This window comes from Periplaneta americana, chromosome 12 (genome assembly GCF_040183065.1).
Source record: "Periplaneta americana isolate PAMFEO1 chromosome 12, P.americana_PAMFEO1_priV1, whole genome shotgun sequence".
NCBI lineage: Eukaryota > Metazoa > Arthropoda > Insecta > Blattodea > Blattidae > Periplaneta > Periplaneta americana.
In genome coordinates this window covers 58,103,052-58,247,230 of record NC_091128.1, presented here as the reverse complement: position 1 = coordinate 58,247,230, position 144,179 = coordinate 58,103,052, and the positions used below count along the sequence as shown (strand labels likewise).

The following is a 144,179-nucleotide window of genomic DNA, read 5'->3' as shown; positions in this document are numbered from 1 at the left end:
ATCGAGGCAAAGTAGGTCACTTCCCATCGAGCGAAAGTAGGTCACTTGCCATCGAGGGAAAGTAGGTTACTTGCCATCCAGCGAAAGTACGTCACTTTCCATCCGGCGAAACTAGGTAACTTGACATCGAGCGAAAGTACGTCACTTGCCATCGAGCGAAAGTAAATCACTTGCTATCAAGCGAAAGTAGGTCACTTGCCATCCAGCGAAATTCTGTCACTTGCTATCCGGTGAAAGTAGGTGACTTCCCAACGATCGAAAATAGGTCACTTGGCATCCAGCGAATGTAGGTTACTTGCTGTCGAGAGAAAATAGTCATTTGCCATCGCGCGAAACTATGTCACTTGCCATCCAGCGAAAGTAGATCTATTGCCATCCATCGAAAGTAGGTCACTTGACATAGAGGGAAAGTAGGTCACTTGCCATCGTGCGAAAGTAGGTGACTTGAAAGCGAGCGAAAATAGGACACTTGCCATCGAGCGAAGGTAGGTGTCTAGCCATCCAGCGAAATAGGTCACTTGGCATTCAGCGAAATTGGGACTCTTGGCATCCAGCGAAAGTAGGTCACTTGCCATCAAGCGAACGTAAGTCACTTGCCTTCCAACGAAAGTAGGTCACTTGCCACCGTGGGAATGTAAATCATTTACCATGCAACGAAAGTAGGACAGTTGCCATCCTGCGAAAGTAGGTTATTTGCCATCGAGACAAATATTTCACTTTCCATCCAGGGAAAGTAGGTCATTTGCCATCAAGGGAAAGTAGGCCGCTTGCCATTGAGGGAAAGTATGTAAGTTGCCATCGAGGAAAAGTAGGTAACTTGCAATAGAGGGAAAGTAGGTCACTTGCCATTCAGCGAAAGTACGTCACTTGTCAGGAAGGGAAGTAGGTCACTTGCCATTGAGCGAAAGTGGGTCACATGCCATCGAGCGAAAGTAGGTCACTTGCCGTCGAGAAAGTGTAGGTCACATACCATCCAGCGAAAGTAGGTCACTTGCTATCGAGGGAATGTAGAAAACTTGCCATATAGCGAAATTAGGTCAGTTACCATTGGGCGAAAGTAGGTCACTTGTCATCCATTGAATGTAGGTCACTTACCATCCAGCGAAATTAGATCTCTTGGCATCCAGCGAAGGTAGGTCACTTGCCATCGGGGAAAAGTAGGTCACTTGCCATCCAGCGAAATTAAGTCACTTGCCATCGAGCGATAGTAAGTCACTTCCCTTCGAGCGAAAATATGTCACTTGCCATCGAGCGGAAGTAGGTGACTTGCCATCGTGGGAAATTAGGTCACTTTCCATCCAGCGGATTTAGTTCCCTTGCCATCGAGCGAATGTAGTTCACTTGCCATCGAGCGAAATTAGGTCACTTGCCATCGAGCCAAATTACGTCTCTTGATATTGAGCAAAAGTAGGTCGATTCCCTTCAAGCGAAAATAGGGCAATTGCCATCGAGCGAAACGTCACTTGATATGAAGTTAAAGTAGGTCACTTGCCATCGAGCGAAACTAGGTCACGTGCCATCCAGCGAAAGTAGGTGACTTGCCATCCAGCGAAAGTAGGTTACTTGCCATGGAGGGAAAGTGAAAGTCACTTCCTTTGAGCGAAAATAGATTACTTGCCATCTAGGGATAGTAGGTCACTTGCTATCGAGGGAAAGTATGTCACTTCTTATCGAGCGAAATTAGGTCACTTGCCATCTAGGGAACGTAGGTTACTTGAAATCCAGCGAAATTACGTCGCTTTCCATCCACGAAACTATGTCACTAGCCATCGAGCGAAAGAACGTCACTTGCATTCCAGCGAAAGTAGACCACTTGCCATCAAGCGAGAGTAGGTCATTTACCATCCATCGAAATAGGTCACTTGCCATCCAGCGAAATTAGGTCACTTGCCATCGCTCGAAAATAGGTCACTTGCCATCCAGCGAAAGTAGATCACCTGCCATCGATCGAAAGTAGGTCACTTGCCATCGAGGGAAATTAGATCACTTGCCATCGAGGGAATGTGGGTCACTTGCCAGCGAGCGAAAGTAGGCCAGTTGCCATTAAGGGAAAGTAGATTACTTGCCATCCAGGGAAAGTAGGTCACTTGCCGCCGTGGGAAATTAGGTCACCTACCGTCTAGCGAAAGTAGGTCACTTGCCATCGAGGAAAAGCAAGTGACTTGCCATCTAGCGAAAGTAGGTCACTTGCCATCGAGCTGAAGTAGGTCTCTTGCCATCCAGTGAATGTAGGTCACATGCCATCCAACGAAATTAGGTCACTTCCTATCGAGCGAAATAGGTCACTTGCCATCGAGGGAAAGTAGGTCACTTTCCATCCAGCGGAAGTAAGTCCCCTGTCATCTAGCGAAAATAGGTCACTTGCCATCGAGCGAAAATATGTCATTTGCCATCGAGCGGATATAGGTCACTTGCCATCGAGAGAATGTAGGTCATTTACCATCTGGCGTAAATAGGTCACTTGCCATCGAGCGCAAGTAGGTCACTTGCCATCGGGCGAAAGTACTTCTCTTGCCATTCGGCGAAAGTACGTCACTTTCAATCGACCGAAATTAGGTCATTTGCCATCGAGCAAAACTAGGACACCTGCCATCCAGCGAAATTAGGTCATTTGCCATCGAGGGATAGTAGGTCACTTGCCATCCAGCGAAAGTAGGTCACTTTCAATCGAGCGAAAGTAGGTCACTTAGCTTCGAGGAAAAGTAGTTCACTGGCATCCTGCTAAATTAGGTCACTTGCCATCGAGCGAAAGTAGGTCACTTGCCATTCAGCGAAAGTAGGTCACTTGCCATTCAGCGAAAGTAGGTCAATTGCTACCGTAGGAATGTAAGTCACTTACCATCAGCGAAAGCAGGTCACTTGCCATCTAGCGAAAGTAGGTCACATCCCATCGAGCTGAAGTATGTCTTCTACCTTCCATCGAATGTAGAACACTTGCATCCAGCGAAAGTAGGTCACTTGCCTTCCAGCGAAATTAAGTCATTTACCATCGAAGAAAATTAGGTCACTTGCCATCCAGCGTAAGTAGGTGACTTGCCATCCAGCGAAATTAGGTCACTTGCAACCCAGCGCAATTATGTCACTTGCCATCGTGAGAAAGTAGGTCATTTGCCATTGAGCGAAAGTATGTCACTTGCCATCGTGCTAAAGTAGGTCACTTGCCATCGTGAGAAAGAAGGTGGTTTGCAATCCAGCGAAAGTAGGTCACATGCCATCCGGCGTAATTATGTCACTTGCCATCCAGCGAAAATAGTTCACTTGCCATCGAGGGAAAGTAGGTCACATGCCTTGGTGTGAAAGTAGGTCACTTGCCATCGAGCGACAGGTGACTTGCGATCGAGCGAAAGTAGGCAACTTGCCATCCAGCGAAAGTAGGCGACTTGCCAACCAGCGAAATTAGGTGTACTTGGCATCCAGCGGAAGTAGGTTACTTCCCATCTAGAGAAAGTAGATCCCTTGCAACCGTGGGAATGTAGGTCAGCTACCATCCAGCGAAAGTAGATCACTTACCATCCAGCGAATGTAGGTCATTTGCCATAGAGGAAAATTAGGTCACTTGCCATCTAGCGAAAGTAGATCACTTACCGTCGATCTAAAGTACGTCTCTTGCCATCAAGCGAATGTAAGTCACTTGCCATCCAGCGAAAATAATCACTTGCCATCCGGCGAATGTAGGTCACTTGCCGTCGGGGAAAAGTAGGTCACTTGCCATCGAGGAAAATTAGGTCACTTGCCATCGAGATGAGAGAGGTCAAATAGAGGTGAAAGATTTCAAATAGAGGTGAAAGAGGTCAAATGGAGGTGAATTAGGTTCAAAGGAAATCAAATAGGTCAAATAGGTGTGAAATATGTCAAATAGATGTAAAATAGGTAAAACAGAGGTGAAAGAGTTCAAATAGAGGAGAAAGAGGTCAAATAGAGGGTCAAACAGGTCAAATAGATGTGAAATATGTCGAATATATATAAAATAGAGGAAATAGAAGGGAAATACTTCGAATAGAGTTGAAATTGTTCCAACATGTCAAATAGAAATAACGTAGTTTAAATAGAGGTCAAATAGAGGTGAAAAGGTCATATAGACGTCAAATAGGGAAAATAGACGTCAAATAGATGTGTAAAAGGTCAAATATGTCAAATAGAGTTGAAATAGGTCAAATAAAACTGTAATAGTTCAAATAGAGTTGAACTAGGTGTAATAGAAGTGAAATAGGTCAAATAGAGGTGAAATAGTTTAAATAGAGATAAAATATGTGAATTGAGGTCAAAAGGTGAAATAGAGATGAAATAGGTCAAATAGAGGGAAAATAGAAGTCATAGAGTTCAAATATGTCAAATAGAGGTCAAATAGATCAAATAGTTCAAATAGAGGTCAAATAGACGTGAAATAGATGTCAAACAGGTGTAAAATTGGTCAAATAGAGGTCAAATATGCCAAATATAGGTGAAATAGGTCAAATACAGATGAACTGGTTCAAATAGAGGTAAATAGGTCAAATAGACTTCAAATGGGTCTAACAGACGTCAAATGGAACAAATATAGGTGAAATGGGTCCGAAAGGGTTCAAATGGGTCAAATGGTTCAAATATAGGTCAAATGGGTCAAATAGAGATCAAATTAGTCAAATAGAGTTCAAATGGTTCAAATAGAGGTCAAATATAGATGATATAGGTCGACAAGTGGTGAACTAGGTCGAATAGACGTGGAATAGGTCAAATGGAGGTGAAATACGTCAAATAGAGGTGAAATAGGTCAAATAGAGGTGAAATAGTTCAAATATAGGTGAAATATGTCAGCTAGAGGTGAAATAGTTCATATAGATGTGAAATTGGTCAAATAGGTCAAATAGAGGTTAAATAGTCAAATAGAGGTCAAATAGAGGTAAAATATGTCAATTATAGGTGAAATAGGTCAAATAGAGGTGAAATGGGTCAAATACAGGTAACATGGGCCAAATAAAGGTCAAATAGTTCAAATAGAGGTGAAATAGGTGAAATAGAGATCAAAGAGTTGAAATAGGTCAAATATAGGTGAAATAGGTCAAATAGACGTCAAATGTGTTAAATAGAAGTCAAATATTTCAAATAGAGGTCAAATAGTACAAATTGAGGTCATATAGGTCAAATAGGTTTCAAATAGTTCAAATAAAGGTAAAATTGAGTTGAAGGTCATAAAGAGGTGGAATAGGTCATATAGGTCAAATAGATGTCAAATAGGTCAAATAGAAGTCAAATGCGTCTAATAGAGGTCAAATAGTTCAAACAGAGTTGAAATACGTCAAATAGAGTTGAAATAAGTCAAATAGAGGTGAAATAGGTTAAATAGAGGTCAAATAGTTCAAATAGAGGTGAATTAGGTCAAAGAGAGGTGAAATAGTTCAAATAGAGGTGAAGTAGGTCAAATAGAGGACAAATAGGTGAAATAGGGTTCAAATAGTTCACATAGATGTGAAATGGGTCAAATGGGTCAAATAGAGGTCGAATGCGTCAGAGGTGAAATGTGTCAAATAGCAGTGAAATAGATCAAATAGTGGTGAAATAGGTCAAATGGATGGATGGGTGGATGGGTGGTTGTTTGGGTGGGTGGGTGGGTGGATGGATGGATGAATGGAAGGACGTATGGATAGATAGATAGATAGATAGATAGATAGATAGATAGATAGATAGATAGATAGATAGATAGATAGATAGATAGATAGATAGATAGATAGATAGATAGATAGATAGATAGGTAGGTAGGTAGGTAGGTAGATAGATAGATAGATAGATAGATAGATAGATAGATAGATAGATAGATAGATAGATAGATAGATAGATAGATAGATAGATAGATAGATAGACTGACCGCGAAAAAAAACCGGTCACTTGAAAAAAATACTAATAGTCAAGTTTAAATGTAAATTATGAAGTGATCTCAGATATAACATAACTGTTATCGTACTAAATTTAAAAAATACATTTTAATGCACTTTTGGCATGCAAATTCACGCCTTACACACCAATTAATTTTCGGTGTATCGCCTAACAACGAAAGAATGTGTTTCTGAGCTGAACATGTGGGGTAGGTCATCATAAACAATTGATGAGTTATTATTGCTTTATTGCAAATCAATAATAACTGTCGAATATGGTTTGTTTGGCATTTCGTCAGTAAGTTTAGTTCAGACAATGCCTCTCTCACCCCCAAGACGTTGCCAGAGCTGTCGCTCTCATTGATGACGGACGCAGCCTCCGTTACGCCGCTGCTACCTTAGGTGCACCACACACTACAGTGCAAGAGGCTGTGAAACATTTCCGGGCAACACAGAGTTACACCAGAAGACCTGGATCTGGCAGAAGAAGGAAGACTTCAGCCCGATATGACCGATTTCTCGTCAGCCAGGTTCTAAGAAACCGCCATACCACAGCATTTGAAGCTCGGAATCGACTACAACATGTGCAGGGTGTTAATGTGAGCGAGAGGACTGTTCGACGACGCCTTGGAGAACAAAATCTTCTATCACGACGACCTGCTACGGGACCAGATCTGACCAGACAGCACCGAGCCGACCGTCTTCAGTTCGCTCGTCAGCATGCCCAATGGACTATGCAGCAGTGGAGCAGTGTGCTGTTCTCTGATGAGTCCAGGTTCTCCCTGAAATCCTCAGATGGTAGAGAAAGAGTCTGGAGACGATCTGGAGAGCGGTACTCAGAGTGCACATTGTCTGCAAAGACACCATTCGGTGGAGGTTCCGTGATGGTGTGAGGTGGCATCTCCATGGAGGCCCGAACGGAATTGGTGATTGTCAAGAATGGTAGTCTCAACGCTCACCGCTACATCAACGAGATTCTCGTCGATCACGTCGTGCCCTTTGCTCCATTTATTGGAGATGAATTCATATTCATGCATGGAAATGCTCGTCCACATGCAGCGCGCTGCATGTCACAGTATCTTGATGCACTGGAGATTGTTCGTCTCAACTGGCCAGCTCGGAGTCCCGACCTAAACCCTATAGAACATCTCTGCGTTAGGTTGGGTAGACGTATCCGAGATCGTAATCCTGTTCCGGAGACCTTAGGTGATCTGCGGGCGGCACTCAAAGAGGAATGGGACAATATCGACCAGAGAGACATTATAACCTTAATCGAAACCATGCCTGAGAGAATGGCGGCTGTAATTATGGCCAAAGGGGGACACACCAGATACTGAGTGTTTGTTTCAGTTATTGTTAGTGTGAATTTAAGTTTTGTGCATCAACATCGTTTTCAGTGAAGTTTAGTGGACAAATATTCAGCTGAAAGTTAAGTAAACAATTTTACAAAATTTCAACAAAAGTGTAGATTTATGAACATATGACGATCATTGACTCAAAATTGGTGTGAAAAGTGTGAATTTACGTTTCACAAGTTCATAAAAGTATAATCTTTAGATTGAGTACGATTACAGTTATGTTATTTCTGGAGTTACTTCATAATTTACATTTAAACTTGACTTTTAGTATTTTTTTCAAGTGATCGGTTTTTTTTTTACCGGTCAGTTTATTATAATTCATCCATGACATCGCCGCGACCCGAAGTGGACTATGAAAATATTCCCGTCGTCGTCGATTCGTCTGGTCGTCGTCTTTGGCTCGTAGTCATCGAATTCATCTCGTCGTCGACTTCATTTCTTCGTCGTTGTCGATTTCGTCTAGTCGTTGCCGTCCACTTTGCCTCTAAGCCGACGTCGACATCGTCCCGCCTATGTCGACTTCGTCTCGTCGTCGTAGTCGACATCGTCTCGTACTTGCCGTCGACTTCGTCCCTTCTTCGTCGACTTCTCGTTGTCATTGTCGTCTGCCTCGTCATCGTCGACTTCGTCCCGTCTAATTTCGTCTAGGTGCCATTATCGACTTTGTCTATTCGTAGTTGAAAAGTCATCTAGGTCTCGTCGTCTTCCACTTCGTCTCTTCATCGCCGTCACCTTCGTCTCGTCGTCGAAATCGTCTCGTCTCCGCCGTCGTCATGTACTTCCTTTTCGTCGTCGACTTCGGCCTGATTCCCTGTCCAGAACGCCGGGATCTATGTACAGGCCTCCGCTTTCAGGATTCCGGGTTCCGGGAAAACTACTTTACATTCCGGGTCCAAGACTCGCGAACCTGGATGAAAAATAACCGGTTCCGGTTAGGGTTCTGGGACAAGACTGTCTTCCGGGTCCAGGACAGCGAGTTCCGGGTTCAGGACTCAGGTTACGGGTGGACACCCAAACTGCCGGTTCCGGTTCCCAAACTCCGGGTTACGGTTCCCAAAATCCGAGTTCCAACATCCCAAACTATGGTTTCCGGGTAAAACTCCGGTTTCCGCTTCCCAAACTCCGGGTTCCGCTAACCAAACGCCGCGGCTCAAACTCCGCGTTACACTTCCCAAACTGCTGGTTCCGTCTCCCAAACTCCGGGCTCCGGTTCCCAAACTCCGGGTTGCGGTTCCAAAAATCCGGGTTCCAAACTACGGGTTCCGGTTCCCAAACTCCGGGTTCCGGTTTTCAAACTTCAGGTCCCAAACCGCGGGTTCAGGATAACATAGTCCCTATTCCAGGTCCCAAACTCCGGATTAAAAAATCCGGGCTCCGGATCCAAAACTACGGGTCTCAATCTCTGTATATCAAACTCCAGGTTCCGGGTCCGTAAGGCCGGGTTCCGGCCCCAAAACTCCGAGTTCCGGATACCAAACTCCGGGTCCCGGTTCCCAAACTCCGGGTTACGGGTCCCAAACTCCGGGTCCCTGGTCCCAAACTCCTGGTTCCCGAACACACTGCAGGTTCCGGTTCCCAAACTCCCGTTTCCTGTTCCCAATCTCCGGGTTACTGTTCCCAAACTCTGGGTTCCGGGCCCCAAACTCCAGGTTCCTGGACCAAACCTTAGGTTCCGGTTTCCTAATTCCGGTTTCCTGTTCCCAATCTCCGGGTTACTGTTCCCAAACTCTGGTTCTGGGTCCCTAACTTCGGGTAGGGGTTCCAAAACTCCTGATTCCGGTTTGCAAACGCCGGCTCCAAAACTCCGTGTTCTGCTTTCCAAACTCAGGATTCTGGTAACCAAACTCCGGGTACGAAAGACCGGCTTCCGTTTTCCAAACTCCGTTTCCAAAACTGCTGGTTCCGGATCCCACACTCAGGAATCCGGTTTCCAAACTCCGGGTTCCGGTTACCAAAGATCGGTTTCCAAAGTCCGGTTTCCGTCTCCAAATCTAAGGGTCTCAAACTCCGGGTTCCGGATCCAAAATTCATGGTTTCTGTCCCAAACTCCGGGTTCCGGCTACCAAACTTTGGGTTCCGGATACCAAACTCCGAGCTCCTGCTCGCAAGTCCGGGTTCCCGATCCCAAAATTCGGGATACAAACTCCGGGCTCCGCCTTCAATACTACGGGTCCCAATCTCCCTATCCCAAACTCCGGGTCCCGTTTCCCAAACTCCGGGTTTCGATCAAAACTCCGGTTCCGGGATCCGAACTCCGGACCCAAACATCGGACCACAATCTCCGGGTTCCGGATTCAAAAGTCCGGGTCCCGGTTCCCAAAATCCGGGTTCCGGTTTCCAAACTCGTATGTAATCCATCCATAATTGGATCACATATGTAATCCATGTATTTGGGTCGCATATTTAATCTATTCATAATTGGATTACGTATGTAATCCATCCATAAATGAATTACTCATGTAATCCAACCTTAGGATTACGTATGTAATCCATCTATACTTGGAATGCACATGTAATCCATCCATAATTGCATTACATATGTAATGCACTCAGATTTGGATTACGTATGTAATCCATCCATAATTGGATCACATATGTAATCCACGTATTTTGATCACATATGTAATCCATCCATATTTGGATTACATAGTAATCCACACCGATTTGGATGTCATATGTAATCCATCGGTAAATGGATTACACATGTTTTTCACACAGATTTGGATCACATACGTAATCCTTCCATAATTGGATCACATATGTAATCCATCTATAATTGGACTACATTTGTAATCCATCCATAATTGGATTACACATGTATTCCATACAGATTTGAATTACATACGTAATCCATTTCATAATTGGTTTAGGTATGTAATACAAAACAGATTTGGATTACGTATGTAATCCTAACCTCCGGGTAGGGATCAAAACTCCGGGTTCCGGTCCTCAAACACCGGGCAAGGTTCCAAATCTCCGGGTTCCGGTTCCCAAACTCCGGGTTCCGTTCTCAAACTCTGGGGTCCCAAACTCAGTGTTCCGGTTCCTAAACTCCGGGTTTTGTGTTCCAAAACTACGAGTTCCGGTTCCTAAACTCCAGGTAGAGTTCTAAAACTCCGGGTTCCCGTTCCCAAACTCCGAGCAGGATACCAAACTCTGGGTACAAATTCCCAAACTCCGGGTTCCGGTGCCCAAACTCCGGACAGGATTCCAAAACTCCGGGTTCCTCTGTCCCAAACTCCCGTTCCCTGGTACCAAACTCCGGGTTCCGGTCCAAAACTCCGGGTTCCGGTTTCCAAAATCTGGGTTCCTGGTTCTGGGACCCATACTCTGGTAGGGTTCCAAACTCCGGGTAAGTTCGAAAACTCCGGGTTCCGGTTTCTAAACTCCGGGTAGTTCTAGAACTCCTGGTTCCAGTCCTCAAACTCCGGGCAGGCTTCCATAAATACGAGTTCCGGGTCCCAAACTCAGGACCCAAACAACGCTCCCCAAACTCCGGTTTCCGGTTCATAAACGCCGGGTAGGGTTTCCAAAACTCCGGGTTCCGGGTCCCAAAATCCGGGCTCCGCTCCCCAAACTCCGGGTTACGTTTTCCAAACTTCGGGTTCCGGTTCCAAACTCCGGGTTCCGGGTTCCGGGTCCCATGATCCGGGTAGGGTTCCAAAAACCGGCTTCCTATTTCCAAACTCCGGACAGGGTTCAAAAACTCCGGGCTCTGTGTCCCAAACTCCGAGTTCCGGTTCCCAAACTCCGTGTCCCGGTTCTCAAACCCCGGGTTCCGTGTCCAAAAATCCGGATTCCAATGTACGGCATCCGGTTCCCAACTCATGGTCCCAAACTCCGGGTTCAGATTCTCAAACTCCGGGTCCCAAACTGCAGGTTCCGAATCTCATACGGTTACGGGTACCAATCTCCGGGTTACAATCTCCGGGCTTTTGATCCAAAACTACGGGTCCCAATCTCCGTATTCCAAACCACGGGATCCGGGCCCAAAATCCCCCGTGTTCCGGGTCCCTAATTCCGTGCCTCTGGTCCCAAATTTCAGTTTCCGGGTCCCAAAATCCGTGTTCCGGGTCCCAAACTCATTGTCCCTGGTCCCAAACTACTGGATCCCGGTTCCGTGTCCCATATTTCGGGTACGGTTCCCAAACTCCGGATTCCTGGTCCAAAAATACGGGTAGGATTCCAATGTACGGGTTCCGGTTCCCAACCTCCGAGTTTTGGTTCTCAATCTCCGGGTCCCAAAACGCTGGTTCCGGAACCCATACGCCCGGTTCCGGTCACAAACCTCCGGGTTAGAAAATACGGGCTCTGGATCCAGAAATACGGATCCCAATCTCCGTATCCAAAACTCCGGGTTCCGGGCCAAAAATTCCGGGTCTAGGGTCCCAAACTCATGGTTCCTGGTCCAAAACTCCGGGATCCGTGTCCCAAACTCCGGGATCTGGACCAAACTCCGGGCACCGGTTCCAAATCTCTGGCAGGATTCCGAACTCCGGGTTCCGGTTCCCAAACTCCGGGCAGGATCCCAAAACTCCGAATTCTGGTGTCAAGAGCTCCGGGTTCCAGCTCCCAAACTCCAGGTTCCGATTCCCCAAACTCCGGGTTCCGGATTCCAAACTCCGTTTCTCCGTCCTTAACCTCCGGATTCCAGTTCCCAAACTCCGGGTTCCTGTTACCTATCTCCGGGTTCCGGGTACCAAACTCCGGATTCAGTGACCCACACTCCGGGTAAGGTTTCAAAAATCAGGCTTCCTGGTCCCAAACTCAGGGATCAGGTTCCCAAACTCCGGGATTCCGGGTCCCAAACTCCGGGTCAGGGCCCCAAACTCCTGGTTCCGGGTCCCAAACTCCGGGTAGTGATCCAAAACTCCGAGTTCCGGGTCACTAACTCCGGATTGGGCTTCCAAACTCCTTCCGATTTCCAAATTCCGGTTCCAGCTTTCCACACTCCTGGATAAAATTTCAAAACACCGGTTCCCAAACTCCGGGTTCCGGTTCCCAAACTCCGGGTTCCGGTTTCCAAACTCCGGTTCCAAATCTCCAGGTTCCGTTTCCCAATTTCCGGTTACTGTTCCCTAAATCAGGGTTCCAAACACCTGGTGTCGGGTCCCAAACGTCGGGTTCGTAACCCAAAATTTAAAAAAATACATGAAAAAATTAAAAAAAAATAAAAAAAAATGAAAAATGAATTTAAAAAAAAGGTTAAAAAAAACAAAAAGAATTTTAAGAAAAAAATTTTCAAAATTGAAATTATTTTAAAAATTTGTTTCAAAAATTTTTTGAAATTTTTTTGAACATTTTTCTGGAAATTTTGTTATGAAAATATTTGTTTTGAAATTTTTGAAATTTTAGTATTTCAGATTTTTTTTACATTTTTATTTTATTTATTTTATTTTCGAAAAAAATTTGTAAAATTTTTTGAGAAATTTTTTTTGTAAAATTTTCTTGAATATATATTTTTTTAAATTTTCCAAATTTTTTAATTTTATTTTATTTAATGCTTTTTGAAAAAATATTTTTTTTCAGTTTATTTTCGAAATTTTTTTTATTTAAAACTTATTTGAAAATTTAAAAAAATTTTTTTTTTGTAAAAATTTTTTGAAAGCTTTTTGATAATATTTTTTTAAAAGTGTTGTTTTAAATTATTTTTTGAAAATTTCCTTTTTGGAAATCGTTTTGATTTTTTCAATTTCTTTTTTGAATTGTTTAGTTTGGGACCCGCAAGCCTGAGTTTATGACAGGAACCCGCATTTTGGGTTAAGAAACCCGACGTTTGGGATCCGATGCCCGGTGTTCGGAACCCTGATTTTGAGAACAGGACCCGGAGATTGGGAGACGAAACCTGGAGATATGGACCCGGAGTTTGGGAACCGGAACCCGGAGTTTGGGAACCGGAACCCGGAGTTTGGGACCCGGAGTTTTTAAACCGGATACAGGAGTGTGGAAAGCGGTAACCGGAATTTGTAAATCGGACGCTTGAGTTTGGAACACCTATCCAAAGTTAGTGACCCGGAACCCGAAGTTTGGAACCCTATCCGCAGTATGGGATTCGGAACCCGCAGTTTGGGAACCTTAACCCGGAGTTTGGGACTCGGAACCCGGAGTTTTGGAAACGTAATCAGGAGTTTTGGACCCGCAACCCGGAATTTTGGTTCTGAAACCCGGAGTTTGGGAACCTGAAACCGGAGTTTGGGACCCAGAGCCCGGAGTTTGGGACCCGTAACCCGGAGTTTTGGAACCTTGTCCGGAGTTTGGGAACCGCAACCCGGAGTTTGGGAACCGGAAAACGGACTTTATGAAAGACAACCTGGAGTTTCGAATCCGGAACCCGGAGCTTGTAATCCGGAACCCGGAGTTTGGAAGCCGGAACCCGGAGTTAAGGGGACCCTTAACCCGGAGATTTGGAAACCCTATCCGGAGTTTAGGAATCGAAACCCGGAGTTTGGGAACCAGATCACGGAGTTTTGGAAAGGGAATCCGGAACCCGGAGTTTGGGGACCGGAACCCGGAGTTTGGGAACCGGAACCTGAAGTTTTGGGAGCCGGAACCCGCCGTTTTGGAACCCTACCCGGAGGTTGTGAACTGGAGCCAGTAGTTTGGAACCCTACCGGATTATGGGAACTGCAACCCGGAGCTTGTGACACCGGAACCCGGATTTTGGGAACTGGAACAAAGAGTTTGGAATCCTACCCATGGTTTGGGAACCGGAACCTAGAGTTTTAGCACCCTACCCGTTCTAGGAACTGGAACCCGAGGTTTTGGAACCCAATACCCGGAGTTTGGGAACCGAGACCCGGAGTTTGGGAACGGGAACCCGGAGTTTTGGAACCCTGCCCGGAGTTTTGGGACCATGATCCCGTAGGTTTGGAAACCCCACCCGGAGTTTGGAATCCGGAACCCGGAGTTTGTAAACCGGAACCCGGAATTTGTAATCCGGAACCCGGAGTTTGGAATCCGGAACCTGGTGTTTGGGGACCGGAAACCGGGAATTTTGGGATCCGAATCCCGCAGTCTTGGAACCCTATCTGGAGTTTGGGAACAGGAGCCAGGAGCTTGGAAACCTAACGGAGTATGGGACCCGGAACCCGGTGTTAGGGGCCAGGATCGCGGATCTTTGGACCCCGGAAGCCAGAGTTTGGGAACTGGAACCAGGAGTTTGGATTGCTGCCCTGAGTTTGGGAACCGCGAACCCGGAGTTTTAGCTCTACTCGGAATTTAGGAACCGGAACCCGAAGTTTTGGAACCCAAAACGCGGAGTTTGGGAACCGGAACCCGGAATTTTGGAACCCTGCCCGGTGTTTGGGCCCCGGAACCTGGAGTTTGGATCCCTACCCGGAGTTTAGGATTACATACGTAATCCAAATCTGTGTGGACTACATACGTAATCCAATTATGGATGGATTACATATGTGATCCAAATACGTGGATTATATATGTGATCCAATTACGGATGAATTACGTATGTAATTCAAATCTGTATGGAATACACGTGTAATCCATTTATGGATGGAGTACATATGCAATCCAATTATATATAGATTACTTATGTGATCCAATTATGAATGGATTACGTATGTGATCCAAATCTGTGTGGAAAACATGTGTAATTCAATAATCGATGGATTACATATGACATCCAAATCTGTGTGGATTACATATGTAATCCAAATCTGTGTGGTTTATATATGTAATCCAAATATGGATGGATTACATATGTGATCAAAATACGTGGATTACATACGTGATCCAATTATGGATGGATTACATACGTAATCCAAATCTAAGTGGAATACATATCTACGTATTCCAATTATGGCTGTATTACATGTGCAATCCAAGTATAGATGGATTACATACGTTCCTAATCTGTGTGTATTACATATATGTAATCCAATTATGGATGGATTACAGGTGTAATCCAATTGTGGATGGATTACATGTGTAAATGGATGGATTGGATACGTAATCCAAATACGTGGATTACATATGTGATCCAATTATCAATGGAATACATACGAGTTTGGAAACCGGAACCCGGAATTTGGGAGCCGGAACCCGGAGTTTGTGGCCCGTTTTTTGGGGCTGGAGTTTGGAAACTGGAATCCGAGGCTTGGTACCGCAACGCGGATTTGATTTTGGGGCCTGTAACCCGGAGTTTGGGACCAGGGACCCTGAGTTTTTGATAAGGAGATAGGGACACATACTTTTGGAGCCGGAGACCGGAGTTTGTAACCCGGACTTCGGGACCCGGAAGCCGGAGTTTGGAACCCAGGGCACGGAGTTTGGTACACGGAAACCCGACTTTGGCATCCCTAGTTTTGGAGCCGAAGCCCGGAGTTTGGAATGCGGAGTTTGGGAATTGGAACCCGGAGTTTGGGAAGCGGAACCCTCAGGTTTGGAGCCGGAGTTTGCAGCCCTGAATCCGGAGATTTGGAACCCCTACCCGGAGTTAGGCACACGGAACCCGGAGTTTTGGAACACTTACCTGTAGTTTGGGTCCCGGTACCCAGAGCTTGGGAACCGGAACCCGGAGTTTTGGAACCGGAATCCGGAGTTAGGTTCAGGAACCCGGAGTTTTGGAACCGGAATCCGGAGTTAGGTTCAGGAACCCGGAGTTTGGGACCAGGGACCCGGAGTTTGGGAACCGGAACCCGGAGTTTGGGAAATGGAAACCGAGGTTTGGATACTGACCGGTGTTTGGGAACCGGGACCCGGAGTTTTAGAACCCTAACCGGAGTTTAAGAGCTGGAACCCGGAGTTTTGGAACCGGAACCTGGAGTTTTGGAACTGGAATGCTGAGTTTGGGAACGGAATCCGGAGTTTGGGGACCGTAACCCGGAGTTTTGGAATCCTGCCCGGAGTATGGGAACCGGAACCCGGAGTTTGGAAACCTAACCGGAGTTTAGGATTACATACATAATCCAAATCTGTTTGGATTACATACGTAATCCAATTATGGATGGATTACATATGTGATCCAAATACGTGGTTTACATATTATATCCAAATATGGATGGATTGCATACGTGATCTAAATACGTGGATTACACATGTGATCCAATTGTGGATGGATTACATACGTAATCCAAATCTGAGTGGATTACATGTGTAATCCAATTATGGATGGATTACATATAACATCCAAATCTGTGTGGATTACATATGTGATCCAAATACGTGTATTACATATGTGATCCAATTATGGATGGATTACATACATAATCCTAATCTGTGTGGATTATCATTCGTAATCCAATTATGGATGAATTACATGTGCAATCCAAGTATAGATAGATTACATACGCAATCCTAATCTGTGTGGATTACGTATGCAATCCAAATATGGATTGATTACATGTGTAATCCAATTATGGATGAATTACTTACGTAATCCAATTGTGGAAGGATTACATAAGTAATCCAAGTCTGTGTGGATTACATACGTAATCCTATTATGGATGGATTACATATGTGATCCAAATACGTGCACTACATATGTGATCCAATTTTTGATGGAATACATACGAGTTTGGAAACCCGAACCCGGAGTTTGGGAACCGGAACCCGAAGTTTGGAATCCGGAACACGGAGTTTGCGGCCCTTTGTTTGGGTTCTGAGTTTGGAACCCGGAACCAGGAGTTTGGGACCGGGGACCCGGAGTTTGGGACCCGGGAACCGGCGTTTTGGGCCCGGAACCCGCAGTTTGGTATAAGGAGATTGGGACACGTAGTATTGGATCCGGAACCCGATGTTTGGGACCCGGAATCGGGTGTATGGGATCCGGAACCCGCGGTTTGGGACCCATCGATCTATCTATCTATCTATCTATCTATCTATCTATCTATCTATCTATCTATCTATCTATCTATCTATCTATCTATCTATCTATCTATCTATTACAGCTATCTGACCTATTACAGCTATCTGTCCTATCATAACCCATTCTATCTATCTATCTATCTATCTATCTATCTATCTATCTATCTATCTATCTATCTATCTATCTATCTATCTATCTATCTATCTATCTATCTATCTATCTATCTATCTATCTATCTATCCATTCATCCATCCATACATCCATCCACCCACCCACCCATTTGACATATTTCACCGCTACTTGACAAATTTGACCTCTGACGCATTCGAACTCTATTTGACCCATTTGACCCATTTCACATCTATGTGAATTATTTGAACTCTATTTGACCTATTTGCCCAACTTCACCTCTATTTGAACTATTTCCCCTTTACTTGATCTATATGAAGACTATTTGACCCATTTCACCTGTATTTCACCCATTTGATCTCTATTTGACCTATTTCACTTCCATTTGAACTATTTCAACTCTATTTGACATAATTCACCTCTATTTGAACTATTTGACGTCTATTTGACATATTTCACCTCTATTTGACCTATTTCAACTCTATTTGACGTATTTCAACTCTGTTTGACCTATTTCACCTATTTGACATCTATTTGACCCATATGACCTATTCCACCTCTATATGAACTTCTTCAACTCTATTTTACCTTCATTTGAACTATTTGACCCCTATTTGACCTATATGAATACAGTTTGTATTTTTTGATTTCTATTTGAAACTATTTGTCTTCTATTTAACATATTTGACGTCTATTTGACCTCTATTTGACCTATTTCACCTCTATTTGCCCTATTTCACCTCTTTGACCACTATTTGACCTATTTAACACCTATTTGAACTATTTGACCTTTACTTGAACCATTTTACCTGTATTTGACACATTTGACCTCCATTTGACCTACTTCAACTGTATTTGACATATTTTACCTCTATTTGACGTCTATTTGACTATTTCAACTCTACTTGACCTATTTGACCAATTTCACATCTATTCGAACTAGTTCCCCTCTATCTGACATATTTCACCTACATTTCAACTATTTCACCTCTATTACATGTATTTCATCTCCATTTGACCTATTCCACGTCTATTCGATCTAGTTCGCCTCTTTTCGACCTATGTCATCTCTATTTGACCTCTATTTGAACCACCATTGAACTCTATTTGATCAATTTGATCTCTATTTGACCCATTTGACCTATATTTGAACCATTTGACCTCTATTTCAGCCCTTTGAACCCTTATTGACCAATTTCACCTCTAATTGATCGATTTGACCTCTGCTAGACCCATTTGAAGTCTATTTGAACTATTTCACCTCTATTTGAACTAGTACATCTCTATTTGAACTATTTCACCTCTCTTTGACCACTTTCACCTCTATTTGAACACTTTCACCTCTATTTGACCTCTTTCACCTCGATGGCAAGTGACCTAATTTTCCTCGATGGCTAGTGACCTACTTTTCCCCGACGGCAAGTGACCTACTTTCGCTGGATGGCAAGTGACCTACTTTCGCTCGATGGCAAGAGACGTACGGTAATTTAGATCGACGGTAATCGATCTACTTTCGCTAGATGGCAAGTGACCTAATTTTCCTCGATGGCAAGTGACCTACTTTCGCTGGATGGTAAGTGATCTACTTACTTTGGATGGTAGGTGATTTATAATCCCACGGTGGAAAGGCGCCTACATTCGCTAGATGGAAAGTAACCTACTTCCGCTGGATGGCAAGTGATCATATTTCGCTGGATGGCAAGTGGCCTATTTCGCTGGATGGCAAGTGGCCTGTCGCTCGATGGCAAGTGACATACTTTCCCTCGAAGGCAAGTGACCTACTTTCCCTCGATGGCAAGAGAGATAATTTCGCTCGATGGCAAGTGATCAATTTCGCTGGACGGCAAGTAACATAATTACGCTGGATGGCAAGTGACCTACTTTCGCTGGATTGCAATTCACCTAGATTCTCAAGATGGCAAATGACCTATTTTCGCACAATGGCAAGTGAAATACTTTCGCTCGATGGCAAGTGACCTACTTTCTCTCGATGCAAGTGACCTAATTTCGCTGGGTCGCAAGTGACCTAATGTCGCTGGATGGCAAGTGACCTACTTTCGCTCGATGGCAAGTGAACTAATTTTGCTCGATTCAAGTGACTTACTTTCGCTGGATGACAAGTGACATAATTTCGCTGGATGGCACGTGACCTACTTTCGCTGGATGGCAGTGACCTACTTTCCTTCGATTGCTAGTGACCTATTTTCCCTCGATGGCAAGTGATTTGCTTTCGCTCAATGACAAGTACTACTTTCCCTCCATGGCATGTCACCTACTTTCGCTGGGTGGCAAGTGACCTAGTTTCGCACAATGGCAAGTGACCTACTTCCGCTCGATGGCAAGTGGCCTACTTGCGCTGGATGGCAAGTGACCTACTTTACCTCGATGGATTGGGAAATACTTTTTCTGTATGGTAATTGACTTACTTTTGCTTGATGGCAAGAGACCTACTTTCCTTCGATGGCAAGTGATCTACTTCCGCTCGATGGCAAGTAAGCTACTTTCGCTCTATGGCAAGTGACCTTATTTCGCTCGATGGCAATTGACCTACTTTCGCTCGATGGCAAGTGACCTAATTTCGCTGGATGGCATGTGACCTACTTTCCCTCGATGGCATGTGACCTACTTTCCCTCGATGGCAAGTGAACTACCTTCGCTGAATGGCAAGTGATCTACTTTCCCTCCATGGCAAGTCACCTACTTTTCTGAATGGCAAGTGACCTACTTTCGCTGGATGGCAAGTGACCTACTTTCGCTCGATGGCAAGTGACCTACTTTAGCTGGAAGGCAAGTGATATTTCGTTCGACTGCAAGTGACCTATTTTAGCTCGAAGACAAGTGACCTACTTTGGCTGGATGGCAAGAGACTTACTTTTGTTCGCTGGCAAGTGACTCACTTTCGCTCGATGGCAAGTGACCTACTTTTCCTCGATGGCAAGTACCCTACTTTCGCTGGATGGCAAGAGCTACTTTCTCTCGATTGGAAGTGACCTACTTTTGCTGGATGGCAAGTGGGCTATTTTCCCTCGATGGCAATGACCTGGTTTTGCTGGATGGCAAGTGACCTGCTTACGCTGGATGGCAAGTGACCTACTTTCCCTCGATAGCAAGTGCCTTACATTCGCTGGATTGCAAATGCCCTACTTTCGCTCGATGGCAAGAGACCTACTTTCGCTTGATGCCAGGTGACCTACTTACGCTCGATGGCAAGTGACCTACTTTTCATGGATGGAAAGTGACCTACTTTTCCTGGATGGCAATTGTATTACTTTAATTTGATGGCAACTGACCTACTTTCCCTCGATGGCAAGTGACCCTCTTTTGCTGGATGGCAAGTGATATACTTTCGCTCGATGCCAAGTGACTTACTTTCTCTGGATTGAAAGTGACTACATTCGCTTTAATGGCAAGTGACCTACTTTCGCGCGATGGCAAGTGACCTACTTTCGCTCCATGGGAAGGACATACTTTCGCTCGATGGCAGGTGACCTATTTCACTGCTATGTAATCTATTTCAGCTCTATTTGAATATTTGACCACTATTTGCGTCCATTTGAGCTCTAATTTACCTAGTTGGCGTCTATTTGACCTATCTGAACTCAATTTGAAATAATTGACCTCTATTACACATCTTTGATCGCTATTTGACCTATTTCACCTCTATTTCACCTATTCGACCTCTATTTGAACCTTTTCAGCTGTATTTCAACCATATGAACTCTATTTGACCTATTTCACATCTATTTGAACAATTTGACCTCTCGTTGACCTATGTCACCTCTATTTGACCTATATCACTTCTATTTGACCTATTTCAAGTCTATTTGACCTACTTCACCTCTATTTGACATCTATTTAATCTATTTGACGTCTATTTAAGCTATTTGACCTCTATTTGATCAATTTTGACCACTACCTGACCTATTTGACCCTATTTGACACCTTTTTGACCTATTTGACCTGTATTTGATCTCTTTGAACTATTTCACCTCTATTTGACATCTATTTGACGTCTATTTGACTCCTATTTCAACTGCTTGACTTCCATTGAATTAGTTGATCTTTATTTGACCTATTTGACCTCTATTTCAAGTATTCGTCTCTATATGACCTATTTGAGCCCTATTTGACATATTTCATCTCTATTTGACCTGTATTTGTCCTATTTGACCTCTATTTTACCTCTATTTGGCCCATTTCACATTTGACCTATTTGACCGCTATTTGACTCATTTGATCTCTCTTTGCCCTCTATTTGTCCCAATTCACCTCTGATCCATTTGACCTCTATTTAACCCATTTGAAATCTATTTGTCCCATTTGACCCCTATTTGACACATTTACACCTCTATTTGATCTCTATTTGACCTATTTGACATCTATTTGAACTATTTCACCTCTATTTCACCTATTTTACCTCTATTTGACCTCTATTTGTCTATTGCACCTCTATTTGAGCTATTTGACCAATTTCACCTCTATACGATTTATTCAACTTCTATTTGACATATTTCACCTATATTTGAACTCTTTCATCTCTATTTGACCTATATCACATCTATTTGACCTATTTCACCTCCATATGACCTATTCCACAGCTATTCGCACTAGTTCACATCTTTTCGACCTATTTCACCTCTATTTAAAATCTATTTGACCAATTTGACCTCTATTTGATATATTGGACCTATATTTGAACCATTTGACCTCCAATTGACCCATTTTAAATCTTTTTGAACCATTTCACCTCTATTTGACCCATTTGACTTCTATCAAACCCATTTGAAGTCTATTTGAACTATTTCAACTCTATTTGAACTAGTTCATCTCTATTTCACATATTTCAACTCCATTTGACCAATTTTACCGCAATATGACATCTATTTGACCTCTATTTGAACTATTTGGCCGCTATTTGACATATTTGAACTCTGTGACCTCTATTAGACCTATTTCAATTCCATTTGCACTATTTGACACCTATTTGAACTATTTGATCCCTATCTAACCTATTTCAACTCCATTTGGACTATTTCACTTCTATTTGCCCTAGTTCACCTCTATTTGACCTATTACACTTCTATTTGACCTATTTCACCTCTATTTGACATATTTGATCTTTTGTACATCTATTTGACGTCTATCTGACCTATTTGAAGTCTATATGAACTATTTGACCTCTATTTTACCTGTATTTGAACTAATTGACTTCTATTTGATATATTTGAACAATTTCACCTCTATTTTTACTATTTCAACTCTATCTTCAATGTTTTATATCTATTTTACATATTTGATATATATATTTCAACTATTTCACCTCTATTTGCCCTATTTCACCTCTATTTGACCTCTTTCACTCCATTTGAACTCTTTCAAGTCTATTTTACCTATTTGACATCTATTTGACAAATTTTACATCTATTGGATTCTATTTCACCTCTATTTGACAACTTTCACCTCTATTTGAACACTTCACCTCTATTTGACCTCTTTCACCTCGATGGCAAGTGACCTACTTTCCCTCGATGACAAGTGAGCTACATTTCCTCGATGACAAGTGACCTACTTTCGCTGGATGGTGAGTGACTACTTTCGCTGGATGGCAAGTGACGTACTTCGCTTGATGGCAAGGGACCTACTTTAAATCGATGGTAAGTAACTTACTTTCGCTACATGGCAAGTGACCTACTTTTCCTCGATGGCAAATGACTTACTTTCGCTTGATGGCAAGTGATGTACTTTCGCTGGATGGTAGGTCACCTACATTCCCACAGTGGGAAGTGACCTACTTTCGCTAGATGGCAAGTAACCTACTTTCGCTGGATGGCAAGTGACCTATATTCGCTGGAAGGCAAGTGGCCTACTTTCGCTCGATGGCAAGTGACCTGTCGCTCGATGGCTAGAGACATACTTTCCCTCGAAGGCAACTGACCTAATTTCGCTCGGTGGCAAGTGATCTACTTTCGCTGGATGGCAAGTGACATAATTTTGCTGGATGGCAAGTGACCTACTTTCGCTGGATTGCATTTCACCTAATTTCTCACGATGGCAAGTGACCTACTTTCGCACGATGGCAAGTAACATCATTTCGCTCGATGGCAAGTTACATACTTTCGCTCGATGGCAAGTGATCTACTTTCGCTGAATCACAACTGACCTACTTTCGCTGAATGGCAACAGACCAACTTTTTCTGGATGGCAAGTGACCTAATTTTCCTCGATGGCAAATGACTTACTTTCGCTGAATGCCAAGTGACCGACTTTCGCTGGATGGCAAGTGACCTACATTCGCTGGATGGCAGGAGACCTACTTCAGCTCGATGGCAAGTGACCTACTTTCGCTAAACGGCAAGTCACCTACTTTTTCTCGATGGCAAGTGACCTTATTTCGCTGGATAGCAAGTGACCTGCATTCGCTGGATGGTAAGTGACCTACTTTCCCACGGTGGCAAGTCACCAACTCTCGATGGATGGCAAGTGACCTACCTTTGCTGGATGGCAAGTGACCTACTTTCGATCCATGGCAAGTGACCTAATTTAGATGGATGGTAAGTGAACTCATTTTCCTCGATGGCAAGTGCACTACTTTGCCTGTATGGCAAGTGACAATTTGCGTTGAATGGCATGTGACCTAATTTCGCTGGATGGCAAGTGATCTACTTTCGCTGGATGGCAAGTAATCGATTTTCCCTCGATGGCAAGTGACCTACTTTCGCTCGATTGTAAGTGACCTATTTTCCCTCGATGGCAAGTGACAAACTTTCGCTGAATGGCAAGTGACCTACATTCCCTCGATTACAAGTGACCTACTTTCCCTCGAATGAAAGAGACCTTCTTTCCTTCGATGGCAAAGTGAACTAATTTCCCTCGATGGCAAGTGACATACTTTCGCTGGATGGAAAGTGACATACCTGCTGTCGATTGCAAGTGACCTACTTTCGCTGGATGGCAAGTGACCTATATTCATTGGATGGTAATTGGCATACATTTCCATGGTGGCAAGTGGCCTATTTTCGCTTTATGGCAAGTGACCTACTATCGCACGATGGCAAGTAACCTATTTTTGCTGGATGCCAAGTGACCTACTTTCGCTGGATGGCAAGACACCTACTTTCGCTCGATGGCAAGTCACCTAATTTCGATCGATTTCAAGTGACTTACTTACGTTCGATAGCAAGTGACCTACATTCGCTCGATGGAAAATGACCTACTTTCGCTCGATGGCAAGCGGCCTTCATTCCCTCGATGGCAAGTGGCCTACTTTCGCTCTATGGCAAGTGACCTAATTTCCCTCGATGGAAAATGCCCTACTTTCGCCCGATGTCAAGTCACTTACTTTGGCTTGATGCCAAGTGACCTATTTTCGCTCGATGACAAGTGACCTACTTTCCCTCGATGACAAGTGACCTACTTTCCCTGTATGCCAATTGAAGTAATTTCGCTCCATGGCAAGTGACATAATTTCGCTGGATGGCAAGTGACCTAGTTTCGCTGGATGGCAAGTGACCTACATTCGCTCGATAGTGAGTGACGAGCTTTCGCTCGATGGCAAGTGACCTAGTTTCGCTTGACGCCAGGTGACCTAATTCCGCTCGATGGCTAGTGACTTACTTTTCCTGGATGCGAGTGACCTAGTTTATTTGGATGGCAAGTGCCCTACTTTAGTTGGATGGCAAGTGACCTACTTTCATTCGATGTCAAATAACTTACTTTCGCTCAATGGCAAGTAACCTAGTATCCCTCGATGGCAAGTGACCTAATTTCGTTGGATGGCAAGTCACCTACTTTCCCTCGATGGCAAGTGACCTTTCGCTGGATGGCTAGTGACCTACTTTCGCTCAATGACAAGTGACCTACTTTCGTTCTATGCCAAGTGACCTAATTTCGCTCGATGCCAAGTGACCTACTTTCGTTCGATAGCAAATGACCTACTTTACCTCGGCTAGCGACATACTTTCGCTGGATGGTAAGTGACCTTTTGCTTGATGGCAAGAGACTACTTTTGCTCGATGGCAAGTGACTACTTCCACTCGATGGTAAGTGACCTACTTTCGCTCGACGGCAAGTGACCTACTTTCGCTCGTTGGCAGGTTACATACTTTCGCTGGTTGGCATGTGACCTAATTTCCATCGACGGCAAGTGACCTTCTTTCCCTCGATGGCAAGTGACATACTTTCCCTCGAAGGCAAGAGATCTGCTTTCGCTCAATAGCAAGTGATCTACTTTCCCTCCATGGCAAGTCACCTACTTTCGCTGGATATCAAGTGACCTACATTCCCTCGATGGCAAGTACCTAATTCCGCTCGATGGCAAGTGTCCTATTTCGCTCGATCGAAAGTGACCAACTTTCACTCGATGGCAACTGACCTACTATTGCTCGATGGCAAGTGACCTAAATTCGCTGGATGGCAAGTGACATACTTTCGCTGAATGGCAAATGGACTATTTTTCCTCTATGACAATGACCTACTTTTGCTGGATGAAAAGTGACTGCTTTCGCTGGATGGTAATTGGCGTACATTTCCACGGAGGCAAGTGACCTACTTTCGCTTGAAGGCAATTGACCTACTTTCGCTTATGGCAAGTGACCTTCTTTCGCTCGATGGCAAGTAACCTATTTTCGCTGGATGCCAAGCGACCTACTTTCGCTGGATGCCAAGCGACCTACTTTCGCTCGATGGCTAGTGACCTACTTTCGTTCGATTTCAAGTGACTTACTTTCGTTCGATAGCAAGTGACCTACTTTTGCTCGATGGCAAATGACCTACTTTCGCTCGATGGCAAGTAACCTAATTTACCTCGATGGCAAATGAGCTACCTTCGCCCGATGGTAAGTGACCTACTTTCGCTGGATGCCAAGTGACCTAATTTCGCTGGATGGCAAGTGACCTAATTTCGCTGGATGGCAAGTTACCTATTTTCGCTGCGTGGCAAGTGACCTACATTCGCTCGATGGCAAGTAACGTACTTTCGCTCGATGCCAAGTGACCTAGTTTCGCTTGATGCCAGGTGACCTAATTCCGCTCGATGGCAAGTGACTTAGTTTTCCTGGATGAGAGTGTCCTAGTTTAGTTGGATGACAAGTGCCCTACTTTAGTTGGACGTCAAGTGACATACTTTCATTCGATGTCAACTGACCTACTTTGGCTCAATGGCAAGTGCCCTTTTTTTCCTCGATGGCAAGTGACCTAATTTCGCTGGATGGCAAGTGACCTACTTTCGCTCAATTACAAGTGACCTAATTTCGCTCCATGCCAAGTGACCTACTTTCGTTCAATGGCAAGTGACCTACTTTACCTCGGCTAGCGACATACTTTCGCTGGATGGTAAGTGACCTACTTTTGCTTTATGGGAAGAGACCTACTTTTGCTCGATGGCAAGTGAATACTTCCGCTCGATGGCAAGTGACCTACTTTCGATCGACGGCAAGTGAACTACATTCGCTCGATGGCAAGTGATCTACTTTCGCTCGATGGCAGGTGACATACTTTCGCTGGATGGCAAGTGACCTACTTTCCATCGATGGCAAGTAACCTTCTTTCCCTCGATGGCAAGTGATCCGCTTTCGCTCAATATCAAGCGATCTACTTTCCCTCCATGGCAAGCCACCTACTTTCGCTGGAAGGCAAGTGACCTCATTTCTCTCGATGGTAAGTGACCTACTTTCGCTCGATGGCAAGTGACCTACTTTCGCTCGATGGCAAGTGACCTACTTTACCTAGTTTGCTAGCGCCATACTCTCGCTGGATGGTAAGTGACCTACTTTTGCTTGATGCCAAGAGACCTACATTCCCTCGACGGCAAATACCTAATTCCGCTCGATGTCAAGTGTCATATTTCGCTCGATCGAAAGTGACCTACTTTCGCTCGATGGCAAGAGACCTCATTTCGCAGGATGGCAGGTGACCTTCTTTCGCAGCATGGCCGGTGACCTACTTTCACTGGATAGCAAGTGACCTACTTTCCCTCGATGGCAAGTGACGTACATTCCCTTGCTGGCAAGTGATTTATTTTCGCTCAATGGCAAGTGGTCTACTTTCCCTCCATAGCAAGTCACCTACTTTCTCTGGATAGCAAGTGACCTACTTTCGCTTGGATGACAAGTTACCTACTTTCGCTCGATGGCAAGTGACCTTTCGCTGGATGGCTAGTGACCTACTTTCGCTCGATTGCAAGTGACCTCCTTTAGCTGGATAGCAAGTGACCTTTCGCTCGATGGCCAGTGACCCATTTTCGCTGGAAGGCACGTGACCTACTTTCGCTTGATGGCAAGTGACCTTCTTTCGCTCGATGGCAAGTAACCTATTTTCGCTGGATGCCAAGCGACCTACTTTCGCTGGATGCCAAGCGACCTACTTTCGCTCGATGGCTAGTGACCTACTTTCGTTCGATTTCAAGTGACTTACTTTCGTTCGATAGCAAGTGACCTACTTTTGCTCGATGGCAAATGACCTACTTTCGCTCGATGGCAAGTGACCTAATTTACCTCGATGGCAAATGAGCTACCTTCGCCCGATGGTAAGTGACCTACTTTCGCTGGATGCCAAGTGACCTATTTTCGCTCCATGGCAAGTGACCTACTTTCCCTCGATGGCAAGTGACCTACTTTCCCACGATGGCAAGTGACCTACTTTAGCTGTATGCCAATTGAAGTATTTTCGCTCCATGGCAAGTGACCTAATTTCGCTGGATGGCAAGTAACCTAATTTCGCTGGATGGCAAGTTACCTATTTTCGCTGCTTGGCAAGTGACCTACATTCGCTCGATGGCAAGTAACGTACTTTCGCTCGATGCCAAGTGACCTAGTTTCGCTTGATGCCAGGTGACCTAATTCCGCTCGATGGCAAGTGACTTAGTTTTCCTGGATGAGAGTGTCCTAGTTTAGTTGGATAACAAGTGCCCTACTTTAGTTGGACGGCAAGTGACATACTTTCATTCGATGTCAACTGACCTACTTTGGCTCAATGGCAAGTGATCTATATTTGACTTCTATTTGACCTATTTCACCTCTATTTAAACTTTTTCAGCTCTCTTTGACCTATTTCACCTCTATTTGACCTATTTCATTTCTATTTGACCTATTTCAAGTCTATTTGTCCTACCTCAACTCTTTTTGATATCTATTTAAGCTATTTCACCTCTATTTGATCAACTTGACTTCTATTTCACCTATTTGATCTCTATGTGACCTTTTTGACCTTCATTTTCCCTATTTGACTCTACTTGACCTATTTGACCTCTTTTTGACCTATTTGACCTCTATTTGATCGATTTGAACTATTTGACCTCTATTTGACCTATTTAATCTCTATTTGACCTCTATTTAACCTCTATTTGACCTATTTAACCTCTATTTGACCTAATTCACCTCTATTTGACTTCTATTTCACCTCTATTTGACGTCTATTTAATCCCTATTTGAACTGATTGACCGCCATTTGAACTATTTGAATTCTATTAAACCTATTTGACCTCTATTTGAAGTACTTCACCTCTATTTGACCTATTTGACCCCTATTTGACCTATTTCAACTCTATTTAAACTATTTGATCTCTGTTTGGCCTATTTGACCTCTATTTGACCTATTTCACATCTATTTGACCTATTTGACCCAGTTGATCTCTTTTTGCCCTCTATTTGACACTTTTGACTTCTATTTGAACCATTTCACCTTTATTTGACCCATTTCACTTCTATTTGAACTCTATTTGACCTATTTGACCTCTATTGGACCTATTTGACCTCTATATGACCTATTCGATCTCTTTGACCTCTATTTGACCTATTTCAACTCTATTTGAACTATTTCACCCTTATTTGACCTATTTGAGCCATTTCACGTGTATGTGACCCATATGATCTCTATTTGACCTAGTTCACCTCTATTATTCCTACTTCACCTCTATTTGCCCTATTTGACCTCTATTTGACCAATTTGAATTCTATTTGATCCACTTGCCCTCTATTTGACCCATTTGAACCATTTAACCACTATTTGACCTATTTGATCTCTATTTAAACTATTTGACCTCTATTTGAACTATTTCATCTCTATTAGACCTATTTCAACTCTATTTGAACTATTTGACCATTATTTGACCTATTTGACTTCTGTTTGACCTATTTCACCTCTATTTGTAGTTTTTCACCTATATTTGACCTATTTCACCGATATTTGAACTATTTCACCTCTATTTGTTCTATTTCTAGTCTATTTGACCTACTGCACCTGTATTTGACCTCTATTTAATCTATTTTACCTCTAATTCATCAATTTGAACTCTATTTGACCTATTTGACCTCTATTTGACCTATTTGACCGATATTTGATCTATTTTACCTCTAATATACCTATTTGACCCCTAGTTGACCTGTTTTTAACCTATTTGACCTCTATTTGATCTATTTGACTTCTAATTGACCTATTTGACCTCTATTTGAACTATTTCACCTCTGATCTATTTCACCTCTATTTGTCCTATTTCACCTGTCTATCTATCTATCTATCTATCTATCTATCTATCTATCTATCTATCTATCTATCTATCTATCTATCTATCTATCTATCTATCTATCTATCTATCTATCTATCTATCTATCTATCTGTCTATCTACCTACCTATCTATCTATCTATCTCTCTATCTTTCTACCTATCTGTCTGTCTGTCTGTCTGCCTGCCTGATTATCTATCTATCTATCTATCTATCTATCTATCTATCTATCTATCTATCTATCTATCTATCTATCTATCTATCTGTCTGTCTGTCTGTCTGTCTGTCTGTCTGTCTGTCTGTCTGTCTGTCTGTCTGCCTGCCTGCCTGCCTGCCTGCCTGCCTGCCTGCCTGCCTATCTATCTATCTATCTATCTATCTATCTATCTATCTATCTATCTATCTATCTATCTATCTATCTATCTATCTATCTATCTGTCTGTCTGTCTGTCTGTCTGTCTATGTATCTATCTATCTATAATTCCATCCATCTTTCTATGTATCTATCTGTGTGAGTGCCTATCTGAAAATTTTTGGAATTTTGAAAAATTTGGAAAATTTGTGAAAATTTTCGAAAATATAAATGGTTTTTGAATTTTTGAAAAATTTAAAAATTTTTTAATTTTTCAATTTTAATTTTTTTTAAATTTTGTAAATTCTTTTTTGAATTCTGAAAAATTTTGTTATTTTCTGAAAATTTTGAAAATTAAAAAAATTTAAAATTTTTTTTTATTTTAGAAAAATTTTGAAAATTTAAAAAAAAGAATTGAAATTTTTTAGAATTTTGAAAAATTTTGAAATTTTTTTGTTTTTTTTTTTTAAGTTTTCAAAACTTTGATAGATAGATAGATAGATAGATAGATAGATAGATAGATAGATAGATAGATAGATAGATAGATAGATAGATAGATAGATAGATAGATAGATAGATAGATAGATAGATAGATAGATAGATAGATAGATAGATAGATAGATAGATAGAATAGTGACCAAAGTGTTGAGTGATATTTGAGGTTAACTGTTTACAATATGGCGATTTATGTTGTGTATGAAATGCGAAGTATATTATTAGAAAATTTGCGTGGGAAACGGATGTTATGAATTTATGATTTATATATCAAATGATTAGGGAGTATTTTAAGTATCTTTAAATATGGTGCTATGAATATATATATGAGAATTGTATTAAATGTGAGTATCAAAACACAGACCTGCTTTATCACAATCTTATCTCCTCAGAAAAAAATAAATAAATAAAAACGAAAATTCAGGAACTAGCCCCTGTTTTTTCAGAAGCCACCACATTTTGCACTCATAAGCACTGAGAAAACTATTCGAGCAAACATAAAGATACATTTATTATATAATTATATGCAATGCAAACACATGCTCTCAGAGACAATATCTTGAGATGCGCAATAAATGTAATTATATTAATTTAAAACAACATTAGAATTTCTTCCTAAAACGCTTTTGTTAACATTATGTATTAGTCGTAGTGATATAAAAGAAATCGAAGTCTTAAAAAATTCTGAACGCAATAAATAATTCAGGTGCCACATACATTTTTTTATTCGCCAAAGCCACCTGGCGCTTGGAATTTGCCTACCCTTCATTTTTACAATAAGTGAAAAACATCTAGATACTTTAGATCTAATTAATGTTTGGAATTCACAAATGAAAAAATATAAATGTCATCACAAGCTTAAAATAAAAGAAATTGTTAGTGCGTACTTTACGATTCTCAAGACATTACAATCAATGCCTGTAAACATTTTAAGTGTTTCAAAAGAAAATGTTTTTCTTCTTTCTGATAAAATGCATTTTTTCTTCTTTCCTAGTGAGATCAGCGAATAGGGATTATATAGGATGGACACTGAGCGAATTTTCCTGTGTTTTGTTTCTCTGCACGCCAGCGTTTAGTTCCACTTTCAAGCGCTAGAGGTTGGAGTAATCGAGCACACGCTAAGATAATAATTGAGACTAGAGTTGAGACACAGGATCCAAACATCGCCTACCTTATTGCATTAACGCTTTGCTTCAAATAAATTCGAGTTAACAGCTTTTTCTTATTTCTCAGTGACAAATTAGTTGTAATAATAATTTTTTATATTTTATATATAATAAATTACATTATAAAATTATATAATACATTATAAAATTATGTATCAAATTAGTTTAATATTTGTATAGGTACAATATATTATAGGCATATGGTTTTACTTCTCATAAGAGTTTTGCTTTTCCATTTTCAGCGCTATCAAATCATTACATATTTTAATTGTTGTTGGGGTCAACGTCTCAACTCTCAATATAAAGGAATTCTAGATTCTAGACATTACAGTTAATGACGGATTTATTATTTCATCGGTCCAATTTATTTTGAGTACATAATGTACCTAGATGTATTAATTGTATGTGTTATATTTCCTCTGTGTCGATTGCTAGCTGGTGTGATGTCAGTGCCAACTCCTGGGAGAAAGGAGAATCTCACGCTCAATCTGGTTTGAAGGTCATTGAAATCAGTCCTGCTACATCAAAGGTACCGACTCGAAGTGTCCATACTGTATAATTATCTATACGCTGGTGAGATACTCGCTACGAAATTCTTCTATTGGAGCACTCATTTCCAACCGCCTAGCTCTGTTTTGTTTTCGTATGTTCACTGAACAGCAGACTTAAACTAAGTAGCGTTGGGTGCCGTCAAGCTATACTACTTACGTATCTACAATGTTGCAGGTTACTTGGAGGCTTTAGGTAACCAAACTCAGGACTCTACTTTTAAGACATAAACTATTAGATAGATATTGTTAAAATTTTAAAGAGAACTAGACAAATAATATGTTTATCAAAAACGTCTCTTTTTATTTTATAAATATGAAGTATGCTCAGTATCTAGGAGTCAATTTATTTGGGAATGATGCAGATGAAAATAATTATGTTAACAAAAAAATAATATGTATTTATTTTAAATAAAAAAAAAACATACAATAGCAATTCATTTCAAGAATTTTGAGGCAAGTTTATTCCTGACTTTTTACATTACGAATGACAAATAAAACTGTGAAGTACGAGGGGCTTTCCGAATACAAGTTTCGTCATTTTACTTCACAGGGAAGCTGTATTACAAAGTGAGAAAACACACTGTCATAACAAAAGAAAAACCTTTGGCTATTTTTCCACATAGTGCGACCGACATTGATACATTTGTCGTACAGTGAAATCAATTTCAAGAAACAATCCTGGTAAAATTCGGTGTCCAGCGATTTCAGGACGTTTTCACAGCCTGTTGCTCCTCTTCTTTGCTTCCGAAGTGACGTCCCGATAGTGCTGATTTCAACGCAGGAAAAAGGTGGGGCAAGCTCGGGGCTGTAGGTCGGATGTTTCAATCTATCCCATCCCAGACGACGAATGTGTTCTGCAGTGTCTCTTGTTGTTTGGGGTCTTGCATTGTCATCCAAGACCAAAACCCCTTGATTTAAGCGCCCTGTCTCTTGCGTCGAATGGCGGACTTCAGTGGCAGTAGCGTGCCGCATTGACGGTCCCTGCAGTGAAGAAATCAAGCAAAATGATACCCTTCGCGTCCCAGAACACTGTCAGCATTATCTTCCCTGCGAACTGCGACACTTTTATTTTTTGCGAACAGGTGAGCTGAGATGTTTCCATGTCACTGAGGCGACTTTGGTCTCCGGGGTGAAGTGGTGCACTCATTCACTGAATAAGAAGTAATTTCCCTAGCGCTCGTACCGCCACTTGCCATTCTTGCAGTCTTGTAATCAGGGTGAGCTGTCTCGGCACCAATCTTGCCGACATCTTCCGATATCCCAACACGTCGCGGATCATATGGTGGGCCTGAGCACGTCCAACATCCAATGTGAAGGCGACATCAGACACAGTTATTGTTCTCCAATCAGGAGATCAACCTTGAAAGGAATGTGCTTACTATTGCGACACGCATTGGAGCGAAGTAGATATACAGGGACATCATTTTATTTTTACTAACATTTTTAATATTAACCTGGCTATATCCTTGGATTAAGGTCTACAACCGGAAACACCGCTTGCTCCCCCTTCCAGGACTGGAGTTCGATGATACTGGAGTAAAATACAAATCACTCTACTAGGTATAGGAGAGAAGAAAAGTAGTTCATCCATTTACGTAAACTAGGAAGTATCGCGATTTTGAGTTTGATAATTTTCATTAGGTTTTTGTTTAATCAAAATACAACACTGTATTAACACTTAGTGTTTTTACTCACGAATAGAGCTATCCATTCGGACGTATTCATTATGCGGTGTATATTGTACTGTTACACCACATTAGCGTACAATATAGAGAATGAAGTTAAATTGAAAACTAATCATAATATGGATAGTTAAACACATTTTTGAAAATGGCGGCCGTTAATTTCGATACAGGCTTCAGTTCTTTTGTGCATATTATCGCACTATAGACTATTGTACCTAATTCCAATTGCCAGTTTCGTCGTTCGTACTGGTAACTCATGTTGAAATAATTCTGTACCTACTCTATAAAAGAGTACCTTATGTACTGTAAATTCAATCTTTACTTCTGCCCGATCCGAAAAGATAAAATTACTCAGACATGCTATCTACTGTCCGTCCAACTGGTTTTGTCGCAGGGTCGTAGAAAGGAGGGGGAATCACGTGACAGTTAATTACTTAACGAGGCCCTTTTATTTAAGTTATTTTAAACAGTTGTATAATATTACGTAGACGTCCAATTCCTAACAGAAATTAATGTTTTCAGAAAAGAGCTAAGACAGCCCAGCTACTAGACTTTACAGAGGGGCGAACAGAAGCAGGTGGGGGAAACCGGGATGAGACGTAGGCAAACGGACGACAGTACCTGTGCAAAGATATGATTCAATATTGAAAACTCTTTCGTCACTGGAAAACGCGAACATATTTCTGGAACGTACTATACTCAGTAACGCAGTACTGCACACGGGTCCTCTGTTCTGTGTGGAGAACCATTGGAAGTTTACTAGTAGAGGGGGTGGGAGTGAAGTACATTAAAAAATTCAGATAGAATAAAAATTGAAGTAAAAATAAAATGATGTCCCTGTATAATATTATCGTTATAACGTCTGTTTGAAAACCATGCGCTCTCCTGCATTTGTTATTTCCTGTATGGAGAGATTAAAAGACCACGAGATTAACAGTGATCTAATTTTGTAACTAGGGTAGTATAAACATCAGCGGGGGATTTTCAGGGGAGGCAAGGGAGGCCGAGCCTCCCCTAATATTTTACCAGAACACAATATGGCAGTAATAATTTCAGCTGAATTAAGATCACAGACAAGTTACAGCAAATGACGAAAATTTTTTTCTTTTATATTAATTTTACTAAGATGTAAGTTACGTAAAGTCGACCACATTCAGTTGGTGATGCCCGCTCAGTATACTGTAGATAGTATAAATAATTCGTACTGAAAAATAACAGATAGCGCTGTAACCTGTATAGTCGACATCTAGCAGCCTGCTGTGTCTATGCGAGAGCGGGAGAGAGGAGTCGGCTACATGACGCTACTCCCCGGTAACCATGACAACAGCAGTTCAATCAATAAGATAGCTGGTTAGAAGAGTGTTTAAACTTGACTAGGACGCGCGAGGGGAGCCGATTTGGAGACGTCCTACCCATCGCTGACAACTGTAGCAGTCATGGCTGGTTTCGGCTGTATTGGGAAGCTCTCTCTCTTTCTCTCTTCTTGGTTTTAGAAAATTGAGTCACGTGTTATTAGTTTTCTCTCCCTACGTAAAAGTTTTCATTTACGTTGTTAGATTTTCTCTTGTTTGCAGGTGTTCTAGTTATTTTATTCTTTTGTGTTACGAGATGTATTTACTTATACAGTATTTTAAATATCGCGAGTTTAGAAACAAATGCAGATTTGTCTCTAGCTTCTTCTAGTAGCAGTTATTCAGTATGTTGTGACTTATTTGATCGGTCTGCGAAGAAAGAGGATCGTCGAGTTAATTTGCTGTAAAATTAGACTATGTAATAGTAATGAGCAAGCCCCGGATTCTTAGGTTCGAATCAATTTTGTTGCAATCTCGATACTCTCGAAATATTATTTTTCTTATTCGGTTTATGTAGCAAAGAGTAACATTCTTAAATTCAATATGACCTAAAAGACCTAATTCATAGGTTAGGACTTAGAGTGTCTTAAAGAGAGGCTATCTTGTAATATATTAACAGTATGTTGTTTATTTTTATTCTTTCCCCGTAAAATCATATAAAATCCTAAACATAAGATTTAAAATCCTAAAACATAAATTGGAAAACCTAATTTTAGGTTCTTAAAATCTATAAATTCTGCACTTGGTAATGAGGTACGTCACAGGCCTTATATTTTTATATTCTCATTATTCATATCTTGGCCTCCTCAACTTTCAAACCCACCGTCCTCTACTGATAAACATGTTTGTATCAATGTTATTATTTGTGCTGTGACAGCGAGCCAATAGAGATATGTGTGACCTTATGACATCAACATTCATTCACAGCATTACTCCCTTTCGTCTCATCGGACAGACTTTCTGGTGGTTGGAGCACAGTACACCGCTTAAAGCCTCGTTCACACTTTTCAAGTAACTTGAATTCAAGTTACTTGAAATACGAACTTGAAAAGTGTGAACTATGTTTCAAGTTGACTTGAAATCAATTAACGGCTTGAATTCAAGTTTCAAGTGAAGTTGGATCCCTTTCTACTTTTTACTTGACTTGAAAAGTACGAACGTCACTTGATAACTTGAATTCAAGGAGAAAAGAGCAGGAATTTAAATTAACAGCTATTTTAAGAGAGTTAAATTAACAGCTGATTGTTTTTCAGTTCTACTAGGAACGTAAAAATAATAGCAAACAGCAGTAAGTGAAATAATGACCAAATATTTGAGTTTCTGAAGTTGTACTGTATAACATTCACGAAGGCCTGCGGATTATAGAAACTGCAAAGTTTCGTAATAGAAATGCAAAGGAAGCTGCAAAGAAAGGAAGAGTTCATTGAAGAACTAAACAGCAGAGATTTTAACGTGGACACAGATGAGATAGCCTATGAAAAATAATACAAAACTATTAAACTGTAGATAGAAAAGAAGTGAGAAAGATATGAGGGATTAAGAAGAGAAGAGCGTTGCTTGAAGGGGTGATATTTATCGTCGAAACTGGCATAGTTCAGTGTGGTTGATAGATTTTTGTGGGGGAACTGTAACAGCTTCAAGATAATCATTTTCAATTATGGTAAATCAGACTCGCTTATTTTTATTACATTTGCGATAAGAATTAATCTGCTTGAAGATTTCACTTATTCTATTTGTAATAGTCAGTGGCCGTGTATTTATCTTATTAATCTAATTCCTAACCCATACTGAACAACGCGTCTTCCAATTCTTCAATATATTTATCATTTCCCTGGCACGGGAATTGCTACTACAGAAATTCCTAATTGCACAACATCCATGGACGCCATTTTATCCTACTTGAAAACAAAATAACTTGAATATGTCCGAACGGCGACTTGAATTCAGATACTTGAAATCACGTGACTTGAATTCAAGTTTCTTGAAAAATGTGAACGAGGCTTTACTTTCAATGAACAAGTGATGACTGAGAGGAGAGGGGGAGATCATGCCTTACCCCTCCGCCCTGCTTATGTGTTAAGGGTCGATTCGCGAGTCAAGAAATGTCGACGACTGTTTTAAGGTAATGTAATTCTTTGCCTCACATCCCCTTAAATTCAAACTCTATGATAATGAAATTAATGTTTGACTGGCCGTCACGCCAACAGTTGGAGCGGAGCTGATTCGTCTGCATTAAACTTGTAAGTGACCTATCCTGCACTCCTGTAACCGCCCCAAGCCGCATGATGAAGGCTGTGGCGTCACATGACTCGAACGCGAATTGCACGTACTTTCTCAATCACCGTGAAACCCCTTCCGAAAAGGTTAAATAGCAGCCGCATCCTCTCAGTGAGAGGTTCGCCAACATCGTGCTCATAATTCACCGCGCATCTGGAAGATTAGAACTGAGCCGTCGCACAGTGGTTCCAAATACAAATCTAGCAGGACAACATTAATAACTGTTCTCATTTCTAACAGTTCATAACATTTTATATACAGATTACAAATAGCATTTTGCGTTTGTGTGTAAACTCTAATTACGTTTGGATAAGATAAACCTCCCTTTAATACGAGTTGAAGCCAACGGCGTGGCTCAGTCGGTTAAGGCGCTTGCCTGCCGATCTGAAGTTGCATCCGGGCGCGGGTTCGATCCCCGCTTGGGCTGATTACCTGGTTGGGTTTTTTCCGAGGTTTTCCCCAACCGTAATGTGAATGCAAGGTAATCTATGGCGAATCCTCGACCTCCTCTCGCCAAATCTCATCGACGCTAAATAACCTAGTAGTTGATACAGCGTCGTTAAATAACCAACTTAAAAAAAATACGAGTTGAATTTATAATAATAATAATTTTAATAATTTTATGGAACAGATTTTCACAAGGATTGGAACGAATTCACAAGTTGCATGATCTATTTTCTGTTTTATTTTACTGTGTGAAAGATGCTAAATAGTACATTATGCAACGAGCCTATAATGATAGTAATTAAGAATCGAGTATGGATATTTATGGAACTCGCTTGCGCTCGTTTCATAATTTTCATACGAGCTTCTTAATTACCATTATACGCGAGTTTCATACGACTTTTTATGCTCGACCATATTTCTAACTTGAAATTACCGGTATTCAGACGTAGGTATACATTATTTGTATCTGACAAGATCGTAAGTGACCTTGTTCTAGGTCGTGAATTGTGAGATGTGCGCAGACGCGAAAGTATTGATTTTTTCCGAGGAACAATAATGTCATTGACCTTGACGTAGTCCCGTTAAACTTGATAATATTATAACCTTGATTATTGAATTCGACATTGAAAAACGAGATGACAAATTGAATTTATTTGAATATTATTTACAATTAACGCTAATTATTATAGTAACAGAACATAACCTTCTGCGACAGTATTGGATTTCCAGCCTCCGTGACTTTTCGCTAATTCTCTTTCGATTGCATATCCGAGAATAATCGATACTTGCAGTTTTATAACGGTACAAAGCTGACTTGTCATTGGCTGAACACATGTAAGCTGAGTTATCATTGGCTGAAGACCTGTACTTTAATGAGTAGGTGTACTTTAATGACATGCATTAAAGGACTGCTACCAGGTGTATAATTAGTGCATTTCGGCATGGTCGAGCATAAAATATAATATAATCTTACATATTCAGTCAAATATTTAAAATCTTTATTTAACAAAATAACATATTAATAGAATTGTAACAAAATCACTAACTGTGGACAAATAAACCCACATTTGAAATGTTTACAGATATTTAAACAGATGTACCTATATTCATTTTTAAACATCATCATCATCATCATCATCATCATCATCATCATCATCATCATAGCTATCGTAATCCTGGAGCGGTCTCAGTACAACAGAAGTTACACTTTCTTCTCTTTTGGTGTCTGATACGAAGACTGCTTACCTCGGGTCAGAGGAAATTAAGAGCGTTGTGCAGCATCAAATAATCTGTAATGGCTTTGGCTTTACAGAATTTACGCGTGTGATAATTCCTGAAATTCTTTTAATCTTTATTCTGGGCTTCTTCAGCTTCCTCGAACATCATCCCAACAGGAAGTACAACTTCCTTTATCAACTGCACACCATGGATACTATTTCTAAAATTCTCTCGAGCTTGAAATTCGCGGTAAATGGACCCGGATCTGCCAATGCCATTTACATCATAACATTGGGAGTGAGTAGGCCTAACAATGATCAATCAGCTTATTCCCTTCATTTTTAGTAATCAGCTGTGGAGTTTGCTACAAGTGCAGAAAGGCTGGATTTCTTCCTTGGAAAAAAAAAAAAATGGAAATAGGCCGACATTCTGTGAGTGTGGACGTGAGGTCGCAGATTATTGGGATGTGGAAGAATGACTGGAGATAATCTAACTCCATTCCAAAATTCATTGGTCTAAATCAACCCATTGTGGAGTATTTTTTTTTCTACAAAATATGTAATTTTTCAACAAGTTTCATAACAGACAAATTGTTATGTAATCCACACAGTTTGAAAGATAGATAGATCGGATTTGCAGTAAAAATTTCACTTTTCACAGACATTTAGTCCCTGTATAAACATCGGGGGGGGGGGGGGGTTCACATAAGTATAAGGACAAGAGTGAAACATCACTTATGAAGGGATGTCCTTAAACTTTTGGTAAGACCTGTAGGATCTCTAAAAATATGTATTTCAGTCGAAATATTGAAATATATAATTTGGTATATTCTACGCATTACTCTGTGAAAAGATTTATTAAATATACATACTTAGACTTCAACAAACAAAATTTGATAACACAATCTCAAGGAAAAAAACTGGAACTCTCTGCATCATAATCCACAGTTAATTCCCGACTTACCACGAAAATCGTCTGTAGCTACATTTAAATTGGCAACAGGCCATGATTGTTTGGCCAAACACCTGCATAGAATTTAACTATATCGGTCCCCTAACTGCCCATTGTGCAACTCAAACCAAGAAATGGATTCAGAACACCTCAAAATGTGTGCTTCAGTGGCTGATCATGATATCTCTGAAAAATATTGGAGTCCAAGAGGTCAAATGACTTTATTGTCAAACGCCTGGTATTAGAAAACAACAACAACGACAACAACATAATTTGGTATATAACAAAATACTTAGACTTCATATAGCTAATCATAAAATAATATCACATTACTTGATATTGTTCTCAGTATTAATATACCCAGCATACCGGTACTATGTCTCGTACAAACTTGTTCATGTGATCTTTCCTCTCACTGATCTACATTTCCATCCCAGTTTTCAGAGATCGCGGACAAGGCGTCACTTCGAAACAGTACAATAAAAAAAGCACAATTTTTCGTAATTAATCCCCTTTGTGTTAGTGCTGTGAAATCTTAACTCCTAGTGAACAAAGAGCATCTCTTCCGTGTGAAATATGTTAATGTAATCATGACGTAATGCTCGGTTCGGAGCTAGTTCCCTGGAATGTAGTAATTGGACATGGTGCGAATGTTTCATATTTGTAAATTTATTGTTCTCTATTTATGTAGCCTACTAAAGGCAAAGACGTAGCCATAGACGCGATTTCTCATCAAAACGACGGCTTTTAGAGAACCCGAAAGTTCATTGCTGCCCTCACATAAGCCCGCCAGTTCCATATCCTGATCAAGATTATGCCATTCTCTATCATCATATCCCACTTCCCTCAAATCCATTTTAATATTATCTTCCCATCCACGTCTCGGCCTCCCTAGAGGTCTTTTTCCCTCCGGCCTCCCAACTAACACTCTATATGCTTTTCTGGATTCGCCCATACGTGCTACATGCCCTGCCAATCTAAAACGTCTGGATTTAATGTTCCTAATTTTGTCAGGTGAAGAATACAATGCGTGCAGTTCTGCGTTGTGTAACTTTCTCCATTCTCCTGTAACTTCATCCCTCTTAGCCCCAAATATTTTCCTAAGAACCTTATTCTCAAATACCCTTAACCTATGTTCCTCTCTCAAAGTGAGAGTCCAAGTTTCACAACCATAAAGAACAACCGGTAATATAACTGTTTTATAAATTCTAACCTATGTTTGGGTTTTCTAACAAGTTGTTTTTTACGGTGATGGGTTGTTAGCCCTTCGCCCAACCCCCAATACTGTCCGCGACTGCTTATTCAATATATTCGCAGCCACCCTCCATATCTGGAGGCCGTCTCCCGTATCCGCAACCTGAGGACGCGCCATGCCGTGTTGATAGGGTTCAACAATAGCCTACACAAGTTCAATTCCTAGTATATGTCGTATTAATTGTGTCGTGCAGGTTAACCTACTGCAAACAAATTGGTATTTACTGCCTGACTGCCAAATCATTTCTAATTTTTCGTATCGGATTATAAAAATATTGTTGCTATTACTTTACCGAACTTCTTGTGTTTGTTCGAATCCATTTATTTCTATTTTAGTATTAAACCTGTTTGTAATTCTTACCTTATTAATAAGACTTAATACAGTTTACGGTACCGTTGTTAAATATCTCTCTTAAAGATGAACCGATGCAACAATTCCTCGATATTTGATATCGATAATTATCTTAGAGCCTCGATACTCGATATTGCGACTTCAGAAGTGAAAACTGGAAAGACAACATTATAAAAGAAATTAAGTACTTCAAGGAGCATTGGAATTTTTCACACTTCCTAATATCTTCCGCGCCACATTCGTCACGTGTTATTTAAGAAGCATGTAGGAAATGTCTAGATTTCAATAAATTATTATTTTTCTGAGGAATACTGTACCTTGTTAATTTCAGTTACACGTCTGAATTTATTCACACGTCTTGTACACCACCGAAACAATTGCTGAGTAACGGTGGCAGTATGAAAGCTTTTGAGGGCCAGCGGAATTGAACTTTGGGTGAAAATTATGATTTATTTTTTATTTTTTATATATATTATTTTGTTTTCCCTCTTTATATATATATATATCTTTATATATATACATATATATTGAGTAGCTTAATATCAAAGACGGACATCTGTCTTCTCCATAGTTTTGATCTAGAGGCAATTTTTTAATTCACAGTGTTCTTTGTGATATTTAACACAATTTAGTTTATAAATATAGTGTTAGAGTTTGCATATGGTTTCACTATAACTGGAAACAGCATGAAAAATTGTATAAAAAACCACAGCTATCTAAATTTCGATTGAGGTCAGATGTCCGTCTTTGATATTAAGCTACTCATATATATATGATTATATTCAAATTGTATCCATTTTAATTTTTCGATTTTCAGAGAAGGGGAATAAAAGTTTTAATTTTAACGTCCATTCTTAATAAATTTACAGATTTTGGACGACCAACTATACATTTTTCTTTTTTCCAATTTATTTTTTGAATTTTCCTCTTCAAAATGCTAGACTATGACTATACTAAAATTGTATCAAAGTTAAGTTTTCATTTTTCAGACAAGGGAGCGTAGTACATGCATAGTATAAGTTATTTTAACGCTTATTTTCTGTAATTTTAGTTTTCCCATGCGCCATTAGAGCGCTGGACCCGGGTTCGATCCCTGGTGTACCCCTGATTGTTGTTGATGTGTTGGACAATGCCGTGGTCCAGATAACACAGAGATTTTTTTTATCTGGGAGCTCTGGTTCTCCTGTGGTATCCCAACAAAATCTCCATCATCCTCTCATCTCATCGCAGGTGTAGCGTAGAACAGCTTCCTATGGCGAACCCCGAGCAAACGACTGTGTTGCGAAATTGGTCTACATAATTGACTTCATTTGGACGAATGACAAAAAATCAAGTGCATACCATTAGAAAAGAAATCCATACAAAACGAATCTTTTCTCAGCTTATATTTATTCAAGAAAGCTGAAATTTTCAGTATTGTTTATTTGGATGTTTCACATATACTGAGACAATGCTTTGAAATGTGTTAAATTTCGGAGAATTACAGTGGGTAGGTCTAATGCACTGAAAATCGTTGAAAAAATATACGCCTGGGGGATAAATTATTTCTGGATAAGGAAATAAATTAAAGAAAGCTACTGTTTTAGCATAAAGTCAAGTTATTTGTTCGTGAGCTGTAAAAATCAGCCGTCTAGCTTCAACAGTTTTTGAGAAAAAGTTCCTTATGCAAGAAATAATTTATGTAATATTGTCAAGATAGGCAATTCCGCGTTCCCTTAAAAGATTACGTCTATTTGCCTAGGATTTCTTATTTCGCACCGATACTGAGGGATTTCCAAATCATACGACTGGGACTATAAACATTTTGATTTATAAGGGATAAGAATTATTTTACAACCTATGTACTTTTCTAAACTATTCTTAAATAGTCGAAAAGGCAACTCATTTTTGTAAAATGAGGAACAGAGACGGATGTATCACTTGACCCCCAAACTTTGAAATATGGATATCTAATACATCGTTGAAATGGAAAGAAATTAAAAAAGAAAGAAAGAATAAATGAAAGAAAAAACAAAGAAAGAAAGAGAGAACGAAAGAATGAAAGAAAGAAATAGGAGTATTCTCGAAATGTTAAACAGAATCGAGCCCTTTAAAAAAAAAAAAATATATATATATATATGTTGTCCATGTTGAACTTTTCGTACACTACTTTTAACACTTGAATATAAATAATTGATTAAATGGCGATCTTACTCGTGTTAATTATGTAAGCATGTGCGGCTTACAGCTGTTTCGGTGCTATTCGACACCATCCTCAGAGCCTACTAGATCTCGGCGCTTTCTCAACTTCGCTGCCTGTTGTGTGGGTGCGTTCGTGTGATGAAGAGTTGTGTCAAATAGTGTGTGTGTTGAGAATTTGATTGGGGTGTGTTTTAGTGTGTCCATATAATTCATATTGTTCTAGTGTGTTGAGTTTTTGGTTTTTGGGTTGTATGTGTAGGATTTCCATGTCTGTACGCCGAACACATAACTAATGCTAACCACACATACAATAACATAAATACAGATATGGAAATCCTACACATACAACCCAAAAACCAAAAACTCAACACACTAGAACAATATGAAATATACAGACACACTAAAACACACCCCAATCAAATTCTCAACACACAGATCAATTTCAGAACACACACACTATTTGACACAACTCTTTATCACACGAACGCACCCATAGAACAGACAGCGAAGTTGAGATAGCGCCGAGATCTCGTAGGCTCTGAGGATGGTGTCGAATAGCACCGAAACAGCTGTAAGCCGCACATGCTTACATAATTAACACGAGTAAGATCGCCATTTAATCAATTATTTATATATGTTATGTGTCGATCATTCTAGATACTCTAAATTATCAAAGGTATCGAAGAACCAATTCTAGTTTAATTTCTATTTACTGTATTCCACTCTTTAGTGAAATCTGCATGATCTAAGACTTCGCCAGCCGCGGACATTGGCTTACTCATCGTTCTAGCTGTGCATCTCACTTTCGCTAAATTAACATACGTAACTAACTTACATATTCACGTGCTCTTGCTAGATAAGAACATCCCAGCATCCATATTAGAGCCTGAAGAAGCCACGAATTTGATGATTCGGCCCAACCGTGCAAATAGTTTGAATTCCGATCTGATGCAACTTGAGAATCTCAGTTTATATTTTCCAAAGTCAGAGTTAATGACACTGACTCTACAAATGGCAGTGACTTTACATTTTACCAAGCACTGCGGTATTTTGCTGATTTTGCAGTTTCTTTCTTCTGTCTTGTGTCCCAGTCCATGGGCCTACATCTTCCTCTGAATCAATGTTCACTAAATGGCGGACCGTGGACTACTTTTGACTTTTCAGGATGTTGGAATGACGGGCCAATTAGTATTAACCTACGTACAAGAAAATGAAAACATTTCGGAAAAAAATCAGTGTAAGAAATGTAAATAATAATAATATAACCCGTCTGAAAAAGTCATTGCAGACGGCAGGTAGAGTAAGCTTGAACATAAACATGCGATCGATACTGCATTACGTCACCCTGTTCTGACGTACTATGCACAGCGCTGCAGTAAAGAAATGCCTCAGTTCAGTTCGTTCAGTCTGCTAGTCGGTATCGGAAGTGTGTGTGTGTACACAAGAGCGAATGGAAACTCCGCCGAGACACTCGTCACGCGAAGTCTTACACTCGCAAAGAAGAAATATTATATACAATGTACTAAAATGTTGTAAAGAAGAGAAAAAGAAAGGTCTTATCATTCCATTAACGAACGCTGTGAAAAGAACAGCAACGGCGGTGGGGAAGAGTGAAAAAACAAAACATACTATAGCTAAGGAGGTGAAGAAGCAAAGCGCATTGGAGGACAATTTTCAACTCCTGGTGAAAGCCGCCCACATCCAAAGAAAATTATACTTGATGATTTTGAAAAACTGTGTCATCCGCAGAACATTTGTGGAGTTTTATGAGAAGACTAAAGAAATTCGACTCTACGCAAGCTTCTGAATGCTGTTAAGAAAAAGATACAGTTTAATGATGGAAAAGATACATTCTGGAGGCTGTCAGTTTTGAAACAAATGACCGCACAATCAATAAGCGAAATCAGCAAATAAGTCTGGACAAAATGCTGCCAACCTGTTAAACATATCGAAGACGAATATTGACGTCGTGACGCGTTAATGGAAGAGGAAGTAGAAAGGGTAGTAATAAATATAGGCATTGTGATTAGGGATGAAGAGTGTAAAGAAGATAAGATGGATTATGATAGGCCAGGTAGGAGCACATACACAGCAGACGAAGGCAGTTCAACTGATAGTGCAGATGAAATTGAGACCTCTGCCACGGGCATACATGTACTTCTGGAATAAAGTATGTTTATATACCGTACATGACAGAAAAAGTAAATTCAACTATGGTATTGGTAATTGTATTTATGTTCATAACAGCTGCTGATGTTTTTATTGTCAGACTGTCCAAACATTTCTCCAGCTGACTCGCCACGCATCGAGACTGAGCGGATCGCATTCGCGACACACGAGCGCCCTCATCTGAAAACTGCAATGTTTCATCAGACGGGTTATAATAATAATAATAATAATAATAATAATAATAATAATAATAATAATCTGTTGCGCAACAGCCCATGAAGGGTCTAGGCCGACCAGAACTGAGGTATCGTGTGGTTAGTAGGGCTACAAGAAGCCTCTCAGTCGTTAATTGAATTTCGCAATCTATCATAGCTCCCCAAATTCATAACGATGTTGAGTGAGCACTGGTCACATACATCGACGGGCATAAAATCTTAGGAATTTTGTGATCTTGATAATCGGGGAGGAGGTGAAAGTAATATCCAGACTCCTAGAATATTTTCCTGTAAACCTATAGCAACTGTAACTTACTATTGTGATAATTAAGCATAGGAGTAAAGTCCTATAGCCTACCTTGATAAACGTAATACCTTCATAAAGTTAATCTTCCCGTGCCTCACTTCCTGAGCTCTTTCTTTGCGGGGCGAGACGCAGAGGGAGAGAGTGGGAGGTCCTGGGTACCGCATGTGCCTACTACCCTACGTTCAACACACCGGCCTTTTCAAGATTTCTTTCGTCAGCTATGGACAAGCGAATGTATAGGCTATCCCCTCACAAAACAAATTATGTCCTACTCATCCATTCCTGTATCTAAACACTAATACCAGTGGGAGACTACAGTTTCTACTTGAGATTATCGACCTAATCGCGATTACGGTTATCACGTGTACACATCAGTGGCGGCTGATTGACTGAGGCAAGTGAGGCCGAGCCTCAGTCACTTGGCTTAACTGAAATCAAATTTTGTTTTTATGTAATGTAGGCCTATTAGTTATTTGAATGAAGCATATATCGCTGTAGAAGCATTTGAAAACTTTGTGATGTAGATAGACTGTTTTGCAGTAAAATTTGTTCCTGAGGCCAGGATCGCTCATGCCGGGTCTAGCTTGTGATGTATATAGACCTGTTTTGCAGTAAAATTTTTTCATGAGGCCAGGATCGCTCATGCCGGGTCTGCTTCTGGATTTTCGTGTATCTTCGCGGGCTTTTGACGTTGCGCTTTAAACGTTGTAACTGAGGCACAATTCGTCTGGCCTGGTCAGGTTTCACTCCTCTCAACCATGGGCCGGTCTCAAGGGTAGAGTGGGGTGGGAATAGGGTGACTTGTCTTCCTAAATAGGCCATAAATAACAAACATTCCAGCTCTTTGGCAGGCAGAGACCCACACTATTCTCTCCTCTTATGTCTAAGTTTATGACTTAAGTGAGGGTGTTGTACTATTATACTTCGTGTAGTGAATCTGGGCCAATGTTATGTATTTCGGGAAAATATAAACAGAAATAAATGCCAGAAATAATGCTGGTGTAGTTAATTCATTGTTAGAGTGTCCTTTTTCGAGAAGAAATAATATTGAAAGAAAGGAAGTTTAAAATAAAGAGAGAGCCGACCGAGACACCTACGACATCGCTGACAATTTTTCTGACAGATAATCTTAAAACGCGAGTTTCTATTGCATCCTGGTATGGGCAACATAAATGGTTAAGTGGTAATGTGGTGCAAAATAAACTTCTCTGTTGACCTTGTTTGTTGCTGTCAAAGGAAAAAAATAAAAAGAAAAGAAAGAGAGGACAATTTCAACACATAATATGGATTGCTTCATCACACTGAAACAATCACTGAAACTCACAGCATAACAGCTTATTTGGCGAGTGAAATTATTTTTCATTAATAGTAGGCTAATAATAATAATAATAATAATAATAATAATAATAATAATAATAATACAGTAATAATGATATTAATAATATAACAACAATAATAATTAAAATCATAAATAAACATTTTCTATCGGAGGCACTTAAACTAGTTGCATCTGGCCTCACCGAGGATTTGGATCACCGGCCGCTACTAGTACACATCCGTAAACTCTTTCCTCTATGGCAGTGTTTCTCAAACTTTTTCCACCGCGAAACCCCTTTTAATTTAAAGTGTAACTGCGGGATCCTTGTAATATTTTATTAGTATTTAATAATTAACAGACAAGTGAAAGCTAGTATCTCAATAATTCTGTTCAGTGGGACGAATGTATTTGCTTTTCAAGCCCAAAAACTGGTTTTATGGCGGAAAGTTGTTGTCTCATTTCTACTGTACTTCTGCATTTTGTCTTTTCGGTATTTTGTTTTAGTGAACACATACGCAGAGAATCAAGTGATGAAAGTGATAAGTATTATAGGTATTTTCCGTTTTAGACATTCATTAAACATATTGTTATTACGCATATAATTGGAATATTATTATTATTATTATTATTATTATTATTATTATTATCATGATCATCATCATTATCGGTGGTTTCATGTTATTATTGATTCATATTTTCGTAACATTTATATATTTTTATAGTATCCACTAAGTATAAAACAGCCACCGGAGTAGCCCAGTCGACTAAGGCGCTTGTCTATCGATTCAGAGCTTCGCTCGGGCGCGGGTTCGATTCCCGCTTGGGCTGATTACCTGGTTAGATTTTTTCCCGAGGTTTTCCCCAACCGTAAGGCGAGTGTCATGTAGGCCCTAATGTTTTGCGAATCCCTGACCTCATCTCGCCAAATATCATTTCGCTATCATCAATCCCATCGATGCAAAATAACGTAGTAGTTGATACAATGTCGTTAAATAACCAAGTAAAAAATATATAAAATAAAATTTAAAATCATATAGGGCTCACGGAACCCCGGAACATACATTGAGAAACGCTGGTAATGGTGTGTGTGGTAATTCAGCAGTTGTCCAGACTGAACAAAGAGTGGCCTAGTGTGTACATACATTTTAGGAAATCTCCATCAGATATATTAGCGATAATGGTAACCACGATTACAGTATCCAGCATTATAAACGGTAAAAACCCCTGCACTGGCATAGGATAATGTTTTCCGCACATGTAATATGCTGCCGTGCCGGTCCGAGCAGACCTAAGAGGCGTGGTTATAAGCACTAGGGAACTCTCGGTTCAGGACGTGAGACACGGGCAGTATATACTGTATCTTATTTTATTACATTTATTACAATCAGAAAACCCTAAAAATACATATTAAATGTAATAGAATCAAAGATATATTAAAAAACTATTACATACATAAAACAAGAATGAACATGTCAAATATTTATATAAAACAGAAATATAAATTAAAGAATTTACTCCCGTATGAGCAAATGTTCGTGGTCGGGAGTTCAAAACCGCACTGTAGATAAGCAGAAAGAAGAAGACAAAGTAAACAATTAATATAAGCGATAACATGAGTCTATATGATAAAGAACAATCACAATATATTGAAAACGTTTATAACCAATCTTGACAAGACGTAAACGACTAATATTTAGCAATTAATTATTTAACCCTATGTTAAATTCCCTTAATAATTTCTTTAATTTCAAGTTTAAATTTAATCGTACTTATATTAGCTAAAACAGAGAACTGAGAAATTAATTTTTGGTATAGTTTTAAGCCATACTTGAAGCCATGTTTTGGATTCTGTACAATGAAATATGTTTAAAAAATACCGGATGTTTCAGACCACCTCTATCAGCCTTTTTTCTCGAAAAATATATATTGCTTGTTCATAAAAAATTTTGATAACCGAAACCTATGTAGGTATGTAAGGAATCGATTGGTGGTAGTACCATTTCCTGCAACAAACCGAAAGTAGACCTGTGATCAACTTCGAAATTTCAAACGAGAACATGGGACATTGAAGGAAGGTCCAATTGGAAACTACTTATAAAAAAAGAAACAAGAAACAAATTTTACTGAAACCTTTTCTAACTTTTATCACACACACGCGCACACGCACGCACGCACACACACACACACACAAAATATGGTGTCTTCTGAGAAATGTTGAATGTTGTTTATGTACGTACACTCTTGATAGTAAGTGTTCAAAATGTACGCCACCCTGTGCTAAACAATGTACTTATCATCTCCTAACATCCGTGATTGCACTTCACCACCAGCTAAGAGACCCACAGGCTTCTCTAATTCTTTGTTTCATGTCTTCTCTAGTAGTTGGACGCATCTGCTAGCACATGTCTTTAATGAGAGAGAGAGGGAGGGAGGGAGGGAGGGGGAGGTGGAGGGAGAGATAGGTGATGGTGAGGTGATGGGGAGGGGAGGGGGAGAGTGGGGAGGTGGAGATGGAGGGGGTGGGATGGGCAGAGGGAGGGGAGGGAGAGAGAGAGAGTGTGTTTGTGTACGGTTTCATATTTTTTGTAGTTTCTTCTCCTATTTAATCTTTCTTTTTTATGCTTCGTTTGACTCTTTTTAGGTTTACCTGTATGTGTCACTTAGCCTTTTTTAGGTTCTATAAGATTCATGTACAGTATTTTACGGCGGGATGAATGAAACATACAATTGTGTTAAAATATTCTAGATATTTCACACAGAACAAAAAAGGTTAAATCCTTAGAATCCTAACCCTGTTAATGACACATTACTCAATCCACATGTCATGCCAAATCGCTTAAGGGGAGAAAATTACAGTGTCTTGAAAAACACTCCACCCATTTTATATCAAGACATGGTACCAGAGCATGACGTATCTCCTGCACACTTCAGTCTTGTGGCAACATTTGGTGACAAATGGGCTGCTTATCAAGGTTTCGTCCCGTGGCCAGCAATATCGCCAGATCTTAATCTGCTTGATTTCTTTTTGTGGGAACAACTGAAGACCCTAGTGTACGCCACACCTGTAGACCTGTTGATGATCTTCTTCCACAAATTTTCATTGCCTGTAACACCATATTATGTACTACACCTGATATGAATGGGAATGGCAGTCAATGCTTCAATGATGCCAGTATTGTTTACAAGAAAGGAGGCGTCAGTTGAAAGCTCTTCTGTAATGGACCAAATGTCAAACGTCATTGTTGTTGTTTTTCATTGAAAGCTCAGTCATAAGATTGTCAAGTCACCGACCCCTGCATGGATAATTGCCTACCAGTCACATCACTAAAACAAGTGTAGCGCTGTATCTGTGCGAGATAGGACCACATTGCTTAATGAAAAATATTTGTTTTAATACCCTGTATCTACGAAATTCTTCTGTGACATAAGTTTGAATCACCATGTATTAATTAGACAAGTTACAAAAAAAATACTTCGATCTCAGATAGGTGTATCCAATTCTCAATAAGATTTATCTGATGATAAAATAAGTGCAGAATTTTTTCGCAAGCTTGAAGTGCTGATGAACTACGGAAATTAGTTTCTTTTGTTTTATCAATTCCTGTAAGTAAAACAAAGGCTGACAGAACTTTCGGTACAGTGGGTAAGTCTTGACCAAGGGGAAAACTGCATGTCTCTGAATCTTCTACAGAGTTCGACAAAAAAGATCTGATGGTTTTTGAAATGAGACTACACAGTTGTATTTCAATGTAAGTTGGTTCTTATTCTTTTATCGAAAAGAAGCATTATTGTCATTTACTAATGCAAAATAACAAAATTGGATTTCGAAAATTACACTCTCCAAATGACGTCCATTTTTTTAATGCATTCTAGAGCCTGAATCTTAAGTTCAGCACTCCCTGCCTACCATGTCTCTGGCGTACGAGCGGTGCTTGTCCTTTCCGTTGACTTACATTTTGATACTGAAGTTGTTTCGAAAATGTTTAATAATAATCCAAGGCGCGACAATCCATGAAGGACCATGACCGACCAGTTGACTGCTGGTCTCACGTCCACATGCCGAAGCAGAGGTGGACGATCATCCAACCAGAATGGAGGTATCGTGTGGTTAGCATGATGATCCCCCCCCCCCAGACGTTATACCTGGTTTTTGTAATCGGATAATCACAATAAAATTGTAACTACTGAATCAATTGTTTTGAAAAACACCTTCACAACAAATGTCTGATGTGATACATTCCACAGATCTATTGCTACTGAAATGGCGTTCATTTCCAATCTTACCACTGCTGCGCGACTGTTTTAGCCACAGTTACTGCCAATCTAAAAACGTCAGATTCTTTTGCCAGACCCTGTACAAATGCACTTCAGATACACTTAAATCAGCAGTACAGTACACGTGTGCTTAGTTTGCAAATGGAGGGAAGATGGCCCTAAATGCAGCAAAAAGTAATAAATTATCACTGGAAGTAGTGAAGGAAACCGGTTTTATGACAAATGTATTTTTTCATAATTCTTCATAATCATTACATTATAAAAATAGATCTTTGTTTAAACACAAACTGAAGTTTATCACTGAATGAAAGAATTTATGTCGAAATATTTATGTATCTATAATGTCAGCTTTTTGTTTCTTTTTAAAGAAATACTAACTCATTTTTGTAACAATCTAATAAATTATATAAATGATTATCACTGAATCTAATTTCATCTTTTGTACCATTACCAAAATAATGTAGTATTCCAAAATTTTCTTTACATAACCAAAAGTAGTAAAACCACAAAGTTATGTAGTCAATGGAGTCAGGTACCTAAATAACGTTGTTGCTGTCGATATTATCATTTTTATTATTATTACTGGTGTGTCCTTGAGTAAAAGGCAGCAAACCTTCCCCCTATCACCACCAACGCCACTTCTTCAGATGAAAAAGTAAAATGAATAGTCACATGTTTTTAAAAATAATATATTTTATTATGAAACATACATTACATAATTTCTTTAAACTAAACAATAAAGATTAATTGTATTATAAAATAAATTCACTATTTATTACCGTAGAATGGGGATACTTGCAACAGTGGGGATATTTGGAACAGTGTGAAGGTATATTTAATTTCTTATGTTCGTCAACATTAATTTTATGACTTTCAACAAACGAGTTAGAAGAGAGATTATAGAGTGGCCATTGCGCTGCTGTTTGAAGAAAATTGAAAGTGCGTCCGCCATTAAAATAAGCGCCCAATGTGGGCGTGACGATAAGTAAGGCTGGAGTCGAGGAGTTGTCAAAATTTCGTTTGCATAAATCAGTTAAACTGAAGTGGAAAAACTTAATGTTTCGTCAAAAATTCGACTTATGTGCTAGTAACTTAATCTAAAATACAGAACTTAAAGTAATATACGCTAAATTTAAAACACTTGAGCTATTCCTAGAAGGAAAGCTTAAAAGAATAACCTAACGGAGCAAAATTGTCATGTATGTACGACAAGAGTTAAAGCAAATATACTGAAGGAAATGTTAATATTATTAAGTTTTTTTAAACGAACCTGCGAGACTGCCTATAAAATAAATGAGTATGATTGGGGTGATTTTATTAAATTGTTTCTCCAGTCTCTACGCGTTGCAAAACTATTTATTATACCATAAGATATTATAGAATGAAAGTAGGCCCTAACTGTAATAAACAATCTTTACCTCTAAGCTTGTAACTTGAATAAAACATGACACAACATGCATTTATTTTCCTTAAGTGAAAACCAATATACAGTATATCCAATAGTTTTGATTACTATTAATTTCTGTTAAATCTCATAGCTGTTTCTCCAGAAAAGCTACACCAAGGAAGGTAACATTTTCTTTTGTTTTACGGACTTCTATGAGATATATATAGTGATAAACACTTGGTATGTATACAGTGATTAACACGTGGTTTAGTTTGCAGCAACAAATACCGGTACTCTAACTATAAAAATCACTTTATCTGCATATTCTAATGCATGGTAAATCATTACAATAGCCAAAGCAAGGCGAATAGCAAGGATTCCCACCAAAAACACTATGGGATAGCGTGGAAGAGAGGGAGTTTGTGTGGGTGACACTCCTATACAATTGGGAATAATTATAAGCAAGGTGTACCAAAAGTCTAAACTAACCTACCACTGATTCGACCTTACGAAAACTCGCCTTTTTTGTTATCAGTATGTAAACGCACAGAAATGAGATATGCTGTCCTTCCCCACCACTTACTTGTTCCACCTCAATGTCTGCCTCCAGCTCTCTATCAGACCCCACATTCACAGGAAATTTCCATCCTTATTTATGTGCCAAATTGTTGCTGGTACTAAATTATTTTTTATTTTTTTTATTTATTTATTTTTTTTTTTTTACATATGACTCGACTAGAGGCCAAGTACGTAAATACAGTTTCTTATTTTTGAAAGAGAACCTGTAAGTAAAGAAAAAAACTGTACACACGGTAGGATATGCCGGGATCTGTTACACAATTACGCATGAGAAAAAATGCTGCTAATTAACGAAACTATGGACTTAACTTCATAAAATTGATCTGAAATATGATATATCATTTGTCTTCATTCTTCTGCTATTGCAGTTATATGCAGCACACACAGGAGGCTTTTTTTTTTTTCGTAGCTCCTATCTCCGTATACACAATATTGTAAGCAGACGAATTTATGTAACAGAAGGCACTTATTCCATTTCTGCCATGTTTTGCAGCGACACCACTAAGAGCGCTGTACAAGAAAACCTGGCCCCTTTATAATCTCTCTTCTAACTCGTTGCTTTCAATCTTGACATTTTCATTGTCATTTGTTTAGCAGAGTGTGTTCTATCTCAAACATGTTGTTTTAGATTTTTATGAGATTATTTGTAAACTTAAAAATTATTCTTGTGAAGTAGCGAAAATCAAAATACGATAAACTTCTGCTGTGTATACTTCACAGTGCATTTGGAGAGCATTTATCAGGTAATTATGGCTTAAATATAAAGTAAAGAAATTTGTCCTACAGTTGTGTTGAATAATCTGGTACCATTTTCTGTAAATTTACAATTTTATGGATTAGCCTACTGCTCCTGATGGGGTAACTTGTTACACTGCCATACCCACTTTCTTAGCATTTAAAAAGTAACGAAAACAGATTTCATTCAGAGTTTTACCATAATAATGCATGTTGTAATATGGAAGTATTATTCATTTTACACAAAAATTCCACAATTTGAGACATCTGGCCGACATCTACGGCTGACCACTAGGATCCAGAATACAAAGCAGAGGTTAAATTAAAAATACAGTATGATTGCGGAGAGAATACGGAACAATGATAAATTTAAAAATAAAGTACAATTTGATTTTGGAAAAACATGAGATGAAAATACATTGAAGAGTAATGAAATGAATTTAAAAAAAAATATATATATATTACGTACTATTATACAAGTAATTGTGTAAAATGGATAATGAATCTCTCAATACCATTAGACAAATTTTGTTAATGTCCTCATTAGAAAATTTAAGAGAAAGGAGGATGGTTTTGGTTAACTTAAATGAAGTTCCCCTAGCACAGTCCTTTCACTTCCCATGTATTAATATTCATTTTGTATCTCTCATTGAAGTGAGGAATACATGGGTTTAAATAGATTTCCTTTCATTGTTAACGTTATTGGGTTGTTGATCATCCTTCTCAAAACGGACAATGGGGTCAAGAATGAGGCTTCTTTGATTCCGGCGATCAATGGCTATAATGTCTGCTCTTCTCGTTGATCCATTCTCAGCCAAGCAGTGCACTTCTTCGTAAACCTCCCACTTTGTCTTCCGAAGAGTGGTTGCGATGGAGCTTCTCACTTTATGGTGGCGATTGTTCCTCAGTAGTTCTCCTTTAGGGCAATAACCCAAAACATGCCCAAGGGTTTCTACTTCGCTGAATCCTGGATGACAACAGTTTTGATCTTGGAAGGAACGACCTGGCACAGATCGTACTGCTGCGATGTTTGTGGACATCCTTATGGCACTGGTTCACTCTGAGGATGATATCCCTCTTCTATTAGTAATCCAAGAGTTGTTTTTTGGATCTTCACTGTAAGTTACCACTCCTTTGCCTTTTTGTGGAAGACGACACCAGCGACCTCCGCTGTAACTCAGATCTTAAACTTTGTCCTGTCATCGAATGTGCTTCTGCGTTGTTGGGAATGTTCATTTGTTACGTTAATTTGCGAAACAATTTCTTGTTTTACATTAAGATGCCAAGGAAACACAAAAAAAGTTCCAGTTTCACTGTGCAAATTCTATGAACTTATCACACTTAATAATGTGAAATTTGTGTTTTTTCATTATTCATTGTTGTATAAATATATATAAAAAATATATTAAGTGTTGCAAGTGACGTTATTTAGCTGCTAATTTGACATTGCAGCATTATTTAATTACTGTTGCAAGTTACCTCACCAGTGCAGCAACTTGCAACATTCATGTTTATCCATTATTTCTAAAAAACCAAAATTAACAAAGAAAAATTTGTATATATCATATTATTCTACTGATATGGACTAAACTTTGGGTATATAGTCTTTTTTAGAACTATTTACAGTTTTGTGTAACATGCTGTTGAATTACACATCTGTTGCAAGTACCCCCATTCTACAGTAATTATAATAACAAAGATGATTTCATCATAAAATTCAAACAAACAAGGTAAGTATCATTGTATAAAATACTTCAGATGAATTACTGTATTATTCCAATGGTATAATGCTGAAAAGTCCCAAAAGTACAGCAGTGCCAGGACCACACAATTCTACACTGATGTCCACAATTGTTTCATGGAGCTCCAGTAAATAATGCCTGAAACATAGGGAAATAAATTATGATAACATTAATAACGATTAATCTCAGTGCCAATTTGTATAGAAGGAAGGATAAAAATATGCGCAATGTTATAACACTAAGAAATGAATAGGTATTGTATTGGAGCTATTCCATCTCATATCGACCGAAATATAGAGAAAATTGACCTTACAATTTCTAAATACAATGAAACTTTTTTTGTACGTAGAGAACTGTGATACAATGCTTTGTGCGAAGTTTGAGGCATCAGAACTTCATAGCGTTTAAATTAAAAATATTTAAATTTATCGTACTTTCATAAAATTAGCAACTTTAAACTGTTGTAGCTCCGAAACCCTTTCACCCAATGATCAAAATCATGGTTTATTTTGATGCTGAGAAATTAAAGGTTATATTGACATAATAAACAGATTTTCTTACTTTTTATGGAAATGGAGAAATTTAGATTTATCCTCATTAAGACGCCTTTGGCTAGGAAAAAATATTTTAAAAATATATAGTTAGATTCCGCATTGAAAGTACAAATAAACACATATTTTTTTACTGATGGTATGTTGATAAGAAAGTATTGAAAATATCAAATAAAGGAAATAAATAGTATGCGCGTGAACTAACCAGCTGACTGTGAGGCGGGAGTTAGCCGAGGTAAGCAAGGCCAGGAGATAAACACGTGATGTGTCGTCTAGCAGTCATGGTTGTGCTAACTTTATCACAGGTTTTCATAAACACAGGAGTAAAATGACGCCCAACGCTCGCTTATCTTCAGCTCTCGGCCAGTGTGTGCGGTATTGCGGTGTTCAAGTCCAGGCGTGTGAAAATAATTTACTTAATACCCTCGAAACTTATTGCCGTACCACTAAGCAAACAATGCCGACACCCTCTTCATAATGGAAGGTTTTTCCTCAATATTTTTTTTACATTTTTACAAATGGCCAAAAAGCCTAAAAGCAAGTAAAATCAGATTATCTGTCTCTCTGTGTACAATAAAAATAAGGATTACTTCTTAACATAACCTACCAAAAGTCAGCTTCAAAATAAGCTCTCGTTCAATGTTCTGCAGTAAATGGTTCCAGAGTTCTGAGCGCTGAAAGAGGCTTGTTTTTATAAAATATGCTAAATTTATCGCTCAATAATACGAAAACCGTTTGACTTTCGATAGTATATTTTTGAAAATGCACTCTCCTCAGCACCTTGTGTAAGTAGGGAAAAAATTAGAGTATAAAAAATGCGAGGTTTTTTACTGATCGATTTCATATGGAATAGCCCATTGGTATGTGTTTTAAATAGAAAATTGAACACTCTTGTTATGAAACTCCTTTTGATGAAGGAGAATTAAAGTTATATTAAGAATTTTATATATAAATATGTCTGAGTTACAAAAACCAGACCTAGCTGTAAGAAATTATTCAATTTTATTGAAAGTGAATGCATTAAGCAGAAGGAATGTGGAGAATTTGCCACATGGAGATACTTCTTATTTTGAATTCATAAAATTGTAAATTTATAGACAATGGTACCACATTATTCAGATATGTGCAGGTAACACAAAAATAGAAATAGGCTCTTCTGAACAGTCTTATGAATATTACAAGTTTCAGTCCTCCATAAAAAAATCTCCATGGTCCAATAATGGATTAAAATAAACGCACCAGTTGAAGGAATAAAAATGCACAGATTACAATGCTGATGAGCTGTGTGTAGGCTATTTAATAGTAATAAACATGGTTGGGATTCTAAGGATTTAGCCTTTTCTGTTCCTTGTAAAGTATCTAGAATATTTTAACACAATTGTACGTTTCATTCATCTTACCGTAAAATATATGAATCTTATAGAACCTAAAAAAGGCTAAATGACACATATAAACCTAAAAAGACCAAATGAATCATAAAAACCAAAAAAGACTAAATAGGGGAAAAAAATTAAAATATATAAAGCAATATATACAGGATGATTCACGAGGACTTACCGTCATTTACGGGACTTATTTCCGAAGACATTCTGAGCAAAAAATGTCATATAAACATGTGCCCTAATCTCAATATTTTCAGAGTTACGCTAATTTGAAGTTGACAGTAAAATAACTTCTTTCTTTTGTTTCAAGCGAAAAAAAAAATATTACAAATAGAGAATTAACTATTCAGAAGTGTCATTTCTTTAATTGGCTAGTGTTCTGAAGCTAAAAATGTGTAGTTAATTGCTTTGTCCAGATTTTGTTTTTGAATTTTTAACTAAAAATGACACTATTCTTATGCACTTATCACAAAAATTGCTACAAATCATATGAATTTAGGAACTTGATTCTTTACAGTTTATAATTAATTGATTAACTTAGTGGACTTACTCGTGTTAATTATTTAAGATTTGTTCGGCTTACAGCTGTTTCAATGCTTCAGGCACCATTCTCAGAGCCTACTAGATCACGGCGTCATCTCGAACTTCTCTGCCTGTAATGTGGGTGTGTTTGATTGTTGAAAGGTGTTGAAGAGTGAAGTCAAATAGTGTGTGTGTACTGAAATTGATCTGTGTGTTGAGAATTTGATCGGGCTGTGTTTTAGTGTTTAATTGTGCATCATAATGTACATACAGTCTTAAAGAATTTACAAGAGTGGTATGATTTGTAACAATTGTGATAAATGCATAAGAAAATGTAATTTTGTAGTTAAAAATCGGAAAAAAATTCTGTACGACGCAACTATGGAATTCACAACACCTTTTTAGCTTCAGAATCCTAGCTAACTAAATGAAGGTGCTTATGAATAGTTCATATGACATTTTTTGCTCAGAATGTCTTCGGAAATAAGCTCTGTAAGGGATGGTAAAGCCTCGTGAATCACCATGTATGTCTGTGTGTGTGTGTGTGTCTATATATGTATGTATGTGTGTATATATATATATATATATATATATATATATAAAACATACCAGTATACAATTAAGTTGTTTATTTACAATAATACTGTCTTGAAACGATAAACAATATACGAAAGAAATGAATAACTATATCAAAAATGCATTTCGAGAGTGACACATTGTTGGCTACATTCAATTGTTGAATCAGACATATTCTGGAAACTTGCATTATTTAATTAGTTCTTTGCTAGCGTTTCACAGACGTGGTTCAATAAATTTTTACTTCTTGGCACAGTTATAGATAGTGTACACATGCCTAAATTTGCAGCATCACATGCATATCTACTTCGAAAATGGATAGGCGACGATTCCAATTTCACAACAGATGGCGAAAAATCTTCTGCCAAGCTTGTCAAAAGAAAGTAAATAGGCAATGCATAATCCTATTTTACATAGTTTTAATAAATTTCGAGTTGAGTGTATTTTTAATTTTTTTTATGATTATCTTTTAAAATATTAGCTAAATTGAAAATTAACATGATACAAAAGTTCTTTTTTAATTTTCTACAACATTATCTGAAACATTTTGTGACTGGTCGATGGTTAAAAGTACCTGAAGCTATACATCGTTTGGAAAGTGTGTCTACAGAGGGTTGTTTCTGATCTCTGGAAACGAATTTGAATGACATCATGTGCGTCACGAGTCACATGACAGCTGAACTGTGGCTAGATGTGACAGACCAATAGTGAGTGAATCCACAGGCAGAGTGCATGGTGTCTCACAGCAGCAATACCTAAGAAAATCGAGCCTTTTTCGGAGGGGTACATTATGACCCTTTCCGATGTCAAGTACAGTGAAGTGAAAATAAAAGAAGCCTTCAATAAACGTGATTTCGTTATTTCCAAGAAAGACATCTTCTGTGTACTTAATAAGATTGGTAAAGCTCGAATGGGATTAAATTGTATCATATCATGTGAGGGTGTGCCTTGTGGTGGGGGTTGGATATGCTTGCTTTTTTCACTCTATAATTAATCCCATCCGAGTTTTGCACAGTCTTATTAAGTACACAGAAGATGCATTTCTTGGAATTAATGAAACCACGTCTTTTGCAGGTTCCTACGATTTTCACGTGATTAATGTATTATGAAGAGTTGTAGAAAATGAGTTCTAACATGAAAATAAAGCGTTTGCGCAGCTATGTCCATATAACATATTTTCTTCTACGTGTGAGGAATGTTTCCTGAAAGTTTGGCCGTACCTTTTTGCTACATCCTGTACACAGTGTATACATTTGATCTTTCCACGCTTGCGTGAAGCAGAATGGAAATGGGATTGCAGAGCACAGCTACCCACATGCGAGCGTGAAAAAATAAAATGTATGGACTATACATAAACAAATTGGTAAAAAAAAAAAAAAAACCACTAAAAATTTTCTTGGAGATTACAGCAACATTTCAAACACTAAAACATAATTGCACAGATTTTGGAATTGAAGGGTTCAAGAATTGTGGGATTAAAATTAAATTCTTAGGAAGAATGAAAAAGTGGTTCACTATTCACACTGTAAAGAATACTAAAATATCATGTTCATTCTTGAGATACTACAGCCATGCAATTTTTCGAAACTGATGACTAGTAATGACTCTAGATCAGTCGTTGGCAGAACGTCAACATAGGTGACGTCATATAAAATGCAGCCCGTCTTGCAAGACGAGGGCTGGTAGAAAGCAGTAGGCTGGGAGGAGAAGAGGACTGAACCTCGTCTGTAGTCTGGAAATAATTAATCGAACTACAGGTATATGATGTCTTTGCATCCTTCTGATGGATTTTAAATTACTCATCAGCCTATCCCGATCTTTTAATTAGTGAAATAAAGTCTGGTTCTCCATCATAAGTTGCAATTTGTAATTTCGGAAAACGTATTATTTGTCTTTCTTGTGTTAAATTTTATATTACCTCGTTAACATGTTCCAGCCTGCTATTGGCCATCTTCAGAATTGTTTGTTGCTGGTCTTGGTGCCTTTTGTTTTGTTTGTGTAGTGTAATGTGGAGTCAAAGTGTGTGTGTGTTCTGAAATTGAGTTGTGTGTTGAGAATTTCATTTAGATGTGTTTTTGTGTGTCTGTATATTTCGTATTGTTCTAGTGTGTTTAGTTTCTGGCTTTTTGGTTGGATGTGTAGAATTTCCATGTCTGTGTTGATGTCTCTATAGGTGTGGTTAGCATTTGAAGGGTACACGGGAAAAACGAACAATGTCACATTTCCATTAAGGGTGAGATAATGATCTATTTCAGTATATTACTGCAAAATTTATTGGTGTTTCTACTTGAAATGAAGGAAATGATGAGTGTATCCGTGGTTTTAATTCTCCTTTACCACTTTTGGTAAAAATAACACTAAAGTTTGTAGTAATACAGTGAATAACGACATCACCCTTAAAGGAATTGTGACATTGTTTGTTTTTCCCGTGTACCCTTCAATTGTGATGTGTTCTTTGTAACATGTTTGAAATGATCTGCCTGTCTGTCCTATGTAGAAGTTGTTGCTCAAATAAATGCTGGTCCGTCAATTAGGAGCATGCTTTACATTTAACGTGTTTCACTTAAAAAAAATTGCTCGCATAATATATGTCGACGCGAACATTGAAATAAACGTAGCACAAAATGACCTAACGAGTGGCTATTTTGAATTTTAGTGAATTTTCGGGAAATTTTGAAATCTGAGAAATTTTCTCTTACTTAGGCTTCTTTGCAAAGTTACAAAATTTTATAATATCAAAAAATGATATTCACCAATGCTTTTTTCTTAATCAGTATTAATATTATGGTAAGGTACACGTGACAATGGAGTTTTGTATAATGCTTCTTTATGGTGGTAATATGAAATCCTTTAAGTAGTTGTTAAATGTTATGTTTTATTTAACAACGCTCGCAACTGCGGAAGTTACATCAGCGTCACCGTATGTGCCGGAATTTTGTCCCGCAGGAGTTCTTTTACATGTCAGTAAATCTACTGACCCTTTAAGTAGTCCAGAACCTAAACATATTATATTATTTTCTTCCTCTGCACAACAAAAGAGTTTCTCTCCCCATTCTCCTAGAAATATTCGTTTTGCTGCACTCTTTATGTTTAATGATTTAGAAACAGACATGCTGATCGCCAGTTACAACTACTTGTATAATATGTATTTGCCCTGTCCTACATGGAGTGAGTGCAGGTGGTGGAGGGATACAGAACTGAAACTCCTTCCGGAATTGTCCCTGCATAACTATGACATAAGCTGCCGCTTGTGACATGAAATGCCGACTGCTGCTCTAGATTGAAGTGGTCAGAGAATGTTTTTATCAATTATTTCAGAAATTGAAAGCACTTCTGTAAATTTCTAAGCATTTCAATAAGAATGAAACATACGAAGCTATCATTTTTATCATTATTATCTGTAGTGCGGTGCATTACATACCTCTTAAATTATGGATTTCACTTTGTTCTGACAAGAAGATTCTTCAGCGGCCAAACTAAAATTTTGTTCAGTTCAATAAGAGGACTGGGGAGCAGTAGCAGTAATGCCCAGACTAATGCTGCTATAGTGGTATAAGCAATTCACAAAATTCTGCTGTTTTTGTTGTTAACTAATGCTGAGTTTTTGGAAATAAAGCCATTAACTCTCTTGCTCTTCAATATTCTCACACACAACGGGTTTAGAGGAAACAGCTTGACCAGAGGCCTGCATCGGACGTTTTCGCTAGAGCGTCAAGTAGTTCATAGCATAATCCGATAGGTAGCGCACATGCATGATGGGTAAATCCTCGAACGATATAAGCCGAGCGTTAGATATTCGTTCTTGTTTAACTGACCTCTCCATAGTACAACTAAAAAACTTGCTTTAAAATGTAATATAAATGTTGTAGGTCAATGTCCCCCCCCCCCCCCCACACACACAAGAGTGATTTTATTTTTGCCACATCTGATGTTATAATTATTATAAACGGAGAATACAATCACGACAATGCAAGAACCGTATCAAGTTTTCTGGTAATAATAATAATCTCTAGTAATTAGTGTATCAATCTTTGCATCTGTAACAGTTGTGCAGCATGATTATTCGTTTTATTATACTTTCTGTGACGTTATCTCTGTACTAATATTGTTATTAATCTACTGCTATATCAATAATATTTTGTAAAACGTTTCTACATTGTCGCAGTATATAGGTGGAACACTAAGTATAGACCTATCATATTATATATGTGGTAAATCAAATATTGAATAATTATTAATTAGCAATAATAACTGTATATCGAAGTTTTTCGTACTATTTTATTTATAACTTCATGTTACTGTTTTGGTACGTTCCATTAGAGTTAGACTGTTCCATTAAACTGTATATCGAAGTTTTTCGTACTATTTTATTTATAACTTCATGTTACTGTTTTGGTACGTTCCATTAGAGTTAGACTGTTCCATTAAACTGTATATCGAAGTTTTTCGTACTATTTTATTTATAACTTCATGTTACTGTTTTGGTACGTTCCATTAGAGTTAGACTGTTCCATTAAACGTTTGTCATAAACGCAGAAAATAAAGTCTTATTTTTACCATATGAGCAAAACATGTGTATCTTATCTGTCGCTTTCCATACAAGATACGATATGTCGGTGAGATGACCTTGTACTGTGCTTCTATTTATTACGAAGCGTATCACGACCGATCTCATCTCAGACGAGGGTGCGACATTCGACCGAGTTCAAGCGAGTGATTTAACTCCAATGCAGCACTCTGAGCTGGACATTGCTGGCATAATATCAGCATCATTGCATGCAAATAATGTTGTCTCAGGGAATGCAATCAGCACATAACGCAGGACAAAAATGTAGAAATTTATAATGTTATAACTCCTCATCTAAAATTATTAGAAACAGGTGTAAACCAGTTGGAAATATCACATGCATCTGCCACTTTGGCAGTTATATAAAGCTATCTAATTAACGATTAAGGACAACATTGCCTGTGAACACTCTCACACATTGTTCGAATCAAGTGTTATTGTTTTATTGATAACCCTGCCTAAGCTCTTTTTAAGAATGTTAACAGAAGTGGTTATTCATATCCCACAATAGCCTTTATTAAAATCACTGCGGCAATTGATTTTGTGGCCAAGATAGAAATACCCTATGTAATCCACAATTCCAAACCACACCATATCTGCAAGATGTATTTCAAGAAGTTTCATATTCTTCTATGTGTTTGAAGATGCTGTTCTGCTGTGTTTCTAATTATCGAACCATAAAATTTACGTTCTGCGATTCCCGCTTGAGCTGATTAGATGGTTGAGTTTTTTCCGAGGTTTTCCCCAACTATAAGGAGAATGTCAGGTAATATATGGCGAATTCTCGGCCTCATCTTACTATCACCAATTCCATCGACGTTAAATAAGTAGTTGATACTTACAACAACTTACTTACAAATAGCTTTTAAAGAACGTGCAGGTTCATTGTCGCCCTCACGTAAGCCTGCCATTGGTCCCTATCCTGTGCAAGATTAATCCAGTCTCTATCATCATATCCCACCTCCCCCAAATCCATTTTAATATTATCCTCCCATCTACGTCTTGGCCTCCCCAAAGATCTTTTTCCCTCTTGTCTCCCAACTAACACTCTATATGTATTTCTGGATTTGCCCATACGTGCTACATGCCCTGCTCATCTCAAACGTCTGGATTTAATGTTCCTAATTACTGTATGTCAGGTGAAGAAAACAATGCATGCAGTTCTGCGTTGTGTAACTTTCTCCATTCTCCTGTAACTTCATCCCACTTAGCCCCAAATATTTTCCTAAGAACCTTATTCTCAAACAACCTTAATCTCTGTTCCTCTCTCAAAGTGAGAGTCCAAGTTTCACAACCATACAGAACATCTGGTAATATAATTTTTATAAATTCTAACTTTCAGATTTTTTGACAGCAGACTAGATGACAAAAGTTTCGCAACCGAATAATAACAGGCATTGATACAGCGTCGTTAAATAACCAACCTCCCCCCCAAAAAAGTCATACATGCTACACAAAGATCTTCCTGCATATCACACATGTCATCTTCAACTTTTATTTTTAATATAGGATCTTACTAACTTCAAAATCACTGATTATAAACTCTTCCTGAATGATTCGGAACTATGTTGTGAACTGAAGTTGAGTATATCATTCTAGTCTTTTAAAATTTCTAAATTATCAGATGACAATATGAAGTCTAATTACATACAAAGACACTATCCATTATCACAATAACATAAGAAAATCGGCAAAAAATATAAAGACGACAAAAAAATGCTGGTGGGAACAGTGAGAAACACAATGACACAAAATGCACATGATGAAAACCATTGGCAGCCTTTGATCACTAGTTAATTCGGGATGTGTATTGATGCAGCAAGTACAGAGACATTATTATGATGTGAGGCGAGAAAATGGTGGGTGATTCGTGGCCCACTGCTAGCATGGTGAGCACGTAACCATTTCTCCAGCACTTCTACAATACATAACAGTACTAACAATAAATGTTCTATAATTTGGACTTACCATGCTCACAGTCGTTGCTGAAAATGGCCCCTATTTGCCGCCACACACAACTGACATCTTCTGATAAACGAATGAACAACACTCTGAAGTTCCACATCATTGATAGCCTCGATTTCTTGTCGTATATAGACTTATAATTCATCTATAGAATGAGAATTTTTCTTATAAACGAAATTTGTGTCTTCTTTTCACACATGGCCTTCTGCCTTTTAGTACGTGTTGTACATAAACACACGTTCATGCAATGAGAATTTCTTGGTAGGCATTACCTAAATACACAATAATCACTGAACTTTACACACTAACTTTCTACACTTGAAGAATCAAGATTTTTGTAACTACAGCGAGTGCCATATGGCGACTGAGGACCTACTATGCCACACCTCTAACACCCTGTGCATCACAGACAGTGCAGGGAGCGGGCCACCAGTAACTCACCATTTTCTCGCCTCACCTCATAATAACTTCTCTGTAGCTAAGCAGCTATGCAGTGTCTGCATATCGTTTCAAAGGATAGAAGAAATGCACGCTGGTAGAATGGGAACTCGAGTAACAAACACTTTGTTTACTTAATGTATTGCAGAAAGCTTTTAATTCATTACATTTTTTACTTTTATGACATAAGTTACGCTTTTTTACACGTTTTCAATGTGTCATATAGAAATTAATTTTTTAATGCAACTTCCCAACCCTGTCTTCATTATACTTTTCAAAAAAAAAGTGTTCAACAAGTATAAGTCTCGTATTGAAATCACAATTACTTGCAATTCTTGGACTACGTTGATCTTATTCAGACGAGAATTAAAATCTGGGAGCAATATTCTGTCCAAAGTGAGGTGAAACAATCCTAATGACAAAGCATGTCACCGGCAGGGCCGCCGAGGAAGGGGGGGGGGAAGGGGGCAAGTGCTTATGGGCCTGTGAGCAATAAGGGCCCGTCAGATTAAGTGAGTCTGATTACTTTTTATTATCACGGATACATACCAGTACTAAAAAATTTTGTAAGAACATTTGTTACATGAATCTGACATATTACCCAACAGTAGTAGAATTAATACAAATTACCACTTCATTATGTAAATGTTTAACTTTTATATAATAGAATATCGGTGTCCCTCGTTAAAAATCGACACGACATTTGAGGGCTCTGGGATTTGCCTGAAATATGTTCCTGTCGCTTGTACCGAACATGTTCAATTGGCTTGTCCTCAAACTACCAACCCCTGCCGGCCCACCGCAATGTGCTAGTGGATTCTCCCAAATCCAAGCCAGAGGATTACGTTTCCTTTTCAGTAGGGCCTAAATAGTATGTTTCGTGAAGAAACTTTCGTCTTTTCGTTGCCGTTTGTCTAGTAAATTCTGTTCATTAGTGTTATCAGTGGACAATAGACAAGTAGAAGCATAAGTCGGGAGCTGAGAAGCGCAAGGAGAGACAGAAAAATTGGAACATATTAAGAAAGGGAGTAGAACTTTGTTTGAAGTTGGTGTGAAATTGAGCGACCTTGGAAAACTAAAAAGTAGCAGACAAATTGTGTCATTCAATGTGTTGTTCGAAAACAAGAGCCTTTCCAAAAACAGTATTACAGTATTTTCAAAACTTAAGAATGGAGAATGTGTTCCCAGAGACTCCACACTAGCCAGTCTCTGGGAACACATTCTCCATTCTTGAGTTTTGAAAATAATATTGTAAAGGCTCTTGTTCCGTCACTTAGAAGGTTACTAGGCAGGTTGGGGGTACTTTTTCGAACAACACATTCAATGACACAATTTCTCTGTCACTTTTTAGTTTTCCAAGGTCGCATGTTACCTGCCATGACTCAGAGTTAGGAACTGGTGTGGGTAAATTTGTTTCACTTGCACATATTAACTGATCATTTTTACTATTGTTTGCTTGTTCTGATTCAATACTACTGTTATCAGAATTTTTTTCTAAACAGCCACAACCATCACTGATGGTCCATCAGTATTCACTTCTAAGCATGAACTGTCTTATTTTTGACAACCTGAACAGACGGACTTGAGATTGGTTTATTTCCTGCACCTTCACTAGCAACGCTCAATTTCACACCAACTTGAAACAAAATGAAGGAAATAAAAAATATATTCAGAGTAACAGTGTCAAGAAAGATTGAGTAACCTTGGCCTCCTTTGTCTGGAGAGCTATCTTGCTAGGTCTTTAAATTTTGATGATATAATTGATCATTTTGCATTACTGAAGTCAAAGAGAGTTGTTGTGGATGTTGGCCTGCAAGTCAGAAATTACAGCTGTTTAAGAATAGTGTTTTATGAAAACAAAACGAAACAAACGACAACGAAAAGACGAAAGTTTCGTCACGAAACACTAGGCCCTACTGAAAAAGAAGTGTGACGACTATAATATACTGTGCTAATGTGAAATTTTGCTAAACGTTTTCAATGTAACAAAAGTGTATACTTTTAGATCCGTATCTGTGTATGGGGTTATCTTTTATTTATTTTGCAAATAATTATTATGGTCAGAATAATTGGTAACTTATGATTTTTAACTTTTTTTTTCAACAGGGCCTGAGCACAATATTGCACAGAGGCCCATAAATCCTGTCGGTGGCCCTCGTCACCGGTATACTGGATGCTGTGAATTCTGCAGGAATGAGACTCTTGACACATCCAACTGTCTTTACTTACTTACAAATGGCTTTTAAAGAACACAGAGGTTCATTGCCACCCTCACATAAGCCTGCCATCAGCCCTTATCCTAAGCAAGATTAATCCAGTCCCTAGCCTAGCATCATATCTCACCTTCCTCAAATCCATTTTAATATTATCCTCCCATCTACGTCTCGGCGTCACCAAAGGTCTTTTCCCCTCAAGTCTTCCAACTAACATTCTATATATGCATTTCTGGATTCACTCATACGTGCTACATGCCCTGTCCATCTTTAGCATTCAAATATTTCCTTTAGTCCTTGATGCTCCTTACGCAATACTGAATCTGTTGGTTCATAATTTGTAACACTTATCTTTACAGCATAGGCTTATAGAAACAGATCATGACTGTTGACTGTTAGAAGTATCCACAGAATTACTGTCACGTAGCTTCAAAGCATCACTGCTTTTGTAAAATGCTTCTACTGCAAATGCACAATGCACACTTAACCATTGCTGCATGGCAACTAAATGGCATCGACTGGAGAACAAGATGATGTCGTCACAGTCCTGGCACTTTGAACTATGGTCTTGAGTTGAATGATTCAACATCTTTTATCTTGTATAATCAGAATCAATAAAAACTTTTACAGACAGTAATCAACGACCAAACTGCATGGTGTTTACCTACTGTGGGGAGCTCACGAGATCAGCCCTGGTAGGAATGTGGAGTAATGCCAATCCTACATGTACGCAACATCCAGCATAATGCCACTCTTGCACGCAGAAAACGATATAATGACATACTACTTACAGTGAAACCTCAATTCTGGGTTTTTCAGGGACTGGATAAATTATACCCAAAATCGAGAAAATTCCAAAATAGAGGTTTTGCCAAAATTGAAAAAGAAATACATCGACATATTTAAGAACTAATTTTTATGGCCTAATCTCAACTGAAACAACAAAAATACTTCAAAGAGCTTCATAACATTACGTTCACTGGTTGGTTGCATCAAGTTTACCTGCCAATTCTTGAAGAAATCAAGAATGGAGGTCTGTTTTGCTGGACATCTTTGACGGAGGAAGAATAACTCCCTTTTCACCTGGATTCATCAATATTGAAGCTACACATGTATCTTCATTCAGCTTCCAGTCCTGCTACCGTTCATTGATGCAGTCTTTTTCATCTTCCATGATGTCACCACTGACAGCCTTCATAAAGCCTGCTTTTCTGAAGCAGTTGGTGATGGTGGCTGCTGACACTTCCTCCCATGCACTGCAGACCATATGCATGGCAGTGAGGATGGAGATTTTCAAAACAGAATCTCCATTTTGTCTGCCCACGGGAGCAATCTGTTTCTGCACCAGTGAACGTCTATATTCCCCTTGAGGGTATGAATTATACCCAAATCCAGGGGTTGGAGACAGCTATACAGTTAGGTGAGAAGAAAGCAACCTTCACATTCTTCAGGAATGACGTATCTGGGAGATGTGCCAGATACTTACCCACTAAAAGAATTATCTTCCTGTTAGCAGGCCCTATTTTCACGTCCAGCTGTCTCAGATAGCTGCTAAAAGTGTCCATTGTCATCCAGGCAGTCCTGTTGTTCTTGTAACTGCATGGAAGTGTGCGGACATTTTTAAAACACCTTGGTTTTTCATATTTGCCAATTACCAAGGAATTCAACTTCTCAGAATCATCTACATTTGTACAGAGAAAAACAGTGAGCCTCTCCTTACTTTTCCTTCCCACCATGGCAGGTCTCTCCTTTTATGTGGAGGCTCTTATCTGGCACCAGGGAGTAGAAGAGCCCCATCTCATCGGTATTAAAGATATCTTTGGCATCATAGCCTTCAATGAGATTTAGAAGCATCTTTCCAATGATCCACCGACTCATTTGGAACAGTTGCACTTTCATCACACACATTTTTGTATGTAATGTCGCTGCTTAAAGCCTTAAAATTAAATTGTCCATTTTCAGTCTTAATGCAATGGTTTGTTGTGAATCGATTTTCATGCGCAATGCCACATGATTAACACGTGCTTTCTGGCAGTGTGTTGGGTTAGGTATATCACCTATCACCTGGGTATGCATGGTAGATAAGGAGAGGGATAGGAACTGTTACTGGAACGACCTTGAACAAGGATGTAAGCATTTAGGACTGAAAAAACGCACAATCGAAGCTAGTTTGTTGTGTTGGGACAAAAAATTTGTTTCTTAAATGCGGGTAAAACACTAAATCGGGGTAAAAATAGCATTGCATATATATATATATACATATATATATATATATATATATATGGGACTTCTGCCAGTACTGCAAAATAAGAACGCAAAATGCGGGTAAATCTTAAATCGAGAAACCCAAAATAGAGATTCCACTGTACTACATTACAGAACTAACCAACGTGAAACCTTCAATCAACTTTAAAAATACAAACTAACAGTTTCAACTTATACAACACACCCACACAGAGCTAGTCTCAAACTAGTTGATATTTTCAGCCACAGTATAATTAAACATCATGTGATGACTGAGATGTCATTTGTTTAGTGTCATAAGACTCTAACTCATAACAACTTATCATTCTAGGAAGAGGGGTGCTCCATTCATCAGTACCACCTAATTAAAACATATCTCGCAGAGACTTCCTCATCAGCTCCCCACAGTACTAATATCAATATTAAAGTCATTAGTTTGCATTTCTTGTATCAGACAAGTAGTAACTTCATGACTCTTAATAGCAAATGTGTAGTCAGTTAACATTTACAAATCTCTTACCGCAGTTTCCAGCCAGAACCCGCAGTGAGAGAGAGCTGATCATGAGCCATTCCTTTTACAGTCTCCTTTAAATCTGCAATTTCCTTCTCTGTCTTTGGGAACACATGATGCACGCCAGTTTTCCCCATGTCACTTTTACTTTTATTAGAAAACTGTCCCATAAGCACCCAACTTCTGAAAATAAATTATGAAACAAGTGAAATGATAATTAATTATTAACATTGATTAAACATGTAACAACTTTACATATATGTGGGCTATTCCATATGAAATCTGTCAGTAAAAACCTCGCATTTTTTTAATACTCTAATTTCTTCCCTATTTATACAATGTGCTGAGGACAGTGCATTTTCAAAAATATACTATCGAAAGTCAAACGGTTTTCGTACTATTGAGCGACAAATTTAGCGTATTTTATAAAAACAAGCCTCTTTCAGCGCTCAGAACTCTGAAACCGTTTACTGCAGAACATTGAACGGGAGCTAATTTTGAAACTGACATTTGGTAGGTTATGATAAGAAGTAATCCTTATTTTTATTGTACAAAGAGAGACAGATAATCTGATTTTACTTACTTTTAGGCTTTTTGCCAATTTGTAAAAATGTAAAAATATTGAGAAAAAACTTTGCATTATTAAGAGGGATTCGACATTGTTTGCTTAGTGGTTCGGCAGTAAGTTTCGAGGGTATTAAATAAATTAGTTTCACATGCCTGGACTTGAACGGCACAGTACCCCACACACTGGCCGAGAGCTGAAGATAAGCGAGCGTTGGGTGTCATTTTACTCCTGTGTTTATGAAAACTTGTGATAAAGTTAGCCCAGCTATGTGCTACTAGACGAAACATCACGTGTTTGTCTCCTGGCCTTGCTTGTCTCGGCTAGTTCCCGCCTCACAATCAGCTGGTTACTTCACGTGCGTACTATTTATTTTCTTTATTTGATATTTTCAATACTTTCTTATCAATGGCGCACCAGTAAAAAATGTGTTTATTTGTACTTTCAATGTGGAATCTAACCAAATATTTTAAAAATATTTTTTCGTGGTCAAAGGCGTCTTAATGAAGAAAAATCTAAATTTCTCCATTTCCATAAAAAGTAAGAAAAACTGTCTACATGTCAATATAAACTTTAATTTCTCAGCATCAAAATAAACCATGATTTTGATCATTGGGTGAAAGGGTTTCGGAGCTACAACAGTTTAAAATTGCTAATTTTATGAAAATACGATAAATTTAAATATTTTTAATTTAAACACTATGAAGTTCTGATGCCTCAAACTTTGAACAAAGCATTGTATCACAGTTGTCAACGGACAGAAAAAGTTTCATTGTATTTAAAAATTGCAAGGTCAATTTTCTCTATATTTCGGTCGATTTGAGATGGAATAGCCTATGTACACAAAAATTTAATTATGTAACAATTGACTATACTAAATTAAACTGTTCTCTTAGTAGAATTATATAGCGAAGTCCTCTGATCTGATGACATAAGCCTAGACACTGATCAATCAACCACTGGCATAGCTCAGGTGGTAGTGTGTTTGCCTGTTGATTTGGAAATGCACTCAGGCATTGGTTTGATAACTAGTTGGATTTTTCCGAGATTTTCCCCAACTGTAAGGCGAATGTCAGGTAATCTGTTGTGAATCCTCGTTCTCATCTCACCATCTCGCTATCACACATTCCATCAACGCTAAATAATCTGTAGTTGATACAGTGTCCCTGAATAATAAAGTAAAAAAAAGAAATAAAAAAAATGCTGATCAGTCCAAGGGGATGCTGAAACAGGATTCTGGTCTGTGTGGGCAACAGAAGAGGATAATTTCATCAGATAATATGTACTAAAGATTATGGAATTTCGTGTGAAAACTGTCAGACAAGAAACATCAGACATGACTTTCATTCAATCATGAGCATTCGTTTACATAAAGTCGAGTCCACAACCACTATTTAACTTTTTATTACATCGAATGTGCTGTATTAGCATGGGTAACCTTCGCCATTACCAAAAATTAACGCTAGGTTAAGCATTTAAGAAATAGATCACGATTTTTTAGCAAGTCATCCATTTATCCCTGCTGTTCAGTAGGAACTCCTTGAAGCTTAATCATGGAGTGGCTGTTAGGAAAAATTATATGTAAAATAAAAGTGTTGGAATAATTAATGATAAATAACGTATAGTGAGAACATTTGCTTATCTTACTTCGGCTAGGTGTATACATGCAATTTTTGCTACAGCTCAACAGTTTAGTCATGTTGTGCACAATCCATGATTTCACCACAACTATACAATTTTTTGGAACAAAATAACGAAAAGCATAGGAATAGTAAGATGAATATATTTCTCTGTAGATCATGACAGACAATGCTGGGTGTTTGGATGAAAGATATCCAGAATGACAAAATTACATCTCAGAAATTAATTTTATTGTTATGCATGCTTCCAGTTTTGTCATGGAGGTGCGCATACACACAGCAGACTAGTTTCTTGGGGATACCAAATTCAATAAGAATATTATATAAAACTTCTCTCTTAATCGAGTCATACACCTTTTTGAAATCCATGAATAACTGATGTACTGTCCTTATACTCCTATTTTTTCTCCAATATTTGTCGAATAAAAAAAATCTTATCAATAGTCGATCTATTACGCCTAAAACCACACTGATTCATCTACAAAAGGAGTTAATCTTCTCAAAAGAATATTGGACAAAATTTTGTACGATGTCAACAAGAGTGATATTCCTCGAAAGTTAGCCTTTTCCCTCTTCTTAAAGATAGGTACGATTATGGAATCCTTCCATTGTTCTGGTACAATTTCCTTCCCCAAATAGCAAGTGCAAGCTTATAAATTTCGCTAGATAATGCACTTTCATCCTCCTGTACTAATTCTGCTGGAATTTGATTGATACCTGGAGACTGTACTTTTTCAGCTTTTATATAGCAATTTCGACTTCAGAAAGCATGGGTTCGGGTGTAAATGGCTCAGTAGTTTGTATTTCAATTTCGTCCTGATCACTTCTAGTTGGCCTATGTACATTTAGTAGTTGCTCAAAATAGTTTCTCTATCTGTTCAGGATGGAATGAGAGTCTGCAATCAAGTCACCATTCTCATCCTTGATCATGTTTACCCTTGCCTGATATCCGTTCTTAAACCTCAACTACCCAGGCATGGTCACTCAGACCTTTGTGGTTGGTCACACTGTTTACATCTCCATTTCAAATTTAATTGCGCAGCTGTGGTTCTGTGTAATTGTTGATTGCTGTCGATGAAGACCTCTGTCATAGGAATTTGTTTGTAACTGTCTCGGAAATTAATTTATTGCCTGGTATTCACTATGGCTAGAAAACCTGCTCCTTGTATAAAGTGAATGTGAATAATCCTATGGTCATGAATAATAAACCTGGCCCTACACACGCAGTGAATGTGAATGCACCTAATTTCAACAGTACTATATCACAGTGGTATGAGGACGATGAAGGAAGTGCTTGTGATCTAGATTGCATTGAGGAAGTCGCGATAGAAAGTGAGCATGAGTCAGAATCTGAATTATAGCTGAGTGATGATGGCGAGAACGATGAACAAAATATGACTGATGATTTTCGGGTTTGCCAATAATGTGACCATGGTGTCTCATGCTCCAAGAAAGAATTGGACTGTCGTTCTGGTATCCTGTATGCAATCACTCAAAAACTTTTGATGATATAAGTGATAAACCATATAAAGGATAAACCAAACATATTAGAGTATGACTAAGGGTGGCATCAGTACCCAGGCTAGGGCTCTACTAGCTGTATTTCACAGTTACTGTGAGCTGTAGTCTAATGCCTGAAAATGGAATACACGCAAAACAAGTCTAGGTGGCTATGTGGACAGTATTTCACTGCGCCTAACAGAATTACAGTGGCAGTGCCAAGGTCTACTGCCAGAGGAATAGAACATGTTCCATTTTCGTGCCGTTATCTGTCGCCGAAGCCTGGCTCCACTGGCCATAGTACTCAGCTGGCAGCTGTAGTAAAACAGTCTACGTTTCGCAGTGTTTGCAGTTGTGTCACAATAGTATTGTTGATTGATTGTTTGCAATTTGTAAAATGAGCTTGATAGTGAGCAAATAAATTATTGAAATTGAGAAATATCCTCTAGCTACTACAAATTTGGGTTGCCAACTTGTTTTGAAGAAAATATGTGAGATTAAGAAATCGACAAAATTTCGCATATAAAATTGACAAATATTCTGTTCAGTTCTACACTTCACCAGCTAGGCTTAAATTACGAGTATTTTTAGACAGATTTTTCTCGCGTAATCGTTAAAGTCGACCGCAGTTTTCAGTTCTGATTTGATTAGATGTGTTGTGCTCCTGTTTCGAACATCTGTCCAATTGTCCATGAGGCGAAACACCCCCTATGTATGGGCATTATTACTTGGTACGCTTACTTATTTACTTACAAATGGCTTTTAAAAAACCCGCAGGTTCATTGCCACCCTCACATAAGCCCGCCATCGGTCCCTATCCTGTGCAAGTTTAATCCAGTCCCTATCATCATATCCCACCTCCCTCAAATCCATTTTAATATTATCCTTCCATCTACGTCTCAGCGTCCACAAAGGTCTTTTTCCTTCCGGTCTCCCAACTAACACTCTATATGCATTTCTGGATTCGCCCATATGTGCTACATGCCCTGCCCTCTCAAACGTCTGTTCCTATTAACTCCTAATTATGTCAGGTGAAGAATACAATGTGTGCAGTCCTACGTCGTGTAATGTTCTCCATTCTCCTGTAACTTAATTCTTCTTAGCCCCAAATATTTTCCTAAGAACCTTATTCTCAAACACCCTTAATCTCTGTTCTTCTCTCAAAGTGAGAGTCCAAGATTCACAACCATACAGAACAATTACTTCGTATGCTTAGAACAAAATTCCGACATCCGGTAGAACTAAAAGAATTTAGCTGGATATTCCCTAAGTTTGTGATGCATTGCAGCAAAGATGCCTTCATGTTTTCGATTACTTAATATTGGATGGTCCACACCTGTGGAGTAACGGCTAGAGCGTCTGGCCACGAAACCAGGTGACCCAGTCGGGGCAAGTTACCTGGTTGAGATTTTTTCTGGGGTTTTCCCTCAACCCAATATAAGCAAATGCAGGGTAACTTTAGGTGCTGGACCCAGGACTCATTTCACCGGCATTATCACCTTCATCTCATTCAGACGCTAAATAACCTGAGGTGCTGATAAAGCGTCGTAAAATAACCTACAAAAAAATATAGATAGGATGTATCCACCATTTTCTTTGATGCAATCTTCGACGACAGTGAACCAATAGCAAACATAGGCCTACAATCACCTTGATAAATAGTGTGCTCATTTTCAGTGCAATTTTTGCTTGATCTTGTAGTACACAAAGAACATCACAATGCTGTTTTCAGCTGAACAACATGAGTGGAGCCAGGCCAGAGCAGAGCGGAGCAGTAGACTACGGCTTTCACACGCAGAAAATTTACATTAAGTAGAGCCACCTTCTTGCAGTACAAATCTAGGCAGCAGAATGCAGCTCACAGCAGCAGTCAAACACAGCTAGTGGAGCCCTAGCCTAAATGAGAAGTGTGCACAATATAGCTGTGGTAGTCGAATCAGACACTGGTCTATGGCCACATTTTTTTTAGAATTCTTGACGTAAGTGCAATTAGTGCAAGGTTTCTACAAAATGAACCAATTTCCAAAATGTTTTCATGAAGAATCTTGCAAAAGTACTTGTTACTCCCCCACATGCATATTAGACACTACAACTTCATCACTTTTGAAACCCGGGCATCCATAAGAAGAATCTCGGGAGTTGAAGAGTTTGTGTCACCATTTGAATAGAAACTTGAGAAGCAGAAGACCTGCCAAAGAAACAATGAAAAACAGCATATATTTATCATTGTTGCAGGAAACCTGTCTATTTGGAGTGTTCAGTGAAGACATGCCGTAACTGCAATGATATACAGTAAGAAAAAATTGAAGAAAGTGAAAAAGAAGAACCTAAATTATTATATCTGGTTTACAATGTTTCAGTGTATCCTAAAAATATATTACATTTTTACAATTCGTAGTTTTATAACAAAAGTACGTTCTTGTTAAAGTAAAGACCAATTACTGTCTTCGCGCTATGAGTTGGCGCGGGGAGTAGATAGGCGGGACGGGGGAACTTTACGCTACACTCTGACCTGAAAACTTCGTCCACTTACTTGGCTACACGGGAACGGAGTCAGACATAAAAGATTCCGCATCTTCGGTGCTGTCGCTATGACTATCATTATCACATTTTTCAAAATTTCTGGAGTATGATCTGTCCATGATAATCGTCTGTTTATGTTCCAGCCGTGTATATTAATTCGAATCTCTCAACAAAGCCATTAGCCCCACCGCCCCCATCCTGATGGACAACAATGAGTGTTCTGGACACATTTACGGTAGTCAAAACTCCCGTAACATTTTTATCGTGCCAGAACTTGGCAAACGTTAAATTGGTAGGCCTATCTATCCGCATTTCGTCCAGATACAAAATTGGTTTTTCCACTTTCCTAAGCTTTCTTATTTGCTGTAGATATCTTCACGTATTCTAATTTACAGTGTTTTCCTCAATTTTTTTTTGCTGCACACTTCTTCCACCTGAAATTCTTTTTCTTCAGTATTAGTCTTAATGTTGTCTTTCATTTCTAATCAATTTTCTCTTGTAAAAGGGTAGACGTTTGTTGCAGCTTGGTACTATTTTTTTACTTGTTATTTAACGACACTGTAATAACTACTAGCTTCTTCAGTGTCGATTGAATTGATGATGGCGAGATGGTATTTGGCGAAATGAAACCAAGGATTCGCCATAGATTACCTGACATTCGCCTTCTGCTTGGGAAAACCTCGGAAAAAACCCAACCAGGTAGTCAGCGCAAACGGGAATCGAACTCACTCCCGAGCACAACTGCAGATCAGCAGGCAAACGCGCTACCTCCTGAGCTACGCCAGTGGCCCTCTTTCTTTTTCAAATAAAAATTCTCAATTATACCTTTTTTGTCAATCTCCCGTCGAAGTCATCTACATTTGCGTTTCGGTAGTCTGGACGTTTACATTTTTTTTCTCCCTCAGGTGTCGACAACGCACTTTCTTCTGTGCAGTCTTTCATTTCATTCCTTATATGCTGTATTGTTCTTGTGGATAGATTAGAGTACTTTTCTACCTTTGATGTAAGTTTCGTAAGAGGAATGCAAAGGCACTGTTGTTGTTTTTCTTCATCACAGAATTATTTCGCACTTCTAATAATATTCATTTCTTCGCTATAGATTGTCAATCCTTGTTTCCTCTTTGTCGACATATTTACAATAAACAAAAAACTGCTATAAACCTAAATAACAGTATGCAATAACATAAATTCTATTAACTAAAAGGATAACTAAAGCAATACAAGATTTGAGGTATACTGAAAACAATTGTCTTGTTGAAACTAATAAAACACTACAGTAAAAACCCCACTATTATTTTCACAAAGTCGCAAAGACTCATAGACACGTGCAGTAGATGTTTGTGAAACAGGAATATTGCAGTGAACAGCGCGGTGCGCATGCGCGACTGTTTCCCCTCCGCCCCGTCTAAGTACTTCAGCCACCTTCTCCTGGCGTGACAACAGTATGTACTATGCAGGGTCTAATCTGAAGTTTAACATCGGAAAATATGTAAAAGTGAATTAAAAATTTATAGAATTGATTATTTTCAAAATCTGTTCAATTTTAACATTTATGACACCCTTAAATATTATCAAAATAGTATCTTGGTATTATACATTTAAATTATTTCGATGTGATAATCTTGTTTCAGACATATTAAAATATATCTGGAATAATTTTCAGAAGTCTGTGCTGTTTTGTTATTTTTTTAAATAATTTTTTTCAGTGGTTGCTGGGATCATGTCTGGGTGAAAGTGTGACTTAATTTAGACCTGGGTGCTTAAGGATTAAATTCCTTTATGCCCTTATATATATCTCTAATGTTTTTATTCTTACTATTTGTTTCTATCTCATTCAGTTTTTCATTTAAGTAATCTCTCTTTTTACTCCTAAGTGTAGACTTGCTTCCATCTTTCATTGAAATAATTATCTCTATTCGCCTGGACTGGATCCTGTAAGAATTTCAATTTTGCCTGTTTCCTTCTTTCTATTATCATGCAAGAATCTTAAAAAAATAAACAAATAAATAAAAAAAAATAAAAAATAAAAACATAAAAAATTAGTGAACATACAGTAACTGATAAAGGAAAATATGGGAGGATTAGGGTATCAATATGGGACCTCGGAGGATCTAAAAAAAAATTAGCTGAAATACAGGACTTCTTGGAAAATACGGTAGAGTGTTGGTCACACTACGTCCATTCTACATTCTAAAACATAGCGTTTTTGTTTCACGTGTTGGTACTCCGTTTGCTATGTGTTTATTTATCGATTGTCATTTTTTATTGTTGTGTTTGAGTTTACATATTGAAGTTTTCATTTTTGCAGAAAATAGAGTGGAGGAAGTGGAACATTTCCGACATATTCTTATTTTTGAGTTGAATAAAGGGACGAAAGCAGTGGAGGCGGCCAGAAACATTTGCGCCCTATATGGGAACAATGCTATCGGAGAGAGCACGGCAAGAAAATGGTTTTCTCGTTTTAAGGAGGGTCGTTTTGACATTAGTGACACTTCGAGTTCAGGAAGATCTTCAAGGTTTGACGAAGACCATTTAAACACATTAATCCACAATGATCCACATTAATGTACCCGAGAACTGGCAAATGTGATGAACTGTGACTATTCCACCATCGTGCAACATTTGCATTCAATGGCCAAGGTTAAAAAATCAGGTGTAAGGTTACCACATGCTCTAAGCCAAAACCACAAAAATCAGTGGGTGGTCATACATGCATCTTTGCTTGCTCACCATTGATTGGCTCGTGAACAACATCGAACATTCCTATCCAATATCGTTACTGGTGATGAAAACTGATGTCTTTATGCCAATATAAGGAAAAGAAAGGAATGGTTGAGCCCGAACAAAAAAAGCAACTCCCTGTACAAAGGCCAGCGCGCATCCACAAAAGATAATGTTATGCATCTGGTGGAACTGCGAGAGTGTGTTGTACTACGAATTCTTTCCCCGAGATGTAACCATCACGCTGCTGACATTTATTGCACGAATTCTTTCCCCGAGATGTAACCATCACACTGCTGACATTTATTGCACACGCAATCCAAGGAAAAAAACGATAAACAAGACTGCATGAAGTGATACTACTCCACGATAATGCCGGTCCGCACTCTGCTAACCTGACACAAAACACTATCCAGGAGTTGGGTTGAGAAGTCATTCCACACCCACCTTATTCACCTGATCTTGCATCCTCAGATTTTCACCTTTTCTGCTCTCTATCGAACAACCTTCAAGGAACTTCCTTTCCGGATGAAAATGTGCTCCGAACATGGCTTGACGACTTCTTTAACTCAAAACCACGCGATTTCTACAGGCGTGGAATCGAAAAACTACTCCAGCGTTGGCAGACTGTTGTAAATAGTGAAGGAGAATATATTTGTTGATGATTAACTTTTCTCTTATGTGTATCTGATGTGTGTAATAAACTTATGAAAAATCGCGATAAAATTATGCACGAACCTAATGGATACTACACACCTGGTACCTCCTCTGGTTAAAACTATGAGAGATTCCAGGAATCGCGCATAACAATAAAATTAATTTCTGAGATGTAATTCTGTTATTCTGGATATCTTCATCTGAACACCCAGCAGTGTCATGATCTACAGGGAAATACATTCATTTTATTATTCCCATGCTTTTCATTATCTTGTTCCTAAATGAAACTGGGAATACAAATATTTTATTCATTGTTTCATATGAGTTCATAACATAAAGAAATCAGTAACTTTGATATGTTGGAGAAACCGTTGGAAAAAAAAAATAATAACCAATCAAGGTAGTCAGCCCAAACAGGAATGGAACCCATGTCAGAGCTCAGCTCTAAATCAGCAGGCAAATATGCAACTTCTTGAGCTATGCTGGTGATTCATATGGAAGCAAAGTTCAGATGACCTTCACTGCTATTCATTACAATTAACTGCTTAATTATTGGATACTTCTCCTTAAGAAATCACAAACTTTCGATAGATAATTCTTGGGAGAGTTATACACTTGGTTCATTAATTGGAAGTACCTGCAGACTCCATTGCTGTCTTCTGTCAGCAGCACGACATTTATACTAGTGTTGTCCTCACTGTTTGGTTTGGATGCAAAAGAAATTAAAACTTCTCCTCTGGACTCAAAACTACAGGTGAAAATCCTGCAAGGATAAAATACAAAACAAAAATAATAATATTGATGTACAAGTTTCTGAGCAAGACATTACTGAAATCGAGTACAACAAACAGGAGTAAAAGCTGGAGAATTTCAAAGGTATATAATGTTCTCGAAAAACTGAAACACTTTTCGTAATATAATTAGAAACATTAATGCGAAATTTGATTACTCACCACCTATATAAAACTGTATTACAAATCATTTTCATGAAGAATAAAGCAATCACGTTCAAAATTTATCACGAAAAACAACTCTCTGGTTAGAAGAGGTCCAGTAACCATAAAATCAGACTTTTAAAAAGTGAGCAATAGATGAAAAGGCAAGAATGGAGCAACCGGAGAGAAAGAGAATCACTGCAAAATTGGATAGACAAAAAACAACCTCTTATTAGAGAATATGTTTTCTAATTACGAATTGATTATAATTCACATTTTATCCATAAATAAACAAATGCGAGGTCATAACATTATGCACACTCCAAGGGTATGTACACTCATGAAAAGGAAAAATGGCAGCTTAGAATTGTCTTCATAGCAGCAAAGCAGTACAGCTGTACCAAAATTTTGCATCATACTATCTTGACGATTCCACTTACTGTTTTCTCTTCCATGCCTTTAGAACGAACCTAACCCTATTGTGCCATTATCTGTTTCTAATTTAGATAATGACATAACTCACGAAACTTCCAAATACATGAATTTAACAACAAATAATTTTTCAAGTGTCTGTACCCTTGGTAATACAAAGGTTCTAAGGTGTGGAGACAATGCTGGCCAAATTACTTACTTATTTACTTGTGGCTTTTAAGGAACCCAGAGGTTCATTGCTGCCCTCACATAAGCCCACCATCAGTCCCTATCATAAGCAAGATTAATCCAGTCTCTACCATCATATCCCACCTCCCTCAAATCTGTTTTAATATTGTCCTCCCATCTACGTCTCGGTCTCCTCAAAGGTCTTTTTCCCTTCAGCCTCTCAATTAACACTCTATATGCATTTCTGGATTAGCTCAAATGTGCTACATGCCCTGCCCATTTCAAACGTCTGGATTTAATGTTCCTAATTATGTCAGGTGAAGAATACAATGTGTGCAATTGTGCCCTGTTTAACTTTCTCCATTCTCCTGTAACTTCATCCCTCTTAGCCCCAAATATTTTTAAGCACCTTATTCTCAAACACCCTTAACCTATGTTCCTCTCTCAAAGTGAGAGTCCAAGTTTCATAACCATACAGAACAACCAGTAATATAATACTGTTTTATAAATTCTAACTTTCAGCTTTTTTGAAACCAGAGTGGATGACAAAAGCTTCTCAACCGAATAATAACAGGCATTTCCCATATTTATTCATTTAATTTCCTCCCGAGTGTCATTTATATTTGTTACTGTTGCTCCAAGTTATATTTGAATTTTTGTAAGAATTTCAATTTTGCCTGTTTCTTCTTTCTACTACCATGGAACAATCTTCATCAAACCACGGTTTCTTTTTCTTAGTTTCATAATAACCTATGCTCTGATCAGCTGCAATTTTCATATTATCTCGGATATTTTCCCACATGCTATTAACATCGAACTCTTCCTCAACTTCGACGGACCTTGCTAAAGTGGCGAACCTATTTAAAATTTCGACCTGATTATGTTGCTTAATTTCCTCGTCCTTTAATTTAGGAATACTGAATCTTTTAATATTAGCTTGTTGCTCTACTCACTTGACTACTGATAGTCTTTCTCTTAATTCTCCAATTACCAAATAATGGTCAGAATTACAATCTGCCCTCCTGAAGGTTCGAATATCTACTATACCAGTATGTCTTCGTTTATCTATCAAGATGTGGTCTATCTGGTTGTGTGTCAACCCATCTGGAGAAGTCCAAGAATATTCATGTATATCCTTATGGGGGACAATTACATTGTTTGATGTGGCAAAGTTGACGAACCTAACTCCATTATCATTACTAGTTACGTGCAGACTCTCTTTTCCAATAGTCAGATGTCCTGTCCCATCCTACTTTAGCATTGAAATCCCCCACTAAAATTTTCATGTGATATAGATAACTGATATTACAGTCAGAAAGAGAACTTCCAAGTCTTACGATGACAGCCATTAAGACCAAGGAGATGAGGGTGAACTCCGATAACACAACTAGGTAACTAGGCTGTCAATGGAAATAATACTGAAGAAGTGGAGTTTTTCTTGTACGTAGAAGCCTGGTTACAAAAGCTGGAGGCACAGAGGAAGATGTTTGAGGCCACATTCATAAGGCAAATGGCACTTCTGTCCAACTTTATCCTGTCTGGAAGAGCAGATACATTTGTAGGAGGACCACCACTTCCACCGCGGCCATCGCCACCACCCTCACCACCATTAGCACCACCAATAATATAATATAATATAATATAATATAATATAATATAATATAATATAATAATAATAATAATAATAATAATAATAATAATAATAATACCTTATGAAACAATTTCGTTTTGAAGTAAAATTTGGGGAATGTTATTTAATCACTCATTACCTAAATTATGCAGTTGAAGCAATGAAGAATGTTAATGTTATTAAAATGGTATATTTTAGTGAACTTTTTTTCCTAACCTCTGAGAGTGTCTATCTTTGGAGAGCTGGCACACCTGAAGACAACCCCCTCCAGTGAATGCATCTTGAGGATAATGTTGAATACAACCCACTGAGATAAGTTTTAGTATATCTTGTTTTTCAAAGCTGATGCTGCCTTCTTCCGTCCTTGATTTTACTACTGGATCAACAAAGCTGTCATTAAGACAAGACGGAACAGTAGGCTGGTACTGCTGTTTGCTCAAGTTATACCAGCTCGAATTACAAGTTACCTGAAATGATATATGTCAGCAATCTTACCATAAAGTTAAATAGTCAAAACCACAATTTCATTTTCATTTAAAATCTTTTCATTATGTACTATAATACTTAAAACAAGTGAGCTCTGATATATAAAAATATAAAATGCATTAATAAAAGAAATTACAATTGAACAACTTGTTTTTGCTTAACAAAGTGACCATAGTTCAAGTTAATTAGAAAGATACTTACAAGTGGCAAACTACGTAAAAGTAGATGGTGATCAACAGTATTTGGTGCTTATTTTTAACTATATGAGTTATATAGAATATGTAATATGCCCATAATGTGACATTGGAGCAATGATGTAATAATTTACTGCAGAAGAATCTGAAGTATTTGCAGAAAACCTGGCTCATACCTTTGGTGAACACGTTATAATTTAGATTGCAATGGTCATATATTTAGTACTACAATACAGAGCAAAATATCTAGATCATAGATTTAAATGCCAAAATTTTTCAGAGAAGGCGAAAGTTACTATCTGTGACTAATATCTCTGAGCACGAAAATAATTTTGAACTTACCTATTGTACTCTTATGAGTAGAGAGCGGATGTTGATGTCCTAAAAATCTACATAAAATGATCATTAAGATGCCCTTAAACTAATGGAAAAATGACGTAAAATTAAGAGAAAATGATATTTAAATATTATTCACCGTAGTCGCACCACAACTTCTTAAAACTTAAGTCACCTTGTTTCAATGACTGCCCTGCAAATCTCGAAGAGAGGAGGCAACTTCTTGGAATTTGGCTAAGATAAAGGAAAAGAACATGCAACAAAATGAAGGTTTTAAGGGAAAACTATAGATTTTAATGAGGGTTTACAATGTGTTTCAATCAGGGATGGTCCGTCTCCTCCTCTTTCCGCGCTTCACTTTTGTTACCAGATCTTCCAGATGACAAAACAAATTGTGGGCGCAGCGTGCATTCTTACAATCTTTGTGTTAAAAATACTGTCTACTACAGTAGACATCCCTTCTGAACCATGTTGAGGACACAATGTCCTGTCCAGGATATGGTGACTACTGACCTATTTGGTTAGAAAATGATTTAACAGACCTATCGGCAAAGAAGAAAATGCATTCCAAATGATCTAAAAGTTCTTCAAAGTATTAAAAATGACCAAAAAATGCGCGAAAAAAATATAAAAATGACATATTAGTTTAAAAAATGCAAAAAATGCAACATAAGAAATTATTTTTTTACGTTGATATTAACATAGAAAGGATTTCTATATTAATAGGCATCGTCCTAATGTGAAAAATAAGAAGATGACTTTTCATTAAACATCCACCCCCTACTTATGAGTAAAGGAATCAATGCTCCTCTAATGCCAATGAAAAAATCTCACTCACCACTTCATTAGTAATTCCACTAACTGTACAATAACTAGAATTCTGCGTTTGGTTACTTTGAGTACAAGTTAGGTGTACATGGGTCATACTAGTTTCGCTATATGAGACAGACCTGTTCAAGGCTATGATGAGGCCTTCTCCCTGCTCTCTTTCATGTTTTTATATCTGCTTATTATTCCTGTGTTCGTCCATGGTCTGGAATTTAGGTTAAGTTTAGATTTAAGACCTCTCCTGGCACCACATTATCATAATCATCCTATCGCATCATCGGGGTAAAGTACCTTCCAGGTGCCCCAACCTCAGAAGTGGGTTACAATTAAGCCACGGCAAGGAGAGAAGACCAGAAATGTCGAAATGACAACCTGGTGGCATTGGATAAAAAAAAAAATATCTGCTTATTCGTATAGGCACTGAACAATGTGAATAGTACTCATATCCATGTCACAGCCCAACCAACACAGTATTTGTCGTGGAAGTATTGTAAACACAGAGCCTTGTGTGATGTTGCACTTGGTTGAGGTTTGAATACATCAATAATTCCTTTAATTTTTTTTTTTTTTTTTTTTTTTTTTTTTGCAGCTTCGAAAAAATATATTTAATCAGTAAACTTGCTTTTTAACAAAGTAAAAGAACTTTCAAATCTTCCTCGACTTTTGAAGAGAACTATACATCTTCAATGCTGGAAACAAGAATTTAGTTTCCCAATATTTATACGGCAGCAGAATTATTCGTAATTTATTTATTACATGGAGGAGTCCCCCTGGATTAAGTTAATGTCTCGCTTATGTTGTGTATTCTGCAGCCAGGTAGTGCCACTCGAAACTTCTGTCCAGCAGCCAGATCTTGGGGTCCTCTCGTTTTAGATCGGATTCGCACTCGCTCTTGTCCATGTACACCAGACACACCTTTCCGATGCCTTGGCAAGCGTCCAGTTCGAAGATCTTGCACTTGACGCCGAAGTTGGGGCGCTGCCTGGGGTCGTCCTGCTCGCTGATGATCTCGATGTCCAGCAGCGTGGGGCATTCCGCATCGCCCATGCTCTTGACGCCGGCCAGCCGTCGTAGCTCAGACATAGAGTTGATCTTCATGTAACCGATGGAGAGCACCTCGCCTTGTGGATATTCTCGACCATGGCTTCATTAAAGATCGGACATCCTCTCTCCTTTCTTCGTGGAAGTTTTGTTCTTGTGAACTTTCTACCCGTGCTCAAGCAGGTACGCTACACATTAAATGAGAAAGATCTCTTCTAACGAAACAGCGTTAGGAAATGATCCCAGGATGGAGGCAGCATTCCCTCGCTGAACCGCTATTCCAATGCGTTGACGAAGGAAATTGATACATCTAGGATCGCCGGTACGGGACAGTAGGCGTGTACCAATTTGGGTGAGTAGATCTTTAGCGTCTCTACACCACGGACCAAAGGTCTCAACTGCAAAAGCGACGAAGATGTAATTGGATGTTAAATGTTCATATTTGCGTCGTTTAGCATGATAAGCGGATTCAGCAGCAGATCCGGCATAATTGACAGAAGATTTTAAATGGGAAAGGGCTAATGTATCTACACATGTAAAATCCCAGATGAGTGATTTACCTTTGGACCAAGGAATTAATGTCAAGCCGTCAGGTCGTTTACCATCCGACCGGCTAATACCAGATGGTTCAAGAAGAGTTGGAATGTCACAGGAGGTTAAAGATCTACTAATGATGTTATTAATAGCAGAATGTCTAGGAATGCGACCTTTACTTCTGGCACAGCTTAAGGCATGATGTCCAAAGGAATCCACAGTCTCTCCGCATATACATTGGTGTACATGGCAAATTTTGCAGCCCAGACGCAATGCAGTAGCGATTTGGAAAGATTTACCGTCCATCAAGGTACCAACATAGGAGGAAGGCAGAGCATGGAGCCAAGATCCAGATTCCTTCTCTTGGAGAGCTTTAATACGAGCGATGTCCTTGTCAGATGTGAAAGAGGATATAAGAGAATCAAGTATTTGACCTGCAATAATCTCATCCCAGGCTAAATTCCTTTAATGTTGTTGAAATTTTAAATTTTGGTTGCCATAGCTACATATTCAGCAAAATGATAAATTATAAATTAGATAACTGAATGTATTAACATGTTTGATGGATATAATATGATCTATACAAATTTTGTTCGGAATTGAAGTTATCTCTAAAAAGACTATCTATCACTTTCGTTTTTACAATAGATATTTGCATAAAAGCTAAAAAGGTTCTTTATAACAATGTCTTTCTTTAATATTGATCACATTATTTATAGTTCGCAGATTTACAGTCGAAGTAAAATAACTATTTTATATAGCTATTACATCTTGTGAAATTGTTTACCATTCCCTCATACATTCTTTCCCACTCTCTTGGCACGTTTTGGTTCTACCAGTTTGCCATTTTTATTTTCATCATTATTGTATATGCTTTGGTTGTGATATACATGCATATATTGCGTGTTCAGTTCAAAGTATTTAGTATTTAGTAATATTTAGTATTTATTTATTTAACCTGGTAGAGATAAATCCATCAGGCCTTCTCTGCCCCTCTACCAGAGGATTACAACTATAATATGAAGAATAAAATTACAATTAATATTAAATTTACAATTACAATTACAATAAAAATTAAAGTACGACAAGATTACCTGATTAATGAAAGCCAGGCAATTTATCATAGAAGTTAAGAACAAAGAATATTTTTGTATTTACTGAATCACAAATTAAACCTAGAATGACAAAATTCTATAGTGATGAAATTACCATATATTGAGATATTTCGTGATAGATTAAGATAACTATTTACAAGAAACCATGTCTGAACGAGCCTCAATTACTGACCAAGTACCTAGTAAGTTTGCGTTTGAATTCAATTTTATTTCGACAGTCCCTGATGCTAGCAGGTAACGAATTCCAGAGTCTTGGCAGGGCTATTGTGAAAGAGGATGAGTATGAGAAGGTGCGGTGGGATGGTATTGTTTCATGGCGAGAGCGTGTGTTCAGATTGTGGTGGGAAGAAAGGTAAGTGAAGCGAGACGATAGGTACGAAGGAATAGAAGAGTTCAAGAATTCGAAGAGAAGAAGAAGTGAATGTCAATTTCTTTTCTTACCTAGTTTAAGCCAACCTATTGTTTCCAGGGATGGAATAATATGATCATATTTACGAACACTGCTTACAAAACGTACACACAAATTATGAGCACGTCGAAGTGTGTCATGGCTCACTGTATGCCGTCATGTAGCTAGTCGTTGAGCCTAGAGAATTGAATCTTCCTACACTTCCACAGAGGCATATTACTTATGTGCCAGAGAAGTTACCTAGCAAGTACGGCGTTCATTCTGAAGAGTACTTACCGATACGTACGGTAACACCTGTAGTGGCAGGAATGTGAACTGTTTCGAAACATGTACTGAGGTGAGTTTTTTCTTACTGTCGGGATATGTGGAGAGGGTTAAGACCATTATTCACATATTTGTTGACATTAACTTGGACGGTCAACATGGACACGGAGCATTTGATTTGTATTGTGGAATGTTGCCGTACGCAACCGATGATAACAAATACACTGCGTACGACTTTCCCGCACAAAAGACAGTTCGAAAGAGGTTATGGTAGCACACAGACCGTACACACTGCCATCTGTTGCTACGACGTTCAAGTTATATCATACACATTCTCAAGTTCAGATTAAACGCCTTGATTAATAGACAACTTCTCTGACATAAAAGCTGAAACTCGTTTCAAATCACTGACTCACAACACTGACGTCATGACACACTTTGAAATGAACACCCAGTACTATTATTTTTTTTTTTGTTTCCATAACAAAGCAATACTGACTCTCTTTAAAATTACTGACTTCAAACGTCTTTATTGTTCTCTTTTTATTTATTTATTTTTTAATTATTATTCTTTTTTTGACTTAACCTCATAGGCGGAGAGAGAACCGTTTGCTTGGGGGGGGGGGAGAAAGCAAAACCATAGAATCCCTATATAACAGGGTTATGGGGACGTCATTTACCTCTTTCCCCTGTTACAGCTTGACAGTGGTATAGTATATCGGTAATTTCTGGGGGCATGTTTCTTACAGTGTTACATCCATATCCACAATATTTCAGACCGAGTTGTATAGGGCTTGAACTGTAGATCTACTACAAATGATAATAGGGCATAACTTAAAACAATCTCCTTCTTTTTCTCTCTTGTACAGAAACACATGGATACATCAATAAAACTACGTAACAGTGCTAACAGAATCTTTTTTATATGAAGCTTACCTTCCTGAATCCTGAAGTTATCATATGAAATGTAAACTCTTATTTTATTTAATCTCGTCTTTAAGTTTACACATTATACCGGGATCACTTTCTTTTTTCTGCATTGTTGTGCAGTATGTTATTCATACATCTTCAAGTGTCGGCCTGAACATCTGTAGACTTCCAATACTTGAGTACAGGTTGTTACAAAAGAAACAATACAGCACTTCCATTCCTCAAATGATGTACAGGAATTCTTAAACATTCAGAAATTTAAAATAAATATTATAGTCCAGACACATGATCTGAAGAAATTAATTCATCAATTTAAGTACAGAAACATTATCATAAACAAAAGCAAAAAATGTATTTTGGATTCAATATTTTCTAACGTTAATAGAAAAAAAGATTTCAGATAAGTAGTAGTGCCCCCCCCCCCCCCATAACTCCGCCTATGCTTAACCTCCCTGTGCATATAAATGGACTCATCTAGTTTGCAAGGCTGACTGCTTATGACATAATTTCGTTTTATACATACATTTCGTTTGGAAACTGCCATCTATCAACCGATGCAATAATAAAAGTGATAGTTCATTCATTCATAGCTTTCTGCCCAAGGGCAGGTTTTTCACTGCAAACCCAGCATTCTCTAATCTTCCCTATTTTTTGCCTTCCTTCTAGTCTCCACATACGATCCATGTATCTTAATCTCGTCTGTCATCTGATATCTTCTTCTGCCCCGAACTTTTCTCTCATTCACCATTCCTTTCAATGCATCCTTCAGTAAGCAGTTTCTTCTCAGCCAGTGACCCAGCCAATTCCTTTTTCTCTTCCTGATTAGTTTCAGCATTCTTTTTTCTTCACCCAGTCTTTCTAGCACAGCTTCATTTCTTATTCTTTCCACTTATGTCCTCCATTCTTCTTCATATTCACATTTCAAATGCTTCTAGTTGTTTCTCTTCACTTCGTTATAATGCTTCTGCCCCATATGATGCCACATTTCAGACAAAGCACTTCTCTAGTCCCTTCCTTAGTTCTTTTTCCAGAGGTCCGCAGAAAATGCTCCCTTTTCTATTATCTATTAAACACTTCCTTGCCATTGCTATCCTCCTTTTGACTTCCTGACAGCAGCTCATGTTACTGCTTATAATACATCCCAATTATTTCAAACTGTCCACTTGCTCTACTGCCTCATTTCGAATTCGCACATTTACCTTATTTATCTTTCTTCCTGTCTTGGTCTTGGTCTTGTTTGCATTTATCTTCATCTCTTACTGCTCACAGCTGTCATTTAGCTCCAGTAGTACGGTATATCCCTCAGTATCATCTCCTCTTCTGCTAACAGTACCATATTAATGGTCTGCTCATATAATCAATTTTAGGACCTTCTCAGAAAATGATTTAGAAAAAAAAAAGAGTTGCAATTTGACTCTCTCTTAGGTCGAATATGGATGTTTCACATCAAGAACACATTAAAATAATGGATCTCTCGAAATATCTCTGAGAACGATGAAAGAGTGATGGTACGGAGAAAAATTCTCTCTGGCGCCGGGATTTGAACCCGGGTTTTCAGCTCTACGTGCTGACGCTTCATCCACTAAGCCACACCGGATTCCACCCCGGCGTCGGAAGAATCGTCTCTGCTTTAAGTTCCAACTCTTGGGTTCCCTCTAGTGGCCGCCCTCTGCATTACGTCATAGATGTCTATGAACCTAGGACCGAAGTCCACACATGTGCTGAGGTGCACTCGTAATGAGTGACTATTTGGCCGGAATCTGACGGAATAAGCGCCGTCTTAAATCACGAAGTGATTTACGCTATCATATATATTATTATAATGTACCGAAGTACATATGATATTTCCATGCAGATATTCTGCGTCATCAACTGAGACGATTCTTCCGATGCCGGGGTAGAATCCGGTGTGGTTTAGTGGATGAAGCGTCAGCATGTAGAGCTGAAAACCCGGGTTCAAATCCCGGCACCGGAGAGAATTTTTCTCTGTTCCATCACTCTTTCATCGTATGATGACGCAGAATATCTGCATGGAAATATCATATGTACTTCGGTACATTATAATAATATATATCTCGGAGAAGCTGTACAAGATTGGCAAGATCACTAACGATATGGCTAGAGAATGTAACAGACAATGGAGTGCAAATACTTCAAGATTTATAATATGGGTGTTAATAGTAAAAGTGTTCAAAATTTGTGAAATGCATGAAAACAATTACGTATTGGTCTGCAGAAGAGAAAATTCGTTAAGAATGAAATGAAATGAAATTCTAGAGTGAAAGTAGGTTAGAATAAGTAAAATCATTACTATAGGATTCAACAATACAATAACATGAATATCATACTGCATTAATTCTGATGGAATGTCAATGGATAAGTGAATGCCGAAATATTCTATAATCGAAAACCTGTACATTATGCTAACAACCTAACACAACAGTGAATGAAGATCCCTACTTTCATTCAGCAAATTGGATGCAGTGCACAGGGTCTAAAAAAACTGCAAATTGTATTAGGATGCAAAGCAGCAAATGGACTAGAACACACATTCACACAGAGAAAATATACTCACCAATCCATTATGGTACATTTTCTCCCCATATCCTTGGCAGAATGTAGTCCTAAATGGCAGTTGAGTTGGTCCCCGTATGTATAAATAAGGCCAGAGTTTTTGCCAGAATACATACTCCAGATGTACAAAATATGAACCACCAAAGTATTCGTGTACCCAGCTTGGCGCAAACAAAGCAAGTGACAAATTGTGTTTACGTGCCACTTCAACTGCCTGCAACAGCATCAATGTATTTTATTTGTATATCGTACCCTTAAAATAATACTGTCATAGCTACCGAAAGTTAGTTTTGAGTAAATGCAAGATAAACATTTCAAATTCGTATGAAAACTCAGGATTACCAAGTATCAGTCTGAGCCCTGCAGACTTTGCACTTGAACTTAGAGATACGACAGTTCTACTGTTTGATAGACGATTAAATAAAGATTATAAAACTGCCAGTAACTAAAATTCAATTTTTGGGAGTTACAACAGTATTATTCTAAGGGTACGATATACTTTCTCCATTCTTCTTTCAGGCTAGATTTTGAAGAGAGGATATAAGACAATGTGAGATGTGCGGTGTGTGTGTGAGCACAAATATACACACATCTGAAAGTACTTCATTATAACTGCTAAAAGTATGAAGCAATTTTGATCAAATTTGCTACGAATATAATACAGGCCTACCAATAATAAAGATGGATGGTATCGAAAAATAACTATTGTATTGTACGAAAATCCTAATTAAAAAAAATACATCAAACAATGTAAAACATTAATATTTTGAGGAGAAAAATTCGCCCCGGTGCCGGGGATCGAACCCAAGTCCTTGGTCCTACGTACCAAGCGCTCTGGCCACTGAGCTACGCCGAATTCAATCCACAGCACCTAACCGAATCCTCCTCCTTCAATGTTTCCCTTTATGGCCTGATTCCAAGTTAGGCATATATGTTGATGTGTATGTCCAATGTCAACTGCCATTATATTAGGAGCGCACTCAGGTGAGTGACTTGTTTGGCCGGGATTCCGCAGTTAAGTGCACAGTAATCTGTACAGACAAATTTATTAATTTGTCCTACAGAATAATATCTGTAATATTGACAATTAATATTTTGAGGAGAAAAATTCGCCCCAGCGCCGGGAATTGAACCTGGGTCCTTGGTTCTACGTATCAAGCGCTTTGACCACTGAGCTACACCAAATTCAATCCACAGCACCGGACCGAATCCTCCTCCTTCAATGTTTCCCTTTATGGCCTGACTCCAAGTTAGGCATATATGTTGACGTATATGTCCAATGTCAACTGCCATTTCTCCTCAAAATATTAATTGTCAATATTACAGATATTATTCTGTAGGACAAATTAATAAATCTAAATATTCTCATAGCTGCAGTGCATATGTCTGTACAGATTACTGTGCACTAAACTGCGGAATCCCGGCCAAACAAGTCACTCAGCTGAGTGTGCTCGTAATATAATGGCAGTTGACATTGGAATATGTCAACATATATGCCTAACTTGGAGTCGACCATAAAGGGAAACATTGAAGGAGGAGGATTTGGTCTGGTGCTGTGGATTGAATTCGGCGTAGCTCAGTGGTCAGAGCGCTTGGTACATAGAACGAAGGACCTGGGTTCGATCCCCAGCACCGGGGCGAATTTTTCCCCTCAAAATATTAATTGTCAATATTACAGATATTATTCTGTAGGACAAATTAATAAATCTATAATATAATGTAAAACATGCTTATTCGAACATGAAGCAAAGTAATATACACTACTTTTTTAACACAAAATGGGATTATTCAAGACCCAGAAAGTGAATTATTTTATAAATTAAATAAGTAATGTCGATTAATTTTATTTGGTTACAGTAAGATTAAACAAGTCCACACCTGTGGAGTGACAGAGCGTCTGGCCGCGAAACCAGGTGGCCTGGGTTCGATTCTCGCTCTGGACAAATTACCTGGTTGAGGTTTTCCCTCAACCCAATATGAGCAAATGCTGGGTAACTATCGGTGCTGGACCCCGGACTCATTTCACCGGCATTATCACCTTCATCTCATTCAGATGCTAAATAACCTAAGATGTTGATAAAGCGTCGTAAAATAACCTACTAAAATAAAATAAATTAAACAACACATTTACATGCTACATAACAAAGTTAGTGTGTGCACATGCAATGTAAGTGTATTTGACAAGGGTATTCGTGATATGTAGGACAAAATGTGTGTTGATATGAAACTAAAAACAATCAAAAATATTAAATTATCTTTAAATTCTTATTTATAAACAAACATGGTTGAAATTTTATTAAAAAATTATAGTTATAATTTGCTTCATATAACGAAAGAGATGATTTTCCAAATATAATATTCTTCAGAAATTTCCACTTTAAAATAACAAGTTAGTCTTCAGTGAATTCTTACCACAAGAGATGTTATGGCAATATTGTTACTACATATGGGATACAAATAACACAACTGAATACCAAGTGCAACTAAGAACAAAAATGATGTAAGAACATGAGAATCTATATTTACCAAATTTAAAGTCACTTACGTATTAACCCTTTTGTTTTCTCAATATCAGAAAGCAGCTACTCTCAGATTACTACCCAACACACACAGTTTTTAAAAACTGACAGAGTTAAATACACAATACACACATCATTCTTATGATTTTTAACCCTTCAGTACTTATGTGGGGGACACCTGTCAACCAGCGTTTTCTTTTCTGTTGTATTTCCTAGAAAGGGTTCACAATTGTGAGGCTTTAGGTACCTTCGAAACAAGATCATATAATAGCATTCTTTAGTTCCAGTCTTGAGGTTGCTCATATAACTTGTGTAGCTAAGGTTTCATCCTTCTGATTGATAATTGAATGGTGAATTTGCAAAACGACTAAGTCCACATTTGGGGGGTTTTGAGTTGAGAGCATGATTATATTACTGTGTGCAAGGGGCATCGTTTAGTAGCAGAACGACTTTAATCCACGACTTCTGTATAGATTTTCTTAGCAGCAGAATATTTGGCTAAGGGGTAAAACGACTTTAGTCCTGGACTTAAGTTGTTTTGCCTGTCAAGTACTGAAGAAACTTACATAATATGTCATTTTAATCATACAATCAGCTGACAAAATGTTTTTTTGTCTGTTGTCATTGATAATTATTTAGTTGAGAAAATTTATTATGTTTGAAGAACAGAGCATGAAAATGAAAAGCAATATGCTCAGTAATCGTGCTAAACTTGTAGCTGGAGTAAAAAGTATTGCAAAATGGATCCAAGTTAAGCATCGAGAGAGAAGATTTTCTTGCTGTCACATTTGACTACATGAAAAATGTATGCTTGCCTAAACACCACTTCAGGATATGTATTACTATCGCCAGCTTACCGTCCCAGCTTTCTCTGTGCACAACATTAAAACTAGTGAAATGTCCTTTTGTTCTACCATGAGGGACAGGCCAAGAAAACTCTTAATGAGGTACGTAATTTTCTCCTGCACACTACTTCAATAACTGTGTCCCATCCAGTATACTAAGAACTTACTGTGGTTGTTTTGCGACAGTTGCCCAGGACAAAATAAGAACACACTAATAAAATTCTTAATGGTAATAAGTGCTCAGAAACATTTCTTCAACATCATACTTTTCTCCATCAGAGGTCTGTGCTCTTGTGATTAACAAACTGTTCAAAATAATGTTTTTCAACAATTGCAATAAGGTTATTTTATGATTTTGGTATAAATACATTTAGTTAAACATGTTTATGTGTCAGTAACATAATAATTATGATGCAGAATTGAAGTTAATTTGCAGAACAACTTAAGTCCTGAAGATAATTAAATTTTTTACAACCTGAAGAAGAGTACAAAAGTATGAATTTTTATACTAAAACTATTTCTCTTACATATCTCTTACATATAAAAAAATTATATTGCAACAATATATGGTTCAGAGAGGCCAAAAACAGTTTTCTTTAATTTTCTCAAAACTACTTCTAGGGACTTAAGTCGTTTTGCAAATTCACCATTCAATTGTCTACCACGCACCTTTTTACATTACTGTTTCTGCGAAGTTTCGGTAAATATTCATGATCACTTGTGAGAGTTATATACTATATCTTTAGGGATAATTTGTTCTATTAAACTTCGAAGGACTGTAGATGTACATTTATGAAATTCTTTCAGAGATTAGAAGACATTCGCAAGTACGAGGTTCATCCAGGAAGTAAGTTGCAATGGCTGATAAAGAAAACAAAAACATCCATAAGGAGAAATATTTATTGCACTATTTACAGAGATTCACTGGCTACTTCTAAGCACAGTCACCACTGTTATTGAGGCATTTATCGCACCGGTGCACCAACGTTTGTATGCCCATGTCATAGGAGTCTGCTGCCAACATCTGGAGCCATGAAATCATTGCCGTCTGTACCTCAGCGTCATTGTGGAAATATTTTCCTGCCAGAAAACGCTTCATGAGATGGAACAGATGAAAGTCGCTTGATGCGAGGTTGATCCCAGAAGTCAGTGCACATGACGTTTTTGACAGAGACTGCTTGAATTTGGTCCTCACAGGTGAACCACTATGCCGCCAATGCATGGATTACTGTTCTGTGTGGCATGCGATACCTATGTTTCATCCCCAGTGACAACATTGTCGATAAACTCGTCACCTTTCTCTGCATACAGCTGGAGGAATGTCAATGCTGCGGCCAGATGTTTTGTTTTGTGTTCATCTGTCAGCTGCTTTGGCACCCATCTTGCACACACTTTCCGAAGACCAAGTTACCCACTGGGAGACGATTTCGTGCAGCAGTGAATGAGACATCTGGGGAATTGACCAAAGATTCCGAAATTGTGAAGCACCGGTTCCGCAAAACTGCTTGCCGCACACTGTCCATCAGTTCTGGCGTCAATAGGGACAGTCGGCCACTATGGTCTTCGTCGTGCACATTGGTTCGGCCTTCAGTGAATTGCCTGCACCATCGTCTGACCATACTGTCGCTCATAATGTCGGGTCCATACAAATTGCACAATTGGCAGTGGATCTCTGTTGATTGCTTCTGAGTGTGCAGAAATCAGATAACTGCACGAATCTCGAAGTTGGCAGGAGACAATAACAGTGCAGCCATTTTCTCCTAGCACTGTGCAATAACTACTGCCATCACAAGACTGAAACTGCACACGCATGCACATTCCTGTCCAACTAGTCATGCCATCTCTGGACGCGATTGGAACTTATTTCCTGGATGAACCTCGTATTACTGCGAATTCGAGAATCCACTACACCAGCCCCAGAACAAAAGAATGGATATAGGGGGTCGTTGTTACCAATGAATATGGTAAGTCTCCAGACAAAAGACTAGAAATGGTTTGTGAAATGTTCAAAACAGACATGTACCGACAATTTGAGGGATATCTGTGTAAATTGCTTGTAAATAACTAGGTATTGAGACATATCTGCAGAAAGCAATCAGGAATAAAGAGTTTTGAAGGATAATCCAAGGAAATAGGACACAAGCTAATCAGGTATTATTGTATACAAAGATTCTCATAACAAAGCAGAGATTATAAACATGTTTCCAGTGTTAATTTTTAGGTAAATATAGAAAGTATTTGAAATTAATACATAAATAATTATCTATTAATTATAAATGAACTAAATTGTTTTAAAACTATTTTTATATTGCTACTTACTTGCTACTGCTACTTAGAGACCTGTTACTAAATCTACATATTACTCTGTGAAAAGATTTATTAAATCTACATACTTAGACTTCAACAAACAAAATTTGATAACAAAATCTCAAGGGAAAAAATGGAACTCTCTGCATCATAATCCGCAGTTAATTCCCGATTTACCACGAAAATCGTCTGTAGCTGCATTTAGATTGGCAACAGGCCATGACTGTTTGGCCAAACACCTGCACAGAATTGGAATATATCAGTCCCCTAACTGCCCATTATGCAACTCAAACCAAGAAATGGATTCGGAACACCTCAAAATCTGTGCTTCAGTGGGTGACCATGATAAATATCTTTGAAAAATATTGGAGTGCAAGAGGTCAAATGACTTTATTGTCAAACACCTGGCATTAGAAAACAACATATTTATTTATAAATAAACTGTATATACTCTGTAGTAACACATTTTATGTAATCATTCATATTAAAAAGAATGTTCAAATTCATTCTCTAAAAACATTCTCTAAAGTAGGAATATAACTTGGATGACAGATGTCCCCCACATGATTGAATACGTTACGAAAAAGTACGTGAAGGGTTAAGAGAGTATCAATTCTTAGGAAACATGGTTGGTTGGTTGGTTGCTGGGGGCTATCTGGGACATTGATATTAATCATTTTCTCCCTAGCTTCCCAAAATAAGGCTACTAAATTATCATTCTTCTGTTTATCACAGTTAAGTTGCCTGCAGTCTAATAGCTGTTCTTTACTTAAAGCTGCATTTTGATCCCTGCACAATGGGAACCACTTGTCCTTAATTAGTTTCATTGTGATAAGATGATTCTTAGGAAACACAGAAGAGAGAATTATTACCTGATAAGTATTGAAGTGGCCACCTCCATAACAGTTGCGTCCGAAAACATCTACGCCTACATAAACATCTAAGTGGCGGCTACCTGCAATCTCTGCCGAGTTCTTTAAGTCTTCTTCACTCCAAGTATAGTTCAAGAAGATCCCATCGCAATTATCGAAAAATATTCTACGAATGAAATAAAGAATCAGGTTTAAGTGTTTATAATTCATATCTGAATTATAATCTCTCATAAGTCGCACTACATTCCAACTACTGATATAGTACTTTCAACAGGTAGTAACAGTACTACAACAATAAATGAACTCCATACAGTTAGCCAGGTCAGTAATGTTTTTAGACCAAACTAACAATCAATTACTAAAGAGTTTATGTATTTCAACATATACAAGTGACTACAGATTAGTAAATCTGCTCCACATATCACTTATAATGTAGCTTGGTTAGTTAATGTATTACATTTATTTTAAACATGTATACATATCAAACTTTTGTAGACTATAGGAAAGCTTTCGACTTGATTGAACACTCGAGTGTAATGCAAACACTACATATGCCGGGAGTCGGCAACAAATACATTACGACACTAAATAAACTGTATAATCAAAGCTGTGCCGAAGTAAAAACCGAGATAGAAGGACGACCATTCAGGCTCAAAAGAGGAGTGCGACAAGGAGACCCAATTTCCCCAAAATTATTCACAAGTGTATTGGAAAACATTTTTCGCAAACTGAACTGGAACAGAAATTGTGGAATAACATCAATGGCAGCAGACTAAATAATCTAAGGTTTGCTGATGACGTCGTAATGTTCGCCAAATCACCCAGAGAACTGCAGTCAATGCTCCAAGAATTATGCGACGCCAGCAGATCAGCAGGCCTCCTGATGAATATGACCAAGACACAAGTAATGTCAAACGGGCTGGAGTCACCCATAATAATTGATGGTGCAGAACTACAATACGTATCTGAATACATATACCTAGGACAGCTAGTCTCCTTTCACCAGAAGACAGAGAAGGAAATAAAATGAAGGATTTCTCTTGCGTGGAAGGCATTCTGGTCTTTCAAGTTCATCGTACTGGAGAGAACACTCAGCATGGTCTCTCACTGCCAAACTTCGTAACAGTCTCCAAGTATGCCAAAGAAAGATGCTGAGAAGGATACTAGGCTTATCACTGAGGGACAGAGTTCCAAACGAAGTGCTACAAAAGACGTCAGCAATTAAAGATCTACCACCAACACCAAATGGAAGTGGGGAGGCCATGTTGCACGACTTAGAGACGGAAGATGGACGCAGAAAGTCACACTATGGGATCCTCGCATTGGCAAGAGATCACATGGAAGACCAAGAAGAAGATGGACCGACCTCTTCAGTGAACGTGTAGGAAGCCATTGGTCAAGCAGAGCAAGAAATAGAAAAGACTGGAAAAACCTAAAAAGACAAGTGAACAGCAACTAAAACCAATGCGACAGAAACAAGCGAATACGAAACAGTGCAGAATGTGAACCAAGTGATCAATTCCAAGCATGTAAACATCTCTTACGCAGAGTAGTTCACCGCGTGAGACAAATAGAGCTCTCCCTCTATAGGAGGAGGCCTTTGCCCTTAACGGGACATTTTTAGGCTAGTCATTTCATTTCATACATATCAAAAAGTATTTCATAATCTGAAGTTTAATGCTAAGTTAAGATCTATTAGTTATTTTTATTAAAATTATTTACATAAACAGAATATTAATTAAAAAATGCACACATGCACACGCAACCACATCCCCACACATACACGTACACACACAAACGAGTACAGCACCAAATTAATATTTTATTGTATATTAATGATTGAGAAATTAAGATACATAGTAACATATACGTCCTCTGATTGAGGTTCTGGCTGATATGTACATCTATTATCAGGCAGTACACCTCATTTGACGATATGTGCCAGAGGAACAACAATTGTTTGTATATACCTGAAGTCTGATTAGTGTAATATGTAGCTAATTGGTGATGTATTCAATGGAGGGGGGAAAGGAACTGCCACCCTACCCCATTAATTGTAATTATAATTGTAATTGTATTCTTAATATTGTAGTTGTAATCCCTTGGCAGAGAGAAAGAGAAGGCCTGATGGCCTTATCTCTACCAGCTTAAATAAAAATAAAAATAAAAATAAATTAACTCCTGGCCTAGTTGCCTCATAAGTGGTGCCTTCTTGGTATCACTTGTGAGGTTCAGACCTGTCTTCGGACAGTTGACTAAACAACAGTAACATATTTTAAGTTAAAGCAAAAATCTAGTAAAAATGTTGTTATAGGTATAGTAATATATACAGGATGTTTCACAGCACTTGTATCACCTCTTTTTCTCGAAAAACGCACGACATTGGATGTTCACGAAAAGAAATTAATACAAAAATCTATATAAAGAATCAATTGATCGTACTTTCATTTTCTGGGATAAACTAGAAGTAGAGGTAACTGGGGCCAACTTTGAATTTTCAAATGAGAACCTAGATCTTTACACAGGATTTTTAAAAAGAAAAGACTTTCACTGAAACTTTTTTTCTTTCATTCTTTATATACAATCAAAGAAAACAGAAAAATACATTATCAATATGATATCTCAGTTATTGTGATATTAGAAATACTTATTCTCACACAGAACTTTCCATTAGTGATCAAAATGTCCGCACACTGTGCTAAACAATGGTATGATCTCAAGGGAACACTGAATGGTGCAAGGTATGCAGACATCCTCAACATGTCCCTGTCACTGTAAGGATAAGAATGTGGATTCAACAAGATGGCTGTTCAGCTCACTTTTTATTCATGGCTCGACAAATGGCTGACCTGTTATCTCCTGGAAGGTGGATTGGATGAGGAGGACCAAGTTTGGCCACCTTGATCTCATGACTTCTTTTTGTGGGTGCAAAGTAAAGAAATCGTCTAGCAGTTGTATCGTCAAAGAACAAGAGGAATATGAAAGAAAAAATTAGAGCCACATGTGAGTCTCTGAGCAATGCTGAAGTACACAGAGCAACCCAGGTCGTATGAAAGACCTCACAGTGTTATTTAGCACAGGACGGTGGGTATTTTTAACACTTATGAAGAGTGTTGTGAGAATGAGTGTTTTCTGCATCACAAATGGTTCTAAAAGTAAATCTATAACATTCTGTAAAACTCGAGAATAAACTAGTCTAAATTAAGACGAATTCAATGGTGTTGTAATTCTGCAAGAACAATATTGTAAATACTTAGGAGCATATATAAACTGCAACATTTTTTGGGAATAGCAGGTTGAAAATGTTATGGGAAAAGCGTGGAGGGAACCTCACTTTATTATGGGAATCTTGAAAAAAGCTAGCCTCAAATCGAGGGAAATAGCATAATTAGTGAGACCATTAATGGAATACGGAATTATATGTTGGGATCCCTATAGAATATATCAGATAAATTCCTTAGAAAGAATCCAGTATAGGGCAACTTAATTTGTTAAAGGTAAAAGAGGACAAGGGAATGATATGATAAAAGAACTTAAATGGGAAAAATTGGGAAACAGACGTAGAAAAACTAGAATAACATCATGACCTTAACATGAAATTGGCAGACAGACTACATCGTGTTCATAATGCATGTGTTCGATTTATTTGCAACGTCCATAGATTTGACCGTATCACACCTTCACTAAATATGCGAATAACTATTCACTCTCTCACTTTACTCTTCAATATTCTTCAAAACTCTAACCCTAGCTACTTAGCTTCTCGTTTTCAACATTCTCATATCACGAAATAGATACTCATTCACAACACCATATCACTCTCTCCATTCTTAAACACAGAACATCCTTCTACTCTTCATCTTTCACTATCTCTGCAGCTCATCTCTGGAACTCTCTACCACAACATGTCAGAGACTGTCGGACATTGTCTAGTTTCAAAAATAAATTAAAATTGCACTTTTTCAATTGAGATTTTTTTCAGTTATAAGCTCTTTTCTCTGCGATAGTTTTGTAAAAATATAGGCTATATATTTCTTTTCCTTCCTTTCCCCTTTTTGTTCTGTTTATCAGCTGATGAATTTATTATCATAGCCTTTTATTGTGAATTTTATTTAATTTTCTTTTTTTTTTCTTTTTTATTATTATTTTATTACATTCTATTTTGTTATATTCTTCCTTACGTTTTCCATATTAACCATTTGTACTAAATGAGTTGCTTTTGCTATATTCCAATGTATTTTACTTTCTTTTTTCTATTATGGTATTATTTTCATGTTGTTTAGTGTCGATTTTATTATGCTATTATTATTATTATTATTATTATTATTTTTTTTTTTTGTAATATGATATGATATGATATGATATATATTGATATGAAATATATTTCTTCACAGCACTTCTTTACATGTAATGGTGTACCTCACATTTCTGTATCCGGTGCCACCATTAACATATTATTACAATAACACATTATTTGCAGTGCACGTCTACACCAAAATTCCCAATTACACTATGTACCTTTTTTATTACTTGGTCAATCTCCCCTTCAGTATTTCTCCTACATTTCATTTGCTATTCTCAGTTTGTTCATTAATCATAATATATCTAATATTATATACTTGTTTCTCACCCCCCTTTTCCTCTAACTACTTTTCACTAAAATCTCAATTTCAATTTTTCTCTATAAATTATTATATTGAATTATTTGACCTATTTGTTTTTTGACCTTTTATTCATTTACTGTTCCAACGTTCAAATGTTAGTACTAATTTTATGCTGTCACTTGTTCACTTCTCTCAACCCTTTCTCACTATTTTCACTCATTCTTATTTGCGCTCACTTTCACTTTCTCACTATTCTGCTTACACCTAATCCATTGTCACTATTCTCACTTCCTATAAATACTTATATTTATCTCTACACATCAGCTTATACGCTTTCTCTCTCCCCTATACTTCTCGATCATTTACAATTTCACTTTACTTGCACTTTTGATCACATCCTCACATTGTTTTTTAAACATATCAAATATCTCTGCTATATCCTCAGCTGTCGCAGGTTCTGACCTTTCTTTACTGTTCGTCTGTCTTATTTCTATCTCTATCTTTCTTTCTATTTATTTCTTCTTCTATTCCTCTTTTATTTTCCCCCCCACTCTTTCACTTTCACATACTAAATTTCCACTTACACTTGCACCCTTATTCTTTACACTACTTTCTTCCCTATCACTTCCTGAATCTTGGTTTCTCTTTTTATCATCCCTCGCCTTTTTTCTAGCGCCCATGTTGCTTGTTCCGTTATTGTCAGCATTCCTTCTGGAGTGCGCTAACCTTACCGCCATCGTATGGAGACTAGGAATCCGCTTACGCTGCATGAACATGTTACTGTTGTCTTCTCCTTGCTGTGCCATCATCTTTACACTTCCTCGTACGTCAGTATGTGGGTTCCTGAACTCATTACTATTCGCTCCTGTTACCAAGTGTTGATCTGCGACAATCACTTGTTCTGTCCTTGAAGTTGAGATTATTTTCTTCTGCTCCTTCCCTCCACTTATGTAGCTAACGTCGACTCTCTGTTGCCTTCTCGTTGCTTCCCTCTGCAAAGTTGAAATATGTCCACTGTCCTCTTTCGTTCTTCTCGTTAGTCCAAATTCTGGATGATCTTCATTCCTCAGGCAAAACTCCAGATCATACCATTTTCCGTTCACTTTCAGTTTATCCTCGTACATTTTAGCAAAGTGACCCTTCGCCCTCGCTGCTTTCATATAAGGTAGTAGCTGTTTTCTTCTATTTCTTACTTCAAATGGCATATCTGTTTCCACTCTCACTCCTGAACCACAGAGCTGTCCTAGGTTATTCAGAATAGCTTCCCTTACTTTTGTATTCATAAAGCTCAAGAAGATAGATCTTTTGGTCCCGTTCCCTAACCTGTACATATGGTCGACATGTTCTTCTCTCAACTCGATATTAAAGATCACTTCACATAATTCTCTCACTTTCTCAAAGGTATCCATCTCTTTTTCCCGGCCCCTTTCTTCGACCCCGAAAATTATTAAGTTATTTTTCCTCATCTTGAGATCGTAGTCACTCATCTTCTTCTTTAATTTGTTATTCTCTGCCATCAACTCTTCTATCTTTTCACTGATGTTTTCTACCTTTAGTCTTAAGTTTTCTAAAGCCTGGTTCTTCATTTCTACTTCTACTTGATTTGAGCCTTCCTTATTATTCCTTTCCTCTCTACTTAATTCACTTACTTTATCTTTTCCTGATGTCTCTTTCTGTAACCATTGTTCCATCTTCTCTTACTGTATTCTTCGCTTCTTCCTCAGGCCAATAGCCTTTATACTGTGTTAGCGAGTTGTGCACATGCGACTGCTCTCTCCGGCGTTCTGCTGTAAACTGTTTTGTAATATGTTAGTATTCTGTTCTATAACTTTTTGTTAAATTTTAACTGCTTGTATACTTTGTGACCTGGTAGAGTGTAAGAGAAGGCCCTATGGCCTTAACTCTGCCAGTATAAATAAAGAATTATTATTATTATTATTATTATTATTATTATTATTATTATTGTATAGAGCAGTGATATTCAAACTTTTTTGCTATCTTACCCACAAAATACATTTTTTTACTTAGTACCCCTGATCTGCATTGTAGTTGGTGGTGTGGTGGTGGTGGTGTGGTGGTGGTGGTGTGGTGGTGGTGGTGGTGTGGTGGCAGCGGTGATGGCGATGGTGGTGGAGTAGCAGTAGTAGTAGTAGTAGTAGTAAAGCAATCCTGGATACAATATTATAAATTCTTCTGAAATGTTATTGGAAATATTCAAGCATATTACTATTCAGAATTAATTTCGTAACTTAATATATTTACCTGTTTCGATCATTGAGTTCATTCTGCCATTTAAGCTTCCCTTCATTTGTAACACTGTCATACCATAATACTTCTGCATGCGGGATTTTTGAATGTAGCTTACTATGAAGCAGACTGACAAATAATTCTAATTTGCCAATATGTTCCATTGGAATAACATTTTCAACATTTATTAAGTAGCCATCAAAACCAAAATTGTAACAGATGGTAACCAAACTGTCCACGAAGTCTTCAACAGTGCTGTCACTCTTCAATATTTCTTCCCATATTTTCTTTCCATCATCCCACTCAGTTATCAATGTGCCTAAAAATATAAAATTCAAGTGTGAACCAATCTATGTAACTATTCGACATCTTTAGCTGATATTTTTTAATTGATTTAATGGATGAATTTCAATATGAGAACCAGAACTGAGGAGATGGTATGCTACACAAAACCTCAGATTCCAAATCCTTCACAAAACCTCAACATATACTTGATCCTATTTTTTTTAAGGTGAACCATGTAGTCCATTGTTGTCCATAATTACATAATACAGCTAAAAATTCCATTTTAATTTTCAAAATTCTGCAAACATATGAGTTCATTTAATGCACTGTTGTTTGTATGATTGCTCAGCATTTTGGGTGCCTAACTGATGCATAGAATCCCATTGCCTGGCTTTCTTGTATGTACTGAAACTTCAGAAAATTCAATAGGAAATCTGAAAAAAGAATATTAGCATTACGAACACGATAAAATCTCGTTTTAACATTCCAGTTTTTAAGTCGCGTTTTTATGGAATGATTTCAAAAGTCTTGGCAAAACTACCATAAAAACAATGTAATGATTCCTGCGAATTAATTTGCGAATACATAACCTGTTCAACGAAAGTTCGAACCTACTCCAAATGTTTGTGATCGATTCCTGTACAAGGCATGGTCACACCAGTGCACAGTGGTTCGAAACGTGAATCTAGCAGGACACAATTTAATTTGGTCACCCTGAGATGGAATATGCGAGAAGTGATGTAGGCCTATCACATTCTTCCACTCCCTTCATATTGTTCACAGTTTTTATTCCTATTATTACTTTCAGAAGAAACAAAATAATTTGTAAGGATGCTTTGCTTTTAATTTTTTTTGCTTCATTCATGAATTTGGTACAAATTTCACTTTAACTATACAGGGATTGTATACCATCCCATTTGCGCTTACATTTTTACTCAGCTGCTTCACATCACCTCATTGAAAAAAACATACCTTGCCCACAACTGGGATATATAGAATTACAGTAAAACCCCGATAAGACGCTGTTCAAGGGACCGGGTGTAAACTGCGTATTAACTGGGACCACATATTAGGCGGGTATACTAATTTTGACTTATATACAGTATCTATTAGCATTTTTCTTTATTGAAATACATGATTCATGAAAGGTAATACAGTATTACTCCATTATGTAATTACTGTACTGTATGTCAAAGACATTTACAATATGTACTATACTTAATTCTATCGAAAAAAAAAAAAGTCATTTATAGTTGTTTGCCATGTGCGTGTACTCAAAGTCCTCATGTTTACCATACTTCAGTTTCCTGCGATTACATCCTCCCGACATTGCAGCTGCAGTGATTGAGTCACGATTTTTTATTATCGTCCTTAATGTCGATGATGGGATTCCTAATTAATCAGAGTTGTTTCTGAGTAAGAGTACTGTTTTCATCGTACTTTCGTAAGCTTTCAAATTTTTTCGACACAGAAAGTGCTTTCTGTTTAACACTCATTGCAATCACATTCACAGATACTTCAATACACTAAAAGATAACAAAGGAACTGCCCAGCAAAAATTTTCAGAATTTTATTACGGCCGAGTGAGGAATGCTGTTTGAGAGAGGGTTAGCAAGAGGGTGAGGTATTGTAACTGTATGTAGGCTTTAACCGCGCATAAGAAAGTGTAACAAGAGGGTGGGGTATACTAAGGTATGAAGTATGAAAGTTTAAATGCGCAGGTAAAGGGTCGAATACCAATACTTTTCAGGTTAATGGCACCAGTGAGTTCAATGACCAAGATGTTTCATTGCTGTTACAGTACATTGCTGAAAATTACATCGAAAATATTCCACAAAATCAGCGTACTATGAGGGACCTGAGCACAACAAACGGGGAATTTTACAAAGGCGTTATATATGAAATGTGCAGGGACTGGACAAAAAAAGCATATTACATAGGATAGCATAATAAATAGGCGCGTCTTATCGAAGTTTTACTGTATATCTTGATATATTTCTGGACATCACTGCTTACAAAGAGAGAATGTGAAATTTTATAGTACTGTTAATGGGTACACGTAATTACTAAGAAACCAAAGTCATTTAATCCTTTTTTTTTAATGTTTAGGTCTCTATTAATTTCATAAAAGAAGATAAATTTACCTTGGTGTCTGATTGTTAAATCTCAACAATTTTGCAGTGTTCTTCTTGCTGTACCACAATGAAACTTTTCCATTTTCTTCAATCGTTCATATGAATGCTCGTCAATTATTATCTATTCCAGAAACATGGTAGGCCTACAGTATATTACTGACACCAGCAGGAGAACACTTACAGACAGTGGTCGAATTGGACAAGTATGGCATCCGAAAAAAAATAAATCCACGGTGCTACAGTCCTTTAAGAACTCAGACCGACCAGCCAGCTGCTGGTCTGACGTCCACATGCCCAAGCAGAGGTGGACGATCATCCAACCAAAATGGAGGTATCACGTGGTTAGCACGATGATCTCTTCAACCTTTATAGCTGGCTTTTGTAACCAGATTTCACTACCTATCTTATCTTCCCAAGTACATCACAATGCTGGATGGGCACCAGTCCCATTCACTGACCGAAATTCATTAGAAAATTTCTTCCCCCATGAGAATTCTGTAACGCGAGTCCTAGGCAGGAACACCTTAGTTAGACCATGACACCACAGCAAGGGACTCAAGTATGGCATACCACTTGTCAATTAAGATGTCAAAAAGTATAAAAAATTTAAAATGGGCTCTTATTTATTGGAGTTGATCGCAAAGTCAACTATACAATGTCCAATAGTGCACACTCGCTAGTTTTTTCTCTCTCTCTTGCACATTTAAATTGTATAACACTCTGCACACTTCACCCCCTTAGTTTGTGGCCAAGTGCTTTCCATCCTCACCTTTGAAACCTATGACTCATGAGTAGAGACCGGATTCTTATGTAATTACAATTGCATTCCTTTATTTGTAGACAACTGAAAATGACAAATGTCGGCGATTTGTGCTTCTGATATGGTTATAGTTGAGTTTCATTCTACATAGACTATTTTTACATATTCTTAGTAATATTACATATTTTACATATTATGTAAAGAATGTAACATTTTTATACATATCTAGGCAATTATTGGGTTTTACATTTTTTTTATTAAATTCTTTTTATTTTTCGGAGTAAATTATTGAAGTGCGAAATGCATAAAAGAAGTTTTATTGTATTAGCAGTAATTCTGACTCCAATGCAATGCAGCCTTCTTGCCACAAGAAAATAAAAACTCATGACAGTGATGGGTCTAAGAGTAACCACGTTAGTAGTTCTCTTTATCGTAATTGTTGGACATTTGAAATGTACTCCTTAAAAACAAAATTAATATCCTTGTCTTATTACAAACTACAACAATATAGAATGCAGTTTGTTTTAGACAAGTAAAATGGATCCACACAAACATAAAAAAAATCAATATCAGTATCATCAGAATGGCTGCAGTGCTCAGTTTCGCTTTTGGAAAGACAAAAAGTACTAACACCAATCTTTAAGAAACAAAATTTACGAAAGACATCAGTATGTCGAGAATGAGCTTGTGCTAAAAAGCTATAAATTGAACCAAATGGAGGAATCAATAGACATATTAACCATAAAAACATATAATCGAACAGTTTAGAATTGTATATAACATTAAGAAAGGGCAGCCTCTTACAGATTTACCTCATTTACTTACAAATGGCTTTTAAGGAACCCGCAAGTTCACTGCTGCCCTCACATAAGCCCGCCACCGGTCCCTATCCTGAGCAAGATTAATCCAGTCTCTACCATCACATTCCACCTCCCTCAAATCCATTTTTATATTATCCTTCCACCTATGTCTCGGCCTTCCTAAAGGTCTTTTTCCCTCTGGCCACCCAACTAACACTCTATATGCATTTCTGGATTTGCCCATACATGCTACATGCCCTGCCCATCTCAAACGTCTGGATTTAATATTCCTAATTATGTCAGGTGAAGAATACAATGCGTGCAGTTCTACGTTGTGTAACTTTCTCCATTCTCCTGTAACTTCATCACTGTCACCTCCGCTCGATAATCCGAAATCCTCCGTACTGAATTGCGTCATGCCGTCAAAAACAAGCGACCTGGACGTTTGCGTGAAGGTGTCATTTTGTTACACGACAAGGCGCGACCACACACAGCTCGGCACACCATAGACACCATTCGGGATCTGTGCTGGGAAGTGTTCGAACAACCTCCTTACAGCCGGACTTGTCACCTTGCGACTTCCAGATTTTCGGCAAGCACAAAAGTGACTTGGGAGGGTGCCGATTTGCAACAGACAGTGACATAATTGAGGAAGTGCAGCAGTGATGCTATCAGCAGCCAAAAGACTTTTTATAAACAAGGTATCAAAAATCTGGTGAGCAGGTGGGATAAGTGCCTAAACACTGGTGTGTGGAGATTATATTGAGAAATAAATTTCCTCTGTGGAGAAAAAAATTATTTCTCGTTTTCATTTGACTGACCCTCGTATATATCGGTTAAGTTAACAAAACTGTTGTTGAAAATGGCTATAAAGTCATTTAAATATGTGTTCCTCTATATGTGACATGTAATGTCTAAAATGCTAAAATGCTGGTAGTAGGCCACTGATGATACGAAGGACGAGAGTTCAGCTGACACTGTGGATCAGATCCCAGCATAGCTCAATTGGTTAAGAGCATTCAGCGTGTCAAGCTTAGGGGTTCTCTGGTTCGATCCCCAGTGCGAGAACGAATTTTCCTCCATTAATAGTAATAGTTTATTGTGAATCTTGGCATTTATATGATGCTATGTTGGAACTTTCTAATGTAATGCTTCAATTGCAAAAGTGTGACATTACAATTTCCGAAGTTGGCTGAATTTTGAATAGGCCTGCCAGGGTAAATATCATTTGTTAATAATCTCAGATAATATGTGAAAAAAAAGTATCAATTCTACAGATAAATTGGTGTTTAAAGGTTCCTTTTTATTTATTTATTCTGGTAGAGTTAAAGCCATGAGGCCTTTTCTTCCACACTACCAGAAGTGAAATACATAATGAAACAATGACAAAAATAGTAAAGTCATACTTAAATATAAAAATATTTTCATGCACATTAACAAGCTTACATGGGCTGTAGTGAAATATTAACTAAACATGATACATAATTAAGTTATTTACAATTCATATCCTAATTCTACTTCATGATAGGCCTAAATGACAATTTATATAAACACAGAATAACCTATAAAAATCGGCTAACACTCACAAATCAATTTCAAGAAAAAGTATGTAATTCTTAATTCTTAATTTAAATTGATTAATCGTTCGGCAATCCCTGACATGACGAGATAAGAAGTTCCATAGGTGACAAACTGACACTGTGAAAGAGGATGAATAGAGAGCGGTACGGAGAGCAACAAGACACCGAGAATTCTTAAGGAACAGTTCTTCAGAAGCTTAGCTGTTAATTTGGGGGCGGGGGAGACTTTTTCGGACAATTTATTCTCACATAAGTTCATCATACCAAGATTTACAAAAACGTGATTGTATATCACGGATGATGTTGATATTTTTTATACAATAAAATATTCGACAATATTCCCATTATTTATTGAGATTATCATGTTGCATGTTAAATGAACAAGTTTCATATATGCCACATTCAGCAAACGCAGCTTCAGGAAAATCGAGAAAAAGTGCAGATAAGTCAGTGCCAGAGAAATTACAGCATTTGGTATCTGCAATTAAAACATTAGTCTTATCTTTCTACTGGTGAATGTGAACCCATGTTCTGTATAATGAATAATATTTCACCCATTCGAAATAAGTTATCTGAAGGAACTGCTTCGAATTGTATTGTATAAGAAGTATGAATCCACTTATCTGTGAATTTAAAACAAAATATTACGTCAAAAAATGGCTACGGAGTGGGAGAAGAGGCATGGAATTTACATCAATTAGGGTCAAGGAAGATGAAAAAGATGATACTCGCCTAAAGAATTTTGGAAACACTGCCGAAAACAGGTGAGTTCAGTTTTTAGCAAACTTATTAATTAGTGTATTTATTTATCATTTTTTATGGAAATGTAATTATAGACACGTCAGTCATACTATGTACCTCGTCTTAAACACTTTTGCAGTAGTGGTTAATGCGGTGTTCCCACGCAGGACAAAGAAATAGAAAGAAGCATGATAGTGGTGATAAAACACAGGGAATGACAAGTGATGTTTTTTTTAAGAAATTCATAAAAATGGTTGTATCTAAGACATACCAATAGTAATTTATTTCAATTCGACCACTGTTTGCAGGGAGCAGTACAAACTGTTTGTTCACGAAGTGTCCGCAAGTGGTACATTACTCACAAATAAATAATCACTGCATACAGCAGAGAGCATAATTTATTAAATTGAAGTTTTCAGTAGGCAAAGACGTAAAAGTGGTTGTTTTCCCATTTTAAAATTAAGATCTGGTAGGCCTACATGTGAAGATTAAGGCCTTTGCAATGAATAAATCAAACACAATTACAAAACACCTTATTTTATTCATAAATACAAGTCATAACAAGTGCATTACATAATTACCTAGAACTTTTGTACCATGCAAGTGTGCAGAATTAATCCACACAGGTGGAGGAATGGTAACAAGTTGATGACTGAAGTATATAAATGTATCAATTCCAGCCCAATGAAAGAAGCGATATTCATCATGTTTTTTGCTCCCATGCACGAATCTGAAAATTACAAACAGATGTCAGTTTCGTGAGGTAAAAATTTAGATAGTATACTCCTAACCTCACTTATTGCAACACTATGATAGGTACTACATGAGTCAGTTGGCCTGGTTGGTGCTGTGGATATAGTGTTGGCCTTATATGCCCGAAGTTGCAGGTTCGATCTCGGGCCAGATCGATGGCATTTAAGTGTGCTTAAATGCGACAGGCTCATGTCAGTGGATTTACTGGCATGTTAAAGAACTCCTGCAGGACAAAATTCTGGCACACTGCCGATGTTGATATAACCTCGGCAGTTGGGAGCATCATTAAATAAAACATAACATTTAACTACACGAGTCGAAAGAAGTCCAGAATTAATAGTCTTGTTCCCAACGTTAACAGTACAAAGAATATAAAAAAATGACATACGAAAGAATTCCTGTGTGAAATTCAAGAAATAATAATTAAAAGCATCACATTTACTAAAATTCACAGATATTTAACTGAAACTGGTGTGAAATTTAAACTAAACACTTCGCAGCACATGAATAATATTACAAAGAGACTTAAATTATTGATGAATAAAAACAAGTGAGCTCTTATAAGATCTTACTTGAAAGTAAAGTAGTTTACACTTTCGAGTAATAGAAATCTCCTACATGTAGAGTGAATAATAGTTTACTAATATCTTAAAGTGCGCACTGGAAAAGCTAAATGGTTTACTTTCAAGTAGGCCTACTTACTTGTTTTCCATTTTATTCTCTTTCTACTCAAGTGTTTACTTGCAACTATGCATTTTAACACCTGTTCATTTTCTCCTCTGCCTTGGCACAACCTCATTTAGCAATTATAAAAGTTGGAGGTTAAACGTATTTCTTCCTTAGCTTGTATTTTCTTTATGCTCAAAAGAGCAACCTGTAACCTGATTTTAAATAGTTTAAGGTGTTTATTACAGTTAATGATCTCATTACCTGGAGATCCACAGTTCAGTCACCTAACATTTTCTTTCTTAAATTATTATTACTTGTTTTAAACTGTTATTGTCTCTTTAAAAGGCCTATACATCGCAATAACACATACCTAATATACATTAGTAATTATTTATAATTGAGGACCGTTTTTTGCAAAACTTGCTAACTGAAAAAACTAAATTTTACAGGAGAGACAAAACACTGTAATAAGCAAGTTTTGCTGTAACTCTTACTTATAGCAGAAAGCAAGTTTTGGAAATACGATCACACTTTGACACACTACAATGAAGAGAAATAATCCAATTTTACTAAGACGCCTTTAACATCATGTAGAGGTCTTGCCTAATGTTAACGAATCCATCAAAATCCCAATTTTGCAAATTTTGCAGTTAGCAAGTTTTGCAAAAACGGTCCTCAATTACATGTATTATTTAAATTATAGTCCAATCAATTACATTCTTAAGTACATGATACCCATTCAAATAGAAAAAACCAATATTGCAGACAAAAACTTAGGAAATACACTCTCTATACGAAAAATCGGAGCAAATACAAATACAGTTTTATGTAACTAAAATTAATCTTCACATATTTAGAACTTGCAGAATTTGTTGACGTTTCTGTTCTCTTCGAATTTCATTATCCTCTTCAGTTTGAAGATCAAATCCTGATCCAACTAAAGGGATTTTTTTTAAATTGGTTATTTAACGATGCTGTATCAACTACCAGGTTATTGAGCGTCGATGAGATTGGTATTTGGCGAGATGAGGCCGAGGATTCGCCATAGATTACCTGGCATTCACCTTACAGTTGGGGAAAATCTCGGAAAAAACCCAACCAGGTAATCAGCCCAAGCGAGGATCGAACCCGCGCCCGAGCGCAACTTCAGACCGGCAGGCAAGCACCTTAACCAAATGAGCCATGGCGGTGGCAAGGGGATTTCTTCCACTTCATGGTAGACATCCTGCAAATCCTTTGCGATATTGTGAAGCACTGTGCAGCTTTATATCAATTCTGGAACAATTTCTAAAGATGTTCTTTTGCGATTTGCAAGAATAGGGAATCGTTGTTTTACTTGGCCAAACATTCTCTCTATTACAACCCTTTCCTTTGAATGTACAATATTGTACACTTATTCTTGCATGGGTGTCTAAATGATGTTAATAGCCATACAGAAATTCCATAACCTGAGTCTTCGAGTAGACAGACAGATCCATTAAATCGTGATAATAGTTCTTGTACTGAGCTCTGCCACCAGATTCTACTATCGTGTACACTGCCTGGCCATTGTACATCGATACTTGTGAATCATTCACTCGCATCACAGGTCACCTGTACATTAATACTAGCCTTGCCTTTTCGGTTGATGTACTCACCACCGAATAAAATAGGCTTCTTCATTTCTATATGAGCACAGTCAACAGCACCAATGACTGTAGGTATCTGAAAATGTGAACTCCATTTGCAAAGTGTGGTTCGGTGAATGCCAAAGATTTCTGCAATGCTGCATTAGTAACCTGGGTCACTGAGATAATGAAGAAAGATCTCCATTTTCTTTCGAGCAGACACTGCACCACCACAAGATTCCACATCGCCAGCCAGAAAAGAGTTTGTTATGAAATCCACATTTTTATTTTCAAACCATAACAAATGGTTAGATTTCTGTAGACTGATATCTTTTCTTTCTCAATAACGCTTCACTTGATGAACCTGCAGGAAAGCAGCCATTTCTAATAGTGGAAAGAAATAACAAGTCTGCTTCCCACCTACCTTGAAATTCTGATACTGCTTATTTGTTACAACAAGTATTCCCTTGTTTTTATTCAACAATTTTCAAGTCAGTACTTGGAAAATTTAGGTGGTTTACTTCTTAATAAGGCCTCACTTCACTGTATAAGTACTCTCTCTCAGAAAATAATAAGTAAATTCGTTTATCATTCACCCTAACCCCAGCAAGTACTTGAAAAAAGTGCTTACTTGTTTTTATTCACCTCACCCAATATATAAAATGAAAGAGGACACCCTAAAAAAAGACAATGTGATCACTGTACAAGCTACAGGCCTATATCCATCTAAAAACTGTTCTTTCATAAGAAGGAATTGTCTCATAGAATTGCTAGTGGCCAGCACAGCTCAGACGGCAGGAGTGTTTGCCTGCTAATCTGGAGCTCTGTTCAGGTGCGGATTCAATGCCAGCTTGGGCTGGTTGGGTTTTCTCTGAGGTTTTTCCAACCATAAGACAAACATCAAGTAATCTATGGTGAATTCTCAGCCTCATATCGCCAAATACCATTTCCCTATTACCATTTTCACAGACGCTAAATAATCTAGTACCAGTTGATACAGCGTCATTAAATAATCAACCAAAGAAATTAAAAAGAAAAAAGAAACTGATTGCTACTCAATAACTTTAAAATTTCTGGGATATTACTTTGCGTCTGCAGAGCTACCAGGCTGTGCAGAAAATACCTCACAACACAATTACATACCATACAATATTAGTGCATATTGTGTAACAAATCATCGCAGCTTTGGAAAGAACAGAGAAAAAAGGGCAGGTATACCCTCATCAAACCCTTTAACCCTGACACTGACAGCAGGGCACAGTTCGTACTAATACAAGATTATTCAAAAGACATGGTGCAAAAGTAACGCTGACTTATTACTTACTGAACTGACATACAAAAACTGCAATGATATGAAGTGATAGAAGAACGTCGTAAGTTGCAAATGGACATTACAAGTGTTGGATATGAACAGCCTGGGTGACACAGCAGATGTCTAAATGGTAGTCCATTCAGCTCTAAAGCACTAGATATGCTTGTCTTCAAATCGTCCAGTTGTTGTTGTAATGGGGGAACATACACAATGTCCCTCATATACCCCACAAAAAGAAATTGCAGGGTGTTAAATCAGATGATCGTGGAAGCCAGAGCAGAATTAGCAAATCATGATTTCCGGTACAGCTGAACCAGCATCCTAAAGTCAGCGTCAATTGAATATTCACTTCAAGGTCAATGCATAGTTGCCGCTTTGGTTCAGTCATAAGATGTTTAAGGGAAGAGAAGTTCCAGCGATCTGTACTGTGTACCATACCCATGAATGAAAATCCTGACCTGTATATTTTTTACTACGTAATTTATGCTTACATAAAATAAATTAATCCTCAATCTTCTAAGTTTCCTTAATCTATCACAAAATATTTCAATATCCGGTGATTTCATCACCATATAATTTTGTTATTCTAGGTTTAACTTGTAATTCAGTAAATATAAAATATTCTTTGTTTTCCTATGATAAATTATCTAGCTTTCATTAGTCAGGTAATCTTTTCATACTTTGATTTTACTGTAATCATAATTGTAAATTTAATACTAACTTAACTGTAATTTTATTTTTCATATTATAGTTGGAATCTCCTGGTAGAGGGGCAGAGAAGGCCTGATGGCTTTATCTCTACCAGGTTAAATAAATAAATAATTACTACTACTACTACTACTACTATTACAATATAACCATTCTTAAAGAAATATACCCATTATGAAGACATTGACCCCTAATGTTTAATATAATATGCCTGCACAAAATAGTTTAGCTCCCTGTGTAATATAACTGTTCTTTAAAAAATGAGAAATTAGCACATTATGAAGACATTGACCTCTACTGTTTAATATATTCTTCCACAAAATAGATTAACCCCCTGTGCAATAGTCATTCTTTAAAAATCAGAAATATAAAACTTATTTTCGAGACATTGGTTCATATACGTATGTTAAAGAAATCATTCACGGACCACTCTTTGAACAGTTCTGAATTAATTTCTGAACGATAGGCAGTGTTGTTTTTAGCCTCAAATACCAATTTACTTTCGGGAACAATCCAGCATGGCATACAATAAGTCTCCCCCCATCTTTCCAACAGGTATCCTCATTACACCTGATGATTTTGAGTCCTGCCATATGTATTTCAATGAATAGTTTTTATTGACCCCTGTTTCAGGCAAATAAAATATGGGCTTAGTATAGCTAGATGATGAGTTATTGTGGATTCTTCTCAAGATAGCAGCCCTTGCCTCTGCAATACCTTGTCTTTCCATTAAACATCTTCTGCCATTGTTAATATTCTGTATGTAAACCCCAGTTTCTTTAATATTTTAAAAATACACGATTGTGACTCTTCAAACCCAATTTTTCCTGCCATGACTTTCCTTAATTTAGATAAAGTCGGATATTCAACTCTGTCATAAAATTCAAGTACTGTACTGTGTAACGCATCTTTATCAAAGTCATTGAGATCTGTCATATGACGTCGTTTGTTTTCGTGGGAGAAGAAAATTTTAGAAGTTCTGCAGATTTTAGCACTTTCTCGAAAACCTTGTTTATAGTTCGTTTAGAAAATTCACACATTTTTGCAGTTAGATCTCGAGATTTCCCAAAATCAGTAGTGACAATTTTTTCGGGATGTTCTGCAAGACCTTTAAGAACATTATACACAACAGTCTCTTTATGCAAATCGGATTGTCCTATTTGTTTGCCTTTTTTTTTAGTGTACTGTATATAACGGATGATCCAGCCTCACCCTCCATAATGTCACAATAATCTATAAACAGAATTATTTACTTACTTACTGGCTTTTAAGGAACCCGGAGGTTCACTGCCACCCTCACATAAGCCCGCCATTGGTCCCTATCCTGAGCAAGATTAATCCAGTCTCTACCATCATATCCCACCTCTCTCAAATCCATTTTAATATTATCCTCCCATCTACATCTCGGCCTCCCCAAAGGTCTTTTTCCCTCCGGCCTCCCAACTAACACTATATATGCATTTCTGGATTCGCCCATACGTGCTACATGCCCTGCCCATCTCAAACGTCTGCATTTTATGTTCCTAATTATGTCAGGTGAAGAATATAATGCGTGCAGTTGTGTTGTGTAACTTTCTCCATTCTCCTGTAACTTCATCCCTCTTAACCCCAAATATTTTCCTAAGCACCTTATTCTCAAACACCCTTAACCTATGTTCCTCTCTCAAAGTGAGAGTCCAAGTTTCACAACCATAAAGAACAACCGATAATAAGCTTATAACTGTTTTATGAATTCTAACTTTCAGATTTTTTGACAACAGACTGGATGATAAAAGCTTCTCAACCGAATAACAGGCATTTCCCATATTTATTCTGTGTTTAATTTCCTCCCGAGCATCATTTATATTTGTTACTGTTGCTCCCAGGTATTTGAATTTTTCCACCTCTTCAAAGGATAAATTTTCGATTTTTATATTTCCATTTCGTACAATATTCTCGTCACGAGACATAATCATATACTTAGTCTTTTCAGCATTTACTTCAAACCTATTTCTTATTTGCTTCAAATAAAATTCCCGTATTTTCCCTAATCATTTGTGAATTTTCTCCTAACATATTCACGTCATCCGCATAGACAAGCAGCTGATGTAACCTGTTCAATTCCAAACCCTCTCTGTTATCCTGGACTTTTCTAATGGCATACTCTAGAGCAAAGTTAAAAAGTAAAGGTGATAGCGCATCTCCTTGCTTTAGTCCACAGTGAATTGGAAACGCATCTGACAGAAACTGACCTATACCGACTCTGCCGTACGTTTCACTGAGACACATTTTAATTAGGCCTACTCTAACTAGTTTCTTGGGAACACCAAATTCAATAAGAATATCATATAAAACTTCTCTCTTAACCAAGTCATATGCCTTTTTGAAATCTATGAATAACTTGTGTACTGTACCCTTATACTCCCATTTTTTCTCCATTATCTGTCAAATACAAAATATCTGATCAATATTTGATCTATTACACCTAATTAGCTAAATAAAAGTAGAAAATAATAAAACAATTAATATAGTAGACACAAATTTAAAGAGCAATGACTCAGCTGTATTGAAAGCAGTAGTGTGTTAATTGTGTAATCTGTAAGAGACCGATGTTTTCCTTTATATGCATATAGCTCCATCATTTGACACAGTGTGATCTATGCTGATTCAAGATGTGCGTGGGCTGGGGTAGAGATAATACTTTCACTCACAATACTGCACAAAGTTTTAAGATTCGAGGGGATACAATAGAAGAGCTTATAATTGACCCTCAGATGCATTTTCTGCTGACACAGAGTATGGTAGGGTGGCATTCAGATGCTTGCGAACATGCTATTGTGGAACATGTGAGAAACTCACCAAAAGTAAACGTGTTTTGCGCAATGAGGAGGCGCAAAGTGTATGGGCCCTTCTTTTTTGTCGAGCCTACTGTCACTGACCTCACCTATAATAAAGAAGAGGAAGCGCACATTCGTGCAAAGAGAAAGAGTTTTAGGGCTTTTCCCTACGGGCGCTGTCTTCACTGTATGAAATCAATGATTTCGTTCTTTCGGTGCACCATAGGATATGGTATCTTTCACAGGATTTCTTGCACAGTAGACACACGCAGTTTCCATCTGGTGAGTGGTAGTGTGCACTGCTGCAGACTTTGTGATGAAAACCATGTACAGCCATTCTTGTCACTAGATGTTTCAGCTCGTAGTTTCCATGAGTCCAGAGATCAGATGTCATCGCTTCGGTGCTGTAAAATTCAGGCCAGATGTCTTCTTTCTTCTCTTTGCACTTCTGTAGAAATGCTGTGCTCGCTCTGGTAGCTGGTAACAGGTATTGGATTCTTAATTCTTCGATCAGGAAGGGCTCCCTGGTTAATTCATAAACCAGCCTCGATGGGGTTGATGGCGACAGGCATAGTAAGCGTTTTAGATAGACCGCTTTGACTTTCTCCAGTTCTGCTATGTTCCCTTCTGTGAGGTGTGGCCATGTGAGTTCTATTTCGTAGGACAATATTGGCAGTATTTTCATTTTGAAGAGAGCGAGTGCTGTGTTCAGGGACAGTTCATTCAGGCTCCGTATGTCACTCATGGCTACTATGGCACTTCTAGATTTCTCCTTCACGTCCTTTGTGAACGTTGTTCCTTGCGGCTGCAGGGTGATGCCGAGGTAGCAAAAGTGATTGACGCATGATAGGGGGGTTTCATTATAATAAATGGTGTCTTTTGGTGTTGTTCTGCCTCCCCTCCTGAAAACCATTGTTACCGTTTTGGTCTCATTTATTCTCAGGCCGGTTTCGGTTGCCCACTTTGCAAGGTCGTTGAAGGCTTCTTGGAGGTAACTTTGCGATTTGGAGAGAATTGCCATGTCGTCTGTGTACACGAAAACTTTTACCTTATCCTTTCTCACAGCCTTGATGGCGTCCATGGTGGCTAGATTGAAGAGCAATGGGCTTAAGGGATCCCCCTGTAGGATGCCGATGTTCTGTTTTATGGGTTTGGATGTTGCTAGGTTGTCGTTCACTTGCACGTAGTTTGTGGATAGGATGTCCTTTATTAATGTGGTGATATAGTGCGTTGCTCCTATGGTATCGGCTAGCTTTTGTATCATTTTTCCACGGTCTAGTAGGTCGAAGGCTTTGGTGAAATCCACGAAAGTGCATATCACTCTTCCTTTCTGATGTTTGAGCACCTCTACTATCTCGTTTAGTAGGCACTGCACAGCTTGGAGCGTTGATCGTCCCTGTCTAAAGCCGAATTGTTCCTCTGGTATCCTGTTATCAGTCAACTCTGTTAGTTTCTTGGTGAGGAGTTTGCTGAAGACCTTGAAAGCAGTGCATTCTAGGGCGATTCCTCTGTATGCGTTCATATCCCCTACGTCACCCTTCCCTTTGTACATCACTTTCATAGTGGATGTCCTCCACCTTTCTGGTATGGTGCCTGCTGAGATGCATTTATTAAAGAGTTCTGTCCATGCTTCTGCGAGGATGTGTAGTGATGCTTTGAGGTGTTCATTGCAAATATTATCGGGTCCTGCTGCCTTGTTGTTTTTTGTCGTGCGGATGGCTTCCGTCACCTCTTCAACTGTGAGTTCCTGTGTGTGGTTCGGAGGTTCTTGCCGCCGCGCATCTGTTCTTCTGTCTGTTTGCGAGAGGAGACCACGAAAGTGGTCTTCCCACTTTTGGATGGGTATGTCCCTCGGGAAACGTGGTGTTCTGGATTTCAACGCTTTGAAGGGGGCGTTCTCTGCGTCTGTTAGGAGCCTGGCTTCCTCCTGTACCATATGTTGCTTCCTCGTTTCTTTGAGCACCATTTTGTATGCCCTGCGGGTGTGGGAGTATTCCTTCAGATGATTTGGGAGACCCGAGTCTCTTGCTTTGTGGAGGGCGGATATTGTTTTCTTTCTAGCTTCATAACATTTTGCGTTGAACCAGGGTTGAGCTTTCCTTGCAACTGATTTCGCCGGCATCATGGCAGACATGATAATATTTTCCATGGTTTCTAGCCCGGCATCCATGTCTCCCCTGCTGATATGTTCTATAGCTGAGTTTACTCGAGGGTCTTCAATCCTCATTTGGTCTGGCGAAAGTTTCCTTGAGTATTTCATGCTGGTGCTTGGTGCGGTGTTCTGAGTGGTATCCATGATAAAGTGCGCGATGGTTGGCAGGTGTTTTCTTATTACTACGTTGTTTAATGCTTCCCTGCCTGTGAGATGTAGTCTCTTCATATTAGAGAAGATGAGGCCTATCGTGCTGCTGCCATTGTGACAGATGTAAGTCTTTTCCTGCTTGTCATTTATCAAAGACAACCCTTCGTTTTCTAGATAGGAAATAACAGAAGCTGCTTTGTCTTGTGTTATATCTATGCGGCAGTTCAAATCGCCGGCTAATATTACTGTTTCCTCTTTGTTTATTTTGTTTATGGCCTGGCTCAATTCGTTGAGGAGGTGTTGCTCTTCTAGTTCTGGCTGAAAATATGCGGCCACTATGACAGTTGCTATGGTTTTTATAGCCAGTATGCATTCTGTTTCGTGCAGGATGTGGAAAGGCCATAACCATGATTTTAGAAGTATGGTTATTCCTCCTTTGGGTCTTCCAGTTTGTCCCTGTGTGGCAAGGGAGTGTATTGTATAATGGTGTTGCGAGCACCAGTCTTTGGTGAGGAAAGTCTCTGTTAGTACAATTACGTCTTTGTCGGCCCAGATATTTGGGTTTAGATATTGGAAAGCTGTGATTAGGCCTTCGACATTCCAGTTCATTATTCATAGGCGTTTCTTATGCGTCGAGGGAAACTCCCTCGTACCGTGCCCTCCGAAAAAGAAATCGAAGGGCTAATACTCCTTTTGGCCAGAAATCCGCGGATTCAGTTTTCTCCAGATGTGAAAATCGAAAACCAACTCTGAATGCTTTAGTTCTTCCTCTCGTTTGAATCTCTTCGACATCAACATCTCCGTCGATTCCATTTTTCCCTAGGTAGTTCTTGAGTGTTTCGGCTGTGGTAGTGCTCTTAAGTCTACCCACGAATAGCCACGCCATTTTTTCCCCGGCTTGGAGTTCTCCGTCTTCCTTTGTTCCGATTACTGTCTCTCTCTTGGCCTGTTGGATTCTCCTGTTTCTTGTTCTTCTGGTCACTACCTCTGTGAAGGGGCGATCTTCCTCCTTATCAAGGCTGTTGTCTTCCTGTGAGTCTCTTTCCCTTGTTTCCCTTATTTCTTGCTCCTGTTGTGTTGTTCCCTTGCTGCTACCTGGGGTATCTTCTTGTGTATTAGGTCTTTCTATGTTCTGGGTATCCCTCCTGGTACCAATATGTGGGGGCTTGGGGTCTCTCTCCTTTATAACACTTTTCCTTACAGCATACTTCTCTAGTTCGTCCGGCAGGACAGTGTGTAATTCCTTCCGAATTTTTTCCTCTAGTTTGTTCCCCATGAGGTCCATCATCTCTTCAAGTTTTTCCGCAAGCTTCTCTAGCTTGTCCTCTACATCCTTTGGCTTCCGCAGAAGCTTTGGCTTACACACTGTGCATAGCCAGGTCAGCTTGCAAGTCTTCCTTTTTATTATTTCGTATTCTCCTTTTGTTAGGCCAAGGCATTCTGAATGCTGCCATCTGCAGCATTCTTCGCACTCAACTGCGTTGTCATTGTTTTCAACCGACTTCCGACAGATGTCGCAGTAGTCTACTTGGTTAACTGAAGTTTCGTTGTCAGTCATCTTTGGTTAGACGTCACTTCCGGTTATGTTTTTAGGTGAGAGTTGTTTTATATACCCTGGTTTCTAAAGAGATATGGCCGCTCTTCCGGAGCAGGTGCGGATCACTTTATGTTTCTTTAGTTGTTTCCTTCCTTTGTTTTTGTAGAGATAAACACTGGTGTGTCTTCCTTGCGCTTACTACTTACTTGGGAAAAACTTTTCGTCCTGGCTTTCACTCAGGAAAATAGACTTGTTAACAGAATAGCTTATGCCTCAACTAGAGGAAGATCTTCATAATCCAATCTTTCAACAGGATGGTGCTCCTCTCTGTTTCCACGCAGATATTCGCCAACACCTGAATGCCACCCTACCAGGATGCTGGATCGGCTGTGTCAAGAATTAGGATTTGCCAATTCTGCTCTGACCTCCACAATCACCTGATTTAACACCCTGTGATTTCTTTTTGTGGAGCTATGTCAAGGATGCTGTGTATATTCCCCCATTACCATAACAAATGGACGATTTGAAGGTACACTGGAGCTGATAACTGAGGATATGTTGGGTGTCTGGGAACAAATGGACTACTGTTTTGACATCTGCTGTGTCACTCAGGGTAATCATATCCAACACTTTTAAAGCCCATATGAAACAATGACGTTCCTCTATCATTTCATATCATTGTCAGTTCAATAAGAAATAAATCAGCTTTAGTTTTGCACCATCCTATTTGAATGACCTTGTAATTGTATTAGCTACTCTTTCAATCACACTTTTCCTTTTTTAGATGCTGGTGCTAGTGTTATTATTTGAACAGGCTCTTGCAGCAGATTTCGCAACTCCTATGAAGATATGAACGGTAAAAAAATGACGTGTGTTATATATATTTTTAGTAGGTTATTTTACGACATTGTATCAACATCTCAGGTTATTTAGCACCTGAATGAAATGAAAGTGATAATGCCAGTGAAATGAGTTAAGGGTCCAGCACCGATACTTACCCAGCATTTGCTCATATTGGATTGAGGAAAGACTCCGTAGAAACCTCAAGCAGGTAACTTGCCCCGACCAGGATTCGAACCCGGGCCACCTGGTTTCGACATCAGATGCGCTGTTACTCCACAGGTGTGGATGACGTGTATTATAACCGATAAAAAATCTATGATACACATGTATTCTATAATGATTCTGTTTGTGTGCAGTAATGATGGACATATGCAACACAGTCAATGAAGAAGGTTGCCCTGTTTTGATTGTCAAGTTCATTCATTCATAGTGTTCTGCCCAAGAACAGGTCTATCACTTCTACACCAGTGGCTCATTTCTTATTCTGCCTGTCCATTTCACATGCTCATTCTTCTCCATATTCACATTTCAAATGCTTCCAGTCATTTCTCTTCACTTTGTCGTAATGTCCATGTTTCTCCTCACACAATGCCACACTCCACACAAAGCACTTCACTAGTCTCTTCCTCAGTTGTTTTTCCAGAGATCCACAGAAGACGCTGCTTTTTTCCTATTTAGAGCTTCTTTTGGTATTACGAGCCTCCTTTTGACTTCCTGGTAGCAGCTCATGTTACTACTCCAAGTTACTATTACTATGAAGCCATTATTCAAATGAGTCCACACTTGTGGAGTAACGGTCAGCACGTCTGGCCGCGAAACCAGGTGGCCCGGGTTCGAATCCCGGTCGGGGAAAGTTACCTGGTTGAGGTTTTTTCCGGGGTTTTCCCTCAACCCAATACGAGCAAATGCTGGGTAACTTTCGGTGCTGGACCCCAGACTCATTTCACCGGCATTATCACCTTCATTTCATTCAGACGCTAAATAACCTGAGATGTTGATACAGCGTCGTAAAATAACAAAATAAAATAAAAAAAATAAAAAATAAAATTATTCAAATGATTCATGACATTTCTCGTGTAGGTACTGTGAAGTGCAGTAGCTTAGTTCAAATTTTAATTAAATTTAGCCCAGTGTTTCCACAAATGTAATCAGAAGGAAAAGATTTGAAACGTGCAAATTACGAAATAAAGTATAGGCCTATTAATGCGAAAATCGCGATATAGACCTAAATAACTTTACTTGGGACTAGGTGTAAGCAGTACCCACATGTAAAAACACGAAATTATTGAAAGGATATTCTGTAAAATTAAAAAAATTAATTAAACCATTAGTCAATGATTGAATGAATGAATCCTTTCACATAAGTTGATCAATTAATCCGTGCAACATTCAATTAATCCATCCAGTCTATTAATCAAAGAATTCTTCAATCAATGAAAGAATCACCTATACATCTAGTCATCAATCATTCAATCCAACAACAAAACAACCTATTAAGGGCAATTCCACAGTAACGGAATTAAAATTATTGGTGTATTTTTCATATTCAATGCTCAATTGGCACAGTTTATTAATAATTGTTTTAATATCCAATAGCATAAGATGATACAGAATTTTTGTCTCTATCTTATGATCAGTGAAGAAATTCTGAATCATTTTTACTATTTTACATAGCTGTGGTCAAAATCCTGGTAATGGAATTACAGAAAAGAGACACGCATTTTTTATCTTTACATTTAACATAAAAATTATCTGAATCTATTAGTCATTTATTAAAATGTTAATGTTCTACCATACAAGTAGGGGAGAGTCGGGTAGTATCGGACATCGGGTAATATCGGACAGTGAGTTTCTTTCATCTACCACATGATGATAGTACCTGATTGACATAGTTACGTTTCTGTGATGTCGCATAGAGAAACGTAACCATGTCATTCAGGTACTACCATATGGTGGTAGATGAAAGAAACGCAAAGTCCGATATTACCCGACTCTCCCCTAATACCGTCTAGTGTAATGACTATTTGTCTTGTGATAAAAAAAAAATCTACAAATTCCATACATGCTTTGTTTTATGAAGGGTATAGTAACGGAATTACATATTGTAGTAGGTATGGAAACTTCTCAAGTTTCATAACTTAACAACAATTAGTGACTTATGTTTACTGAAAATGACTAATAATGTGGAACTGACTTAAAAACCTCTGATTTGATGTTATAATTAACTAAAGATACATTGAAAGACAGAACATCTCACCGTCAGTCAATTCAGGCTCTGTTACAATTGATAGGCCTACATCATTTTTCTTTGCAGTTGCGTCTCGCAGTACTATCTTTTATTATTAACCCTTCTTCATCACCTAGAAGTTTTATTGTAACTTTCCTCTTCCTTGGTGATTTGGGAAGATGTCTCTTAAATTCTTTGTTTAGCTTTTCCTATAGCTTGAAGTGATAATTTATTTGGACTGTCATGTGATTCCATTCAGTTTTTCTATTGGCGCTCTATGTTTTCTGACCCTTTCCCTGTTAATTTTCTTAATTTGTTTTTCTCTTTCTGAGACACTTTCTCTATATGAATCTTCTTCCGAATTCTGTCTTTTTATTTTGCTTTATTATATTTCTCTTTGTCTCTTTTCAACTTTTCCCTATAAACTCTCAGTTTTTCTTTTGGTCTTAGAGCCATTTCTAACATCAATCTGTAAATAACATGAGAATGAAAAAGACGTTTATTTGCATGAAATTGAAATTTTCTATTCAGCCCTGCTATTTGTTAACTTACCTGTAATTGAAGTTATTCTTATATTGCAATGTCTTCACTCATAACAAGACCTAAAAATTATACATTTGCTTGTAACTATCTGCAAGATAACATTGAGATAATATAATATCACATGAGATGCAATGAACTACATTAATAAACGATGAAAGAGTAATGGAACGGAGAAAAATTCTCTCCGGCGCCGGGATTTGAACCCGGGTTTTCAGCTCTACGTGCTGATGCTTTATCCACTAAGCCACACCGGATACAACTCCGACGCCGGTTAGAATCGTCTCAGATTCTGCATGGAAATATCATATGTACTTCGGTACATTAAAATAATATATACATTAATAAAGCCTAACCAATTTGAATATTAAGAAATGCTGCCAACTTGGAAAATAAAGAGCATAAAAATCAAGTAGAATAATGTGTTACCTATGGATTTGAATAAGGAGAAAGATATGAGAATCTTGGCGTAAAGTTTTCCCTGTGGGTTTGAATAATGAGAAAGTTTTGAGAAGCCTGATGTAATTCCGTTACTATGATTTGCAATTTGGTAAATAATAATAAAATTCTAGTAAAAATCCTATACTTTTGTCCCGTAATTGTTTAGCCGCGTAGTTTTCATTTTCCGTCGACAGCTGCTAGGATCTTATCTGCGGCCAAGCGGCCACCTGGTCTGCGGGCACTGAAACATTTAGTATAGGAATTTGTACTTACCCAGCTCAGAGTAGGTGTTGAAAATGTCCCCCACCAACTATACACACTGTTGACACCTTCTTCTTATGAAATTGTTAATTACTTTCACTGGCGTGGCTCAGTCGGTTAAGGCGCTTGCCTGCCGGTCTGAAGTTGCGCTTGGGCACGGGTTCGATCCCGGCTTGGGCTGATTACTTGGTTGGGTTTTTCCCTACGTTTTTCCCAATCGTAAGTTGAATGCCAGATAATCTGGGCGAATCCTCGGCCTCATCTCGCCAAATACCATCTCTATCACCAATCTCATCGATGCTAAATAACCTAGTAGTTGAAACAGCGTCGTTAAATAACCAACTTTATGAAGTTCTGCTTCAATGATTGACTGGATTTCAGCTCTTCTATAGTCTTAAGCTCATTTATTGTAGGCTATGCGGGTTTTTCGCATAAACCTTATTTTTAATTGCCCCCCCCCCCCCTCCATAGATAGAAATCACATGGTGTTAAATCTGGACTTCGTGGAGCCCACAAAATTATATTGATAATTCTCCTTACGCAAATTCGACGCTATTCTCTCATGGATTCTTTGGCAGTATGAGCAGTGGCGGAGTCTTGTTGAAAATATTCAGAGGACATTCTCCATAAGTTAGTTCAACTAAAAATGGGTGAAGGATCTCATTCATATAATGCTCGCTGGTAATTGTATGCCCTGAGTGAAAATAGGCCCAATAATTCTGTGTCCGTTCATTGCACACCACATGCCTATTTTTTCATTGTACAAAGGTGTTTCCAGTACAATATTGGGTTTCTCCTGATTGTAATACCGATGATTTTGTTCGAATACACGTCCATTTAAATGAAAATCGGCCTCATCAGAAAAATAAATTAATGTCGGATCAATTTCTTCAGAATTTACTTTCTCTAAAATCCAATTACAAAAATGCAATCTCTTATTGGTATCTTGTTCATTTAACTTTTAAGTACCGGAATTCTGTATGGCTTTAATTTAAATAATTTTGTTGGTTGACGAGCGGACTCATAACCTACTTCTGTTTCCTGCGCCAGACACATAATACATAATGAAATCAACAATCAGTGAAACAGAACTTCTTAATGTAAGCTTAATTAACAATTTCATAAGAAGGTGTCAACAGTATGTAGCAGTTGGTGGAGAACATTTTCAACACCTACTTTGAGCTGGGTTAGTACAATTTCCTATACTAAATGTTTCAGTGCCAGAAGACCAGGTGGCTGCTTGGCAGCAGTTAAGCTCCTAGCAGCAGGTGACGGGAAAATGGAAACTGTGTGGCTAAACAAAACAGTATCACTCTATAATTAGAAAATCATGTAGTTCATTATTCTAACTTTTCTTGTTAAGGTAGGCCTATTAAAGAGAAAAAACATATTTTTTGGCCTGCTTTTCATTGAGCGTGTTATTGAAAAGTCATTAATTTAAATAAGTTATATGTTCTGCAGTGAAAAAAAATATATATATTATTCTTTTCTAGTTCCTTTAATGTCTATGGAAAGTAAACATCAAAACAAAAATAAAAATTCTTTGTCAATTCATATGCATTGACTACCTTTCAAAATACACACATATAGCCTATATACAATGAGGAAATAATGGGTGAAAATTTTCGTGAAAAATATGAAAACCTGATACTTAAATAATTGTTAATCTCACTTTTGAACATGAAACTACATACATTTACCTACAATTTGGTATATTTTACATAGACTTACAGATTGCATGCATTTTAAATTTTTATGTGCATGTTCACTTTCTCGTGGAATTGTCCTTAAACAAATAATTCATCAATCATCTATTCATCATTCCTATTTGTGTAGTCAATCCATCAACCAGTCAGTATATCAGGCTGGTCAATCCATCAATCAGCCAGTCTATCCAGGAATGAATTACTGAATCCATGAATCAATCAATTCCTCTTTTCCATCAACCTGTTTATCAATAATCAATCAACCATTCAAACAATTATCCAACAATCTATCAACTCATTATTCAATCACCCATTCACCTGTAAATTAAACCATCAATTACGTTATTTCTACTATTAATCCATGCTTTCATAAATGTATTCACTTATCATCTGTGTCCAGCTCTGTGGCGTCATGGTCTAAGGCATCCTGCCTAGGACTTGCGTTACAGAATGTGTGTTGGTTCGAGTATTCATGGGGGAAGAAATTTTCTCATAAAATTTTGCCAGTGTACGGGACCGGTGCCCCAGCATCGTGATGCACTTGGGTAGCTATGATAGGTAGCAAAATCCGGTTGCAAAAGCCAGCTATAATGGCTGGGGTGATCATTGTGTTAACCACACGAACATTCTGTTTGGATGATCGTCCACCTCTGCTTTGGCACGTAAACATGAATCCAGCACGTAAACATGAAGCCAGCAGCCGGGTAGTCGGTTTGAGCCCTTCAAGGGCTCTGGCGCCATGGATTATTTTATTCATTTAGGCCTATCATCAATCACTAAATCAATCCATCAATCTGTTCATCATGAATCTATAATATAATATAATATAATATAGGCTAATATAATATAATATAATATAGCCTATAACAAGAAAATTAGAAATGTGTTAATATCTTCAATTTGATTAAATAGATTTATAGCCTATGTGTATGAATCAATCAGCCTATAGGCCTATTATATTTGTATTCTATAATTTTGGAATTTATATTTTTTTATAAATTGTCCTACTTTATTCACGTACGATATTATTCTTCTCTATGTTAATATTATATAGGCCTAATATAAATTCATTGCCGCTGTTATTTTCATTTTTATTTCCTATTTTATTTTATTTTCTATATTCCTCTTATAGGAATATAGGCCTATTATATTATATAATTTCACGGTAGCTGTAGTTTTAATTTTAGTTCCTATTTTATTTTACTTTGCATATTCTCTTTTATGCTTATTAATAATATACCTGAACTGCGACCGAACACGAGTGCTGCTCATTCAGTCCTCAAATTTTGTTAATATTACTGTATCTCCTTTTTCATATTAATTATATTATTTTATTTCTATTTCTATAGTTGCAATTATATTCTGTATTCTGTAGGCTATATTTAAATTTAAATAAATAATACAGTAAATAAATAAATAAATAAATAAATAATTGAATCTATCCATTAATCCAAAGCCTTAATCCAACCATCAGTCAAATAATCCATGAACCAATCCCATATCAATTATACATCCATCACTAAAATAAACTCAACAGTAAATCAATCAATCAATCAATCAATCTATCTATCTAAGTTTTACTCATCAATCAACCAAAATATCAATCTACCAACTGAGCATCCATTAAGTTAATCAGAAAATCAATCCATCAATACATCCTTTCATAAATAAATACAACACACAATGACATTATCCATCCAAGAGTCAGTCCCCTTATGAATCCATCAATTAGTAAATCAATCAATGAAACCATAAAAAATAAGGTAATTCTCCTGAATAAGTGAACTAACTTACTGTTCGCATTTCTCCACCATAAACAGCATTTGGGCAATAGAGAAAAAGAGGATTTCAGGAGATGGTGGGGAGCTATCTGGAAAAAACTAAAGGTAAGATTGATGTCACTTGTATCTACTCCTCCTCAACTGTGTTCTCTGTTCTCTTTTCTCTCTTATTTCTTCTCTTCCTTTCTCCCTCTCTGTGATGTTCCTGTAATTCCTTGACCTCCTGTCATCTATTCCCTCATCTAACCTATCTAACCCCCTCACATTCCTCGGCCTGATGTCACTTAGCTACCTACTCATGTCTAACCTAAACACCTCTAACTCGCAATATTTGAACAAATACACGCCGGCGGAGAGTAAACAATACAGCACGATACTCGATCAGACGCTAGCTACAACTAAGCTTATAGGCTATAATAATGTATCAGCTAAGGATCACTCACAGTATCACTGAAGTAACGGTACTGGTTTTTTGACAGATATAATTATTATACGTAAGTAATGCCAAATTTGGATATTACATTAGGTAATTAGTGATTAATGCTTACCTATCTTCCAAGTAACCTCCTTTTAGGTCGTGACAAAATAAGGTTTTTGGTACATTACTTCGCTTCTTACGATGCTTAGGCAAATCAATACATATTTCATGGCAATGCAAGTCCTTGCCAGAAAAGCAGTTAACTGATACGTTTGACAACTTTAGAATATTATTTTGCCAGGCTGGACGAAAACACTTCAACTTAAGCACATCTAAATATGAACTTATTGGTGTACATGTATTTCCACAAGCGTTCCACTCGAATCTTTCGTCAATTACATGTTCGTTTTCGTCATCTGCCATTTTTACACTTCAATACGTTATAAACTGTACAAGATCACTACTATTTTACTTATCATAACAGTATACACCCTCTTTCGCAATCAGTTTTATCTTAAATCAGGTGACAGGATATCCTTTCAGTTTAAAACATTCCGCGCCATGTTAGTTTTCTTCAGTGTTGCCAGGAACTCCACCTTGATTTTCCCACAATGAAGCATAAAATTTCCCAGACAAATGCCATATCCACGGACTCTGGTGTATATTGGGTTAAACGAGCGTTGAGCGACTTCCGCCGATTTTTGAAGAGTACCGCATTCTTTTGATCCCACAAATGCCGACGCATACTTTTTCATCTACATTATCGTATTATATTATTTGTCTCATTTATTATTCTAATATTTGTAATACTTCCTTGCTATTACTTGTTCAATTCACTTGTCACTTTTTCACTTTATTGGATAACTTTTACGGTTCACTCTCACTACTTCCATTCACTTTCTACCTCCTCACTTCCCATATTCTTCCTCTCTCAATTCCATGCAACCCTAAATATTTAAATATGATATATCAGTTGTCTTTTTCCTTTTGACATTGCTGTTATATGCAACACACACAACAGGCATGTTTTTTTCTCTGTTTTTTCGTAGCTCTACCAACGAGTTAGAAAGATTTCTAACTCGTTGAGCTCTACATAACATTGTAAGCAGACGAATTTTTACAGCGGTAGGCGCTTAGTTCATATCTGCCGTGTTTCGCAAAGAGCGCTGTACAGGACAACATGGCCGCTCTATATTCTCTTTCTATACAGAATGTTTAAAAAATACGGGGCATAATTTCAGGTATGTATTTCCCACATGTAGACAATCAAAATAGTTCATTACAACATGTGTCCGGAAATGCTTCATTTCCGAGTTATGGCCTTCACAACATTGAAATTCACCGGAACGTTTTTCTTTCCGCAGGTCGTTGTCATTACAGAAGATGTTCAAAATGTCCATCTCCTGCTTGAATACAGACCTCACATCGATGTCTCATTGACCTGCGAACACGATCCCAAACTCCAGGAGTATTGCGTATGTCCTCAGAACATGCCACAATTCGATTCCGAAGGGATTCCAAATCAGGCACCGGAGACGAATAAACCAATGATTTTAAATGGCCCCACAAGTAGAAATCGAGAGGGTTCAGATCAGGTGAGCGTGGAGGCCAAGCAATTGGGCCACCTCTACCTATCCATCGATCAGGAAACCTTCGATCCAAGTACCGGCGAGCCGTACGACTGAAGTGTGCAGGAGAGCCATCATGCAAGAAGTGAATGTGTTGACGATTGATCAGTGGAGTGTCTTCTAAAACATGAGGTATGCTGTTTTCCAGGAAGTTTGTGTACGCCTGCCCCGTAAGTCTGTTTACAAGTACATGGGGTCCAACTAATCGATCACCAATGATACCGGCCCACATGTTGAGAGAGAACCGCACCTGGTTTGGATGAGCTGGAACAGTTGCACGTGGGTTTTCATACGCCCATACATGCTGATTGTGGAAATAATTTGTTATGCCATCTCGTGTGAACTGTCCGTCATCTGTAAATAATACTAAGGCAGGAAAGTTCGGATTTACACCACACTGCTGCAAGCACCACTTACAGAACCTAACTCGTGCAGGGTAATCTGCTGGTGACAGGGCCTGTACACGTTGCAAATGATAAGGATACAATTGATATTCTTTCAACAGTCTCCAGACAGTCGTATGAGGAACATTGGCTTGCAACGCTACCCTTCGTGTGCTGATAGAAGGAGTCATGTTCACAGCCTCCAGAATCTCCTCCTGTACTTCTGGAGTTGTATATCTTGGTCGTCCCCTTCCCAAATCAGGAGAGTTTAATTTTCCATACTCGCACAGACGGTAATGGAGACGTACAAATGTCTTTCGATCTGGACATTGTCGCTGTGGGTACCTCTCCTGGTACAAACGACGAGCCAGCGCAGCATTGCAGTCCGCCTTACCGTACATGAAGTGTATCTCTGCCAGCTCTTGTTTGAATACATGTCGCACAGTCTAACGCCTACACAACACTGAATGTAACTTTCGCCTCGGAATGAACTGTCAGAGTGCCCTCTTAATGTCTCCTTTGACGGCAACGACCTGCGGAAAGAAGAACGTTCCGGTGAATTTCAATGTTGTGAAGGCCATAACTCGGAAATAAAGCATTTCCGGACATATGTTGTAATGAACTATTTTGATTGTCTACATGTGGGAAATACATACCTGAAATTATGCCCCGTATTTTTGAACCACTCTGTATAACTCGTTGGTTCGTACCCTTAAGGTAAGCGTTCACTGCATCGTATTGCACTCCTCATATAAATCGCACGCAACGGAGATTTTAAGTGCAGTGCCATGGATGAATTAGGATGAGAAACTTACTGAGATTCCCGTAACACATACTAGAGGCGCTGTTGTAGAAATTGATCTTGCTGCCACCTATTGGAGGAGGGGCGTTATTACATCTAGCAGTGCACCAAGTACAGAAAGAGTAATTACCCCATGCATTTAGCAGCGCACCTGGTGACGAAAATGTTAAATTGTGAAGAAAGTATTCCCTCCCACCCTCATCGATATTCAAAACTAACCCAATTTAAAATAAAACATTTACATTTTTATTCCTCACAGCATCTTCCACTGAAAATTCTTACCGGAGCCAACAGGAAGATAAAAGAGACGATCTGTTTTACACTACCCAATTAAAATATAACCAGACAGAGACAAAAAATAAAGCAAAAGGTTAGATAATTGGGATTGTATTCTTTGGGTATTTATTGTACAGCGCAATGGAAAAGTCTGCAAGAACTACTTAGATAGTTCAATTTATTATACTACTATTACTTTACAATATATTCAACATTTACAACGCCCATAAACATCACTGTTTAACATACACGACTTATACACACACGTATCACTTATTAGCAAGTTTCTGTCTGCCATCTCGACTCCACGAGCAATATCTCCAACGGATAAATAGAGAACTCTGTGTTTTTTAAACATATTTTTTCTTCTTAATTACCAGGTCTGATTTGACCCTTTCCTTTTAAAAGAAGTGTAGGAAATCATATGGCAAGTTTGAACTTAATATATTCCAAGGCAACGTAACTCTAACCAATAGTAGAGTGAGCAAATTGATAATGTCATGTAAGAGGAATCGGTATGTTTCTACTTATTAGTGGATTTGGGTGGTTGTGGAGGGATGCTAGAAATTTTGTACGAAGAGTTTTGATGTAAGCTGAGAAGTACAATATGCCAAGATCGTCGCACAGTTGGCTATTTCGGATGAGATAGTCCGCTCCAGTGATGGTTCGACAGATGGCTCGTTGAAGTCCGTCTAGTCGTTGAAGATGTCGTGCATTTGCTTGAGCCCATATTTCACAACAAAATGTCATGTAGGATCGAATTAAAACTTTGTACAACATGTTAAATGTTATGTTTTATTTAACGACGCTCGCAACTGCAGAGGTTATATCAGCGTCGCCGGATGTGCCGGAATTTTGTCCCGCAGGAGTTCTTTTACATGCCAGTAAATCTACTGACATGAGCCTGTCGCATTTAAGCACACTTAAATGCCATCGACTGGCCCGGGATCGAACCCGCAACCGTGGGCATAAAAGGCCAGCGCTATACCAACTTGCCAACCAGGTCGAATTGTACAACATGGTTTTGACATTTATAGATGTATAGCTCTTGAAAAATGAGTAGAGAAGCATATATCGTTGGAAGGCCTTCTCACGAATATGTGAGACGTGATGTTTAAAAGTAAGTCTCTTATCTAGAAAAACTTCAAGATACTTGACGGTAGTTGTGAAAGGTATATTTTCATTTTGAATGGTTAAGGACTGTACTTGCCGCGGAAATCTTCTTGTGAAAACAACTGCTTGCGGCGTGGAGCCATTTATCTTAAGACGCCATTTTGTGGACCATTGGGTAATAATGTTTAGGGCTTCCTGCATGTGTAGACAAGCAAAATGAATGTTTATATGCTTCGTATAAATAACAGTATCATCAGCGTATAGCGTAAGTTTACATTTGGGATGAATTGGTATATCACGGACATATGTAGGCCTATGCACAGTACAGGGTTGGACTTAAAACTGATCCTTGAGGAACTCCTACAGTTATGACGTGAGAGTTGGAGAGACAGCGTCCATTTTGAACACGAAAAGTTCTATCTGTAAGATAACTGGCGATAAGTTGAATATAATTTATAGGAATGTTAAGATTGTGAAGTTTATATAATAAACAAGTATGCCAGACAGTATCAAAAGCTTGCTGAATGTCGATAAATGTAGCTACTGTATGTTGTCCAAGTTGAAATCCTCTTTGGACGGAAGTTGTTAATCTATGAAGTGCTTCTCTGGGACTATGGTGGGGTTTAAATCCAAACTGTTCATGGTGGATGACATCAGGTGCAGTTAAATATGGCTTTAGTCGTGCCAGAATGATACGTTCAAAAATTTTTCCAAGGAAGTTGGTTAGACTGATTGGTCTATAACTTTGGGGTAATGTTGGATCTTTTCCCGGTTTAACTATTGGTATAATATGTACTGTATTCCATGCTGTTGGAAAGTAATTATGATGTAGACATGAGTTGAATATCTTCGTTAAATGTGTTATGGCTCTTTTTGGTAATTTCTTCGATATGGCTGGTGTGATTTTATCCGGACCAGGTGTCTTCTTCGGTGGTAGATTTCGAATAATGGTCTTGATTTCTTGTGGTCGTAGGTGAGGTGCAGTTCCGGGTTCGGAAAAGTCTTGTAGTAAGGGGCGATGATGGGAGGAGAATCGGTTTTGAAAGGAGTTTGCAAGAGCTTCAAGCCTATCAATAGGATCATAATTAAATGTACCACTTGAGTCTTTAATAGGTGTTGACTTTCTTGCGATAGTTTTTCCTAGTATTCGTTTTGTAAACGTCCAAAAGGTTTTTTCTGTAGGCTTTATATTTTCCACTGTGTCGGCAAACTTACTGATTTTGTAAATCTCATATTTTTTTCTGATAGCACGTTGATACCGATAAAAAGCTCTTTTTGCTTGAGGATCCGCATAAAGCTGCCACCTTTTTCGAGCTTGGTTTTTGGCTTTAAGAAGATAGTTTAGTTCACTACTACCGTAAACGTTATCTGATGTCTCAAAAGTCAATGTGGAGGACGTTTCATCGAATGTGTCTATTAGAGTGTCAGAAAATATTTGTATAGCAGTTTCTATTTCAGATGTTTTTAAAGTCGGTAGAGTACCCGGGATGGTTTGGTGCAAGAGTTTCGTGAAAACATTCCTGTCTGTAACTTTCTCTGTAGAAGGTTGATCTGATACCATATGGAAAGGGGCCTTGAAAATCAAAAGTACTGGGATATGGTCGGAGTCAAGAGCGTTTAAGCGATTTATTGAACTGGAGAGTATTTAGTGTTACATAAACAAATATCAAGTACATCTGGATCATGAGTGGTTATCCAGAGAAATCTTGTAGGTGCTTTTGGTCCTGCAATTGAGTAGTGAAACTTATTTGAATGTAGTAACACGGTTTCACCTTTCGAAGTATTCAGCCTAGAATTCCATGATTTTTGTTTTGCATTGAGGTCACCACAGAAAATGAAATGTTTGTGTTGTGTGATAAGCAGGGTCAGGTCATTTTCATTGAGTTGGGCGTATGGCGGATAATAAACAGGTGCTATTAGTATTTCTGTTCCTTCAAGCTGGATGAAGATACCAGTGGCTTCAAGATTTTGAAAAATCGGTAATATGGCTGTTCGATATGGCATGGAGTTTTTAATAATTATAGTAGTTCCTCCTCCAGGTCGGTTGTTTCTGTCTGTACGGATAACAGTATAGTTGCGTATACGAAATTTTATGTTGGGTTTTAGATGAGTTTCACTAATACATGCGAGGGCAATATCATAATTAAGGAGCAAGGCTTGTAGTTCGTAAGTCTGGTGAATTATTCCGTTTGCATTGAAATTTAATATGTTTAAACCTCTGTGTTTGGAAAGCATTTAGGGGTCTTTTATGGATTGTTGTAATTGAAAAGATTAATGAAACCTTCAATGAATATTATTACCTTGGATATTGAGTCATTTGCATTTTGGATTTTATGAAAAGTTGTGCGGATAAGCTGAATTGTATGTTGAATGATCAGTGAGCTTAGGATGTTAACAACATCTTTGAAGGAGTCTGATATTGATTCTGATGATGTTGATGTTGCACTTGGTGAATTTAATGTTGACTGGAAAGCTTTGGTGTTGCCAGGATTAGCAACTAAAGGAAAGTCACTCTGTTTCCATGTTGGTGGTGTAGAATGTTCTTCGGAAAGATTTCTCCTGTTACTCATCTTCTCTTGAAGTTCCGCTTTCTTCTTTAGTTGAACTGGGCACTGGCTGTAGCTGGCAGTATGTGCGCCGTCACAATTTGCACATTTAGGGATATGGACAGGACCTTTCAGAGAACATTCGGCGAATAAGTGATTATTTCCACATTTTATCGACGTGAAGTGTGTCCAAAATCCTGACACTTATGACATTGTGTAATATGTGGACGAGGTCTATATGACTCAATTTTTATGATATGATTGTTAATATCTTGCAATTGGTATATGGTTCGGGAGTGTTCATTATTTGGAAGTGTAAGTATCCAGATGGGGATGGGACGTCGTGTCGGTATGCCATCAGTGTCGTAGCAAGGAACAGTAATTTGACGAATGTGTTCTATTTGAAAATCTAAGAGTTCAAGTTCTGTTTTGAGAGTAGCAGATTCTACAAAAGCTGAAAGTCCTTTCAGTACTACTTGTAGTAATTTAGTTTCCCGAGGTTCGTGAGAATAAAACTGAAGGTTTTCGGTTTGCAAGATATTATATAACTTGTCATAATCAGCACGACAACTAGTTAAATATTTAATTCCTTCAGCAGAGTATGTGATTTTCAGTGGCTGGCTAAGTAGTGACTGCAACTTTTTATTATTTGCAAAGAAATTTCCGGCTGGGCTATTCTTCACAATTATTGGCGGCATTCGAGCTGATTTGGGTCTAGAAAAATCTGTGTTGGTGTTATCTTCTTGGTTCCCTACTTGAGGGTTTTTTTTTGGTTTGGTGGTGATATGTCGGTAATCCATTTCATGGACAAGAGGATCAAAAACATATTGTAGTTTGATATCCGGATGAATTAATGTTTCATGAGATAAAGTTGCTTGTGTATCGGAAACTGTAGAATTTGGTTTGGCTTTGTCCGTATTTAGTTTCTGTTTCTTAATGACATGATCTCTTACTTTACTTTTACTTGAAGTTGCGTTTGCCGCGGGATTAATTTGTTTGCTAGTTGAATTGGGTACGCGAGTAGGATCACATGTAGTCATTGTAGATGTAGGGGTACTACTAGTTGTTACAGATGTTGTGGTTGATGTCGTATGTGAAGTCACTATGTTGTATATGCCAGGTTGGTTTTCGATTAGACGCCAGTCTTCAGTATTTTGAGTCATTTTAACAGACACCACGCTTGGCTCCGAGAGCCAAGCTAAAGTAATTACTACACAATCACTCGATTATGATCGCGCACGTAACACAAAAATGATAAAGAGATAAAGGTATAACTTAAACAAACACCACACAATGTCGTTAAACTGTTATATAATAATATAATTCCACTAAATATAAACTTGAAAACACTACGCAACTACGTAAACACAAGACAAGTCGGAGCACTGTTCGATAAGATGCTTCTCCGATCAGCACTCGATGCTCACTCAGAACTCTGGGTAATGTACCCAACACATAGTTCTAATGTTCACCACCTACGACGTTGGGCGCTGATCATCTTATTTCAGCCCCCTATTATATATTTATCCATGGCAGTGCGTTCACTGTAACGGCTCCATCTCATCGCCTCATCGGATTCCCCTATCAGCTGTTTGAAACATGACGTCGTACGATATTGACATTGCTGAAAACAGAGGAGTTGAGTTTAGGTCTATTAATTATGACTGTTAGCGAATAAGAATTTGTAATTGCTTCATGCGTCTTAATTGAAGAGGAAGAAACGAAATAAATATTGGTTACTTAATATATATGTAAGAAATTACTTGATTACTGTAATGGGAACGCCTCAAATTATATAATTCTTCGCAATTTTCTACAAGCGAAACAAGTTTTCCGTCTGCCATTTTGGCGCGACACTGAACATGGCACACCATAATAGCAACAGTTGACCAATTAAAATTGATTTATTAAAGAAGGCCATGATCGCACGTATCGGAAAAGTTGCTCATCCGAGAAACGTAGACGGATTTGCCGAGAGGCGATGCGTGCGATACGATGTAGTGAACGCGGTTACATAACAATGATTAGAGCAAAGATAGTCTTTTTCCGATCCGTGCGATTCGTCCGATGAGTGCGATAGGGTATAGTGAACGCTTACCTTTAGAAAGAAGAAAAATTAGTGAATACTAGTCAGAGATATAAAGATTTTTAAGATAAACAGATAATTAGGGATAATAGTAATGAAAGATGACAATGATAGTAGTAGAGATGGAGGAGTAGATGTAGACGAGAATGTTTCTATATAAGAGAAAGGTAGACAGTATTGCATAGTATTCGGGAATGGGATTGAGGAAAGATGAAGAAGGTAAAGAGTTGAAAATACTGTACATCAGAAAGGATGGAGGAAGAAATAGGCAGAAGTAGGGTTTAACTTTAGGTAATTGGAAGATATGGTGAAATATAGATGATAGGAGAATTATATTAGGATATGTGATTGAACGTAATCAAGGGTAGTGGTGGATCGTATGCAGAAATGTGAGGGAAACCACTACCGGCACCTGAAAGCCGTATGATTATAATAAATATGAATATCAATATCATATTTCAGGCAAATTTTATGAAGTTCAGTCAATAATTTTGTTAATTAACAGCATTTTTTTTTCATGCGTAAATGTGTAACAAAGCCCGGCATACATATCGTGTGTACTACAGTATTTCTTTTCTTGCAGATTCTCTTTTAAAAAAAGGACCTGGTGAAACAGTGGGTAATAAATATGAAACGAGACAAATTGTGTCCCTCCGAGCATAGCTTTTTGTGTTCAGGACACTTCTTGTGTCCTTCCTTACTGCTTATAGAGGAAGACGATTTGCTAAAAAGTAGGCCTATTTCGAAGACAAACGATAAACCAAATAAATGGTTCACTATAATGGACTTAAACTAAATACGGATAAAACCAGTATGCTAAAATTCCGTTTCAAACCCAGTGAAAAACTAATACCAATAAAATATTAAAATTGTATTTCGACACTCGCATCCAGCAAAAAAAAAATTTCTCAGCTTTACTCCTTGTTTCATATGAAAGAATTTCTGCCACTTAGTCTAAAAAAGAATCTTATTCAGACGCTTGTAATGCCCCATTTTGACTACTGCGATTCCTTGCTAACTAATGTAAGTTCACTCTTAGCTGAAAGACTACAACGTGTTCATAATGTGTGCATACAATTCATCTGCAATACTCGTAAATTTGACCATATAACGCCTTCCATCCAGTTACTTTCATGGGTGCGTCTGAAGGAACGAAGAACAATACATTCACTATCTCTTCTACAGTATTTAGAATCATGCATACTTCTACTCCGAATTATCTGTTACCGCGCTTTCAATTTCTTACAACTCTTCGAAACCGGCATCAAGCAGTTCTTTCTATCCCTCATCATAGAACGTCTTTATACTCATCCTCCTATACTGTAGAAATACCTCGGCTCTGGAATTCGTTACCTAATGACGTCAGGGACTGCCGGACTTTATCACAATTCAAAATTAAATTGGAAAATTTTGTCTTATTTAATGTTTTTTTTAGGTATTGCTAGAAGTGTTGATTTGTGTGTCTTTTTTTACTCTAGATTAAAATTGCAAGTTTCTTTTTAGGTCTATGTTAGTTAATTAGTTAGGATACAATTAATTATGATACTTAATCACTCATTTAAAGTTTGTGTGACTGCAACCTGTGTATATTTTTGTGTGCCTTTACTTTGTTTATAGTGTATTTTTTTTCCTTTTTATTTCTATCAAGACTTATTGTATTTGTATTTCTGGTGGTGTGGAAGAGAAGGCCTGATGGCCTTAACTAAACCAAAATAAATAAATAAATATATATATATATATTTCCATTTATTTTTATTTTGTACTTTTCATTTATATTTATATCTGTTTTTTATTTACGTAGTATGTATGTATCTGTCTTTATCTTTTTTTCATGTTATCTCCAATTTCATGTTCTAAGCAAATATTTGTACTGTCTATTGTAATTGGTACTTTTCCCTATTATAGACATAAATAAATAAATAAATAAATAAATAAATAAATAAATAAATAAATAAATAAAAATGTAAATAATGTAGATCGACCGGGCGACGCGCGACCGGCACGAAGGTCATGCAAGACACGGCAAACCGCCTGGCGTACGCTCGGCAGTTTTATTATTACTGAACTTACCTGGAATATAAGAGGCGTTGGAAATGATGACCTTCTGCTGCAACACATCTCTCATATATTTTAAAGATTTAAGGATTTTAATGGCTTCATATGCTGTGGTTTTAGAGACACCAATTTTTTTTGCGCGAGTTGACGGACATATTTTTATGAGATGTGATCCAATCATTCTCATATGTCATCCAGTTTATCCTCAGTAAGTACACAACGTGGTGTTTTGCTGTTTTTATTCAATATTGACCCAGTTTCTCTAAATGTTTAACGAGGTTGCGTATAGTCTTGACATGTGGAACAGTAACATTAGAAAATCTTCTTGCAAATCATCTTCTTACCTTTCCGCAATCACTCTTTCCGATAAGTCTCTACCATGATAATCCTTTGCTTTAATGTACATTTAAAATTTCTGTGGTGCTATGTGAACGGGCTAATAAAAACACTTCACTAACACAATCAGAAGAATAACAACACGCAATCTAATGTCAATACAACCACACTAACATATTTACTGAAATGGACTGTTGAGCGTTCGGGAGATGGTTTGCCGCGG

The 144,179-nt window shown here is 38.1% G+C and overlaps 1 protein-coding gene across 4 annotated transcripts; it reads right to left on the bottom strand.

Annotated features, from left to right (window-relative positions):
- Window positions 1-53,701: 53,701 nt before the first annotated feature.
- ENGase (cytosolic endo-beta-N-acetylglucosaminidase) lies at window positions 53,702-133,287 on the bottom strand. Of its 4 annotated transcripts, none has more exons than XM_069841389.1 (9): window positions 132,862-133,287; window positions 113,392-113,540; window positions 106,525-106,828; window positions 99,659-99,824; window positions 93,117-93,329; window positions 84,621-84,871; window positions 81,877-82,002; window positions 71,643-71,816; window positions 53,702-56,802 (listed from the first exon to the last, which is right to left on the bottom strand). In XM_069841389.1, the coding sequence occupies exons 1-9, from the start codon at window positions 133,152-133,154 to the stop codon at window positions 56,694-56,696; spliced, it is 1,785 nt and encodes a 594-aa protein (XP_069697490.1). In that variant the 5' UTR covers window positions 133,155-133,287; the 3' UTR covers window positions 53,702-56,693. The 4 variants fall into 4 exon arrangements, with proteins under 4 accessions (XP_069697490.1, XP_069697491.1, XP_069697492.1 ...); XM_069841390.1 differs by having other exon boundaries at window positions 71,643-71,813; XM_069841391.1 differs by lacking the exon at window positions 71,643-71,816.
- Between the last annotated feature and the right edge of the window lie 10,892 nt (window positions 133,288-144,179).

Excerpts from the sequence above, each read along its gene's own strand:
- ENGase (XM_069841389.1), bottom strand. The coding sequence starts at position 133,154 with ATGGCAGATGACGAAAACGAACATGTAATTGACGAAAGATTCGAGTGG. Across the intron at positions 84,872-93,116 it reads AAATGTACCATAATGGATTG|GTAACTTGTAATTCGAGCTG; the intron begins GTGAGTATATTT and ends ATATCATTTCAG. Across the intron at positions 56,803-71,642 it reads GGTTCTGGCTGGAAACTGCG|GCATTATTTACTGGAGCTCC; the intron begins GTAAGAGATTTG and ends CCTATGTTTCAG.